Source organism: Genypterus blacodes, unplaced genomic scaffold (assembly GCF_046128005.1).
Source record: "Genypterus blacodes isolate CSIRO-AG114 ecotype Tasmania unplaced genomic scaffold, CSIRO-AGI_Gbla_v1 ptg000017l_1, whole genome shotgun sequence".
Classification (NCBI taxonomy): domain Eukaryota; kingdom Metazoa; phylum Chordata; class Actinopteri; order Ophidiiformes; family Ophidiidae; genus Genypterus; species Genypterus blacodes.
The window spans coordinates 5,259,253-5,403,431 of record NW_027466831.1 but is presented as its reverse complement, the minus strand read 5'-3'; the positions used below and the strand labels follow the sequence as shown (position 1 = coordinate 5,403,431).

Below are 144,179 nucleotides of genomic sequence, written 5' to 3'. Positions count from 1 at the left end.
ATCGATGACCCGCGGGTCAATGTTTTTTGAATTTTATCAATATTCCCCGATTTACCACAAATTCACACAAACTCATGCCATTTCTGCCTGGATGCTGCGTCTGAAATATTAGCTCTTTATCTCCTTCCTTGTCCGAGATATGGGCTTTTCAAGTTTCCTCTAGTTTAAAAAATCGATGACCCGCGGGTCAACGTTTTTTTTAATTTTTTCAATATCCCTCAATTTGCCCCAAATTCACACAAACTCATGCCATTTCTGCCTGGATGCTGCGTCTGAAATATTAGCTATCTATCTCCTTCCTCAGCCGAGATATGGGCTTTTTAAGTTTCCTCTAGTTCAAAAAATCGATGACCCGCGGGTCAACATTTTTCAATATTTTTCAATATTCCCCCAATTTGCCCCAAATTCACACAAACTCATGCCATTTCTGCCTGGATGCTGCGTCTGAAATATTAGTTCTCTATCTCCTTCCTTGTCCGAGATATGGGCTTTTCAAGTTTCCTCTAGTTTAAAAAATCGATGACCCGCGGGTCAACGTTTCTTTGAATTTTTCAATATCCCTCAATTTGCCCCAAATTCACACACACTCATGCCATTTCTGCCTGGATGCTGCGTCTGAAATATTATCTCTCTATCTCCTTCCTCAGCCGAGATATGGGCTTTTCAAGTTTCCTCTAGTTTAAAAAATCAATGACCCGCGGGTCAATGATTTTTGAATTTTATCAATATTCCCCAATTTGCCCCAAATTCACACAAACTCATGCCATTTCTGCCTGGATGCTGCGTCTGAAATATTAGCTCTCTATCTCCTTCCTCAGCCGAGATATGGGCTTTTCAAGTTTCCTGTAGTTTAAAAAATCGATGACCCACGGGTCAACGTTTTCAACGGGTCAAAGCCCGTATCTCCGACAAGGAAGGACATAGAGAACTAATATTTCATACGCAGCATTCAGGCAGAAATGGCATGAGTTTCTGTGAATTTGGGGCAAATTGGAGAATATTGATAAAATTCAAAAAACGTTAGAATAAATATGCAATATATAAGCCTGGTGTCCTGCATAGCTGTGTGTTGAGAAGTTTTTTAGATTTGAATAGCTACTGAAATTCATTCTAATTTATTCTAATTTATTCTAATTTATTCAGATTTAGTCTAATTTATTCAAATTTATTCAAATTTATTGAAATTTATTATAATTTATTCGGATTTATTTAAATTTATTCTGATTTACTACAATTTATTCGCAGTTATGCTACTTTATGGTAATGTATTGAATATCTTCCACATTCATCCACATTTCTTCACACTGTAAGATGATATAAAGCATTTCAACTCCGTGAAAATGTGTCAGAACAAATCAGAGAAATGGCTTAAAAACCATAAATTGGAATAAATGAGAATAAATTTGAATAGATTAGAATAAATTACAATAAATTTAGAATAAATTAGAATAAATTAGAATAAATTAGAATAAATTAGAATAAATTTACATAAATTAGAATACATTTACATAAATTAGAATACATTTACATAAATTAGAAGTTCCTCTTGTTTAAAAAATCGATAACCCGCGGGTAAACATTTTTTGATTTTTTCCAAAATTCCCCAATTTGCCCTAAATTCACACAAACTCATGCCATTTCTGCCTGGATGCTGCGTCTGAAATATTAGCTCTTTATCTCCTTCCTTGTCCTAGATATGGGCTTTTCAAGTTTCCTCTAGTTTAAAAAATCGATGACCCGCGGGTCAATGTTTTTTGAATTTTATCAATATTCCCCGATTTACCACAAATTCACACAAACTCATGCCATTTCTGCCTGGATGCTGCGTCTGAAATATTAGTTCTCTATCTCCTTCCGTGTCCGAGATATGGGCTTTTCAAGTTTCCTCTAGTTTAAAAAAATCGATGACCCGCGGGTCAATGTTTTTTGAATTTTATCAATATTCCCCGATTTACCACAAATTCACACAAACTCATGCCATTTCTGCCTGGATGCTGCGTCTGAAATATTAGCTCTTTATCTCCTTCCTTGTCCGAGATATGGGCTTTTCAAGTTTCCTCTAGTTTAAAAAATCGATGACCCGCGGGTCAACATTTTTTTTAATTTTTTCAATATACCTCAATTTGCCCCAAATTCACACAAACTCATGCCATTTCTGCCTGGATGCTGCGTCTGAAATATTAGTTCTCTATCTCCTTCCTTGTCCGAGATATGGGCTTATAAAGTTTCCTCTAGTTTAAAAAATCGATGACCCGCGGGTCAATGTTTTTTGAATTTTATCAATATTCCCCAATTTGCCACAAATTCACACAAACTCATGCCATTTCTGCCTGGATGCTGGTCTGAAATATTAGTTCTCTATCTCCTTCCGTGTCCGAGATATGGGCTTTTTAAGTTTCCTCTAGTTTAAAAAATCGATGACCCGCGGGTCAACATTTTTCAATATTTTTCAATATTCCCCAATTTGCCCCAAATTCACACAAACTCATGCCATTTCTGCCTGGATGCTGCGTCTGAAATATTAGCTCTCTATCTCCTTCCGTGTCCGAGATATGGGCTTTTTAAGTGTCCTCTAGTTTAAGAAATCGATGACCCGCGGGTCAATGTTTTTTGAATTTTATCAACATTCCCCAATTTGCCCCAAATTCACACAAACTCATGCCATTTCTGCCTGGATGCTGCGTCTGAAATATTAGCTCTCTATCTCCTTCCTCAGCCGAGATATGGGCTTTTTAAGTTTCCTCTAGTTTAAAAAATCGATGACCCGCGGGTCAACATTTTTGAATTTTTTCAATATCCCCCAATTTGCCCCAAATTCACACAAACTCATGCCATTTCTGCCTGGATGCTGCGTCTGAAATATTAGCTCTCTATCTCCTTCCTCAGCCGAGATATGGGCTTTTCAAGTTTCCTGTAGTTTAAAAAATCGATGACCCACGGGTCAACGTTTTCAACGGGTCAAAGCCCATATCTCCGACAAGGAAGGACATAGAGAACTAATATTTCATACGCAGCATTCAGGCAGAAATGGCATGAGTTTCTGTGAATTTGGGGCAAATTGGAGAATATTGATAAAATTCAAAAAACGTTAGAATAAATATGCAATATATAAGCCTGGTGTCCTGCATAGCTGTGTGTTGAGAAGTTTTTTAGATTTGAATAGCTACTGAAATTCATTCTAATTTATTCTAATTTATTCTAATTTATTCAGATTTAGTCTAATTTATTGAAATTTATTCCAATTTATTGAAATTTATTATAATTTATTCGGATTTATTTAAATTTATTCTGATTTACTACAATTTATTCGCAGTTATGCTACTTTATGGTAATGTATTGAATATCTTCCACATTCATCCACATTTCTTCACACTGTAAGATGATATAAAGCATTTCAACTCCGTGAAAATGTGTCAGAACAAATCAGAGAAATGGCTTAAAAACCATAAATTGGAATAAATGAGAATAAATTTGAATAGATTAGAATAAATTACAATAAATTTAGAATAAATTAGAATAAATTAGAATAAATTAGAATAAATTAGAATAAATTTACATAAATTAGAATACATTTACATAAATTAGAATACATTTACATAAATTAGAAGTTCCTCTTGTTTAAAAAATCGATAACCCGCGGGTAAACATTTTTTGATTTTTTCCAAAATTCCCCAATTTGCCCTAAATTCACACAAACTCATGCCATTTCTGCCTGGATGCTGCGTCTGAAATATTAGCTCTTTATCTCCTTCCTTGTCCTAGATATGGGCTTTTCAAGTTTCCTCTAGTTTAAAAAATCGATGACCCGCGGGTCAATGTTTTTTGAATTTTATCAATATTCCCCGATTTACCACAAATTCACACAAACTCATGCCATTTCTGCCTGGATGCTGCGTCTGAAATATTAGCTCTTTATCTCCTTCCTTGTCCGAGATATGGGCTTTTCAAGTTTCCTCTAGTTTAAAAAATCGATGACCCGCGGGTCAACGTTTTTTTTAATTTTTTCAATATCCCTCAATTTGCCCCAAATTCACACAAACTCATGCCATTTCTGCCTGGATGCTGCGTCTGAAATATTAGCTATCTATCTCCTTCCTCAGCCGAGATATGGGCTTTTTAAGTTTCCTCTAGTTCAAAAAATCGATGACCCGCGGGTCAACATTTTTCAATATTTTTCAATATTCCCCCAATTTGCCCCAAATTCACACAAACTCATGCCATTTCTGCCTGGATGCTGCGTCTGAAATATTAGTTCTCTATCTCCTTCCTTGTCCGAGATATGGGCTTTTCAAGTTTCCTCTAGTTTAAAAAATCGATGACCCGCGGGTCAACGTTTCTTTGAATTTTTCAATATCCCTCAATTTGCCCCAAATTCACACACACTCATGCCATTTCTGCCTGGATGCTGCGTCTGAAATATTATCTCTCTATCTCCTTCCTCAGCCGAGATATGGGCTTTTCAAGTTTCCTCTAGTTTAAAAAATCAATGACCCGCGGGTCAATGATTTTTGAATTTTATCAATATTCCCCAATTTGCCCCAAATTCACACAAACTCATGCCATTTCTGCCTGGATGCTGCGTCTGAAAGATTAGTTCTCTATCTGCTTCCTTGTCCGAGATATGGGCTTTTTAAGTTTCCTCTAGTTTAAAAAATCGATGACCCGCGGGTCAACATTTTTCAATATTTTTCAATATTCCCCAATTTGCCCTAAATTCACACAAACTCATGCCATTTCTGCCTGGATGCTGCGTCTGAAATATTAGTTCTCTATCTCCTTCCTGGTCCGAGATATGGGCTTTTCAAGTTCCCTCTAGTTTAAAAAATCGATGACCCGCGGGTCAACATTTTTTTTAATTTTGTCAATATCCCCCAATTTGCCACAAATTCACACAAACTCATGCCATTTCTGCCTGGATGCTGCGTCTGAAATAGTAGTTCTCTATCTCCTTCCGTGTCCGAGATATGGGCTTTTCAAGTTTCCTCTAGTTTAAAAAAATCGATGACCCGCGGGTCAACATTTTTTGATTTTTTTCAAAATTTCCCAATTTGCCCTAAATTCACACAAACTCATGCCATTTCTGCCTGGATGCTGCGTCTGAAATATTAGCTCTTTATCTCCTTCCTTGTCCGAGATATGGGCTTTTCAAGTTTCCTCTAGTTTAAAAAATCGATGACCCGCGGGTCAACGTTTTTTTTAATTTTTTCAATATCCCTCAATTTGCCCCAAATTCACACAAACTCATGCCATTTCTGCCTGGATGCTGCGTCTGAAATATTAGCTCTCTATCTCCTTCCGTGTCCGAGATATGGGCTTTTTAAGTGTCCTCTAGTTTAAGAAATCGATGACCCGCGGGTCAATGTTTTTTGAATTTTATCAACATTCCCCAATTTGCCCCAAATTCACACAAACTCATGCCATTTCTGCCTGGATGCTGCGTCTGAAATATTAGCTCTCTATCTCCTTCCTCAGCCGAGATATGGGCTTTTCAAGTTTCCTGTAGTTTAAAAAATCGATGACCCACGGGTCAACGTTTTCAACGGGTCAAAGCCCATATCTCCGACAAGGAAGGACATAGAGAACTAATATTTCATACGCAGCATTCAGGCAGAAATGGCATGAGTTTCTGTGAATTTGGGGCAAATTGGAGAATATTGATAAAATTCAAAAAACGTTAGAATAAATATGCAATATATAAGCCTGGTGTCCTGCATAGCTGTGTGTTGAGAAGTTTTTTAGATTTGAATAGCTACTGAAATTCATTCTAATTTATTCTAATTTATTCTAATTTATTCAGATTTAGTCTAATTTATTCAAATTTATTCAAATTTATTGAAATTTATTATAATTTATTCGGATTTATTTAAATTTATTCTGATTTACTATAATTTATTCGCAGTTATGCTACTTTATGGTAATGTATTGAATATCTTCCACATTCATCCACATTTCTTCACACTGTAAGATGATATAAAGCATTTCAACTCCGTGAAAATGTGTCAGAACAAATCAGAGAAATGGCTTAAAAACCATAAATTGGAATAAATGAGAATAAATTTGAATAGATTAGAATAAATTACAATAAATTTAGAATAAATTAGAATAAATTAGAATAAATTAGAATAAATTAGAATAAATTTACATAAATTAGAATACATTTACATAAATTAGAATACATTTACATAAATTAGAAGTTCCTCTTGTTTAAAAAATCGATAACCCGCGGGTAAACATTTTTTGATTTTTTCCAAAATTCCCCAATTTGCCCTAAATTCACACAAACTCATGCCATTTCTGCCTGGATGCTGCGTCTGAAATATTAGCTCTTTATCTCCTTCCTTGTCCTAGATATGGGCTTTTCAAGTTTCCTCTAGTTTAAAAAATCGATGACCCGCGGGTCAATGTTTTTTGAATTTTATCAATATTCCCCGATTTACCACAAATTCACACAAACTCATGCCATTTCTGCCTGGATGCTGCGTCTGAAATATTAGTTCTCTATCTCCTTCCGTGTCCGAGATATGGGCTTTTCAAGTTTCCTCTAGTTTAAAAAAATCGATGACCCGCGGGTCAACATTTTTTGATTTTTTTCAAAATTTCCCAATTTGCCCTAAATTCACACAAACTCATGCCATTTCTGCCTGGATGCTGCGTCTGAAATATTAGCTCTTTATCTCCTTCCTTGTCCGAGATATGGGCTTTTCAAGTTTCCTCTAGTTTAAAAAATCGATGACCCGCGGGTCAACGTTTTTTTTAATTTTTTCAATATCCCTCAATTTGCCCCAAATTCACACAAACTCATGCCATTTCTGCCTGGATGCTGCGTCTGAAATATTAGCTATCTATCTCCTTCCTCAGCCGAGATATGGGCTTTTTAAGTTTCCTCTAGTTCAAAAAATCGATGACCCGCGGGTCAACATTTTTCAATATTTTTCAATATTCCCCCAATTTGCCCCAAATTCACACAAACTCATGCCATTTCTGCCTGGATGCTGCGTCTGAAATATTAGTTCTCTATCTCCTTCCTTGTCCGAGATATGGGCTTTTCAAGTTTCCTCTAGTTTAAAAAATCGATGACCCGCGGGTCAACGTTTCTTTGAATTTTTCAATATCCCTCAATTTGCCCCAAATTCACACACACTCATGCCATTTCTGCCTGGATGCTGCGTCTGAAATATTATCTCTCTATCTCCTTCCTCAGCCGAGATATGGGCTTTTCAAGTTTCCTCTAGTTTAAAAAATCAATGACCCGCGGGTCAATGATTTTTGAATTTTATCAATATTCCCCAATTTGCCCCAAATTCACACAAACTCATGCCATTTCTGCCTGGATGCTGCGTCTGAAATATTAGTTCTCTATCTCCTTCCTGGTCCGAGATATGGGCTTTTCAAGTTCCCTCTAGTTTAAAAAATAGATGACCCGCGGGTCAACATTTTTTTTGATTTTGTCAATATCCCCCAATTTGCCCCAAATTCACACAAACTCATGCCATTTCTGCCTGGATGCTGGTCTGAAATATTAGTTCTCTATCTCCTTCCGTGTCCGAGATATGGGCTTTTTAAGTTTCCTCTAGTTTAAAAAATCGATGACCCGCGGGTCAATGTTTTTTGAATTTTATCAACATTCCCCAATTTGCCCCAAATTCACACAAACTCATGCCATTTCTGCCTGGATGCTGCGTCTGAAATATTAGCTCTCTATCTCCTTCCTCAGCCGAGATATGGGCTTTTTAAGTTTCCTCTAGTTTAAAAAATCGATGACCCGCGGGTCAACATTTTTGAATTTTTTCAATATCCCCAAATTTGCCCCAAATTCACACAAACTCATGCCATTTCTGCCTGGATGCTGCGTCTGAAATATTAGCTCTCTATCTCCTTCCTCAGCCGAGATATGGGCTTTTCAAGTTTCCTGTAGTTTAAAAAATCGATGACCCACGGGTCAACGTTTTCAACGGGTCAAAGCCCATATCTCCGACAAGGAAGGACATAGAGAACTAATATTTCATACGCAGCATTCAGGCAGAAATGGCATGAGTTTCTGTGAATTTGGGGCAAATTGGAGAATATTGCTAAAATTCGAAAAATCGATGACCCGCGGGTCAACATTTTTGAATTTTTTCAATATCCCTCAATTTGCCCCAAATTCACACAAACTCATGCCATTTCTGCCTGGATGCTGCGTCTGAAATATTAGCTATCTATCTCCTTCCTCAGCCGAGATATGGGCTTTTTAAGTTTCCTCTAGTTTAAAAAATCGATGACCCGCGGGTCAACATTTTTCAATATTTTTCAATATTCCCCAATTTGCCCCAAATTCACACAAACTCATGCCATTTCTGCCTGGATGCTGCGTCTGAAATAGTAGTTCTCTATCTCCTTCCGTGTCCGAGATATGGGCTTTTCAAGTTTCCTCTAGTTTAAAAAATCGATGACCCGCGGGTCAACATTTCTTGATTTTTTTCAAAATTCCCCAATTTGCCCTAAATTCACACAAACTCATGCCATTTCTGCCTGGATGCTGCGTCTGAAATATTAGCTCTCTATCTCCTTCCTCAGCCGAGATATGGGCTTTTCAAGTTTCCTGTAGTTTAAAAAATCGATGACCCGAAGGTCAACATTTGTAGATTTTTTTCAAAATTCCCCAATTTGCCCCAAATTCACACAAACTCATGCCATTTCTGCCTGGATGCTGCGTCTGAAATATTAGCTCTCTATCTCCTTCCTCAGCCAAGATATGGGCTTTTCAAGTTTCCTCTAGTTTAAAAAATCGATGACCCGCGGGTCAACATTTTTTTGAATTTTTTCAATATTCCCCAATTTGCCCCAAATTCACACAAACTCATGCCATTTCTGCCTGGATGCTGCGTCTGAAATATTAGCTCTCTATCTCCTTCCTTGTCCGAGATATGGGCTTTTCACGTTTCCTCTAGTTTAAAAAATCGATGACCCGCGGGTCAACATTTTTAGATTTTTTTCAAAATTCCCCAATTTGCCCTAAATTCACACAAACTCATGCCATATCTGCCTGGATGCTGCGTCTGAAATATTAGCTCTTTATCTCCTTCCTTGTCCTAGATATGGGCTTTTCAAGTTTCCTCTAGTTTAAACAATCGATGACCCGCGGGTCAATGTTTTTTGAATTTTTTCAATATTCCCCAATTTGCCACAAATTCACACAAACTCATGCCATTTCTGCCTGGATGCTGCGTCTGAAATATTAGTTCTCTATCTCCTTCCGTGTCCGAGATATGGGCTTTTCAAGTTTCCTCTAGTTTAAAAAATCGATGACCCGCGGGTCAACATTTTTTGATTTTTTTCAATATCCCTCAATTTGCCCCAAATTCACACAAACTCATGCCATTTCTGCCTGGAAGCTGCGTCTGAAATATTAGCTATCTATCTCCTTCCTCAGCCGAGATATGGGCTTTTTAAGTTTCCTCTAGTTTAAAAAATCGATGACCCGTGGGTCAACATTTTTCAATATTTTTCAATATTCCCCAATTTGCCCCAAATTCACACAAACTCATGCCATTTCTGCCTGGATGCTGCGTCTGAAATATTAGCTCTCTATCTCCTTCCGTGTCCGAGATATGGGCTTTTCAAGTTTCCTCTAGTTTAAAAAATCGATGACCCGCGGGTCAACATTTTTAGATTTTTTTCAAAATTCCCCCAATTTGCCCTAAATTCACACAAACTCATGCCATTTCTGCCTGGATGCTGCGTCTGAAATATTAGTTCTCTATCTCCTTCCGTGTCCGAGATATGGGCTTTTCAAGTTTCCTCTAGTTAAAAAAATCGATGACCCGCGGGTCAACATTTTTCAATATTTTTCAATATTCCCCAATTTGCCCCAAATTCACACAAACTCATGCCATTTCTGCCTGGATGCTGCGTCTGAAATATTAGTTCTCTATGTCCTTCCTTGTCCGAGATATCGGCTTTTCAAGTTTCCTCTAGTTTAAAAAGTCGATGACCCGTGGGTCAACATTTTTCAATATTTTTCAATATTCCCCAATTTGCCCCAAATTCACACAAACTCATGCCATTTCTGCCTGGATGCTGCGTCTGAAATATTAGTTTTCTATCTCCTTCCTTGTCCGAGATATGGGCTTTTCAAGTTTCCTCTAGTTTAAAAAATCGATGACCCGCGGGTCAACGTTTTTTGCATTTCTTCAATATTCCCCAACTTGCCCCAAATTCACACAAACTCATGCCATTTCTGCCTGGATGCTGCGTCTGAAATATTAGCTCTCTATCTCCTTCCTCAGCCGAGATATGGGCTTTTCAAGTTTCCTCTAGTTAAAAAAATCGATGACCCGCGGGTCAACATTTTTCAATATTTTTCAATATTCCCCAATTTGCCCCAAATTCACACAAACTCATGCTATTTCTGCCTGGATGCTGCGTCTGAAATATTAGTTCTCTATCTCCTTCCTTGTCCGAGATATGGGCTTTTCAAGTTTCCTCTAGTTAAAAAAACCGATGACCCGCGGGTCAACATTTTTCAGTATTTCTCAATATTCCCCAATTTGCCCCAAATTCACACAAACTTATGCCATTTCTGCCTGGATGCTGCGTCTGAAATATTAGCTCTCTACCTCCTTCCTTGTCCGAGATATGGGCTTTTCAAGTTTCCTCTAGTTTAAAAAATCGATGACCCGCGGGTCAACGTTTTTTGAATTTTATCAATATTCCCCAATTTGCCCCAAAATCACACAAACTCATGCCATTTCTGCCTGGATGCTGCGTCTGAAATATTAGCTCTCTATCTCCTTCCTCAGCCAAGATATGGGCTTTTCACGTTTCCTCTAGTTTAAAAAATCGATGACCCGCGGGTCAACATTTTTTTGAATTTTTTCAATATTCCCCAATTTGCCCCAAATTCACACAAACTCATGCCATTTCTGCCTGGATGCTGCGTCTGAAATATTAGCTCTCTATCTCCTTCCGTGTCCGAGATATGGGCTTTTCAAGTTTCCTCTAGTTTAAAAAATCAATGACCCGCGGGTCAATGATTTTTGAATTTTATCAATATTCCCCAATTTGCCCCAAATTCACACAAACTCATGCCATTTCTGCCTGGATGCTGCGTCTGAAATATTAGCTCTCTATCTCCTTCCTTGTCCGAGATATGGGCTTTTTAAGTTTCCTCTAGTTTAAAAAATCGATGACCCGCGGGTCAATGTTTTTTGAATTTTATCAATATTCCCCAATTTGCCACAAATTCACACAAACTCATGCCATTTCTGCCTGGATGCTGCGTCTGAAATAGTAGTTCTCTATCTCCTTCCGTGTCCGAGATATGGGCTTTTCAAGTTTCCTCTAGTTTAAAAAATCGATGACCCGCGGGTCAACATTTTTTGATTTTTTTCAAAATTCCCCAATTTGCCCTAAATTCACACAAACTCATGCCATTTCTGCCTGGATGCTGCGTCTGAAATATTAGCTCTTTATCTCCTTCCTTGTCCGAGATATGGGCTTTTCAAGTTTCCTCTAGTTTAAAAAATCGATGACCCGCGGGTCAACATTTTTTTTAATTTTTTCAATATACCTCAATTTGCCCCAAATTCACACAAACTCATGCCATTTCTGCCTGGATGCTGCGTCTGAAATATTAGTTCTCTATCTCCTTCCTTGTCCGAGATATGGGCTTATAAAGTTTCCTCTAGTTTAAAAAATCGATGACCCGCGGGTCAATGTTTTTTGAATTTTATCAATATTCCCCAATTTGCCACAAATTCACACAAACTCATGCCATTTCTGCCTGGATGCTGCGTCTGAAATATTAGTTCTCTATCTCCTTCCGTGTCCGAGATATGGGCTTTTCAAGTTTCCTCTAGTTAAAAAAATCGATGACCCGCGGGTCAACATTTTTCAATATTTTTCAATATTCCCCAATTTGCCCCAAATTCACACAAACTCATGCCATTTCTGCCTGGATGCTGCGTCTGAAATATTAGTTCTCTATGTCCTTCCTTGTCCGAGATATCGGCTTTTCAAGTTTCCTCTAGTTTAAAAAGTCGATGACCCGTGGGTCAACATTTTTCAATATTTTTCAATATTCCCCAATTTGCCCCAAATTCACACAAACTCATGCCATTTCTGCCTGGATGCTGCGTCTGAAATATTAGTTTTCTATCTCCTTCCTTGTCCGAGATATGGGCTTTTCAAGTTTCCTCTAGTTTAAAAAATCGATGACCCGCGGGTCAACGTTTTTTGCATTTCTTCAATATTCCCCAACTTGCCCCAAATTCACACAAACTCATGCCATTTCTGCCTGGATGCTGCGTCTGAAATATTAGCTCTCTATCTCCTTCCTCAGCCGAGATATGGGCTTTTCAAGTTTCCTCTAGTTAAAAAAATCGATGACCCGCGGGTCAACATTTTTCAATATTTTTCAATATTCCCCAATTTGCCCCAAATTCACACAAACTCATGCTATTTCTGCCTGGATGCTGCGTCTGAAATATTAGTTCTCTATCTCCTTCCTTGTCCGAGATATGGGCTTTTCAAGTTTCCTCTAGTTAAAAAAACCGATGACCCGCGGGTCAACATTTTTCAGTATTTCTCAATATTCCCCAATTTGCCCCAAATTCACACAAACTTATGCCATTTCTGCCTGGATGCTGCGTCTGAAATATTAGCTCTCTACCTCCTTCCTTGTCCGAGATATGGGCTTTTCAAGTTTCCTCTAGTTTAAAAAATCGATGACCCGCGGGTCAACGTTTTTTGAATTTTATCAATATTCCCCAATTTGCCCCAAAATCACACAAACTCATGCCATTTCTGCCTGGATGCTGCGTCTGAAATATTAGCTCTCTATCTCCTTCCTCAGCCAAGATATGGGCTTTTCACGTTTCCTCTAGTTTAAAAAATCGATGACCCGCGGGTCAACATTTTTTTGAATTTTTTCAATATTCCCCAATTTGCCCCAAATTCACACAAACTCATGCCATTTCTGCCTGGATGCTGCGTCTGAAATATTAGCTCTCTATCTCCTTCCGTGTCCGAGATATGGGCTTTTCAAGTTTCCTCTAGTTTAAAAAATCAATGACCCGCGGGTCAATGATTTTTGAATTTTATCAATATTCCCCAATTTGCCCCAAATTCACACAAACTCATGCCATTTCTGCCTGGATGCTGCGTCTGAAATATTAGCTCTCTATCTCCTTCCTTGTCCGAGATATGGGCTTTTTAAGTTTCCTCTAGTTTAAAAAATCGATGACCCGCGGGTCAATGTTTTTTGAATTTTATCAATATTCCCCAATTTGCCACAAATTCACACAAACTCATGCCATTTCTGCCTGGATGCTGCGTCTGAAATAGTAGTTCTCTATCTCCTTCCGTGTCCGAGATATGGGCTTTTCAAGTTTCCTCTAGTTTAAAAAATCGATGACCCGCGGGTCAACATTTTTTGATTTTTTTCAAAATTCCCCAATTTGCCCTAAATTCACACAAACTCATGCCATTTCTGCCTGGATGCTGCGTCTGAAATATTAGCTCTTTATCTCCTTCCTTGTCCGAGATATGGGCTTTTCAAGTTTCCTCTAGTTTAAAAAATCGATGACCCGCGGGTCAACATTTTTTTTAATTTTTTCAATATACCTCAATTTGCCCCAAATTCACACAAACTCATGCCATTTCTGCCTGGATGCTGCGTCTGAAATATTAGTTCTCTATCTCCTTCCTTGTCCGAGATATGGGCTTATAAAGTTTCCTCTAGTTTAAAAAATCGATGACCCGCGGGTCAATGTTTTTTGAATTTTATCAATATTCCCCAATTTGCCACAAATTCACACAAACTCATGCCATTTCTGCCTGGATGCTGGTCTGAAATATTAGTTCTCTATCTCCTTCCGTGTCCGAGATATGGGCTTTTTAAGTTTCCTCTAGTTTAAAAAATCGATGACCCGCGGGTCAACATTTTTCAATATTTTTCAATATTCCCCAATTTGCCCCAAATTCACACAAACTCATGCCATTTCTGCCTGGATGCTGCGTCTGAAATATTAGCTCTCTATCTCCTTCCGTGTCCGAGATATGGGCTTTTTAAGTGTCCTCTAGTTTAAGAAATCGATGACCCGCGGGTCAATGTTTTTTGAATTTTATCAACATTCCCCAATTTGCCCCAAATTCACACAAACTCATGCCATTTCTGCCTGGATGCTGCGTCTGAAATATTAGCTCTCTATCTCCTTCCTCAGCCGAGATATGGGCTTTTTAAGTTTCCTCTAGTTTAAAAAATCGATGACCCGCGGGTCAACATTTTTGAATTTTTTCAATATCCCCCAATTTGCCCCAAATTCACACAAACTCATGCCATTTCTGCCTGGATGCTGCGTCTGAAATATTAGCTCTCTATCTCCTTCCTCAGCCGAGATATGGGCTTTTCAAGTTTCCTGTAGTTTAAAAAATCGATGACCCACGGGTCAACGTTTTCAACGGGTCAAAGCCCATATCTCCGACAAGGAAGGACATAGAGAACTAATATTTCATACGCAGCATTCAGGCAGAAATGGCATGAGTTTCTGTGAATTTGGGGCGAATTGGAGAATATTGATAAAATTCAAAAAACGTTAGAATAAATATGCAATATATAAGCCTGGTGTCCTGCATAGCTGTGTGTTGAGAAGTTTTTTAGATTTGAATAGCTACTGAAATTCATTCTAATTTATTCTAATTTATTCTAATTTATTCAGATTTAGTCTAATTTATTCAAATTTATTCAAATTTATTGAAATTTATTATAATTTATTCGGATTTATTTAAATTTATTCTGATTTACTATAATTTATTCGCAGTTATGCTACTTTATGGTAATGTATTGAATATCTTCCACATTCATCCACATTTCTTCACACTGTAAGATGATATAAAGCATTTCAACTCCGTGAAAATGTGTCAGAACAAATCAGAGAAATGGCTTAAAAACCATAAATTGGAATAAATGAGAATAAATTAGAATAAATGAGAATAAATTAGAATAAATTAGAATAAATTACAATGAATTTAGAATAAATTTGAATAAATTTACATAAATTTACATAAATTTACATAAATTTACAAAAATTAGAATACATTTACATAAATTAGAATACATTTACATAAATTAGAAGTTCCTCTAGTTTAAAAAATCGATGACCCGCGGGTCGACATTGTTTGTTTTTTTCCAAAATTCCCCAATTTGCCCTAAATTCACACAAACTCATGCCATTTCTGCCTGGATGCTGCGTCTGAAATATTAGCTCTCTATCTCCTTCCGTGTCCGAGATATGGGCTTTTCAAGTTTCCTCTAGTTTAAAAAATCGATGACCCGCGGGTCAACGTTTTTCGAATTTTAGCAATATTCCCCAATTTGCCCCAAATTCACACAAACTTATGCCATTTCTGCCTGGATGCTGCGTCTGAAATATTAGTTCTCTATCTCCTTCCTGGTCCGAGATATGGGCTTTTCAAGTTCCCTCTAGTTTAAAAAATAGATGACCCGCGGGTCAACATTTTTTTTAATTTTGTCAATATCCCCCAATTTGCCCCAAATTCACACAAACTCATGCCATTTCTGCCTGGATGCTACGTCTGTAATATTAGCTCTCTATCTCCTTCCGTGTCCGAGATATGGGCTTTTCAAGTTTCCTCTAGTTTAAAAAATCGATGACCCGCGGGTCAACGTTTTTCGAATTTTAGCAATATTCCCCAATTTGCCCCAAATTCACACAAACTTATGCCATTTCTGCCTGGATGCTGCGTCTGAAATATTAGTTCTCTATCTCCTTCCTTGTCCGAGATATGGGCTTTTTAAGTTTCCTCTAGTTTATGAAATCGATGACCCGCGGGTCAACATTTTTTTGAATTTTTTCAATATTCCCCAATTTGCCCCAAATTCACACAAACTCATGCCATTTCTGCCTGGATGCTGCGTCTGAAATAGTAGCTCTCTATCTCCTTCCGTGTCCGAGATATGGGCTTTTCAAGTTTCCTCTAGTTTGAAAAATCGATGACCCGTGGGTCAACGTTTTTTTTAATTTTTTCAATATCCCTCAATTTGCCCCAAATTCACACAAACTCATGCCATTTCTGCCTGGATGCTGCGTCTGAAATATTAGCTATCTATCTCCTTCCTCAGCCCAGATATATGGGCTTTTTAAGTTTCCTCTAGTTTAAAAAATCGATGACCCGCGGGTCAACATTTTTCAATATTTTTCAATATTCCCCAATTTGCCCCAAATTCACACAAACTCATGCCATTTCTGCCTGGATGCTGCGTCTGAAATATTAGCTCTCTATCTCCTTCCTTGTCCGAGATATGGGCTTTTTAAGTTTCCTCTAGTTTATGAAATCGATGACCCGCGGGTCAACATTTTCTTGAATTTTTTCAATATTCCCCAATTTGCCCCAAATTCACACAAACTCATGCCATTTCTGCCTGGATGCTGCGTCTGAAATATTAGCTCTCTATCTCCTTCCGTGTCCGAGATATGGGCTTTTCAAGTTTCCTCTAGTTTGAAAAATCGATGACCCGTGGGTCAACGTTTTTTTTAATTTTTTCAATATCCCTCAATTTGCCCCAAATTCACACAAACTCATGCCATTTCTGCCTGGATGCTGCGTCTGAAATATTAGCTATCTATCTCCTTCCTCAGCCGAGATATGGGCTTTTTAAGTTTCCTCTAGTTTAAAAAATCGATGACCCGCGGGTCAACATTTTTCAATATTTTTCAATATTCCCCAATTTGCCCCAAATTCACACAAACTCATGCCATTTCTGCCTGGATGCTGCGTCTGAAATATTAGTTCTCTATGTCCTTCCTTGTCCGAGATATGGGCTTTTCAAGTTTCCTCTAGTTTAAAAAGTCGATGACCCGTGGGTCAACATTTTTCAATATTTTTCAATATTCCCCAATTTGCCCCAAATTCACACAAACTCATGCCATTTCTGCCTGGATGCTGCGTCTGAAATATTAGTTTTCTATCTCCTTCCTTGTCCGAGATATGGGCTTTTCAAGTTTCCTCTAGTTTAAAAAATCGATGACCCGCGGGTCAACGTTTTTTGCATTTCTTCAATATTCCCCAACTTGCCCCAAATTCACACAAACTCATGCCATTTCTGCCTAGATGCTGCGTCTGAAATATTAGCTCTCTATCTCCTTCCTCAGCCGAGATATGGGCTTTTTAAGTTTCCTCTAGTTTAAAAAACCGATGACCCGCGGGTCAACATTTTTCAATATTTCTCAATATTCCCCAATTTGCCCCAAATTCACACAAACTTATGCCATTTCTGCCTGGATGCTGCGTCTGAAATATTAGCTCTCTACCTCCTTCCTTGTCCGAGATATGGGCTTTTCAAGTTTCCTCTAGTTTAAAAAATCGATGACCCGCGGGTCAACGTTTTTTGAATTTTATCAATATTCCCCAATTTGCCCCAAATTCACACAAACTCATGCCATTTCTGCCTGGATGCTGCGTCTGAAATATTAGCTCTCTACCTCCTTCCTTGTCCAAGATATGGGCTTTTCAAGTTTCCTCTAGTTTAAAAAATCGATGACCCGAAGGTCAACATTTGTAGATTTTTTTCAAAATTCCCCAATTTGCCCCAAATTCACACAAACTCATGCCATTTCTGCCTGGATGCTGCGTCTGAAATATTAGCTCTCTATCTCCTTCCTCAGCCAAGATATGGGCTTTTCACGTTTCCTCTAGTTTAAAAAATCGATGACCCGCGGGTCAACATTTTTTTGAATTTTTTCAATATTCCCCAATTTGCCCCAAATTCACACAAACTCATGCCATTTCTGCCTGGATGCTGCGTCTGAAATATTAGCTCTCTATCTCCTTCCGTGTCCGAGATATGGGCTTTTCAAGTTTCCTCTAGTTTAAAAAATCGATGACCCGCGGGTCAACATTTTTAGATTTTTTTCAAAATTCCCCAATTTGCCCTAAATTCACACAAACTCAAGCCATTTCTGCCTGGATGCTGCGTCTGAAATATTAGCTCTTTATCTCCTTCCTTGTCCTAGATATGGGCTTTTCAAGTTACCTCTAGTTTAAAAAATCGATGACCCGCGGGTCAATGTTTTTTGAATTTTATCAACATTCCCCAATTTGCCCCAAATTCACACAAACTCATGCCATTTCTGCCTGGATGCTGCGTCTGAAATATTAGTTCTCTATCTCCTTCCGTGTCCGAGATATGGGCTTTTCAAGTTTCCTCTAGTTTAAAAAATCGATGACCCGCGGGTCAACATTTTTTGATTTTTTTCAATATCCCTCAATTTGCCCCAAATTCACACAAACTCATGCCATTTCTGCCTGGATGCTGCGTCTGAAATATTAGCTCTCTATCTCCTTCCTCAGCCGAGATATGGGCTTTTCAAGTTTCCTCTAGTTTAAAAAATCAATGACCCGCGGGTCAATGATTTTTGAATTTTATCAATATTCCCCAATTTGCCCCAAATTCACACAAACTCATGCCATTTCTGCCTGGATGCTGCGTCTGAAATAGTAGTTCTCTATCTCCTTCCGTGTCCGAGATATGGGCTTTTCAAGTTTCCTCTAGTTTAAAAAATCGATGACCCGCGGGTCAACATTTTTTGATTTTTTTCAAAATTCCCCAATTTGCCCTAAATTCACACAAACTCATGCCATTTCTGCCTGGATGCTGCGTCTGAAATATTAGCTCTTTATCTCCTTCCTTGTCCTAGATATGGGCTTTTCAAGTTTCCTCTAGTTTAAAAAATCGATGACCCGCGGGTCAATGTTTTTTGAATTTTATCAATATTCCCCAATTTGCCACAAATTCACACAAACTCATGCCATTTCTGCCTGGATGCTGCGTCTGAAATATTAGTTCTCTATCTCCTTCCGTGTCCGAGATATGGGCTTTTCAAGTTTCCTCTAGTTTAAAAAATCGATGACCCGCGGGTCAACGTTTTTTTTAATTTTTTCAATATCCCTCAATTTGCCCCAAATTCACACAAACTCATGCCATTTCTGCCTGGATGCTGCGTCTGAAATATTAGCTATCTATCTCCTTCCTCAGCCGAGATATGGGCTTTTTAAGTTTCCTCTAGTTCAAAAAATCGATGACCCGCGGGTCAACATTTTTCAATATTTTTCAATATTCCCCCAATTTGCCCCAAATTCACACAAACTCAAGCCATTTCTGCCTGGATGCTGCGTCTGAAATATTAGCTCTTTATCTCCTTCCTTGTCCTAGATATGGGCTTTTCAAGTTTCCTCTAGTTTAAAAAATCGATGACCCGCGGGTCAATGTTTTTTGAATTTTATCAACATTCCTCAATTTGCCACAAATTCACACAAACTCATGCCATTTCTGCCTGGATGCTGCGTCTGAAATATTAGCTATCTATCTCCTTCCTCAGCCGAGATATGGGCTTTTTAAGTTTCCTCTAGTTTAAAAAATCGATGACCCGTGGGTCAACATTTTTCAATATTTTTCAATATTCCCGGGTCAACGTTTTTCGAATTTTAGCAATATTCCCCAATTTGCCCCAAATTCACACAAACTTATGCCATTTCTGCCTGGATGCTGCGTCTGAAATATTAGCTCTCTATCTCCTTCCTTGTCCGAGATATGGGCTTTTTAAGTTTCCTCTAGTTTATGAAATCGATGACCCGCGGGTCAACATTTTTTTGAATTTTTTCAATATTCCCCAATTTGCCCCAAATTCACACAAACTCATGCCATTTCTGCCTGGATGCTGCGTCTGAAATATTAGCTCTCTATCTCCTTCCGTGTCCGAGATATGGGCTTTTCAAGTTTCCTCTAGTTTAAAAAATCGATGACCCGCGGGTCAACGTTTTTGGAATTTTAGCAATATTCCCCAATTTGCCCCAAATTCACACAAACTCATGCCATTTCTGCCTGGATGCTGCGTCTGAAATATTAGTTCTCTATCTCCTTCCTTGTCCGAGATATGGGCTTTTCAAGTTTCCTCTAGTTTAAAAAGTCGATGACCCGTGGGTCAACATTTTTCAATATTTTTCAATATTCCCCAATTTGCCCCAAATTCACACAAACTCATGCCATTTCTGCCTGGATGCTGCGTCTGAAATATTAGTTTTCTATCTCCTTCCTTGTCCGAGATATGGGCTTTTCAAGTTTCCTCTAGTTTAAAAAATCGATGACCCGCGGGTCAACGTTTTTTGCATTTCTTCAATATTCCCCAACTTGCCCCAAATTCACACAAACTCATGCCATTTCTGCCTGGATGCTGCGTCTGAAATATTAGCTCTCTATCTCCTTCCTCAGCCGAGATATGGGCTTTTCAAGTTTCCTCTAGTTAAAAAAATCGATGACCCGCGGGTCAACATTTTTCAATATTTTTCAATATTCCCCAATTTGCCCCAAATTCACACAAACTCATGCTATTTCTGCCTGGATGCTGCGTCTGAAATATTAGTTCTCTATCTCCTTCCTTGTCCGAGATATGGGCTTTTTAAGTTTCCTCTAGTTTAAAAAACCGATGACCCGCGGGTCAACATTTTTCAATATTTCTCAATATTCCCCAATTTGCCCCAAATTCACACAAACTTATGCCATTTCTGCCTGGATGCTGCGTCTGAAATATTAGCTCTCTACCTCCTTCCTTGTCCGAGATATGGGCTTTTCAAGTTTCCTCTAGTTTAAAAAATCGATGACCCGCGGGTCAACGTTTTTTGAATTTTATCAATATTCCCCAATTTGCCCCAAATTCACACAAACTCATGCCATTTCTGCCTGGATGCTGCGTCTGAAATATTAGCTCTCTACCTCCTTCCTTGACCAAGATATGGGCTTTTCAAGTTTCCTCTAGTTTATAAAATCGATGACCCGAAGGTCAACATTTGTAGATTTTTTTCAAAATTCCCCAATTTGCCCCAAATTCACACAAACTCATGCCATTTCTGCCTGGATGCTGCGTCTGAAATATTAGTTTTCTATCTCCTTCCTTGTCCGAGATATGGGCTTTTCAAGTTTCCTCTAGTTTAAAAAATCGATGACCCGCGGGTCAACGTTTTTTGCATTTCTTCAATATTCCCCAACTTGCCCCAAATTCACACAAACTCATGCCATTTCTGCCTGGATGCTGCGTCTGAAATATTAGCTCTCTATCTCCTTCCTCAGCCGAGATATGGGCTTTTCAAGTTTCCTCTAGTTAAAAAAATCGATGACCCGCGGGTCAACATTTTTCAATATTTTTCAATATTCCCCAATTTGCCCCAAATTCACACAAACTCATGCTATTTCTGCCTGGATGCTGCGTCTGAAATATTAGTTCTCTATCTCCTTCCTTGTCCGAGATATGGGCTTTTTAAGTTTCCTCTAGTTTAAAAAACCGATGACCCGCGGGTCAACATTTTTCAATATTTCTCAATATTCCCCAATTTGCCCCAAATTCACACAAACTTATGCCATTTCTGCCTGGATGCTGCGTCTGAAATATTAGCTCTCTACCTCCTTCCTTGTCCGAGATATGGGCTTTTCAAGTTTCCTCTAGTTTAAAAAATCGATGACCCGCGGGTCAACGTTTTTTGAATTTTATCAATATTCCCCAATTTGCCCCAAATTCACACAAACTCATGCCATTTCTGCCTGGATGCTGCGTCTGAAATATTAGTTCTCTATCTCCTTCCTTGTCCGAGATATGGGCTTTTCAAGTTTCCTCTAGTTTAAAAAATCGATGACCCGAAGGTCAACATTTGTAGATTTTTTTCAAAATTCCCCAATTTGCCCCAAATTCACACAAACTCATGCCATTTCTGCCTGGATGCTGCGTCTGAAATATTAGCTCTCTATCTCCTTCCTCAGCCAAGATATGGGCTTTTCACGTTTCCTCTAGTTTAAAAAATCGATGACCCGCGGGTCAACATTTTTTTGAATTTTTCAATATTCCCCAATTTGCCCCAAATTCACACAAACTCATGCCATTTCTGCCTGGATGCTGCGTCTGAAATATTAGCTCTCTATCTCCTTCCTCAGCCGAGATATGGGCTTTTCAAGTTTCCTCTAGTTAAAAAAATCGATGACCCGCGGGTCAACATTTTTCAATATTTTTCAATATTCCCCAATTTGCCCCAAATTCACACAAACTCATGCTATTTCTGCCTGGATGCTGCGTCTGAAATATTAGTTCTCTATCTCCTTCCTTGTCCGAGATATGGGCTTTTTAAGTTTCCTCTAGTTTAAAAAACCGATGACCCGCGGGTCAACATTTTTCAATATTTCTCAATATTCCCCAATTTGCCCCAAATTCACACAAACTTATGCCATTTCTGCCTGGATGCTGCGTCTGAAATATTAGCTCTCTACCTCCTTCCTTGTCCGAGATATGGGCTTTTCAAGTTTCCTCTAGTTTAAAAAATCGATGACCCGCGGGTCAACGTTTTTTGAATTTTATCAATATTCCCCAATTTGCCCCAAATTCACACAAACTCATGCCATTTCTGCCTGGATGCTGCGTCTGAAATATTAGCTCTCTACCTCCTTCCTTGACCAAGATATGGGCTTTTCAAGTTTCCTCTAGTTTAAAAAATCGATGACCCGAAGGTCAACATTTGTAGATTTTTTTCAAAATTCCCCAATTTGCCCCAAATTCACACAAACTCATGCCATTTCTGCCTGGATGCTGCGTCTGAAATATTAGCTCTCTATCTCCTTCCTCAGCCAAGATATGGGCTTTTCACGTTTCCTCTAGTTTAAAAAATCGATGACCCGCGGGTCAACATTTTTTTGAATTTTTCAATATTCCCCAATTTGCCCCAAATTCACACAAACTCATGCCATTTCTGCCTGGATGCTGCGTCTGAAATATTAGCTCTCTATCTCCTTCCGTGTCCGAGATATGGGCTTTTCAAGTTTCCTCTAGTTTAAAAAATCGATGACCCGCGGGTCAACATTTTTTGATTTTTTTCAAAATTCCCCAATTTGCCCCAAATTCACACAAACTCAAGCCATTTCTGCCTGGATGCTGCGTCTGAAATATTAGCTCTTTATCTCCTTCCTTGTCCTAGATATGGGCTTTTCAAGTTTCCTCTAGTTTAAAAAATCGATGACCCGCGGGTCAATGTTTTTTGAATTTTATCAACATTCCTCAATTTGCCACAAATTCACACAAACTCATGCCATTTCTGCCTGGATGCTGCGTCTGAAAGATTAGTTCTCTATCTGCTTCCTTGTCCGAGATATGGGCTTTTTAAGTTTCCTCTAGTTTAAAAAATCGATGACCCGCGGGTCAACATTTTTCAATATTTTTCAATATTCCCCAATTTGCCCTAAATTCACACAAACTCATGCCATTTCTGCCTGGATGCTGCGTCTGAAATATTAGTTCTCTATCTCCTTCCTGGTCCGAGATATGGGCTTTTCAAGTTCCCTCTAGTTTAAAAAATAGATGACCCGCGGGTCAACCTTTTTTTGAATTTTTTCAATATCCCCCAATTTGCCCCAAATTCACACAAACTCATGCCATTTCTGCCTGGATGCTGCGTCTGAAATATTAGCTATCTATCTCCTTCCTCAGCCGAGATATGGGCTTTTTAAGTTTCCTCTAGTTTAAAAAATCGATGACCCGTGGGTCAACATTTTTCAATATTTTTCAATATTCCCGGGTCAACGTTTTTCGAATTTTAGCAATATTCCCCAATTTGCCCCAAATTCACACAAACTTATGCCATTTCTGCCTGGATGCTGCGTCTGAAATATTAGCTCTCTATCTCCTTCCTTGTCCGAGATATGGGCTTTTTAAGTTTCCTCTAGTTTATGAAATCGATGACCCGCGGGTCAACATTTTTTTGAATTTTTTCAATATTCCCCAATTTGCCCCAAATTCACACAAACTCATGCCATTTCTGCCTGGATGCTGCGTCTGAAATATTAGCTCTCTATCTCCTTCCGTGTCCGAGATATGGGCTTTTCAAGTTTCCTCTAGTTTAAAAAATCGATGACCCGCGGGTCAACGTTTTTGGAATTTTAGCAATATTCCCCAATTTGCCCCAAATTCACACAAACTCATGCCATTTCTGCCTGGATGCTGCGTCTGAAATATTAGTTCTCTATCTCCTTCCTTGTCCGAGATATGGGCTTTTCAAGTTTCCTCTAGTTTAAAAAGTCGATGACCCGTGGGTCAACATTTTTCAATATTTTTCAATATTCCCCAATTTGCCCCAAATTCACACAAACTCATGCCATTTCTGCCTGGATGCTGCGTCTGAAATATTAGTTTTCTATCTCCTTCCTTGTCCGAGATATGGGCTTTTCAAGTTTCCTCTAGTTTAAAAAATCGATGACCCGCGGGTCAACGTTTTTTGCATTTCTTCAATATTCCCCAACTTGCCCCAAATTCACACAAACTCATGCCATTTCTGCCTGGATGCTGCGTCTGAAATATTAGCTCTCTATCTCCTTCCTCAGCCGAGATATGGGCTTTTCAAGTTTCCTCTAGTTAAAAAAATCGATGACCCGCGGGTCAACATTTTTCAATATTTTTCAATATTCCCCAATTTGCCCCAAATTCACACAAACTCATGCTATTTCTGCCTGGATGCTGCGTCTGAAATATTAGTTCTCTATCTCCTTCCTTGTCCGAGATATGGGCTTTTTAAGTTTCCTCTAGTTTAAAAAACCGATGACCCGCGGGTCAACATTTTTCAATATTTCTCAATATTCCCCAATTTGCCCCAAATTCACACAAACTTATGCCATTTCTGCCTGGATGCTGCGTCTGAAATATTAGCTCTCTACCTCCTTCCTTGTCCGAGATATGGGCTTTTCAAGTTTCCTCTAGTTTAAAAAATCGATGACCCGCGGGTCAACGTTTTTTGAATTTTATCAATATTCCCCAATTTGCCCCAAATTCACACAAACTCATGCCATTTCTGCCTGGATGCTGCGTCTGAAATATTAGCTCTCTACCTCCTTCCTTGACCAAGATATGGGCTTTTCAAGTTTCCTCTAGTTTAAAAAATCGATGACCCGAAGGTCAACATTTGTAGATTTTTTTCAAAATTCCCCAATTTGCCCCAAATTCACACAAACTCATGCCATTTCTGCCTGGATGCTGCGTCTGAAATATTAGCTCTCTATCTCCTTCCTCAGCCAAGATATGGGCTTTTCACGTTTCCTCTAGTTTAAAAAATCGATGACCCGCGGGTCAACATTTTTTTGAATTTTTCAATATTCCCCAATTTGCCCCAAATTCACACAAACTCATGCCATTTCTGCCTGGATGCTGCGTCTGAAATATTAGCTCTCTATCTCCTTCCTCAGCCGAGATATGGGCTTTTCAAGTTTCCTCTAGTTAAAAAAATCGATGACCCGCGGGTCAACATTTTTCAATATTTTTCAATATTCCCCAATTTGCCCCAAATTCACACAAACTCATGCTATTTCTGCCTGGATGCTGCGTCTGAAATATTAGTTCTCTATCTCCTTCCTTGTCCGAGATATGGGCTTTTTAAGTTTCCTCTAGTTTAAAAAACCGATGACCCGCGGGTCAACATTTTTCAATATTTCTCAATATTCCCCAATTTGCCCCAAATTCACACAAACTTATGCCATTTCTGCCTGGATGCTGCGTCTGAAATATTAGCTCTCTACCTCCTTCCTTGTCCGAGATATGGGCTTTTCAAGTTTCCTCTAGTTTAAAAAATCGATGACCCGCGGGTCAACGTTTTTTGAATTTTATCAATATTCCCCAATTTGCCCCAAATTCACACAAACTCATGCCATTTCTGCCTGGATGCTGCGTCTGAAATATTAGCTCTCTACCTCCTTCCTTGACCAAGATATGGGCTTTTCAAGTTTCCTCTAGTTTAAAAAATCGATGACCCGAAGGTCAACATTTGTAGATTTTTTTCAAAATTCCCCAATTTGCCCCAAATTCACACAAACTCATGCCATTTCTGCCTGGATGCTGCGTCTGAAATATTAGCTCTCTATCTCCTTCCGTGTCCGAGATATGGGCTTTTCAAGTTTCCTCTAGTTTAAAAAATCGATGACCCGCGGGTCAACATTTTTTGATTTTTTTCAAAATTCCCCAATTTGCCCCAAATTCACACAAACTCAAGCCATTTCTGCCTGGATGCTGCGTCTGAAATATTAGCTCTTTATCTCCTTCCTTGTCCTAGATATGGGCTTTTCAAGTTTCCTCTAGTTTAAAAAATCGATGACCCGCGGGTCAATGTTTTTTGAATTTTATCAACATTCCTCAATTTGCCACAAATTCACACAAACTCATGCCATTTCTGCCTGGATGCTGCGTCTGAAATATTAGTTCTCTATCTCCTTCCGTGTCCGAGATATGGGCTTTTCAAGTTTCCTCTAGTTTAAAAAATCAATGACCCGCGGGTCAATGATTTTTGAATTTTATCAATATTCCCCAATTTGCCCCAAATTCACACAAACTCATGCCATTTCTGCCTGGATGCTGCGTCTGAAAGATTAGTTCTCTATCTGCTTCCTTGTCCGAGATATGGGCTTTTTAAGTTTCCTCTAGTTTAAAAAATCGATGACCCGCGGGTCAACATTTTTCAATATTTTTCAATATTCCCCAATTTGCCCTAAATTCACACAAACTCATGCCATTTCTGCCTGGATGCTGCGTCTGAAATATTAGTTCTCTATCTCCTTCCTGGTCCGAGATATGGGCTTTTCAAGTTCCCTCTAGTTTAAAAAATAGATGACCCGCGGGTCAACCTTTTTTTGAATTTTTTCAATATCCCCCAATTTGCCCCAAATTCACACAAACTCATGCCATTTCTGCCTGGATGCTACGTCTGTAATATTAGCTCTCTATCTCCTTCCGTGTCCGAGATATGGGCTTTTCAAGTTTCCTCTAGTTTAAAAAATCGATGACCCGCGGGTCAACGTTTTTGGAATTTTAGCAATATTCCCCAATTTGCCCCAAATTCACACAAACTTATGCCATTTCTGCCTGGATGCTGCGTCTGAAATATTAGCTCTCTATCTCCTTCCTTGTCCGAGATATGGGCTTTTCAAGTTTCCTCTAGTTTAAAAAATCGATGACCCGCGGGTCAACATTTTTTGATTTTTTTCAATATCCCTCAATTTGCCCCAAATTCACACAAACTCATGCCATTTCTGCCTGGATGCTGCGTCTGAAATATTAGCTATCTATCTCCTTCCTCAGCCGAGATATGGGCTTTTTAAGTTTCCTCTAGTTTAAAAAATCGATGACCCGTGGGTCAACATTTTTCAATATTTTTCAATATTCCCCAATTTGCCCCAAATTCACACAAACTCATGCCATTTCTGCCTGGATGCTGCGTCTGAAATATTAGCTCTCTATCTCCTTCCGTGTCCGAGATATGGGCTTTTCAAGTTTCCTCTAGTTTAAAAAATCAATGACCCGCGGGTCAATGATTTTTGAATTTTATCAATATTCCCCAATTTGCCCCAAATTCACACAAACTCATGCCATTTCTGCCTGGATGCTGCGTCTGAAATATTAGCTCTCTATCTCCTTCCTTGTCCGAGATATGGGCTTTTCAAGTTTCCTCTAGTTTAAAAAATCGATGACCCGCGGGTCAACATTTTTTGATTTTTTTCAATATCCCTCAATTTGCCCCAAATTCACACAAACTCATGCCATTTCTGCCTGGATGCTGCGTCTGAAATATTAGCTATCTATCTCCTTCCTCAGCCGAGATATGGGCTTTTTAAGTTTCCTCTAGTTTAAAAAATCGATGACCCGTGGGTCAACATTTTTCAATATTTTTCAATATTCCCCAATTTGCCCCAAATTCACACAAACTCATGCCATTTCTGCCTGGATGCTGCGTCTGAAATATTAGTTCTCTATCTCCTTCCGTGTCCGAGATATGGGCTTTTCAAGTTTCCTCTAGTTTAAAAAATCAATGACCCGCGGGTCAATGATTTTTGAATTTTATCAATATTCCCCAATTTGCCCCAAATTCACACAAACTCATGCCATTTCTGCCTGGATGCTGCGTCTGAAATATTAGCTCTCTATCTCCTTCCTTGTCCGAGATATGGGCTTTTTAAGTTTCCTCTAGTTTAAAAAATCGATGACCCGCGGGTCAACGTTTTTTTTAATTTTTTCAATATACCTCAATTTGCCCCAAATTCACACAAACTCATGCCATTTCTGCCTGGATGCTGCGTCTGAAATATTAGCTATCTATCTCCTTCCTCAGCCGAGATATGGGCTTTTTAAGTTTCCTCTAGTTTAAAAAATCGATGACCCGCGGGTCAACGTTTTTTTTAATTTTTTCAATATACCTCAATTTGCCCCAAATTCACACAAACTCATGCCATTTCTGCCTGGATGCTGCGTCTGAAATATTAGTTCTCTATCTCCTTCCTTGTCCGAGATATGGGCTTTTCAAGTTTCCTCTAGTTTAAAAAGTCGATGACCCGCGGGTCAACGTTTCTTTGAATTTTCAATATCCCTCAATTTGCCCCAAATTCACACACACTCATGCCATTTCTGCCTGGATGCTGCGTCTGAAATATTAGTTCTCTATCTCCTTCCTCAGCCGAGATATGGGCTTTTCAAGTTTCCTCTAGTTTAAAAAATCAATGACCCGCGGGTCAATGATTTTTGAATTTTATCAATATTCCCCAATTTGCCCCAAATTCACACAAACTCATGCCATTTCTGCCTGGATGCTGCGTCTGAAAGATTAGTTCTCTATCTGCTTCCTTGTCCGAGATATGGGCTTTTTAAGTTTCCTCTAGTTTAAAAAATCGATGACCCGCGGGTCAACATTTTTCAATATTTTTCAATATTCCCCAATTTGCCCTAAATTCACACAAACTCATGCCATTTCTGCCTGGATGCTGCGTCTGAAATATTAGTTCTCTATCTCCTTCCTGGTCCGAGATATGGGCTTTTCAAGTTCCCTCTAGTTTAAAAAATAGATGACCCGCGGGTCAACCTTTTTTTGAATTTTTTCAATATCCCCCAATTTGCCCCAAATTCACACAAACTCATGCCATTTCTGCCTGGATGCTACGTCTGTAATATTAGCTCTCTATCTCCTTCCGTGTCCGAGATATGGGCTTTTCAAGTTTCCTCTAGTTTAAAAAATCGATGACCCGCGGGTCAACGTTTTTGGAATTTTAGCAATATTCCCCAATTTGCCCCAAATTCACACAAACTTATGCCATTTCTGCCTGGATGCTGCGTCTGAAATATTAGCTCTCTATCTCCTTCCTTGTCCGAGATATGGGCTTTTTAAGTTTCCTCTAGTTTAAGAAATCGATGACCCGCGGGTCAACATTTCTTTGAATTTTTTCAATATTCCCCAATTTGCCCCAAATTCACACAAACTCATGCCATTTCTGCCTGGATGCTGCGTCTGAAATATTAGCTCTCTATCTCCTTCCGTGTCCGAGATATGGGCTTTTCAAGTTTCCTCTAGTTTGAAAAATTGATGACCCGCGGGTCAACATTTTTAGATTTTTTTCAAAATTCCCCAATTTGCCCTAAATTCACACAAACTCATGCCATTTCTGCCTGGATGCTGCGTCTGAAATATTAGCTCTCTATCTCCTTCCTCAGCCGAGATATGGGCTTTTCAAGTTTCCTCTAGTTTAAAAAATCAATGACCCGCGGGTCAATGATTTTTGAATTTTATCAATATTCCCCAATTTGCCCCAAATTCACACAAACTCATGCCATTTCTGCCTGGATGCTGCGTCTGAAATATTAGCTCTCTATCTCCTTCCTTGTCCGAGATATGGGCTTTTTAAGTTTCCTCTAGTTTAAAAAATCGATGACTTGCTGGTCAATGTTTTTTGAATTTTATCAATATTCCCCAATTTGCCACAAATTCACACAAACTCATGCCATTTCTGCCTGGATGCTGCGTCTGAAATATTAGCTCTTTATCTCCTTCCTTGTCCGAGATATGGGCTTTTCAAGTTTCCTCTAGTTTAAAAAATCGATGACCCGCGGGTCAATTTTTTTTAATTTTTTCAATATCCCTCAATTTGCCCCAAATTCACACAAACTCATGCCATTTCTGCCTGGATGCTGCGTCTGAAATATTAGCTATCTATCTCCTTCCTCAGCCGAGATATGGGCTTTTTAAGTTTCCTCTAGTTTAAAAAATCGATGACCCGCGGGTCAACATTTTTCAATATTTTTCAATATTCCCCCAATTTGCCCCAAATTCACACAAACTCATGCCATTTCTGCCTGGATGCTGCGTCTGAAATATTAGTTCTCTATCTCCTTCCTTGTCCGAGATATGGGCTTTTCAAGTTTCCTCTAGTTTAAAAAGTCGATGACCCGTGGGTCAACATTTTTCAATATTTTTCAATATTCCCCAATTTCCCCCAAATTCACACAAACTCATGCCATTTCTGCCTGGATGCTGCGTCTGAAATATTAGTTCTCTATCTCCTTCCTTGTCCGAGATATGGGCTTTTCAAGTTTCCTCTAGTTTAAAAAATCGATGACCCGCGGGTCAACGTTTCTTTGAATTTTTCAATATCCCTCAATTTGCCCCAGATTCACACACACTCATGCCATTTCTGCCTGGATGCTGCGTCTGAAATATTAGCTCTCTATCTCCTTCCTCAGCCGAGATATGGGCTTTTCAAGTTTCCTCTAGTTTAAAAAATCAATGACCCGCGGGTCAATGATTTTTGAATTTTATCAATATTCCCCAATTTGCCCCAAATTCACACAAACTCATGCCATTTCTGCCTGGATGCTGCGTCTGAAAGATTAGTTCTCTATCTGCTTCCTTGTCCGAGATATGGGCTTTTTAAGTTTCCTCTAGTTTAAAAAATCGATGACCCGCGGGTCAACATTTTTCAATATTTTTCAATATTCCCCAATTTGCCCTAAATTCACACAAACTCATGCCATTTCTGCCTGGATGCTGCGTCTGAAATATTAGTTCTCTATCTCCTTCCTGGTCCGAGATATGGGCTTTTCAAGTTCCCTCTAGTTTAAAAAATAGATGACCCGCGGGTCAACCTTTTTTTGAATTTTTTCAATATCCCCCAATTTGCCCCAAATTCACACAAACTCATGCCATTTCTGCCTGGATGCTACGTCTGTAATATTAGCTCTCTATCTCCTTCCGTGTCCGAGATATGGGCTTTTCAAGTTTCCTCTAGTTTAAAAAATCGATGACCCGCGGGTCAACGTTTTTGGAATTTTAGCAATATTCCCCAATTTGCCCCAAATTCACACAAACTTATGCCATTTCTGCCTGGATGCTGCGTCTGAAATATTAGCTCTCTATCTCCTTCCTTGTCCGAGATATGGGCTTTTTAAGTTTCCTCTAGTTTAAGAAATCGATGACCCGCGGGTCAACATTTCTTTGAATTTTTTCAATATTCCCCAATTTGCCCCAAATTCACACAAACTCATGCCATTTCTGCCTGGATGCTGCGTCTGAAATATTAGCTCTCTATCTCCTTCCGTGTCCGAGATATGGGCTTTTCAAGTTTCCTCTAGTTTGAAAAATTGATGACCCGCGGGTCAACATTTTTAGATTTTTTTCAAAATTCCCCAATTTGCCCTAAATTCACACAAACTCATGCCATTTCTGCCTGGATGCTGCGTCTGAAATATTAGCTCTCTATCTCCTTCCTCAGCCGAGATATGGGCTTTTCAAGTTTCCTCTAGTTTAAAAAATCAATGACCCGCGGGTCAATGATTTTTGAATTTTATCAATATTCCCCAATTTGCCCCAAATTCACACAAACTCATGCCATTTCTGCCTGGATGCTGCGTCTGAAATATTAGCTCTCTATCTCCTTCCTTGTCCGAGATATGGGCTTTTTAAGTTTCCTCTAGTTTAAAAAATCGATGACTTGCTGGTCAATGTTTTTTGAATTTTATCAATATTCCCCAATTTGCCACAAATTCACACAAACTCATGCCATTTCTGCCTGGATGCTGCGTCTGAAATATTAGCTCTTTATCTCCTTCCTTGTCCGAGATATGGGCTTTTCAAGTTTCCTCTAGTTTAAAAAATCGATGACCCGCGGGTCAATTTTTTTTAATTTTTTCAATATCCCTCAATTTGCCCCAAATTCACACAAACTCATGCCATTTCTGCCTGGATGCTGCGTCTGAAATATTAGCTATCTATCTCCTTCCTCAGCCGAGATATGGGCTTTTTAAGTTTCCTCTAGTTTAAAAAATCGATGACCCGCGGGTCAACATTTTTCAATATTTTTCAATATTCCCCCAATTTGCCCCAAATTCACACAAACTCATGCCATTTCTGCCTGGATGCTGCGTCTGAAATATTAGTTCTCTATCTCCTTCCTTGTCCGAGATATGGGCTTTTCAAGTTTCCTCTAGTTTAAAAAGTCGATGACCCGTGGGTCAACATTTTTCAATATTTTTCAATATTCCCCAATTTCCCCCAAATTCACACAAACTCATGCCATTTCTGCCTGGATGCTGCGTCTGAAATATTAGTTCTCTATCTCCGTCCTTGTCCGAGATATGGGCTTTTCAAGTTTCCTCTAGTTTAAAAAATCGATGACCCGCGGGTCAACGTTTCTTTGAATTTTTCAATATCCCTCAATTTGCCCCAGATTCACACACACTCATGCCATTTCTGCCTGGATGCTGCGTCTGAAATATTAGCTCTCTATCTCCTTCCTCAGCCGAGATATGGGCTTTTCAAGTTTCCTCTAGTTTAAAAAATCAATGACCCGCGGGTCAATGATTTTTGAATTTTATCAATATTCCCCAATTTGCCCCAAATTCACACAAACTCATGCCATTTCTGCCTGGATGCTGCGTCTCAAAGATTAGTTCTCTATCTGCTTCCTTGTCCGAGATATGGGCTTTTTAAGTTTCCTCTAGTTTAAAAAATCGATGACCCGCGGGTCAACATTTTTCAATATTTTTCAATATTCCCCAATTTGCCCTAAATTCACACAAACTCATGCCATTTCTGCCTGGATGCTACGTCTGTAATATTAGCTCTCTATCTCCTTCCGTGTCCGAGATATGGGCTTTTCAAGTTTCCTCTAGTTTAAAAAATCGATGACCCGCGGGTCAACGTTTTTGGAATTTTAGCAATATTCCCCAATTTGCCCCAAATTCACACAAACTTATGCCATTTCTGCCTGGATGCTGCGTCTGAAATATTAGCTCTCTATCTCCTTCCTTGTCCGAGATATGGGCTTTTTAAGTTTCCTCTAGTTTAAAAAATCGATGACCCGCGGGTCAACGTTTTTTTTAATTTTTTCAATATACCTCAATTTGCCCCAAATTCACACAAACTCATGCCATTTCTGCCTGGATGCTGCGTCTGAAATATTAGCTATCTATCTCCTTCCTCAGCCGAGATATGGGCTTTTTAAGTTTCCTCTAGTTTAAAAAATCGATGACCCGCAGGTCAACATTTTTTTGAATTTTTTCAATATTCCCCAATTTGCCCCAAATTCACACAAACTCATGCCATTTCTGCCTGGATGCTGCGTCTGAAATATTAGCTCTCTATCTCCTTCCGTGTCCGAGATATGGGCTTTTCAAGTTTCCTCTAGTTTAAAAAATTGATGACCCGCGGGTCAACATTTTTAGATTTTTTTCAAAATTCCCCAATTTGCCCTAAATTCACACAAACTCATGCCATTTCTGCCTGGATGCTGCGTCTGAAATATTAGCTCTCTATCTCCTTCCGTGTCCGAGATATGGGCTTTTCAAGTTTCCTCTAGTTTAAAAAATCGATGACCCGCGGGATAACGTTTTTTTGAATTTTTTCAATATCCCTCAATTTGCCCCAAATTCACACAAACTCATGCCATTTCTGCCTGGATGCTGCGTCTGAAATATTAGCTATCTATCTCCTTCCTCAGCCGAGATATGGGCTTTTTAAGTTTCCTCTAGTTTAAAAAATCGATGACCCGCGGGTCAACATTTTTCAATATTTTTCAATATTCCCCCAATTTGCCCCAAATTCACACAAACTCATGCCATTTCTGCCTGGATGCTGCGTCTGAAATATTAGTTCTCTATCTCCTTCCTTGTCCGAGATATGGGCTTTTCAAGTTTCCTCTAGTTTAAAAAGTCGATGACCCGCGGGTCAACGTTTCTTTGAATTTTCAATATCCCTCAATTTGCCCCAAATTCACACACACTCATGCCATTTCTGCCTGGATGCTGCGTCTGAAATATTAGTTCTCTATCTCCTTCCTCAGCCGAGATATGGGCTTTTCAAGTTTCCTCTAGTTTAAAAAATCAATGACCCGCGGGTCAATGATTTTTGAATTTTATCAATATTCCCCAATTTGCCCCAAATTCACACAAACTCATGCCATTTCTGCCTGGATGCTGCGTCTGAAAGATTAGTTCTCTATCTGCTTCCTTGTCCGAGATATGGGCTTTTTAAGTTTCCTCTAGTTTAAAAAATCGATGACCCGCGGGTCAACATTTTTCAATATTTTTCAATATTCCCCAATTTGCCACAAATTCACACAAACTCATGCCATTTCTGCCTGGATGCTGCGTCTGAAATATTAGTTCTCTATCTCCTTCCTGGTCCGAGATATGGGCTTTTCAAGTTCCCTCTAGTTTAAAAAATAGATGACCCGCGGGTCAACCTTTTTTTGAATTTTTTCAATATCCCCCAATTTGCCCCAAATTCACACAAACTCATGCCATTTCTGCCTGGATGCTACGTCTGTAATATTAGCTCTCTATCTCCTTCCGTGTCCGAGATATGGGCTTTTCAAGTTTCCTCTAGTTTAAAAAATCGATGACCCGCGGGTCAACATTTTTGGAATTTTAGCAATATTCCCCAATTTGCCCCAAATTCACACAAACTTATGCCATTTCTGCCTGGATGCTGCGTCTGAAATATTAGTTCTCTATCTCCTTCCTTGTCCGAGATATGGGCTTTTTAAGTTTCCTCTAGTTTAAGAAATCGATGACCCGCGGGTCAACATTTTTTTGAATTTTTTCAATATTCCCCAATTTGCCCCAAATTCACACAAACTCATGCCATTTCTGCCTGGATGCTGCGTCTGAAATATTAGCTCTCTATCTCCTTCCGTGTCCGAGAAATGGGCTTTTATAGTTTCCTCTAGTTTGAAAAATTGATGACCCGCGGGTCAACATTTTTAGATTTTTTTCAAAATTCCCCAATTTGCCCTAAATTCACACAAACTCATGCCATTTCTGCCTGGATGCTGCGTCTGAAATATTAGCTCTCTATCTCCTTCCTCAGCCGAGATATGGGCTTTTCAAGTTTCCTCTAGTTTAAAAAATCAATGACCCGCGGGTCAATGATTTTTGAATTTTATCAATATTCCCCAATTTGCCTCAAATTCACACAAACTCATGCCATTTCTGCCTGGATGCTGCGTCTGAAATATTAGCTCTCTATCTCCTTCCTTGTCCGAGATATGGGCTTTTTAAGTTTCCTCTAGTTTAAAAAATCGATGACTTGCGGTTCAATGTTTTTTGAATTTTATCAATATTCCCCAATTTGCCACAAATTCACACAAACTCATGCCATTTCTGCCTGGATGCTGCGTCTGAAATATTAGCTCTTTATCTCCTTCCTTGTCCGAGATATGGGCTTTTCAAGTTTCCTCTAGTTTAAAAAATCGATGACCCGCGGGTCAACGTTTTTTTTAATTTTTTCAATATCCCTCAATTTGCCCCAAATTCACACAAACTCATGCCATTTCTGCCTGGATGCTGCGTCTGAAATATTAGCTATCTATCTCCTTCCTCAGCCGAGATATGGGCTTTTTAAGTTTCCTCTAGTTTAAAAAATCGATGACCCGCGGGTCAACATTTTTCAATATTTTTCAATATTCCCCCAATTTGCCCCAAATTCACACAAAGTCATGCCATTTCTGCCTGGATGCTGCGTCTGAAATATTAGTTCTCTATCTCCTTCCTTGTCCGAGATATGGGCTTTTCAAGTTTCCTCTAGTTTAAAAAGTCGATGACCCGTGGGTCAACATTTTTCAATATTTTTCAATATTCCCCAATTTCCCCCAAATTCACACAAACTCATGCCATTTCTGCCTTGTTGCTGCGTCTGAAATATTAGTTCTCTATCTCCTTCCTTGTCCGAGATATGGGCTTTTCAAGTTTCCTCTAGTTTAAAAAATCGATGACCCGCGGGTCAACGTTTCTTTGAATTTTTCAATATCCCTCAATTTGCCCCAGATTCACACACACTCATGCCATTTCTGCCTGGATGCTGCGTCTGAAATATTAGCTCTCTATCTCCTTCCTCAGCCGAGATATGGGCTTTTCAAGTTTCCTCTAGTTTAAAAAATCAATGACCCGCGGGTCAATGATTTTTGAATTTTATCAATATTCCCCAATTTGCCCCAAATTCACACAAACTCATGCCATTTCTGCCTGGATGCTGCGTCTGAAAGATTAGTTCTCTATCTGCTTCCTTGTCCGAGATATGGGCTTTTTAAGTTTTCTCTAGTTTAAAAAATCGATGACCCGCGGGTCAACATTTTTCAATATTTTTCAATATTCCCCAATTTGCCCTAAATTCACACAAACTCATGCCATTTCTGCCTGGATGCTGCGTCTGAAATATTAGTTCTCTATCTCCTTCCTGGTCCGAGATATGGGCTTTTCAAGTTCCCTCTAGTTTAAAAAATAGATGACCCGCGGGTCAACCTTTTTTTGAATTTTTTCAATATCCCCCAATTTGCCCCAAATTCACACAAACTCATGCCATTTCTGCCTGGATGCTACGTCTGTAATATTAGCTCTCTATCTCCTTCCGTGTCCGAGATATGGGCTTTTCAAGTTTCCTCTAGTTTAAAAAATCGATGACCCGCGGGTCAACGTTTTTGGAATTTTAGCAATATTCCCCAATTTGCCCCAAATTCACACAAACTTATGCCATTTCTGCCTGGATGCTGCGTCTGAAATATTAGCTCTCTATCTCCTTCCTTGTCCGAGATATGGGCTTTTTAAGTTTCCTCTAGTTTAAGAAATCGATGACCCGCGGGTCAACATTTTTTTGAATTTTTTCAATATTCCCCAATTTGCCCCAAATTCACACAAACTCATGCCATTTCTGCCTGGATGCTGCGTCTGAAATATTAGCTCTCTATCTCCTTCCGTGTCCGAGAAATGGGCTTTTATAGTTTCCTCTAGTTTGAAAAATTGATGACCCGCGGGTCAACATTTTTAGATTTTTTTCAAAATTCCCCAATTTGCCCTAAATTCACACAAACTCATGCCATTTCTGCCTGGATGCTGCGTCTGAAATATTAGCTCTCTATCTCCTTCCTCAGCCGAGATATGGGCTTTTCAAGTTTCCTCTAGTTTAAAAAATCAATGACCCGCGGGTCAATGATTTTTGAATTTTATCAATATTCCCCAATTTGCCCCAAATTCACACAAACTCATGCCATTTCTGCCTGGATGCTGCGTCTGAAATATTAGCTCTCTATCTCCTTCCTTGTCCGAGATATGGGCTTTTTAAGTTTCCTCTAGTTTAAAAAATCGATGACTTGCGGGTCAATGTTTTTTGAATTTTATCAATATTCCCCAATTTGCCACAAATTCACACAAACTCATGCCATTTCTGCCTGGATGCTGCGTCTGAAATATTAGTTCTCTATCTCCTTCCGTGTCCGAGATATGGGCTTTTCAAGTTTCCTCTAGTTTAAAAAATCGATGACCCGCGGGTCAACATTTTTTGATTTTTTTCAAAATTCCCCAATTTGCCCTAAATTCACACAAACTCATGCCATTTCTGCCTGGATGCTGCGTCTGAAATATTAGCTCTTTATCTCCTTCCTTGTCCGAGATATGGGCTTTTCAAGTTTCCTCTAGTTTAAAAAATCGATGACCCGCGGGTCAACGTTTTTTTTAATTTTTTCAATATCCCTCAATTTGCCCCAAATTCACACAAACTCATGCCATTTCTGCCTGGATGCTGCGTCTGAAATATTAGCTATCTATCTCCTTCCTCAGCCGAGATATGGGCTTTTTAAGTTTCCTCTAGTTTAAAAAATTGATGACCCGCGGGTCAACATTTTTCAATATTTTTCAATATTCCCCAATTTGCCCCAAATTCACACAAACTCATGCCATTTCTGCCTGGATGCTGCGTCTGAAATATTAGTTCTCTATCTCCTTCCTTGTCCGAGATATGGGCTTTTCAAGTTTCCTCTAGTTTAAAAAATCGATGACCCGCGGGTAAACGTTTTTTTGAATTTTTTCAATATCCCCCAATTTGCCCCAAATTCACACAAACTCATGCCATTTCTGCCTGGATGCTGCGTCTGAAATATTAGCTCTCTATCTCCTTCCTCAGCCGAGATATGGGCTTTTTAAGTTTCCTCTAGTTTAAAAAAATCGATGACCCGCGGGTCAACATTTTTCAATATTTTTCAATATTCCCCAATTTCCCCCAAATTCACACAAACTCATGCCATTTCTGCCTGGATGCTGCGTCTGAAATATTAGTTCTCTATCTCCTTCCTTGTCCGAGATATGGGCTTTTCAAGTTTCCTCTAGTTTAAAAAATCGATGACCCGCGGGTCAACGTTTCTTTGAATTTTTCAATATCCCTCAATTTGCCCCAGATTCACACACACTCATGCCATTTCTGCCTGGATGCTGCGTCTGAAATATTAGCTCTCTATCTCCTTCCTCAGCCGAGATATGGGCTTTTCAAGTTTCCTGTAGTTTAAAAAATCGATGACCCGCGGTGCACAATATGTACATTTTTGCAACCCCCCTGCAGTTCCTTCGCGGACCACCTAGGTATCGGGGACCCCCTGTTGAAGTCCTCTGATCTATATGGCACTAGGATCATTTGCTGCAAGTTTGGGGCAAATTTAAATTTGATCAAATTCGGGAAACATAACAGTGAACCATGGCTATATTGGTCATTTTGTTGGTAGATGTGGTTGAATTTGTCGCATTCGAGAGAGCGCATGTCTATCTGTTGAATTTGTATTTTTGTAAATCTGATTTTGAAAGAGTGAGTGCCTCCCCAGCCACGAAGCTCACCGCGAACCTCACAGCACGTCACTGAATTAGAATTGAATGCACCATAACAGGGTAGCTATGTTTATACATGGCACTAGGCCCAGATTGACATAAAACACAATTTTACACAATATATATAGTAGGGGGTCCCTGCTCTATCTCTCCACCTGAAAAATGTTGAAGACCCCTGCTCAAGGGTGTATCGCAGCAAATACAGAAATACCACAAATACCAGACGATGGGAGATTGTCGACACTCTTAGGCTCTGCTTGTAAATACATTTGTTTGACTGGTGCGAGTTCTTCACATTCTCCACAGTGAAACAGCATCAGAATGGGCAGACGAGCCGCCTCCTTATCAGTTAATGGATGAGTACACAGGAATGTCGGCCTGTTCTCTGCTCTAACATTAAAACAGATGAGTCCTGCACTCCAGCCCAAACACAACGCTGTCAACGCTCTGGGGAGAACACTTTCATTCCAAAGATGTAAAAAATACATGTAGGTAGCAAAGCCAAGAATGTGATCAACTAATCTCCCAGCGTTTGTGATGGTGGTGTGTATGTGTGTGTGTGTGTGTGGGGGGGACGGCCTAGAATTGATTGCATGAGCTTTTTGTTTGCCTTGCATGCCATATTGTTATCTCCCATTAAAAGACTGTGTAGTGAGCCTTGTACCCAGACATAAATCACAAGCCTTGGGTTCGGTCAGGCTTAAGGAGGCGTAATCAATTACACTGGAGCAGACATAGAGGAAGAGGCTGAGCTTGCACCCTTGGCTACTCTTATTATCATAATCATCCTCCTTAAGTGTTGCAGACTGCGAGACCAGACGTGAATTCATGAACTCTCAAGCTTGTAGAATTGGAAATGATCTGAACTGAAATCAGGATTGCAGCCTGATCAGCTGCACGCTTTTTCAAAAGGATGATGCGCAGTATAATTTTCTCATTTATATATCATATAATATTACCATTGTTATAAAACCTAAAAATAAGTAATTTAAGGTTCATTGATCTATGCCTGGACTCACACTGGAACAGTGGATCTGCCAATGACCTTCAATATGAATAAATCATTTCGGTGCACATCCACTTTGTTCTAATTAGCGTTGCCGTCTCAATAAACAAATATGTGTCAGGAGGCAAAATGACAAAACTCGTCAGCAGAGAATCCGCGCTGCCTTCATCCTCTAGTAATGAGACACTGAGCTGCTAATTGAAGGATCATATGGGACCGAGGGTACGTGGTCCCTCCGACAGATGGTCCAAGTCTGGGATCCGATAAATAAACCATTAACCCAGTGAGGAGACAGCACCATGCCAGGGCCGCTGCCTCATGCCAGCTACCCTGACAGCTCGGAGGGAGAGGAGGAGGGTTTGATGTCAGATCGTAGTTATGAACGGACAGACGACATTGTTTGGTTGAGGATCTGCGTTACATGACAAGGAAAGCATTAACTGACAGAGTAGAATAAATGGGAATAAAAAGAATGGTGGCATCCAGTCAGTCAGCTATGGTCATGCAGAATGAACTCCAGCAGCAGAGTGGAGCTACAGCACCACCGGCATATTCTCTGTCAGAAAAAATGGGTCGCAGGTCGCTGGCCTGACATAAAAACCAAAACAAACCAGAATGCTTAAAGTGATACCCGATTTTACAAACTCTCATGATTTTAAGGTGTATTGTTTAAGTTGGAACATTCTGGAGAAACCCTCAGAGCTTTTGAAAAAGCCCTAAAGTCTCCACTCTTCCATGAAAACCTCCACACTAAACACCTGTCAAATTGTGCTACAAACGAAGCTGAGAAGTTTGATTGTTGATTTCAGGGTGAACAGTGCAGCACATTCAGCCATATTCCTATAGTCAATCAGAATTTTCAACATCTGACACAAATGACAAATTCCAACCACATTTGAAAGCTTATCATATATAAAACAATAATTTATTATTTCTCTCATTTTACAAGACATCAAATTGTGTGGCTAACTAAGGATTGTTATTCTGTTCGATACATGAAATCCTAAGAAAGCAAGGCGACTACAATGTGCTTTAACAACAAACAGACATTTCAGTTTCAACAACGTGAGAAATATCTTTCAACTTACATACATGATATCACGTTAAGATGTTTGTCTGCAGTATGTAACTGGTGGTCCGTTGCTGGTGGGTTTTTATTTAACTTTGGATAATCAGCACCATTCATGGTATTAAAACTACAAAGTTGAATTTGTTACAAAATTTGTTTCATTTACAAAAGTCCTTTTGAAAAGGATTACGTTCTACGTTGTGGGAAAATAGTACGGGATCATTTCACATATAGAATGAATAACAGTACAATACTGATAAGAGATATATCTTAAGAACAAAATTAAACAAAAGTGTAAATGCTGGTTCTTTAATTATGGCACACTGTCTTTACTTTACACACTTTCAAAACCTTTTTTTCCTCCAACATTATTAAAAAGAGCAAGCACAAAGATAGAAAAGGTTATTGAAAGTATTTCTAAAACATTTCCAAATCGTCCTCATGTCTGATCATCACTTAATGGACCTTTGCTTGAGTGCCGTGGTGGAAAACGGTCCTCCAAAAAAAGCGTTCCCGGTTTCCTATGTACAGAATGTTGCCACATTGAACGAGGCAGGAATCTCTACCTCACTGGTAGTGTCCTATGTACAGTACATTACACTCCAGTCCCTCATTTGTGGCGCTTTAACTTGGCGCGCGGCCTAGACTGTGGTCACAGACAGGAGGGAGTTGTAAACCCTTGTTCCATCTGGTGACTTGGTGCCGTGGGTCAGCAGTTCCTGGATCGTCATCCAGTTGTCAAATATTTTCTTGTTCCTCTTTTTCATCATCTTTTTGTGGCTCAGCTCAATGATGTTGGGCTCTTTCCGCTCCTCCTGGCTGCCCTGCTCCTTCAGACAATCGGCTCGGCTCTGCTTCATGAACTCGCGCCGCTGCCGTTGCTCTTTGGCGCGGACAGCGTGCTGCTTCCTCTCTTCCTTGCTCCAATAGCGGCCCATCTTCAGCTCGCTGATGGCATCGTCGTCTGTGGTCATGCCGCTGCGCTCCTCATGGATGCGGAGGGCGCGTTCCCTCAGGAGCTTGTCGCGAATGGGCCGCTTGGTGATGTAGCGCGTGCCGTCGCTGCGGATTTTCACCTTCCACTCCATCTTAGGCTCCAGGTCACTCGGGCTGAGGGGGTCCCTGCACATACTCACTAGGCTCATCTGGCTCTGGGCGTACTCCACAGCTGATTTCTGCTGGATGAGTTGCATGTAGCTCTGGTAGTGCTGTGCATGGGCTGGGATGTGGGCGTGCTTGTAAGGTGACCGAGGCTGGGAAATCACAGAGCTCCGTCCTGTCTTACTGCACCTGGTCTCCCTGCCATCTGTCTGCAGGGCTCCGTCTACATCCTTCGAAGAGGCTCTGCTCTGGCTGGGGCTGCAAGCCTCCTGGACAGGGGACAGCAAAGGTTTTAGGATCCTTCCGCTGGAGCTGGAGAAGCCCGAGGCCCCGGCTGGATCCTGGTTCTCCGTTCCTCGTCGAAGCGAGTTGTCCGGGGAGAGCTCCAACGTGAGCGGGGTGCTGCGGCAGCTCTCGCCAGTGTTGTAGGCGCTGGAGCTGTCTTTGTCTGACTTCTCTGGCAGCTCTGTGATGTCGGAGAGCTCGTGGCGGTGCGCATCACTGCTGGTGTTGTAGTTGTGGAAGCCGCCGTTGTGGAGCATCCAGGACTCACGGCACTGATCCCTTAACTGTTGCATCTTGTGGGCACGGACAATATTCAGGCACTCCAGCTCGATGGTGCGCAGCTCCTCGTTGAGCAGCTCCAGCTCTTTGTCCACACCATCGTGGTCCTGGCTTCCCGCCCCGCCGCCATGGTAATACAGACCCTGGGCTCCACTGTTCCTCATTTGGCACTTAAGCTCCAGGAGTTCCCGGAAACGCTCGCACTCATCAGCCGGGATGCCCAGGAAGTCAGTGTCTGCGTAGTCTGCGGAGATGAATGACTCGCTGCTGAAGGGCAGGTCAGTGCTGCCCAGCGTGTCCTGGCTGTACGTCAGCTTTCTGCAGCTGCCCAGCGTGTTGGAGGCCGTGGTCTGGTCATCGCCCAGGTTCTCCTGCTCGGAACTCTCGTCATTTCTGGTACTCTCGTCGGTGCGGCCGACCCCGCTGTCCTTCTCATGGTGGTTGGACAACAGTGTGGCCGTGTCTGTGGTCCCTCCGTCCTCCTCATGCTTCTTCTGTAACAAAAGACAAGAAAAGGACTCAACGACGCTGCTGCAAAACTGCTATTAACATCATTGAGCAGTCAAATCAACTTAATGAATAAATCTAAATAATTATTGCAATTAAAAGTACACTCCACAGTACATTTAGACTACTTAAATTTCATTTTCACAGTTTTCCCTAGATTGCTTTTCCAATGTAATGAAAACATTTGCTCAAAACAATTTAACAGCTGCTATTCACAGCACATTTGGCTGGATTCTTCTATAGCTGAACATATGCATTAAAGCAGACTGACAGTGCTGTGGTGCCATTTCATGCTGTGTGTGTGTGTGTGTGTGTGTACCTGCTGCAGCATGCTGGCGGTGAACTGCATGGCCTGATGGTGCTGCTGCTCCAGCATGTCCATGTGGAGGTCATCCAGGAAGTCGTTCCTGTCATCATCCATCCAGCCCTCGTCCAGCTGAGATGAGAAGGCTCATTAGACACAAATATGCAGCTGAGGAGCTCAGAAATGGAACGTGACACCTTTTTAGAAATTGTCTGGATGATGGAAATCAGATTTGATTTACCTGGATCTCTGGTCTGGCCACCAGCAGGGAGATATTCTGGTTCTCCTCACTGGTCAGCAATGCTACAGCTTCCTCTCGGTTTTGGATCTCAACACCATTGATCTTTGGGGCGAAACAAGAAGAACGGCTGTAAATCTCTCATGACTTTTAACCCCTAAGTAGGTTGTGTTTGTTTGTCTATGAGAAAGACATCTCAAAAGGTGTATGGACAGATTTCAATGAAACTTGGTGGGCAGGATGGACACTATCCAGGAGAGAGGCCATTTCATTGTGGTGCCAGTCAGCCTGATGGTGGCGCTGTTAAAACTGTTACTGTTGATGATAGGGCAGAGTAATTAAAAAAAATCTTACCTGGATTATTTTGTCCCCTTCTCTAATTCTTCCATCCTTTGCAGCAATGCTGTTTGGATCAATCTAGAGTGAACAGAGAATAAAAGAGAAAAATAAATCAGAATGACATCACCAAAGAGCCCAGACATAGCAAGATCTCTTATCTGAACATGAAGTACTTCTAGAAGCGTCTTTCTATCAAACAGCAGTGTCAACAGTGGGTGTGAGCGTCGTACCTCACTGATATAGATGCCGGTCTCATCTTCATCATCCGTTCTGTAACAGATCGTCAGGCCCAGCTTGTCCTGGATATTGGCTCGGTACAAATCCACCTCCTGATAAGACAAGAGCACAAACTCCAGGTGACATCCAATTCATCTGCATTTGATTTCAAAGCCGGAGAGAGAATTGTTTTATATTTGCTGACGTTTTTCGAGCTCTGCTGTATATATTGACTGTGAAATGAGATCATAGAGCACCGGTGACCCATCAATCATTGTAATGAATGTTTCAGCCGGGGCGCAGGGACGCCGCTGCATTGCTTAGAGGCTCATTGGCAGCATGAGAGATGAGGCAATGGCCTGTCGACGGGCAGAGTCCCGTTTTTCACTTGTCAACAGCGACAATCTCACAGATACAGAGGAAGATACGAGACGGGATGTTTTTCAGGGGCAGGAGATGAGGTCTGAGAGGGTAAACCTCACCTAAAAAGCTCCGCTCATCTAAAAATGAGAATATTCCCCAGTATCAGGTAGAAAATGAAAAGAAATACTGTATCTATTAAATCTTAAGTCATTACTGCACATAGCCAGTAAATAAACAACTAGCAGTAAATATAGGCCATGACAGCTTGGAGGAGACAGAGTTACACACGGTCGATGGGACAATAATGTGAAACCTAATCTACACAATGGCCACAAAACTGATTCGGATGAAAACAAAGCAGCGTCGGCTCATTTGTCAACCTGCTGAGCTACTGCCCTCAGCTGGCCTGAACTTCACCTTTCTTCATAGCTCCTCCGCTAACATTAATAATAAACAGTAGGTGGGTTTTGCAGGGTGGGGTGAAGGTTCGGGATCGACTGAGGTCATTTAACGATCGCAACAGAGGCCAGAGAGTCGCGATCCCCTGGCTGCGTCCTCATCGTAGCCTCATCCGGGCTTTGTTAATGTGCATCATCAGATCCATCACCGCAGACCTATTATCTGTGCCATCTAATTATCCGCCGTGGGCCTCATCTTTTACTGCGTAGGGAGCCGAGGAAGACACATTAGGCCCTGTCACTAATAAGTAATGATGTCACCATTCTGCATCTGCCGGAACAAACCGGCAACTCGATTCCTGTCTGTTCTACAGCTCAGTGTCTCCGTGTCGGGAGGGCGTCCCATCAATAACTGTGATATATCAGGAGGAGAGGATCTAGCGAGGGAGGCCATTGGAGTGGAGACACAGAGGCTGGCTCGGGTCTGCTTATGGAGCAATACCACTCCGCTGTCTGGATGTATATCTTCATCGAGAAGACAGCAGAGGAGGAGGAAGGTGGAAGGAGGGAGGGAGGGAGGGAGGAGAGATTTGTGTTTTACCTCATATTCCAGCTCGTCCCGTTCGATGTCCTGCTGTATGCCTTCCAGGAAGTCGTTGGGGTCAAAATACGCGTGACCTGGAGGATGTCTGAGACAAAGGAAGCACAAGACAAGACGTATTGGAAATGATTTCAACGCACACATGTTTGCCGGTCTGAGTTTAATTGAAAAAGTTGAAGATGAAATGGAGCGTAGAGAGGAAGTATTAAGTGGTAAAAGTCGCTCCAGAATCGCCCCGAGGCTAATCGCAAATTAGTACCCTGTGTTATTAATTTCACTCGGAAATCAATTAAGATATTGACATTATTCATTCAAAAGCAGCTGCGTCTGCCACAGAGTGTAAAATAGGTGTAAGTCTGTCCAAGCTGCAGGGCCAAACATGCACAGAACAATAGATGACACCACATGAATATGCAAATACAAATGAACTGAAGTACTTTAATGTGCGTGTGGGTCCCCGAGGGGAAACGTTCACATCTATAAGTGACAGAGACGCTTTACCTTCTGTCTTCCCACACATCCTGTTAACAAGTCAGGAGTGAAACAGATGAGGAGTGTCTCTCTTAATTATCTGTTAGGGTGAGAAGTCTTATTATGTGTGTGTGTGTGTTTGAAGGGAGGTGAAGGGAACTTTCTGGGAAAAGTGTCTCATTGTATGGAAATGCCATTTTGTTCTGGCAGCACAACTGGAAGGAACTTGCAGATTTTAGAGCCATAATAAGGAAATTTGTAATAAATTCTCCAAGTCAACAACTAAGGTTTCTTATGCAAAATTCATCAGCGAACTGTTCAGCCTCCTGATTCGTTCACTTACCTGCCGTCCAAAGTTAATAAACCTAAGATGCCCATTTCAGCTTAATACGCACCACAAGGTTACGTAGCTTAGAGTTACATCGCTTGTGTTTCAGCTGCTGAGCCAGCCAGCGTAACACAGCTGCATTACTCACAGAGGAGATGATGAAGGTGGCTAATTATCTACTGCACAAGAGAACTGAGATAACAGCCAAATAAATAATTCACATTATTAATAAGGTCCATGTGTCACCGCTGTGAGAATGGACTTAATTTGTGATCATTTGTAGCCAGACTGCAGGTCTCTAAGTAGAGCTTTCATGGTAAAAACAATTATGTTTTGCGACTCTTTGGGGCCCACAAGGTGTACTTCTGGATTTTCTTCTTCCAGTAACTCATTCTGGCTGTGTTTGGTCTAAATATCAAATAGCTTTTTGCGTCAGTAGCCAGAGTTCGACTTTTGTTTTGTGTTCATTCCCTGCTTCCTCGGCTGCTGGAGCTACACACGGATCTCTGCGGTTCCCCAAGTTCGTCTTGGAATCTTTGAATCTCCACAGTACAACCTGAGCTCAGATTCTGGGTAAGAAATCTCCAGTAAGTCAGGGCATAAATATCTGCCAAGCCACACAGAGAAGTAGATCTTAAAAGCCAAGAAAAGAGTGAAAGTATCAAGCCGGCTCTGGTGACAGGTGACTCGTGACCATCACCACCACCTACGGGCATGCAGAGGCATAATAACTCCACTCCTCAAAGATCAGCCTCTTCTTTCAGTGCACATCTTTGGCTTCACATTTATACTGTCAGATCTGTGTGTGTACTCACTCCTCTGGCAGCAGATACTGCTCCAGCACCGCCATGCTGGTTGGCGAGGCGGGCAGCTTGGTGAGGGCCATGATGTGCTGGAAGGTGATGTCGGTCTGGGTGCTGGTGTCCGAGACCTGGGCATCAGTGGAAGGGCTGACTGGATTGGGAAGCGGGGCCCGGCGCAGGACCTGGACCATGATGGGCTCCTTGGCAGTGCGGAAGGCCTCCACCGCCTGGTCATGCGTGGCCTTGGAGAGGTCCTTTCCGTTGACCTGGAGGAAGGAGGAGACGGTGAGGACGCATCATGATGGACACCTTCTCAATTTCATTTAGGGGTTAATTTTGAGAGATTCGCCAAGATTGAAGATTCAAAAACACATGAATGTACGCCTGCTTTCTGTTGCTGCGACACTTCTGTGCACACTGAGCACAAATAATCACTTACTACATAAATACGACATTACATTGGAAGAAAAGGAAAACAAATGACCCTCTTTTATCCCTTTAGTAGTTGATGGAAGGGAAACCTTTGTTTTTGTATTGTGATTCCATACATTGAACAGAATATTCTGTAAAGCAAACTGATTTAATCTCTGATGATTAAAGCGCACAGTGGCCACACACAGGCAGTGAGAAATGTCTCGTTACTGCTGCAGCTTGTTTTACAGGGTCACCGCCGGACCAAGTGGAATAAGACCTTAATTAGGAAGAGTCTCCCTTTAATTAATCACGCTCATTAGCCCGGGCTGCATAGAGGAGCCCTCATTTAGCTAAGTAATTTTCAGCAGAGGATAAATTTGACCTCCCGTCACAGACAGTGGAGTGGGCACCGAGTGTGAACCTGAGAAGATTAATTTGGGCAAAAGGCTGTTGTGTGTCGCAGAGAAGAGGCTAATTAAGTTTGATTGAACCACTCAAAGCCTCCGAGTGCTGATGAAAGATGAGCGCAGAATCTCTAAATCCCTCCTCTACTTGGAATGTGTCGCTGGATCTGATGAGCTGAGACAGGAAAGACCAAAATATTTCCCTTTTGTGGACGTCACTAAGAAGCCATGGCGGCAGAGGAGAGATGAAGCGGCTGCCTGACAGCATCACAGGACAGCAAACAGACCCTGCTGGTTCATTTTCAGTCTTCACACCATACAGAATCTGTTAGTTTGTTATTCTTGGATCTGTTGAGAGCTTTGACAGCATCTCAACTTGTTGAACTTTGTTTATAACTGAACACACACACACACGAGCACACACGAGGACACACACACACACACACACACACACATACACACACACATACACACACACACACCCACACACACAGACACATACACGATCAGAGCCTTTTTTAAGAATAAGGTGAACATTCTAGAAAGGACAAAGTCTGACAATCACAGCTGCAGATCATTTCACAAGCCATAGACCACAAATTTGAATCCTGGCAACAGTAAACCACCATATATACACAGCAATTTGAGTTTATAACCCTACAAATGAGCACAAGTAGTCCTAAAACACAAACACGCTGCACTGATGTTGTGTGTGTTTGAGATCAAATGTGCAAGTGAAGGATGAGACAGGGAAGGAGGGAGAGAACTCAATGCAGAAGTCAGGGTGCCCACTAATAACCAGAGCAGATGAATGTTAACCCTGAGCCTGCAGGATAATTGGATCATGTAGTGAACTTAAACTTCTATTTCTTCTCCATCAAAACTTGGGCCAGAAGTTAATAGCTCATCTAATTGCAGTTTGCTCTGTATAATGTACAATCTCGGCTCATATCACCAAATACAAATACAGGAAATCAAACCCAACAGTGGACGGCAGGACAAACAGTGGAATTAAGTGGATTATACATTTTCCAATAACTACGTGGAGAAAACTATGACACGATACGAGAAATAATTAATGTCATGAAATCCTCAAAATTGAGAACATCTCTGGAAAAAATCCATTCCCCCCAAAAATTTTGAGAAATCCCAGAACAAAGTTGAGAGTGTGAAGAGACGGTTCACATCACAACAAATGGGGCTTTGTTAATTGATCAAACAAACCGGAATCAAGACCTTACTTATGGTTCACGTTTGGCAGAAATGTCAAGATTTTCACAAGCCAAAGTTAAAACACACGTCCGTATGAATCCCTGTTTGTTGGCGTCACAGGTGTGAGTGTAAACATTGCGAGCGACCCTTCCCGAGAGCATACGGAGGCTCACATCCTGCAGCCCTGTTTGTTTCCCACAGAGAGCTGCGATGTTGCACATTAGCTGAGGAATACAAGCGCCTTTGTGCTTCCTCCTCTCACACGCGGGCTCAAAGAGACGAACCTGGTTGCCAGGAATCCCAGGGCGACTTGAAGCCAGTGAACCAGAAACAAAGCCTTTTACCCCCCCTTCTTCTTGTTGAGCCCGGAGCATTCTGCCTCAACGCTCCCCCCTCACCCGGCCACCCCTCCAGCTGTGGGAGGAGGGCGGGGGGGGGTCCCATGGCCTCCATTCACAACTCTCACCTCTTGACACGGAGCGACCCTTTGCAGCACACTGGGAAAAAACACACAACACTCCCCCGACACAATATACAAAGCCGCGCCACCGCTGAGCTCCACAACTTTTGCTATGTTAACCCCGAAAACCAGTTCAGCCTCGGCCCTTGAAGCAGAAAAACTCCAGTGAATGCAGCCTAATGGAGTAATGAGGCACAGAGAGGAGAATGTAACAGCTGAAATCATCGCTGCAGGCTCGCTCGCTCGGAGGTTATCAGCACCTCCGTCTGCATTTGTTAAAAAAAACACCCCAAACTCTCCTGCAGTTGTGCATGTTGACATAACACAACAAGCACCGGCGTGTAGAAATGACTGGGTCAACCTTTAGTGCATCCTTGGAGAGGGGTCTCTGTTAAATCCATTTTAATGACACGCAGGCAGCGAGGCTCGTCTAACAGGAATACTAATGAGAGCTAAAATCGCATGTCTGGTGAACCAGTGAGGGATTTACACAGCTGTGGTTTTGTTATTCAAAACCTATTTCCTTTGATTAAAATATCACATTTGACCTCTGGAGCAACAGCAGATTTGAGAATCTGTGGCGGATTCGGTCGAGGTCATTTCAGAATAATTCAGATTTTGGGTTTTCATCATCACTTCATGCGGTGGCCAGATCACTCCTCAACCTCCTGGGTAATGATAAAGGGCGGGGTCACACAATCCCCAAGTGAGATGTTGAAGTGTGTGTGTGTGTGTGGCTTATTCACTGATCCATCTGATCCCTTTCAATATTGGCTTTGTTTCATGACAGATCAAATGAAATTGCCTGAGGTAATTTATATGAATAATAACCTTTCGTTTTTCATTTATTCTTTGTCAAACGAGCTCTCTTGAACAAAAGTATAAAACACAATTAATTTGTTCACTGCTTAAAATAAAACAAATATGGCAACATACATAACTGCAAACACACACTGCCAAAGCTGAAGAAGCCAAGAAATGCCAAAACAATGTGTCTTGTTCTAATAATACACTGTCTTAAGAAAAACAAATGACTAACAGACATCATATTTGTCTGGATCTCTATTGAAGATGAATCAAAACCCTTTGCATGCGACAGAATCAGCATCATCTCAGCTGCATGTTTCACATCCTTATCCACATCTGCACCAAACTGCATCTACTGATCTCTTGATAGTCTGCCAAGGGATTCAAGCGCCAGACTTTTCCATTCAGATTAATCCACGACTTTTGAAGGATCAGACAAGAATGTTTGAAAACTCCAAATATCACAGGAAAACATAATCTCTTATAAAATATGCAAATACTGTTGAAGATATCACAGTTTAAAAACCAATGACAACACTAAAACATTCTGAAAGTGTTAATTGAACCCTCTAATCTTCACATTATTACATAGACGTCTTTGCTGGATACTAAGTGGCTTCATTTAAGTGTTGCGTAACATCAGACTTGGATATGGCGATTCAGCCGCTACCTAATCCTTTAATAAAGGGAGAAGGACTTCATTAAAGAGGCAGTGTTTCTGTTCCTCAGGGAAATGCAGTGAGGTGAACAGAGTGGAACCTCTGCCAGGCAAAACCCTGGGAACTTCAGTCTATAGAGCAGCATTTTAAAGAGCTTTAAGAGTCAGAGCGCTCGCCTCCCTTTCTGCTCCGATTCACTTCTTAAACAAATTCCTCAAAGTCTGTATTTCTGAACAGAGAAGTGCGCTGGCGTGAGAGTGAGCGCGGAGACTTCAAGGCTTATTTTCAGGGGGCCTATATAGTGCTTGAGTGGCACTCGGAATCTGGGTAATTCTGCTTGAAAACCAGAATTACTTTCTCTTTTATTTCACTTCGAAGCATTTTCACGTGAAATGTATAATTCAGTGCCCGACACTTTTAATGCGCTCTTTCCACTGACAGAGACTTGAAAGTGCCGCCGTCTTGGTTCACCACAGCGTACGAGGATTACAGGATTACAGAACAAATGAGTAAAAACTGCTGTAAGAGACAACAGCGTTTCCTTTCAGCTAATCTGAATTAAGTGTGGGGCGTATGAGTTTCTGATGTCTCTCTCTGGTCTAATGAGCCTAACAAAGGTGTGATGTAATCTCAATCCAAATCTCACTCCTTCTCTGTCTCTGCAGCATCCACAGACCAACCTAAAGCATCTACTAGTCACCATTACTGACATATAAGACCAGGATCTGAATTAAAAGAGGAGTCAGTGCGGGAGGTGCTAATCTGTTGCTCATAATGAGAAATAATGACCCCTGATCATCTGCGCCCCGCATCTTGGAAGTAATTGAACATAAGATCTCACAATATCCCATTTGACCAACAGATGTTTTATTCATTACACACACACACACACACAGACACACACAGACACACACACACACACACACAATACACGTGTGCCCCTTTTATAAACCGCTAACTGTTAATCACATGCAGTGGCTCTCATGTATTACTGATCAGAGGTGAATGTGATTCCGTGAGGTCAGAGCAAACTAGACAAAGACAAGATAACACTGACCTGTAGAGGAGTATATAATGAGGGAAATGCTTTAAAGAGGATTCATTTTATTCGTATAATCTTTCCCCAAATAATCGTTCATTATCGATTTTCACATTTCACATCCATGCAGCAGAATTACCACCTTAAAAATGGATGCGTCTTTACACACTGATAATTACAGCAGTAAACAGAGTTGTTTTGTTTCTTGTTGGCGACTCCAGTCATTCAGAGGCAAATGCAGAGTTGAGATTTACAATTAGACGACTCATGGGACTTGATAATTAAGCCTGATTACTCCCGTGTGCATACTGTGACACTGAACCATCTGCTACTGTTTGTCCATTACATCAATATTGAGCGACATTTATGTGAGGTTCATCTCCATAAATGTATTCTAAATGCCGCCGCAATTCAAGGTAAAAGCTTTTTCTTCGGAAAGTTGTGAATTAAAGTGTAAATCCTTAGTTTTGTGTCCATGGGGTAATTACAGCAGTTTGATTGTTCTTTTCTGCAGCTACCAAGTTTTAATCCAACTGAGTCTAAATATAATCTACTACAATTTATGAAAACAAAAACACCTACATTAGTGTAAAAAGGACCCTTCCAGGTCCAATAAGTTGTTGTATAATAGGTAATAAAAATGATCATTATTTGTTACTGTAACAATATGTTTCCACTGCTGCCACCACAGTGTTTGCCTCTGCAGTGTCTGTGATCCCTCTCTGCCATTTGCCGGTGCGATCTTTGGACTGACAGCGACTACATTGGCTCTTATGACTGCTCCCCTGTGGCCGCCAGCCACCTGCTCCGGTGTTTAACAGATGTGACAGCGCACCAGGGCCGATCTCAGCCATTATTAAAAACACACCGGGTCGAGCTTCAGCGCTGGCGAACCCCGCTTTGTCTCTGTCGCGCCTCATTACAGGGCCGCGGCCAAGCAGACCGGGTCGCATCTCTGCAAGCTCCCTTTGGTCGTGACTGCTTTGATGACAGGGGTGTCCGGCTCAGAGATAGGGACTGGCGGTGTTTCGTGCGAGTTGAGTCCTGTCTCCTATGAATATTTCCATGTCTGTCTGGTTCTTAATGTCACACTGAGACCATCTGGCACGGTGACAACATAGCTTCTAGAGCCGCGCGTGACATCTTCACAGCCTTCCTTCAGAAACGTGTCTAATTAGGAAAAGCTTCAGATAGGAAATGTTTGATAAAAAAGTTGGCATTTGTTGACTTCATTTGCGCAGCAGATCAATTATTTCTGCTTTGAGATGCTGTTCCATTGAAGCAAACAAAGACATGCAGAGAAAGTGAAAGAGACAGAGAGAGACAGAAGGAGTGGGGAAGAGAGGGAAAGAGGGAGGCTTAGCAGAAACAATAGCCCAGATCAGTTCTATGTGGATCGGAGCTTCAATAGCCGGCTTGTGCTCCGGCTCTAATTAAGCTTCGGGTCTTGTACGAGCCTCAGCAAGGCGCCACGGCCATTACGGAGTGCTTCTGCACAGATTAAGAGCCTAGGACTGTCAAACAGAGTATCCAAAGCCTCTCTACCTTAAACTGCCTGACAAAAGCAGCTGAGCCTACATCTCCACATGGTGCTTACCTATAAGCTTTGAAGAGACGGCCGAGGTTCACTGCTGTCAGGAGGGTCAAGTTTAAAGGGAAGAACCCAGACTGCCGCAACTCAGACATTTAATGATCACAACCATAAGAGAAATCACATCACGCACGCTGTGTAGGCCTCTTTTAATGAACCTTAACTCTTTGTTCGAAATCATTGCTGTCAATACAAATATCAGTTCATATTTGATCCCATTTAAAAACAGACAACACTAACTAACTGTGTGAGGATGGAAACGATTCCTCCAGGTGAAAATGAGATGCAGCGTGTTGATTTAGACAAAACAATATTTTCATGCTTCCTTTGCGTGAGCCGAGCTAAAATAAGGTGTTTAATGAGGTGGAAAGATTTGCAGTGTTCATGGATTATTAAGCCCTGGGAGAGTTGACGACGAGGGCAGAGTGGGCTCAGTGCCAGGCTGACTGATCAAGAGCATCTGGGTGTTTTATCACAACCACGAAATAAGACTTGTGGCCTGTCCCCCCCCCACCGCCCCCTGAGAGTTACAATCTGTGGACATGCAGGAAAGATTTTTTGTTTCCTCACTGCTACCAGAACACACACACACACACACACACACACACACACACACACACACGCACACACACACACACACACAGAAGATGCTACAAACATGCACTGGATGAACAGAATAGAATAGAATGGGATTATGCACAAGCCTGTACCACCAGACGAGCGATCATCGTTGCTCAACAATGATTTGAATAAAGACACGCCCAAGATGTTAATTCCTCACCCCAGGATCCCAGAAGCGGTGAAGGATAGTTATAATTAGGGACCGAGACAAAAGAATCATGCGTTGTTCAGTACGATCAGAGGTTAGAAAAGGAAATGTGATTGTCAGTTTGAACGTTTCGAGAGAACAGAGACAAGTTTTCCCATGGCTTTTACTTTTGTTGAGTGTTTGTTTCCTTTTTTGGATGTAAACTGTGTGAACAACAAATAATTGATCATTTTTTATCTTCCAGACTGTTCAACAAAATGAAAAACGACCTGACAAAAAGTGTCTCAGAAGGAATTCTCTTGTGACTCAAAAATTGGCACTCTTGCAATTCCTTTTTTTTACAGAGAGGAAACGGCAAAAACTAACAATTCTTTTTCACACAGTGTTATCTCTGGCTATCACATCCAGGCGGCCGACTGGCTTGTCTGAAGGCAGCCAAATGACAAATGACTGACTGATTCACTGCACTGGGCCTCGGTCAGGTCTGGTGGCTGTGGCAGTAATTATCCAAAGAGAAGTCGTCCTGCAAATCCAGGATAAGTGACGGGCAGAATGAGCTTGACTACAGAGGAAACGGAACAAAGACAGCGGCCGCCTTATTCCAAAACGCCATCCTTTAGCTGTCATCTGTGGCGGTTGAGGGGGGGCGGTTGGAGATTTCTCTGGTCCTAATATCGCAGCACCCATAAGCCATTTAATAGAACACTTCATAGCACCCCTCCTTTCTTTGAGACAAGCCAAAGCCTTTTAGCCTTTTTTTCCCCAGACCAGATCAAAGCAGAACTATTTGCAGACACAATGTCAAGACTCTCCCAGTTATCTCTACCCTGATGTGAGGGAGCCGCTAGTTTTATGGGAAAATAATGAGGGAGATCCACTGAGAGGTTGATCATTACATTCATTCAAAGCAGCCGCAGGCCACGCGCCACCCTGCGTCCTAAACGGAGACGTAATTTGGTGTGATAGGAGGATAACACTTGGCCACGGTCCATTATGGATGAAAAAGTGGTAAAACTGAGCACACAACAGAAACCAGTAGTCATACACGCACACGCACACGCACACGCATACACACACACACACACACTCTCACACATACACACAGGGAGCTGAGAGTTGTCTGCTGTCAGCCAGGCAGGTGTTTTTACTTATTAAACATGGATGGTACTTTAGGGCAAACATTGTCAGATGAATAAACCAACGATGCAAGAATTTTCGGTCAATTAACTCCGACACTTCACGCGGATGAGTAGAAGAAAATGACGAGTGAAGTGCCACACGCCAGTCACAGATCAAGGAAAATGGAACGATTTGGTTAACAAATCAAGGTGAATTCTGATCTGAAGATGAAAAATGACACTCTACTGAGCTATGTGGCTGTGCTGCAGGGTAACATACACACAGAGGGAGTTCTTCTGTCAGGGGCAAGGTGAGGAAATTGCTGCTGACTGTAACCTGATGGAGTGTTGATATGCTCGAGTAAATCTTACTCTCACTTGGAATCACATCACCAAAGTTTACTGCTCTGTGCACATTGAAGCAGATTCATTTCAATCTGATTATGGTGTTTACTTAACTTTTGAACATTTTTTTAATATGCCTCAACCAGATTTGACTGAACATTTAATGTGCATGCTAATGAGTTTGAGTGTGTGTGTTTGTGTGTATGTGTGTGTGTAGGGGTCATGTTAAGTTCATCTGAGGGCAGATAGGATTCTACAGACAGCAAAGTGGAGGATGAACTGTTTTGTTCATTATCTTGAAGCTTTAAACAACTTGGTTGGTGGCTGAAGAGGTAATCCTATGCAACAAATTCATTACATCATCCACGACAATTGATATGTAGTGACTGTGCCTCTTTTCACTGAAAATTAAGAAACCCCATCATTGTTTATGTTTGTAAAAAAGGACATTTTATCAACCATTCAGATCAATAGGCCCCACACAGAAAACTCATTAGTTAGTGAGTTAACAGGAAGTTTTGTTAAACACATGTAAAGTCCAGTTGGGGTCCCTGGTGTGAGTGTGTTAATGAAGCATCTATAACAGCCTGCCCTATTTTCTTTGGTGTTGAAAAATGTGCAAAACAAGCACTCGAGTGTTAAATATAAACTTTGGTGAAAGTCAAACAGGGGTTAAAGACAGAAAGGTCCGAGTCAGCATTCAGTCGACAATGAGGAGGTGGGCAGTGAGCAGCACACACTAGCAGACACATTGAGAGAGCTGTCACCTCTTCATCACCCCCCTCCTTTAAAGCGAGGCACACCACCTCTCGCTGACCCCTGTGGCCAGAGTTCAGGCTCTTCAGCCGCGGGAGCTGCAAAGACACCGCTCTGCCTCACACACTGAGCAGAGAGTCCAAAGACCCGGACCAGAAAATACGATTTCTACGTGTAAGATACAAAACCCCCCCCCATCTGAACCCCCCCAGAGGCTTGTTCACAGTACCTGACAGACTTCATAGAGTAGTTTGTAATGCTCCTCAGGCTTCTGCAGGGTACAGAGGCTGCATCCCATGTTGGAGGAGATCACACCATCCAGGCTTCTCCTCCAGCCACACAGGCAGCAAGAGAGAAGCAAGTGTCTTCTTCTTCTTCTTCTTTTCCTTCTTCTTCTCCTTCTTCTTTTCCCTCCTCTGTCTCACATGAAGCCACCGTCCCTGCCTGTCTGCTCCGTGTCCCTCTCCCAATGCCCCTCTAGTGCAGCTTTGGCTTCCCCCGGCTTGTGCCTATATCTGAATGGGAGCTCAACGTGGCTTCTACTATACTCTCACACACACTCTATCCCCCCCGTCGGCACACACACACGCAGATACACACCCCCTCCCTCTCCTACGGCGCGCTGCCTTCTGCTGAGCTTACGGAGGCCAGCCAAGGCACGGCTATATACACCCCTTCATGTTTATTAAGCAGGCGATCATTGAATATTCACGAGAGGGGCGAAACCGAGAAGCTGGAAGGCTGCCGAGATGATGCGGGATGATGCCTTCTTAATTAATAAGCTTCATTACGCCTATTGTGCAGGAACAGGAGTGACAAGGAGGCTTTTCACGCTTGTGACAAAACAAATATGTGTTTCTCTCGAGGGGCTGGAGGCTTTTAGTAACGGCTCCAGACATTTCCTGCACGAATCAAGCGGGCAGTGTGACAATGAGTCCAGCAAATTAGTTCTACACGAAGGCATTCATCTATGACACTGGATTAATCACTCCATATTTGTGTTTATGATGTATGGGTGTTTTAAATGGGACATGCATCACGCCCCAGTTAAGTAACACTATGTCGCTGCCACGGTGACCCCTGGCATATTGATTTCACAGGAAGAAACGAAAGAGAGAATGTTTCCCCGATTGCCAATTTCAGTGAGGAGGAAAGTCTTTGTCCAGTAGTGACACACCGGTCTTTTTCTCTGGGGGCCGCCCTGTGTCGTGCCTGAGCTGAGAACGGGTACATCTCTATACAGTAAGTCAGAGCTGCTATAAATCCTGCTGTGCAAACTGGAGCCATGTAGGCAACCAGAGGGTAACAGGGTGCCAGGGTAGCAACTCCATTGTTCAGGAATGAATGTTTAGACCACACAAGACTGAACACTGCTGATTGGTCAGATGCATTTTTACTGTATTCTTACTGAGATTCAACTTGTTTGTACCCAGTTAATGATAACAAATAGAGAGAAGATACAGAAAGAAGCAACACAACCAAAAACAACAACAATCACAATGGATGCGGCTACAATATACTGTAGGTCCCTCAGTACATGGAGGTGTCACCAAAAAGGGTAAGTTGTGTTGTGGAAATGATCCAAGCTTTGATCAAGGAACATGCCGAAGGAGCTGCGTGGTTTCGCTCCGAACACTTAAGGGGAAAGTAGAACCTTGAGTCGGTGTGAAACCACGTGAGGTATGAAAATGTACTTGTATGAGCGTGCAGAGACGGAAAACCACATTTCTGACAAGGGAGAAGATGTGATGAAGTGGCGATGCCCAGCAGGAGTGGAACACACTATATCCAGTCTAAGTTGACCTCTTCAAAAGGCCCGTTGGTTGTGAAATACAAAGGAGTAAAACCAACATCCTCTTGGGTCTGTGGTGCTAAGCCGCATACCTGGATAGATTTCACGGCAGGGGAACGGTCCTGTGGGAGAACCCCTGACTGGTGCTGATAGCGGTATTTCCTCCAACCAGATGTATTCGCTGATTCCTATCTGCCAGCACTTCCACAGCTCCACGGCGTCTCCCAGACAGCCACGTTATTGGCAAAGCTCGGGTGTTTCCATCCAAATGTCAAGCCACAGAAAGCAGAACACTGAGCAAAATTACCCCAAAAAATAACACAAATAATGAACCATAAATAGATGAAAGCTTCCTGACACACAAAGCCAAACCTTTTTTAGAAGTTCACGAGAAATCCTGTTTTCAATTTCCATAAGATCATTGGATGCAAACGCAGTTAATAAGATTTTACTTTTCCCTTTCATCTGCTTTTTGAATTCTCTCTATGTCAAAAACTTTCCCCATCTTTTTTTCCCACAAACCCATACAGATTGCTGACCACCAGGTAGAGGCAGTGATGATGAGGACAAAAAGCTGCCTGGGGCGAAATGTGAACGCATGTGTGTGTGAACTTCACAATCGCTCGTAATTACTGTGTGCTTTGCTCATCTGGGCTGGAAGTTTCATCCAGCGTAGCGTGAAAACTAATCCCATGCTCACTTTGGCCATACTGTTGTGCCTGAGGCTGGGATCAGCGCGGAGTTTGGCTCACAACCAGATTATCCTATTTACAAAGTCAAAGCAGAGACAGCTTGTTGATGTGATAACTGCAGAATGTTGCAGAAAATGGGTCTATTAAGGAACAATGATGTGCAAAATGGAGCGGGGATGTCACCTGCTAATGGAAATGAATGGGGCTGATCTCATTTCTCATTGTTCTACAGACAACTGGAAGGCACTCAGGGAGTTCATACCTCCCAAGTCTGGAATAGTCCTCCAATTACGACTCACGTCCTGTTCCAAAGGTATTGCCAATATATAACTAGGTATTGTCGTCATAGTGACACCATCAAGTCAATTGAGGATCCATTTGTTTGCCACCAATTGGCTTGGTCCAGACATAAGATGAGATACAAGAATATTGGAAAAAGGTTTATAGATGGATGCCAATAGACCCAAGGAATACAAGAAGTTTGATTGAATTAGTTACAGACAAAGATCTTATAATGCTTGCATTATAAAGTCTAATCTGGATTGAAGCTGTAACTGCAACTGCATTAGAATTTCAATGCAATCACACCTTAAATGAAGGTGATCTGGATTATACTGTATATCTGGTATGGCTTGTTAATGCATGGTGTTGGGGCCTTCCTTCCTTTGATATATATATTCAGGAGTGAGTCATACACACACACACACATTTTTATGCCATACTCTTCTAGACGAGACGTGACACAGTAATGGAGTTTCGTATCTCAGCGGGAGTGAGAGCAAACGATAATAATGTCGTGCGGTTTGTCATAATAAACATCAACACGCGGGCCGGAGGTTACCACATCTCTCCCCCAATTAGCCATGTGGTCCTTTAAAATTGTGTATGTCCTCTGTATTTGATCTAACGCTCGGCTGGATCATTCATATTCATAGGAAGGCTTCCTGGTGTTTTGTTGGCGTCCCACTGGGCCCAGTTTAGAGTTGTGGCTTTAGCTTCAGCCACAGTGGGATCAGGTGGTGACTGCTGTAGCGTGAAGCGTTTGGTAATACTTTGACACACAGCCACTGTCTTCTCTCCCTTTCAGAGGCTTTAAAGCAAGACTTTGCAAGTTTTGAATTAGGCATATAGTGCATTCTTTCTCATGAATATTTGAGTGTTTTTTTAGGTTCAACTCCAGCAATCGCTGGGTGGAGCTTACAAGGCCAAGCATCTCTGATTGGCTAGACACAAAAGATGTAGTACAAGAAACTGGTGGACTTACTTCACCTTCATCATGAATCTCCAGCTAATACATACTTAAGATTTACAGTAATTCTTTTAAAGGTAACGACACAGACATGACCCTCAGGCTTTAATCGCTTTCTGGCCAGACGATGGCGTCGCTTTCTTCATCATCATAACAGGTTAATGTAACCTGACCTCAACATTTCAACTTGCCGCTTGGCATTTGGCCAAGCGATTTATCTCTACATCGTGGGAAGTCTTCCATCGTGAGCGAGACCTCGGTTATCAGAGTGGGGAGAGGGGGAGAGGGGGGGGGGGGGGGGGGGGCGACGGGGGATTTAGCAGGGTGTCGACGCCCTGGTCTGCAGAAGGTGACGACGCGGCGACATGGGAAGAAACTTGAAACTGATGGCTGACGGTGATAACGTAACTCAAAAGCAGCATGACCAGGTTCTTCTCTAATACACTGTCCAGACGGCAGGATGAGGGGAGAGAGAGGAAAGGGGGATGAAATGAGGAAGACTGTGAGGCAAACTAAAGTGATTACTTACTGTATATCCAGGGGGAGAACGCTCTCATGTGGCTTTTTCTGATGTATAAAGTACCATTGTTCTCTGAAATGTGGTTATAAAAGAACAACTCATTCATACGATATAGCACTTTCTATTGAATGAGCCACGCCAACTCATATTGGGCAGCAAAGTGTAGCAAAATTGGTAAGAAAAATAAACGAAATGAAGATGAACTTTTTATTCAACTTGGTCCAAACTTTCTATATGTAAAGTTTTGTGACAACTGAGCTAAAATTGAAGGAGATTATTTGATTCTTGTAGGAGAATCTAAGATTTATAATTCAAAAGTTGTAATATTATGAATGTTACACATCAAAGTGGAAGGAAACCCCTACTTTTAGTCACTGGGTTTTAAAGCAGTGATTAGTTAGGCTTCCATGTTTAATCTTCCTTCATATGGCTTTAAGATCGAACCCTCCTATCCTCCCTCCTATCAGAGGATACAAACAGAGAGGGCAGCAACGGTGCCACAGCGCTAATAGTGATGCCAGATGCAAAAAGGAGAGAGGCGTCAGGAACAGGTGAGAGCTAACACGGGGGTGTGTTAAAGGAGGGTGTGAAAAGACGGAGAGAGAGAGAGAGAGAGAGAGAGAGAGAGGGGAGGGGAGGGATATGGGTAGAAACAGAAAACTAAATGTGTGGAGGAGTTTAATGAGTCTCCTGTTTCTCTCAACTGTACCGCTGGGCCTTGAGAGCATGTGGATGAGCGCCTACATGTGTGTCTGTGCTAGAGTGTGTGTGTGCGAGTGTGTATCCACCTCTGAAAAACCAGGCTGTGCATAATTTATCAGACAGCTGTCAGCTTTGTACTCCTATTTACTCTGCGAGCCAGATCTCGCGCCAGCCGGGACCCAGGCAGCCGCAATGACAGCCACCGAAAAAGGCTTTAATTGGCGGCTCAAACAGCTAATAATGCCATCAGTATCGCCCGCGCACACTGACTGGAAGTATGGAGGGAGGGGGGATGTTTAACTAGTCAGGTACGTTCAAATAAAATGATAATTACATACCTTTTGGCCCTGTCAAACAACTCCAACACAAACCCCCCCATGGGAGACGAGATTTCTGAGGTTCAAGTAACGTGCAAATATGTAAACCTGTGTTCTCTTTTTGTCAAGCTCCCTCTGGCTATTTTCAACAGCCTGCACTTCAAATGCACTGCATCAAAACACCTTTTTTTGTTGGGGCGGATTCACTAAAAAAAGAAAAATCAGATTTAGGAGTTTTTGCTGTGCTGAAGTCATGGAGTTGCTTCACACAAACATCACAGGCAATTATCAGTTCTGCTGCATGTTCGTTACACTGTGACTGTTTTCACCTCGGTTGTCTCATCAGAGGATTCTTTGATTTTCTCTGATCTTTTGTTGTTTTCTTGCTTTCTAGGTGGCCCCGATTCAGACTTTTCCTCACCCGGCTCATGTGAGGTGTGAACATGAAGTTAGTAAAACAACTCATGGAATCTGATGTTCTGCTGACATATTACATTCGGTTACATATTGTGGTATTAATATAGAATTGAGTTGCTATTTCCTGATGTAACTGTCACCTAAACACACCAATGGGAATTTCCAAGCAATTCTGTCTTGCATGTCATAAAATGGGACACATATGATGGACATAAATCTGTGAAACTCAACATGGTATATAAGGTTATAGGGTATATAAGGTTCAGGTGATCTGGCTGATGCAGCATTTCACTTCAATTCATTAAAATTCAAAGATTTTCGAGGCAATTACATCCCAAGTAGGTGGCTGACATGTTTTATAGTAAGTTAAAGCATTTCATTTGCACATTTCATGGATCTTAACGTATGAACTTATGAACTTAAGCAACGACACTCACTGCAGCGCACACCTACGCTGAAAACAGAGCTGCAATCCTTCGCCTCTGCCTTCAAATTTAATTAAGCCGTCACCGAAGATGCTTAGCAGGGCAACAGATTCTATAATTATTCCTGTCTCAGGTGTGAAAATCTGTAAGGTAAATGTAGCCAAATATACCGACGCAGCTGTAAACGGCTGACAGTTTCAGACCACCTGTGAAAGACTTGAACACCTGTGTTGAGCGGCGTTAGAGCGACAGTAAAATGTCCAACTAACCTTTGATACTATAAAAAAAAAGTCTGAGCTGGTGTGTGTGTTGGTGAGGTATAATAAAATACTATTTACTGCTAATTATCCAAATGCCATGGCATTCCCACAGAGGTAACTCACTGTGCTTGTCAATGCGGTTTTTAGGTGGGATATTAAAAGGAGATCATGTTTCAGCCCCTCTGCTGTCCTGAGAGCAGCCAGAGCTCCGTGATGCGACGCCGCTGCGGGGGCTCTGCCAGCTTTGGAGTCCACACAAGGCTCCTGTCATGAGCTCATTCCCAAACCTTCATCACTCCTGGCAGCTACAGTATGCTGGCAGCCCAAGTCGCCAACAGTGGCGTGGTCATCTAATGGGTGCAGAGTGAGAAAGTGTGGGTGCTCCTGGCGCGGCGCTCAGGGCCGGGATCTTGGAAAGCGAAGATGTTTTCCGAGGTTCATAGTACACGCATGCCAGGATTGACCATTTTTAAGTTGATTTCATGGGATTTCTACTTCTCTAACTCATAACACGACTTATAACTAAGTCCATATTTAATGTAGCATTGTGCAACACCTCCTGTAATCCCTGCACTCCTGCGTTTATCATTTGCTTGCTTGTTCTCGACACACTGGCTTTCTGCAGCTCGAACAGAATTTCCTCAAACATCATGGGCTTTTCTTTATGATGTCTCAAACTTCACAATGGCGGAACAAGTAAAAAACAAAAGGCATCTTCTCTAGTGTCCCGGCCTGTGATGTCACAGAGCCCTTCAGAAAGTTACTGTGCCCAGACAGTCGGCACAGGAACGAGCTTTGCCAGCTGATCCTCAGTGTTTCAGGTCAGCAAACAGCCACTGGGAGTCACTTTTACCTCATTTATGTGTCGAATCTGTAACATTTCCATTTTGTCTGTGGTTCTGCAATGAGGAGGTGCATAGTCCTTAAACATCCACGGTAGTTCTTCTGTCTGTCAACCTGTTTGACTTACAGCTTCTGGAGGTTGAGCTATGGCCAAAGGTCCATGTTAAGCCCACAATCTCATTACATTACAGTGCTCTGCCAAATGAAAACCTCAGAGAGAGAGCTGAGGTCATCGAGAGGTAAGTGAACGACATGTTGGGTGACATCACATCGAATGTCTCAATACCCAGACGGATCGCCGGTCTTAACTGCCCTAAGTCAGCCGTGATAAATGAGCCAAGAGCCCGGAGGGGGAAATATTATTTTTACACACATTCCTGGCTTCAGCACTCTGCGGGAATTTGATGAAATTGCGAGCGATGCTGACTGGACTTCTTGACCAGTCAGTAAATCACTTAACTACACGACCTCGGGCCCATTAGTCAGGCTGAGGCAGCGACCTCTCAGGACTCGAAGAGCAATTCACAGCCTCCTCGTTGTTTCGCCTGAGCCAGTAAGCAATTTCCAGGCGTCCTTTTAGAGTCGTGTCAGAATCCAGCAGTCAGAAGAGACATTTAAAACATGAAAATGGCCGTCAGTAACCAATTTTTTCATGTGACTGAGTAAAGCTCTATACACAGGTGAGGTGGGAGAGCTTTTAGCCAGTTTCCTGAATATCTCAACCAGGGCAGAAGAGTGGTTGAGAGCATTTCATTTCTAATGTTTGGTTCTACGCTCAATAAACCATGAAGGAAAAAGCAAACACTCATTAAAACTTTGGATTTTGACCCAATTACGGCAACGATCTGGTATAAAAACAAAACATAGACAGAGTGAAATCTGCATAAATCAATGTTGGTCTACTCACAAGCCTCAGAAACAGATTATATGATTGTATTTAGATTTAGAGAGCTCCAAACAGATATCACCCTTATTATTAGATGGTACAAATCAACTTTTTACGCATATAAACACTTTATTGGCTCTGTCATCGTAAGCATTCTACACAATTCCTCACCTGCTGAACTTACTTACAGATTACACAACGTATCATGTATATGCAGCCAAAAATGGAATCCTAGTTATTTATTTATTTACACTCTGAGGGGATACTGTGTAATCATTCATGCAAGGTTACAGAAGCTGCTTGAGGGACTCTGGTTTGATAAAGAATTCATGAAACCAGACTATCCCACTTTGTTTGCACTTTGATAGTGGATTTTGCAGACAGAATCCGGGATTTAAAGATTACAAATTACAAGACCGAAGTGAATAGACTAGATAAATAAATCATAAATACTGTAAATATCCCCAATAACACACAGTTGGTGCTGCTGGTCGCAAATGCAAAAGCTCAACTTGTTCATTCCTCATTACAGAAACAGTACAAAGGATTCTGTGATGAAGTCGATGTTTCCTCTAAACTCTCTCATCTGTCTTTCCTTTGACACATCTGCTCACGACAATACAAACCTTGTTAGAACAAAGTCAAATCTAATTATCAACTCTCGGGAAATGCAACTTGTTCAACGTTCCCTTTCTCCACTGCTAACTCAATGTCTACCAAAACACTGCGGCCTCTAACAAAGACATGATAATGAAATTAGCCTGCATGGCAAATGAAAACGTAATGAAATTATGTCAACAGTGCAAAGTGGCTCTTGGAGTGTGAGCATTTGGTGTGTGGATGTGTTGTTCAGTAAACGCACTTATGCTCTGCAAAACATGCACAGGGGCGCGAATTCATGTGAAAGCATGAACAGGAACTAGTGTATTGTACTCGTCCTGTTTGTTTTCCATATATAAATGGTTATTAGGGCTTTAACCGAGGATCCGAGGATTGTAATGAACTACTTTTAGCACAGATGTCTCTCAGAATGAAAGAAATTATACGCTACAATTATGGTGACAGACTTGGCTGGTGGAACCGCACATGGAGACAATAAAAATGTCAATAAGCGGCAGCGGTTGAAGCTGTTTCATCGGCAGCCAGCCAATGGGCTCAGTTGATGTCATATCAAACTTGGAATTGGAAAATGGCCTTAAAGTGCAGGTTTCCCTTTTGCTGTATTGAGGATCATTAACCCAAATGTAATTTCGTCACAACACATATTCAGACGGGATGTGTTTGATTGAAAACAACAACAACTGCAGACTCTCCCTTTTCAGCCATTCCTTTTCAAAATGGAGAGGAGAAAAATAGAAGTGTGCTTTTAAAGAACGCAAGCCTATAATTGCCATCCAATTCCAACTTCATTTGCACTGAAGTACCCTGGAAATGCTGCTTTTACCCGGCACAATGCAGCGCGGACGCTAAGAGGGGCCAGTCCATTAAGAGAGAGAGGGGGAGGTCCTGGTTTGAAACAGCTTTTTTTCAGAAAAAGGACAAGGAGCCAGGGGGGGAAAAACAAAAGAGCAATGGAGAGAGAGGGGGATGGTGGGTGGAGGGAGGGAGGGATGGTGGATGGAGATGCGGGGAGGGGGGGGGGAGGGGAAAGATAGAGAGAAGGCTGTGCTTTAATGAGGAGAGAGTGATTTTAGGAGCGAGCAGGGGGATGGTTTGATCTTTGACCCCTCAGATCCCTTGGTGCGTGTGACAGGCCTGAGTTCAGACAGAGGATTAAGGTAATCACGGGTAGTAATGAGAACAGGGCACACATTCATGAGCCTGCACACTCCCTGAAAGCAACAATTATGCAACTTATCCCCTCTCCTGTGTATGCGTGTGTGTGTGTGCGAGACCATATATATGTGTGTGTATGTGTACTGTATTGTCTTCATGTTTCCAAACTTCATCCTGGCCTGCGGTGGTTTCCTTTACCATGACAGAAGGAGGCCACTGCAGACGGATATAGATGTGTGAAATAATGCCCCAGGATCCCCCAATTAATGGGATACGTAGCCTTTGTCCCACTTTATGAGGACACGTGTGTTTCAGTTGGTGCTTCAATCCACCTTGACAGGATCGACAGGACCACCCTTCAGTGCTACGAGGTTGGAACGTGGTGGAGAAGAGGAGCTTTGTCTGGGAACTTCAGAATGACCTCAACTCCTCACCTTCTAGAAATGACTCCATGGAAAATACGTAAAATTGGTGAAGTCCCCCTTTTATATGAGTATTAATTTGCAGCAAGTGTCTTCCACAAATCAAAATTAAGGCCCAGCTCGGATTATTAACTTATGCATCATGGATAGACCCAGCAAAGACAAGATCACCTCCTGGGAGTGAACCAGCATCTGCAGCTTAGTAAACAATCTCAGTAATAAAGTGATCATTCATAACGTGGACTTAGTAAATAAGTGATTACTATAAACATCTTCACTTTACACCCAGTACACCAGCCTTTCTGTAGCCCATCAGAGAGCAAAAGTCAGGAAGCATCTGAAGTGGCTTTCGCTCTGCCAACAGCAAACTGCATGAAGTTTGCAGTTTTCCCTTCAATCACTCCGAATCCTGGCTCCAGCCTTAACAACTACAAAGGGAACGTTTAAGTCCACATAATGAGGATGCCACATGCTGATATCATCTTTCACAGGTTCCATTTGACTTGCGCTCCTGTTGGATGAAGTCATGTTCACTGGTGCACATCCCTGCCTTTTTAATCACATGTTTTCAATTACGATGGGAGTGCACAGAAACAACTTATGGTGTAATTCAATAAGGGCACAATGAGGAAGGTCGAGCAGGGTGGGACTGCCGCGCATTGTCCAGGGACAGCTGAGTGACAGGGGCGAGTTTTGGCTTCTGACAGGGGGCCCCGGCGCACAGAGTGGTTACTTTGTACACGTCAGTCAGGCTGTGACACGGACAGGCTGCCGGGGGCCGGCGGGACGCCTCTTGAGCCGGGCGAGGTGAGAGGTCCTTGACCGCGCCGTAGCCCCGTCAGCAGGTGACTACTGCTCTGTGTCTAGGAAAACCGTCAGACAACAATGGGAAAGGCGGAGCAGCTGGCTGACAGGGACACAACCAACATCAGTATGAGGGCAGACATGGTGCTCAGGGTAGGACGTGATGTGTGTATTTATTGGGGAAATGTTTGTCCTCACTCACTGAAATGAGTTTGTTTTCTCAAGGCTTTATAACGTCAGAAGAAGATAACTTACGCTCATATATCCACATATGAATTTACAGCTCAGCTCATCTGCAGGGGGACATTTTTGCCCTCAAATTTGACTTTAAGGGGCAAACATTTGGAATATAGGGGTGATTTTGCTCTTACCCACATTATTTCCTACACTGGACTTGCTATGCAGGATGCCATGGCAACACTGCTCTCAGCTTGGCACTTTTCCTCCTTCATAATGTTGGTTGCACTATTATGTCCACTTCAAGAAATTCTCCAGGTGTTCAGAGGATTTAATCCCCCTTTTCTTGCCGGTAGACACTTACAAGGGGCGGGATTGTCAGGGTTTGTAATTATAGTTACATGGAAGTGACAGCACAACAAATGAAAGCAATTTTCACACTTGCTTCGACAAAAGGTAAAGTATAACTTATAATTAATCCTGCATTCATGTGAAAGTATCCTCTCATGAAACCATAAAAACACACTTCTTCTTCCCGTTCTGCTCAAAAGAACGGACCGACTGCCACAACCATCTGTATTTGCAGTTTCTGCTCCGTGCCAGAAGAAGGTAAGCTTGCCCTTTCGCTCAGGTTCAGACTCCAGACTCTTTCAGCCCCATCTGTCTCTCTCAAAGCTTTCCACAGCAAAGTCATCTCTCAGTCCGAGCACTGACTGCTTCCTTATCTACCGCGCTCAGTTAGCACACACCATCAGTCAGGCTGCTTCCGAGTCAGTGGACGTCCCTCAGCCCAGGAAATAGATCGATTTTTGAAGCCAAGCGTTCGAGGTGAGGAGGTATTATGTGCCAGTCACAGCTGGCTGTGCTGCCGTTTGGAGTGAATGGCTGGGGACAGCAGGGTCAGTGAGACCACGCAGACTCAGGACTCCAAGTAACACTAAAACCAGAGGACTGACAGTGAATGTAACAGGAAATCACTGCAGGTGGTAAACACTGGCTGATTTACTCTCTTCATCTCCTCATGTCCCGTTGATCTACTTACAATAAAACTTAAAACTGACAGCTGTGAGTCTGCCAGGATATTTGTTGCTATCGATGACAGCACGGTTAAAATATACATAACACTTTAAACGCTTTGAAATTGAATTTGAGTTTAAATTTTTCAAACTGCATTTCAAATGTACAAAGACAAAGGAAACAAACCACTTTACATGTTCTTATTTTCATTCAATTGTCTGTTTGGAAATCTTCGCAATACTTTAATTTGTAACGCCCCCCACCAAGAAAAAAACAATAATCCAGTTTTACGCTCCCCTGCAGTCCAGCTGTGCACACTGAGCGTGAACAGGTTGTTTTATGTATCTTACCATCTTTACAGACTTCTTTTCCAAAAAGCCTGCTGTTTTGTAATGATTACCTGCGCGAATTCTGCCCAATCACGACAACAATAACTTTGTGCTTTGTGAGTGAGCCAGGTGGATGAATTCAAATCACTTGCGTGGGGCCGCATAAGTGCAGAGTGGGAGGAGAAAAGAGTTTAGAGGAGACAACAAAGAAACACAACAAAAAGCCTCAGAAAATCAGGCCAACAACTGTTCTGGGGAGAAAATCAAGCTGGGTAAATGACAAAAAAACAAATGTATACTGTATGTTTTCCTTTCCAATAATGAAAATATTTTTAAGAGCAAATACTGCAACAAGCCTACCAGCACTCTGACTCTAGCTCGAGTCCCAGTGCCTTTAAATGATCATTATTAGGGCAAGGTTCCAATGTTCCCCAATAAATATAATAAGTTCACTGTAAGAACATTGTGGGACAGGAATTCTTTCAGAGTTGGCAGCTCTACGAGACAGACCGCGCCCCCTCCCCCCTTTAGTCGCTTTACTGCTTTTAAATGAGGAATTAATGTACAAAATGACCCATTACTGAAATCTAATGAATTCAAATTTGCAATGAAACTGAAATGAATACTTTGTCACAGAGCGTCTAGAATGCATAGCTCGGTTAGAGCACCTAAACTCCCTCCCTGCTCTCTGTGGGCTGTCATTAGCCATCCCGGGGGGTAATAACTCCCCTGGCACTAATTGAGAGCCACAGGTTGACATGTTCTCTTATTACCCCCTCTGCTTTGATCCCGTTGTGTCCCCTGTGCCTCACCAGAGAACAGCTCATAATGGGAGAAACAGGTGAACAGGGGGGGAGACCACCGCCCCCCCCCCACCTCCCCAACTCCAACCTGGCCGCGTCTTAAGAGCAGATGAAAGTAAGGAGCAGAGAGAGTTTACATGAAGAGATGCTGAATACATTTGAGAAGAATAGAGCCTTAAAGGAGCAATAAAAGGATAAAAGAAGCTGCAAAAGTCTAGTCTGAATTCTCTATTAGCTAACGACCTTGATGAAAGATTCTTCCTGCCTCTTGGTACCTACTCAGCGTGTGTGTGTGTGTGTGTGTGTGTGTGTGTGTGTGTGTGTGTGTGTGTGTGTGTGTGTGTGTGTTTGTGTGTGTGTGTGTGTGTGTGCGTGTGTGTGTGTGCGTGCCAGTGGGATGAAGAGCAGGCCAGACGAGGAGGACCAGACGGCATTTTTCAGAACTAACAATGAGGCTAATGCACACGGCGGGCAGGACCCCAGTCGCCAAGGAAACACAACCTGTTTCTGACTGTCACCATGGCAACCTGCATCCCAAAAACATCAAACGCTTTCTTCGAAGCGATGCCATCGGATTGTGAAAGACTTTGCCTTGAGGCCTTTTGCCTCCATCGGTGTGTTAGAAGATATTAAAGAGTTATAGTCAAACAACAGTAATGAATTTGATGTTATATCTACAATTTAACAAGTAAAGCCAAACACAGATTCTTATATTCTTATAATGTATAATGTGGAACTATCAACCAAACACTACGTATTCTGGACTTTCTTTTCAAACTGGAGGGGAACACACACACACACACACACACACACACACACACACACACACACACACACACACACACACACACACACACACACACACACACACACACACACACACACACACACACACACACACACACACACCCGTGTTATGCAACCTGAGCCAGGCTACGAATGTGGTTTCCTCCATCCCGCACGCTGTAACGCTGCTCTTGGTGTGAAATGAGCACGAGGGTTCAGGTGGAGTCGGAGCTTTTGTTCTCTCTCGGGGAGGCTGACATGACATGCATGAGTGGACTAAAGCTGCAAAAGGGTTTGATGCCCTTGGCGTGGGGATTGAACAGAAAAGCAACAGGACACAGATTTACTCCAGATTACAACACAAATCTGCCCCCAAAGCTATCCTATGCCAATAAACATGTACCACTGAGATTTGTATTTAAGAATTCACACGCTTACACACACACACACTTTTCTACTCTGGCATACTTGTTTGCATTCCTTTACAAATAGAAGAACAACATGTCAAATTATTTTTCTCACTGTGTGCAGATTCAGCCGCTGCATTTGACTTTGCAGCAGTGATGAGACTTAATTGCGTTATTTGTCTTTTTCAGCAAGATACAGTATATAAATAGAACCAATGTTATGAAATGATTGTGTATCATTTTCGCTCAAAAGACATTTTCCTCTGCCCCGAGCTCTCCTCTGCCTTTTAAGTGTCTAATCCCATGAACGCTTTACAACCCTCAGAGGGACGAGTGTGCCGTCCTGGGTTTATTTAATCTCCGCTAATTCAACAGAGAGGCCGTGTAATTTGTGAATCGTCTGACCTTGTGGACGGAGCACTCTGTCCCTTTCAGACACACCGAGAGAAAGAGAGCAGATAAAAGGGATTCATAATTAGAGTACTGGTGGGTCAGTGAGCGAACCAGGCTGCAGGGGTATGAACACCGCATCCTGACCTTGGTTCTATCATCTCTCTCACATCTTCCGACATCCTTGAAGGCTGAATTTATGTGGGATTACAAGATGCCGTCTAGCCCACCGCTTGGACTCTCTAAGGAAAAGAGACACTTTTCTAAAAGTAAAATCTGTCAATAATGTGGACGAGAGGATTTAGCTCTATAATCTTCAGGTGGCTGGAGAAGCAATGATAGTATGGAGCTATGATTGCTGTTATATCCAAACTCCATAACAGTCTCACAAGACACAGCCTATCCTCTATACTGTGGGCTTATTAATCATTAAATTGATTAAGTGTTCAGTGGATAAAACATCAGAAATGAGAGAAAATTGGTCATCGAACAGCATTAAAGTGCAGAGTGATGTCATGATTAATCAATTAATTGTTAGAAATTACTATCCTGTCGACCAATGTTCACAAAAGACAACTTGTTTCATCATATATCACCATATTGTGGAATGACATAATGTTAGTAGTATATGACGGTGTCAGTGGCTCAATGGCCTCCGTATTTTTCCCACTCTATCTCAACACTGGCAGGGTGCAACATTTCTAAATACGAGTATGAAATATGAATTGATCTCATTAAACACCGGCATTTTCCCTTTGTTACAGTCACACGCAGCGAAAACCAGACAGCGTTCTCCTGAGGGGGTGTGTGGGATCAAATGAGGCCAGAGCAGAGTGTTCCTTTATTAATAATGAGGGCACCGAGTCAGTTTCTGAAGAGTCATATCGCCACCTACTGGTAATATCGGTGAGCATGACAGTAAACAAAGACTGCGGCGCAACAAAAGGAGCACTCTGGATGTTCAAAGCGTTCGGGTTTGGCTTTCATGTCTCCTGAATGTTAAACAGCGTGAGTGTAATGATCTTTGCAGATGTTCAGTGAGGAAGAGAGAGATGATGAAGGAGAGCGGATGGTACAGAGGCACATAAACATGGAGACAGTCAGATGAGTCATGAATGATCATCATGAATGAGAGTGGGAGGTAGGGGGGTGGGGGTGAGGGGGGTTGTTTGGAATTTGTAGCAAACTGAGAATTTGTGGGTACAGCATCAACAAGTGGCCTAATCCCAGAGTGCAGTGCTGCGGGGGAGAGAGGGCCACACTGGTATTTACCTGCTAGATTCTACAGCAGCTCATCAATCTGAATGGGGGCCTCACTCACTGCTGCTGCTTCTTCAGACATTTCATCACTCTTCTCTCCCTCCCTCTGCTCTCCAATCATGTACCTCACCATTGTGTGTGTGTGTGTGTGTGTGTGTGTGTGTGTGTGTGTGTGTTTTGGGTTTTTCAGGAGCCCAGCTGGTTACAAGAGGCAATGGGAGGAGAATGAAGAGGAAAAGACATAAAGGAGCTTAGGGAGCTGGAGCCATGGCTCCAGTCTAGCATGACTCAGCCTGGGTGCATCTATGCCCTGGAGGCAAAAACACAGAACATGTAGCAAAACACACAACCCAGCCGCACTCCCACCCCTCTCGACACCCCCTGTAATCAGTGTTCAGATGTTCACTTTCCCCCCTTTAATAAGCATTTGCAAGTCTCTTAGTCCAGCTGTTTAGAGTGGCTGTGATAATAGCGGTGCCAGGAGGGCGACTGGAAAAGCATTAGCGCATTAGAGCCTGTTTAGGCTTTCCCTCAGAAGATGGGGCTGGGGTGGAAGATCTGCGCTAGGATGCTTCCTGTCTTCAGCTTCAATGGAACCCTTTCTGCAGCGTCTTTGCCCGGTTGTGCGCTGGGGAATGCGCCCGAGAGAGCACAAACTGGATGACATGAGAGGGGCTGGAGCATTTACAGCCCCTGGGGGGTGGTGGTGGCGGCGGCGGCGGTGGGGGCGGACCACCTGTTCAAACAGCCAGAGCAATCCGGAGGAAATGAAAACTTCCATCTCTGCAGAGCAAAGCCTGTGCCGATCCTGCACACCAAATCCCTTTCACTTCCTCCCTGGCTCACGCGCTATCTTCTGTTTCGACAGCTGGCTCAGGAACCTATCTGCAAATCTGAACCCATCGCACAACTAGAGAGGTGGGAAATCCTCTGCCTCACATGAGCACTTCTTCCTGTTGTGTCACACAGTATATATATATATAATGTAAACCCTGAGCCATGGAGGCCAGCTTGAAAGTAGGTCACAGTCTCCTGCCCTGCTGCCACCATAATTATTCACCAGCCCTCTGACACAGAATGACCACGACTGGTCACATCACAAACCGGCAAAGTGGAGCTTTCGTGAACTGGCTGAACCTCTGTGGTACAGTGGAGGTCAAAGTCCTAAACAGTGCAGAATGAATGGGTGGCCGGTGACACATGGGATGATGTCATGTTCAGGGTGAAACTGTGTGTGATCTTTTTAACCTATGAGTCAATTCTCCCACTTATACTAAAGTTAACTATGACTTTCCAAAGCATATGAGTGATTTTCATGGCACAGAGGTCATATTTGACCCAGTGGTGAATGTTAAACAGCACAACAGTCTAATATATGCTGGTGTGACTTTTACGGCGTATTGAGCGATGCTGTCCCTGCCATAAATCAGTCCATGGGGCTGTAAGGAAATAACTTAGTTTTTTTAAGACTTGCTGTTACACTGGACAAATGGGGAGAGTGTTGAAACACACAAAGTTGCCGTTGCACAAATTTACCCTACAGCAAATGTTGTGGGTATTAACCTTGAGTCTCTGTCTCTTCCCAGTCTGTCTCTGTCCTTATCAGCAGACGCAGACTCCCGGCGTCGTACTGGGCAAACTGCCGTACCTGGAAATAAACACCACCTTAACTGCACCCATCGCCATGGAGATACCCTCAGGGGGGAACCAATGAACGCTTGACAATGGGGCAAACAACCTGCCACTGAGTGCCATCAGCAGGTTTTATGAGCAGTTAATGCACTCTGGGGCCGTTCTCTATTACCACCATTCACCAGGTTGTCTAAAGCAGACAGGTCACATGATTCCCGCAATGGATCATGGGAAGAATCTAATTTGTTCTCTCACCTATTTGCTTCATGCAAGATTTAAAGGTCTCACTGATGGGTGTCACAGGGTGTTGGGGTGCAAATGAGCACACTTCAGGCTGGTCGCTGCATGATTTGACAGCAAACAGACACCCACTTCTCCCCCCGAACAGAAACCTCAAATTACAGCTTTCGGAGGAGTCATAAATCAGGCCTTGTTGCTTTAAATGCTTTTGTGTCAGAGATGAAATACAAGCAACAGGTGAGTGCAGAGTGAGTCAGCTCATAAAATGATGGGAACATTTTAAGTAATGTAGCTGTAATAGAAAGTCATTTTAATTCAAACCAAAACAACGACACAGACATGCTCCTGATCTTTTTGTTCAGTGTTTTAGAAAGTTGCAACTATGCACTATGGCCACCAGGAGGCTCTCTTCACCCCTCCAGGGCTATGATTTGCAGATTAGGGCAAGGCCAGCTGGACACGAGTCAAGAATGATCCTCACAAGAACTGAGCCTCCATCCAGATACAAAACCCAGAAGAATAAGAGCGTGAGGCTCTAACAGGTCAACCAGAGCCCCATTTAACAGACAATAGCTCCAGTTACATATAATATGCACATTTTAGGGGACATATAAATACTTTATAGAACTGCCACAGCTGGTACCAAAACTTGTAAATCCCCTCTCATTTGTGGAAATATCTGCCAAACTATTCCTGCGTCTTGGGCTGCATCTAAGACATTATGTACACACCAGGGCTCCTCTGGAAAGCAATGCTAAACACAAGCAAACAGAACAACACTCATGAGTCTGAATTAATATTTAAGAATGAAATCTGCTCGCTTGGCCAGTTTAGGAGGACGTGCCTCAGCAGGGAGATAGGGAGCAGGGGGGGGAATGCAAACATTAAGATGAACACTACAATGCGCTGTGCTTCACATTTAAATCTTTCTGCAGATGCTGGTGACAAATTCATTGTCCATCTCCTTTATAACAAGAGTGCAAAAGAAGAGCAGAGAGCGTGGGAGGTGGAAAACTAGAAAAATACAGAGAGAAAATATGGCTGGAAGTTTAAAGCCCTTTTGCTGGTCCCACAGGGCACGGCAGGAGCAGCAGCAGCGCACGGCTCATGGTTCACTTGGCTCATCACGGGCAAACTCCTACTTTTCCAGCAGGCAGACAGGAAGCACCTGGCTCCAAGGGACGGAGAGTGGCAGGGATCATGCAGGGGCCCCTCGCTCCCCCCCAATGCAACACATCATCAGCTCAACGAGAGGGATCCTGTGCAGGCTCCTAAGCTCTAAACATCACTCCCTGGCTGCCTGTGTGTAAACAAACATACCTCCGCTCCGTGCAGGAGGGACACAGGGGAGCGCGCTCTCGTTCTGCTTTCACCCTCGGGTGCAGAAAGCGCTGGGGAAAGTGTGCAGCTCGTGATAGCACTGCTGGCTCGCTCAACTCGCCTCTCTGTGTGCTAAAACCTTGATCGAATTAAATGGCTTTGCCTCAACTAGGCTGGAAATCTGAACTGGAACGCGCTGCCATGAGGAAAAAAAAAGAGAGAAACATGACTGATAAAGCTCTGTGGTGTTTTGGGAGGAGCAGAAGTGGCTGGGTGGGGGCCTTGTTGAGCTGGGCCCGGTTGCCTTTTGGTGACTGTGTGGCTGCTCCTGCTGGGCTCAATGGGGGATGAGAGGCTGGCCACAGCAGCCAGAGGCAAGTGGCCCAATGTAAACAGCTCATTCTGGCGGTAAAGCCGAGGAGCTGCTGTAATTACTGCTGCTCATGAGAAGATGAATAGAGATTTAGAAGAAGGAAGTAAGAGAAGTCAAATGACGAAGGGGGAGGAAGAGGAAAATGGGGCGTGGGGGCTGGACAGAGAGATTGCAGGTTAGGAAGGGGGGGGGGGGGGGGGGGGGGGGGGTGCTCCAACCCTCACATCGATCTTTATCTATCACAGATTCCCATGGAGAGTTTGATTGAGGAGAGCAGGCCTGGGGCACGGAGTGCAGCTCACACCAGCATGGCGCTCTGAAGCCAAACACTTCTTCCTGCGGTGTTGTGTTGCAGGGGCCATTGGCAAATCATCTGTGATGCTACTGGGAGCAGGCATGCCGAAGAGGGTGGAATTAGTGGAAATTAATTTCCGTGCAACAATGGACTGGCTCTGGAATTCTCTTCACTCGTAATCTTTTCTGAGCTGCGTCTTGTTCTTGCTGTGTGCCTGTGACCTTGTGTGCCTTGAACAGAGCTCAATGTGGGCTTGAGGTCGATACATCTTCAAGTGTTTCCTCAGCTAAACCCAGGAGAAGAAAACATCCCTTGTTTACTGCGCTGTTCTATAAACTAGAACAAAAAAGCGCGCTGACTTTTGCACTTGTGCAGCTCTTCTGCTTGTCTATCTCATTTTTACATAACAAAGGCTCTGAAGCAATGCTACCACAGGCACTGGCATTTAGCATCTCCTTTGCTGCAGAACTTTGATCTCAAGTGTAAAACAACTGGAAAACTCAAAGGGGCGTTACTTCCATGAAGCTGTTGATGGGTTACTTTTTAACTTTGAGTAGCAACTTCTATGTGAATGATATAAGAGTGTTTTGTTAAACATTTCTCTAAGCTCAGGGCACTTTAAGGACTTGTTCAGTGTAATGTAGGCCATCACTTGCAAACCTGCGAAATGTATCAAGTTACCGCCTAATTTGACCTCACTAACCTCGATTTAGGGTGCGTTTACTGCACAGCTGTTCTATCTTTTATCACTAATCCACAACTCTGTGTCTGTATGTGTAATGCTTACATACCAGGGTCAAAAGGAGAAACTTCCCCTTAACCACAGACCATTCTGATGTCCCCTCTAATCCCTCCTAGACCTTTCGTAACCCAGCTCTGATTAACAAATTATCGAGCTTGGGAATTCACCCAGACTTCAGGTAGTATCTGACCCTGCCGCTGAGGATTAAGGCGCCTTTATTCCCAGATTACATGGTGTTTAGTCCCCCTAGTGGTAATATAGGTGGGGAGGGTGTGCTATCTGGGGAGTCGGGGCTGGGTGGGTGGGTGGGGGGCGTATGGTGTGCCCCCACAGATCTAGCGCAAAGCTTCTAATAATGAAAGAAAGGATGACGGCCACTCCCTGTGTCACCTTTGAAGTTCGATCAGACAGCGGAATAAAGGCATTCCCCAGAGGGCGTGCCCCCCCCCCTCACCCCCGAGGGTCAAGATCTACAGTCTTTCAGAGGTCAGCACTGATAAGCAGGATCGGGATTAGACCCATCCGGCCTCAAATTCTCTAAATCTCTCCCTCTCTCACTTTCTCTTTCTCTCTACTTAACGTTGGCCTTTTACTGTCTTTCTGCCCTTGTACCCACAAATTGAATTCAAGTTTTCATATTGGAGCAAAAGCCACGCCGACAGCCAAAGGTGACAAGAGAAGTGTTGTTCTTAAGTCTACTTGGTAGTGATGGAGTTTGCCCGTTACAAAAAGGTCAGGCTGGGCTACTGGGGCTTGGAGGAGATGTTGAAGAAGTGAGAGTTAGAATGGGAGGAGGGGGAGACATTAGCAGGTGTGCTACAAACACGTGGCAGAAGTCCTTTTTTTGCAGTGGCGAAGGACAAAGCTGGCAGGATGAGAAAGTCAGGAAAACTCTCAGACTGCATGCTCAAACACCGAATACGGATTGAAAGAAAACGACCATAAACTCTGGGAAAGCCAGGGATGTAATCAAGTTTTAGTTTCACTGAAGGCAAGGACGTGGGGTGAGAGCAGACGTTGGCAGTGGCAAGACTCAAAAGATAATTGAAAAGAAGACGCTTAAAGCACAGAGATAGAGACGTGGGGCGAAGACGTGTGGGGATTCCTGATGGAGTAAACAAAAGGCTGAGAGGTGATATGTGGACATGTGCGTCACAACGGTGGCTTGGGGCTGATGGAGACGTCTTGCATTGTACTAACAAGCAGCCTGTGGATTGTACTGTATACAGTGAATCACTAAGGCATGTATTATATTTGAGATCCATTAACTGAAATCATCTGCAGGCTCATGTTAATCTAATCTAAATGCATTTCTAACTGAGCTTTAAACCCTGAAAATAAGGACAAGCACATTTTTCTCTCGGAGCAACGACCACCTGACCCAAACAATGGGTTCGTTTGCTGCATGGAGGATTTTAAATAGGTTGAAGGATCCTCCAACCAATCCTTGCCCTGGGAAAGAGGAATGTACACCAGCGTCTGAGTGGCTCTGTAGGGGGTTTTTACAATGTACAGCAGAGGATTTGTATCCACTGAACATGGCTCCCCCCAGCTGTGTGTGCAGTCCAGCGGGGTTAAATTAAAGCAAAACTACACAGCTTGTTACGTTGGCCTTCTTGGATCTCTTAGTAACAGCAGCCTGGCTCGTTTTCAAATGATCTCCTCCCCAGATAAGTGTTGGTGACCCTGCATTCACTCCCGAAAGGCTTTAACTAGAGACACTCCACTGATTCTTTAAGCTGGCTTTGGAGGTTTTGAAGTAAAAGTGGCATTGGAGTTTAGATCAGTGGCATTTGTGGCATTCTGAAGCTAGTAGGGACTTGCCATTGTTTCACATTGATGCTGTCTACTCACAGCAAAGGCACTGTTATCATTTGACTTGATGAACTGGAGCCAAGCTTGCCAACTCTTCATCAACCAGAGCTGTAATCCCTGTTCATCTGACCCTTTTGTGAAAGCCATCAGCATGTCTCGATGTAGCTTCAAATCAACTCCAGACTGATGGAAGGAATTTGGAGGGAGATGGGGGATAGGTGGAGAAGTATGTGACGAAAGAAACAAGTGCTAGGACAAGACAATCGAGAGGACGAGATGAAAGACAAAGCGACAAAGGTTGATGAAGAGCACATGCTTGTTTACAGAGAAAACCCGGAGGAGAGGGACAACAGAGAGAAATCAGTCCTCTGTGGTGAAGATGAAGCACAACCAGACCGGCAGATGGCACTGATAGGGCGGAAGGGTTTTGGGGAATGAGGGGGTCTCATTATCACCTCTATCTGCATCACTCCCTTCCATCATCTCTCAGCTGATAAGACCACACTGCTGCCCCAGCATGGCCTCTCTGCCGGCTGCAGTGGTGAGCACAGAGACTCTGCCCTTGCCTACACCAATTAGCATGCAAAAGAAACACTTCCAGTTGGTTTTGAAAATTCCCTCTCATCTCTACAAATATAAATACCCTCTTTAGAGACGTCCACTCCTTCACATCACTGCAGCAATTGCAACACATTTCTTCCAAGAACTTTTCAAAATGAAGCCTTTAAAATATGCATGACTGGGTATGTATTGATTGATCTCGCTATGGCCTCATTCACCAGTTGAATTCTGTGCACACAAGTATGGATTTACCAGCGTTGAAGGTCCAGGCTTTACACTCCACCAGATGCCAACATGGTGTTTTATCATGGCTGCTGGAGCCCTTTGTAACCTCAACCCAGTCAGTATGCACTTTTATTGGCAGCCCCTCCAACACCAGACCACATAAGCAACACCAGTTTAGAACATGCAATGCAAATTCTGTCCCCTCCATAACCAATGCTCCTGCTGACCTTCCAGAAAAAAAATACTAATTTCAGAACATTTCATTTAGCAAATGTGATCAGAGCCGTTTATAAATACTGAGGGGTACCTCAAGTTCTCCTCAGCTGTAAACCCTAAATGAAATTGAGGGTAGTTAGCAGCCAAGTGAGGGTTGAACGCGATCCCTATCTGAGGTCGTGACTGTGCGGTTGTGTGTAAGAGAGACTATAAGCAAGCCAGCAGAACTATCAACGTTAAAGGATGTGTGGTCTGGCCAAAGTGGATGAAGGTTTGGAAGGGAAACAAGGTCGAATTTGAGACAGCACAACATGCTCCGCTCCCCTATCCCCAACAGTTGGGGTTGGCTGGCCCTTGAGAGAACCAAGTTCAAATGTTCTATTTAACCGAGGAACCTAAATACACCCTCGCCGCAGTCTCTGGGTGACGCAGCTGTTTCTTCTAAAGAAGGCAAAAAAAAGGAAAAGAAATTGGCAAAACAGTGATGATGTCAACTCTAAAAAGTAGAATGTGGAAATGCAGAAATGTCCCTGATTTCTCAATGTGTTGAGCTCAGACATAGGGTTTAGGATCTGTCACAATGTTTGTGTCTTCTTCTTCACAGCACAAGAGCAGACATAAGGTGATCAGATATGGCCTACACAGCATGTAGTTAACCTCTTGTTTACCAAAACATTGTTGTTTCCAACGTACTTCCTATCTGATTCCTGAAACAGTTGCCAGTACAAAAACCTGTATATTGCATTGTTGCCTTTTGGTTCCTGGCCCATGATAAGAATGTGTGCTACAGTGTGTGCCTACAATGTGAGCGTAAACAGTCTTATCTTTAACAGCCCCCTGGTCATACAACCCTCCTCCATTCCCTATTGCACTCTGAATCTGGCTGAGGTCGAGGAAATGCAGGTGGGTTATGTAAGCAACTGGGTTTACAGGGATGTGTGTGTGTGTGTGTGTGTGTGTGTTTATATGTTGTTTAGAAGTGTTGAGTGTTTTGCATGGTCTTGCTCCATCCATCCCTCCCTCCCAGCCCTTTCTCCCCTTGGCTCAGGGAATACACAGCAAAACAGTGGAGTGGATTTTAGTCTCTCTCACAGTTCTTTCTGCAGGGTACCCAAGGCGAATGTCTCTTTCACCTCTGATGCTTGCTTCTGGATGTAATTTGTCCAACTATCACATTGCTGGTTACTCCAGAGCTTAACTTTTGTCTCGGTTCATTCTCTACTCCTGCTGTTGTAGCAACACGCCCACTTCCTTTTCTTGAGGGCTCAGTGTTCACGGATGTGTTCACCTGCCTGTGTTTCGCCGTTTCATATTACGTTTTCCGAAGTATATTCCCACCTTAACCCTCTGTAACCCTTTGGCCATGTGAAGAGATAGTTCCACTGGCATTTCAGACCATTATCCTCTGTGACATTAAAACGGCTTGTACAGTAGATTCAATTCCTAGAACTACAAAGAATACACAGGTGAGGGATTTGCCACCCTACAGTATTCCTGTGACTTTAGGGCAATCATATCCTCCTAAAATGCTTTCAACACTACAGAAAAAAAACACAGGAAGAATTTCCTCTGGTTGGAACAAAGCCTCAGTCTGGACTCTCTCACCGTTATGACAGCCAGTGCAAAGATCTGCTTTTTGTGTTATTTTGTCTTCCTCTCTCTCATTGGGCCTCAGCACATGGCCCCTTAGTAAGGATTACAGCCAGTGTCAGTCATCTGTTTACCTATGCACTATTGCCTTGTAATAATCGCACACTCCCAACTGGAAGTTACTCTTTAGCACTGGCTTAAGGATTATGCAAAGGAGTAAGTCAATACAGGTTAAGTCTCTATTATCGCACAGCCAATACTCTCCCCCCCGGCACTAAATTGCCTCTGGTAAATGGCTCCTTTTGTGGAGTCTTCACAATGGCGAGGGAGGAGAGATAGCATCGGCTTGTGCCTGTAATCAGTGGCCAGGTTTGACTGACGCGCAGCATTATTAGCATGACAGAGGCTACAGAATGGGAGCTCCCAGATTACAATTTACACACTATCTTCTATCGCAGCTCAAGTCAAGAGCCTGTCACAACAACAGGTACCCCTCGGGATATTACACACACACCAAATACGCAAGCATACACACACACACGTACCCAGATATGGGTGTCGAGACACAGGCAGGAGGAAAGTAAAGCAAACCTCAAGATGTGACGCTTTACTTACATGGCAGATCACAAAGGCTTTTTAGGAGGGGAATTCTCTCTTACCTGCAGGGAGAAAGGGGAGAGAAAAAAAGATGGAGAATGTTAAGTCACTGTGTATTTCTGCAGCACAGAGTGTTGATGTCAATCGTCAGACAATTGCTTTGGGTTCATTCTTCTCTCTCGGTGGGACAGAGAGGACGAGTGGTTGTCCATATTTGGCTCTGCGGGCGCTCACCAGGATGGTCTGTTTCATAACAGCTGGTGGGACTCAAGGGTATAATTCCTCTTTCTTGCCACTGTTATCTCTTACAAAGCTCATCCCACACACATACAAGCAGTACGGACCAATGTACGTACATGCACTGCACTACGATCTACTACTGCAACTAGAAATGTTACAAATACTGCTACTACATGAAACACATTACACAGGTTTCCATCGTCTTATTGACATTTACAAGTCTATATATAAGAAACATTTCCAATGCTTGAATGTGCAAAAAACACATTTATCCCGTGTTGTGCAATCCTGTGCACACTGAGTGACAAACAGGCAGTTTTAAGTACTGTCTCTTCAAGGCCACATCTTCGACTGAACAAACATGGATGCGGGCCAGACGCTTCTCGCTATAGGCTCGTTCTTCATGGTTTCGTCTAACCAAGAGGCAAATTCAAACCTGTTACAGGTTAAATAGAACAAGTACACACATTATGGGAGTCAATGAGTACCCAACAATTACACTGATCTCAGGTTTAGAAACGTTGACAATGTTCATCCATTCATTCTAGCAGCACAAAAGTATAGTAATGGCATATTTTACCCTGTTCACCACTGTTGTCCTGATGCTACTGTTAAAGAAGTTCAACTCTTCCTCCTGATGTTTCACAATAAAAGCCCTCCAGCTGGGGGAGACAGAATCCCCGCCATATCGGGCTTTAATTGTGAAATATTACTGGGGAAAAAAAGGTAAACTCAGTATGTCAGGACAATGTTGTTGAACTGCTGGAATAAATACGGTGACAGAGATTAAAGACACGGGGAACCTCAGTTTACCCTTTTCTTTGACTACTGGCAATTATTTGAGGATATAGGGTATTGCTATAATTACTGTAATTAGGACTGGTTGCACTGGCTTTTCTAATGCTACTATTACTACACTAGTATCACAACATTCAACATGGCAACTGCTGAGTGATACAGTTTGACTGCGAGGACGATTTACCTAAAAACCGACATAAGCTCAGTTCTTTTATAACAGACAATACAATGGGCTAGAGAGAGAGAGAGAGAGAGAGAGAGAGAGAGAGAGAGAGAGAGAGAGAGAGAGAGAGAGAGAGAGAGGGCTGGGCTTCCTCTTAATTCCCTGTCTAATTACTCGTCCCCGGCTCACCCCAGGTCAAAGACCCTGCAGGTCCCACTCTAATCCGTCTCCTCGACCCACTTCAAAGGGCCCTGATTACAGGGAGGGGAAGAATGAGGCGAGAGAGGGAGAGAGGGGAAAAGGATGGAAAGGCAAGAAGGATAAAAGGAAGGAAGCATTGGAGGAAGGAGGGAAGGCAAACTGGAGCCAAAATGGAAACATATCTTGTCTGTCTCTGAGCTGTCTGGCTTGTGAGGGCCGCTCGGCTCCCAGCTGATGCCTCGCTGGCTCGGCTCGGTCCTGGAAGGCGCAAAAACCATGTGGGACTAGATTCAAATGCGCAGTGCTGGAGGATCTCAGCTACACACACATATATACTGTGTACTGAAAACTCTTTTCCATTGTCACATATATAACAGCAAGCAGACAAATGTAGCATAATAGCAACACTGTTTCCACGCACATCCCTGTGTGTTTTTGAATATTTTCCAACTATTTCATTGAGAGGGTCTAAACTATCCCGTCTATTACCTGATTTGAAAGAAGAAAATCATTTACTGGCGCACAGAGAAGAAAATACTATAAAACACATCACACAGAGCGAGTCGACATGTTCCAGAAAAGATAACTATTAACAAAAAACCCAAACAACTCCTGTAGAAAATGTCTTTGTCTACCTGAGGTGTCAATTCACTCACAATCTTAAATAAAGGAGAGTTTGCAATTTAGTCGCTCATTACACAGGAGTCTAAATCATCCTTCAAGCGTCCTCAAGAACACTCCACGCATTTGATTTTATATCATATCATCATATCAAGGCAAATCGGAAAACGTGGCTAAGTAGATGACTATGACAGCCCTCTGCGGCTGAAAGACAATCCTGACCAACGCTCCGAGTATTCTGATACACACACAGTGGGAAGTTAGAGAGTTGGAAGAGTTATGAAGTATAATTCCAAAGTAGTTGCTTTAAGGACAGGGGAGGGAGAGAACAGATGAGGGAAGGTAAGGAGAGGAGAGGAGAGGAGAGGAGAGGAGAGGAGAGGAGAGGAGAGGAGGGGAGGGAGAGGAGTCGGACGACCCCGGGGCTTGGCTCCCACTCCACTTCGGGGATGATCATCGGCTGGAATGAGGCTGGCTGCTGGCTAGACTCGTCTGTCCGCAGGTTTAAATTTAGGCTGGATCAGACGCGACGCCTCAGCCCCCGGACCCCACAGCCGGCCAGCAAGTACGCGGTGGAACCTATCACAGGACACATTATCGTTTCTCCTCACCTCCCCCCGCCAGGAAACCACGGCCGCACAATATAGAGCTTGACTAGATGCATTCAAAACTCCAAAAGATTCATTTAGTTTTTACTTTTAGGTTCCAAACCCAGGAAATACTCATTCCACCCTGTCATCACTTTGACAGAATAGAAGATTATAACAACATTAACGGGTTGTGTTAGAAAACAGCAGACTCTCCTCCATCTCTTTCAACAATGTGCAAATAACAAAAGTAATGATAATAGCGAGATGTTGTTATCAGAGCTTCTGATGTGGAAAGCCATTCAAATCAGCAAATAAGCCATAATTGCAGACGGGCAGACTCATTCAGGTCTGTGAGGTAGACACTTTTCCATCAAAGAATATGGGCTGGAGTATCTGTTTACAAGCTATTACTCACTTCCCTTTCTCGCAGCCTTGTTTTCCTCATTGTGCTATCGTTTCTGTAATTGCGTCTTATTATGTCGGTGCGATAAGGAACGATGAAACGAAGGGCACCGCCTCTCATGTAAACATTTGGATGTGATTTTGCCTCAGACTATCGAGCCGTTCTCCCTCAGTGTGTGAACATGTCGATGTGTACGCGCGTGTGTGTGTTTGTGTGTGAGAGGGGTGTGAACGTCCTAGAGGAGACGAGCCTCGACCTTCCCTGCGAGCCGCGGCAACAACAACTGAGGAGAACAGACAGCGTGGAGTCTGTGCAGCTGTTTCTCCACGGCCGCAGAGGGGAGCTTTTAATTGAATGTGAATGCAAGCTGCAAAGGCTTTTAATTTGGCCTTGGCTGGAGAGACACGCACTAGGGGGTGTGGGTGTGTGTGTGTGTGTGTGTGTGTGTGTGTGTGTGTGTGTAAGGAAGGGGGGTGGATTTAGGGGAAGACAGTCCTAGCTTCATCCCCTGCACAGCATATCCCATCAGCGCTTGACCCATCCTGCACCTCCCAACATCACCCCCCCATCCCCCCTATTCGGCCTACACATCACACGGCTTTAATTACTAGCCCTGGGAAAGCTGGGAAAAACAAACAACAACATTTTACAACATTGCGATGTGAATACGATCAAGCGGTAACAAGCTTTCCGCCCGGGCCCAAATCAAATTAGGGGAGCTCAGACAGAAATGCAGAGGAGAAACAGCGGTTCAGCTGTGTCCTTGCGTAATGAGCTGAGGAGGCGCGGCCGGCCACGTGATGGCTCCCGTCCAGTGGGGGAAGACGAGAGGTCTGTGGTCAGTGTGTGTCGGTTATGTTACAAGGCCCGAGTATGTATTTAAACAGCTGTAATTGTGCTATACCCTCATCGGCTGGGAGGGGGAGCGATGACGTGGATCAACTAGGGCAACTCGTCTCGTCTCGTCTCGTCCCTCCTTGCCTCGCCTCGCCTCCTACCCTGCCCTACTGTTTCTCCCTCCTACTCACGCTCGCCTGAGTTGCACTAGCACCTCAGTGGAAAACATTGCATGAGGACGAGATGGAAATCCAAGCACCGGGTCATTTTTCGATTCAGTAACTCACAATTCCTGCTTGATGGGCATATGGCTTTCATTTGTGCTCTCCTGTAGGTACAGAGGAGGTGGGGAGTTCACAGTCTGAGATTACTAAACTTCCAATGATGACTTGGATTCTGGATCTAATGTCCTTGTGGGAGGAGTGCTTCCTTGAAGTGCTCTGAAGGCCTGCATGCCCTTGTAATAAGTGAGAATGCTAAGCAACTGCCATTTCTGTTTGCTCTCTTCCTGAAATGTGGGACTGTTTAATGTCACTGATGAGCCCACTTTGTTGTTGTATCTCTTCCCTCCCTACACATGTGCACACACACAAACACACGCACACATAAAAACCACACAAACACAAGCTGACAGGGGGAATGTGAGACTTGTGTACCCATCCATGAAAAGCACACATACTCAGCACTCCTCCACACCGCTGGGCCTGGAGACAGAGCACCTTTTCAGCAGAAAGCACTAACTCACGGTTGCAGTTAAACTGCCCCGGGCCGTGGCAGTGGTGTGAGGGCCTAAGGCATGTAAACACCAGACAACAATAAGCAGACTGACCAGAGTGCACACTTGTGTCATTCAAACCCTCTTTACAACCCTGTTCCCACAAGCCGCAGAGCTGCGCTGGAAAACAATACGCTTACTTTGCATCACTCACATTCTGTCAAGTTAAGCTTGCTCGGGCCAAGCTGAGGGAAAAGTAAAGCTCCACACTGGAAGAGAAAAAAACCCTGTAAGTGAACTTAGTGGAATGCACCCTGGATTGACAAAGACAAGCCTTTGAGGAGTTTTGGGTTTTTCAGTGTAAGAACAACACAGAAAACTACTGTAGAACTGATCTCTAAAACATGATGCATTGGTCTGAAACAGAGAGAAAAAGATCATCCTGGAAGCCCCATGCAGAGGCATTTGTTTGGACCTTTTTCAAATTACATCTGGAGATGTTTAAATGTCATTAAAATATGTGCTGGCTGAACTGGGCTCAAATTACAGCCCCAAAATGGCTGGAGTAACATGCATCTTTCCTCATCGCGAGCCTTTTAAACAGTAAAACCTCACAAAGAACGACTATGCAGAGCTCTATCAGTCAGAATCTACTCTCCTGGAGTGTGAAAAATGTCTGTTTTGGGGGGAAGGGAGCAGGTAAAAGCAGTGTTTCTTTGTACATTTATGAAGAAGAAGAGGAGGGAAGGTTAAGCGGAGAGGAAGAGAGGGAAAGGAGAGGTAGTGATGGTGGGTGGAAATGGTGGAGAGCCTTGGTTCTGTGTGAGTGTCTGTGTGCAGCCTTTGCCAAGAAAAACAAGGCCTGAGCGACGCTGGGATCTGATTTCAGCGTGGAGGCATGACAGGAAACGGGCTCCTCCGGAGGGGAGGGGAAGGGAGGGGTGAGGGGAGGGGAGGGGGTTCTTCACTTCATGTCCTTCCAGATTAAAAGACATAGAGAGAAAAGAGAGATCAACCCAAGAGAGAACAAAACTCTCAACCATCCTCTCCAGACTTCACTCAGCACTCCTCCAGATACGATGACTGCCTGCCGCGGTCTTCTTTTGAGTAGGTGGCTGGCGTACTTTTGTTTTTTTTCTTCTTGCTCTTACGGTACGTCATCGCCGCCATTCGTGCCAGTAACAGTTTCACAGCAATCACAGAGACGGGGCACGAGTCCCCTCCATGCAGATCCGTGTGCCACAGAGAGGTCAGCTCAGTTCAGGCTCGTATCTGCATCTGGATCGCAACTCCACTGCTGGAGAGCCTGAGGGACACCACTCACCACATGTGCAGGGAATTAGTGCTGGCTACGCGGTGTTCGGAGGCTTAAAACCCCTTTGTTACTCAACCTCGATGTAACACAGTACTCAGTGTACAGAAGAGTCTTGATCTTATTTGTCACTGTCTTAGTTTTCCCTGCTTCCTCGCAGCCTTGCAGTGACAGTGACTTCCACTGTGCTCTGTGGTAAAGAGCTGCGGGCACTTCACTGCAGGGATGATTTCAGCTACAAGCAGTACAACAGAAATGAAAGGAAACTGGAGATGAAGGAAACTGTAAAATATGCCACCTCAAGAGGATGACACAAATCGTAAACAAAGGAAATAACCCCTTATTTGTTCAGAACAGTTATTCTTGCATCATATTTCATGTACATTAGTGCAGCCTCCAACACAGAAGTTACCAGATGGACACAGTGTGTGAGGATGGAGCACAGGGAACAACTAGCTACCAAAGAGTTTCAAAAATATAAGTACACAAATCAAACTAATACCATAAAGGAAAAATACTCAAAAAAATACATTACAGTATCCTCAGTAAAAGTACTTCAAAAATATCGATTAATATTGAACTAATATGTCTTAATCCAGCCGTTGGAGACACTGGTGTGCTCTGCTGCCTTCCACACGTGTTGCAGCGTCTTTAAAGCTCGCAGCAGCTGATCATTATTAGCTGCACACTGCGACATCATTAGCGATGGAAGAATTGCACTAAAGTTTAACGTCCCTGGCAGCGGTTTGCAGTGGGTTTAGTGCGGCAGTCATCACATGAATGTAGTGGCACAATATTTATCTTTTAAACGTAGTGGAGCAGAGGAACAAAGTAGCAGAAAATGGAAAACATAAGTACAAACGTCACACCTCAAAAATGTACTAAAAATAGTACAGCAATTGAGCCAATTACTTTCTTACATTACACCTCTGTAGCTTAAAGACTAAATTGACCGGTTGGCAATCTTCCTCAAAACGCTTTGCATTCATGAAAGTGTGAGCAAGCCATTGTGCGCTGAAGAGACTCTTGTGCTGGAGGGCCGCGAGGGCACAGAGGGCAAAAAAGACGAGGGGCCCGTCCAGCAAACACAAACAGAATCATGTTGCTCTTAGCTAAAGCTTTACATCCAGGTCTGAGCACTGCAGCGGCCCCATGAACCCACTCCACTCCATTCCACTCCACTCTGCCCCAACCCACCCCTGTCCACCAACACTCTTCCCCATCCCTCCCTCCCTCCCTCCCTCCCTCCCTCCCTCCACGCTGGACGATCCCAAGGTGGAAGTAATGATGCCAGATGTGACCAATCAGGCTGATAAAGAGCAGGATCTGCTGCGGACCGACGCACAGCTGTGGGTGCAGCTGTGCACCGTTGTCAGAGCCAGCTCGCTCGCTTGCTCGTTCAGTGAGAAAAAGAGAGAGAGGGACAGTGACGTGGAGAGAGACGGGGAGAGAGACAGAGACAAAACAGTGGCACGTCTCCACAGCAGTCAATTTAAATCAGAGTGTTGATCTCTCAAACTCAAAAAAAAATCTCCTTTCGATGTCGCTCTGCTCTCGTTTTGTCTCTCTCTTCATCTTCCGCCCACTATCTTTGCCTCTCTCTCGCTTTCTCTCTCTTCCTTCTGCCGAGACGGCCTGCTCAACACATTAGCAGAATATCCTGTTCTGACAGCAGCTTTAGCCCAAATCCAGCCATCATGAAGAGTTATGCCATCGTAGCAAGCTGGGGATTTGGGAGATATAACACAAATCAAACCGAGAGCGACCTGGGAAAAGAAGAATGGGGGGGAACTGCTCGTGTAGAAACAGCAACAATGATAGAAAACTGGAGAAGCTGCAGATTCATAGCGGCCTGATTCGATATGCTGACTACACTCATGAGCATTCCAATCACTTTTTGGTGTTAATCTGATTGCAGACAGACGCGACATGCATCAGATTATACAGAGAGTTTATCTCTAAACTACAATCATTGTAGTTGTATTTTCATATTTCTCATATTTATGGGTTTAATTTCAGAATTTAATGAACAGAAGTTGTGAGGGTTCAGTGAGATGAAGTGGCGCCACTTTAAAGCACCGTATCTCATAACAGGTCTGCGGTCTGCGGGCAGATACAACCTGATAATGATACAGTCCCCACTTCCAAATCCACGTTGAACCAATCAGGAAGCCGATCAGGCGTCACATGACCAATCTAATCAAGAGCAGAAAGCTGGAGCCACACAATAGCTTCTGCTTACACAACCACATCAAACAAAAAGGCTTGATGTTTGGGAGTCACAATTGTCTGTATTGTATATTATAAAGCTCAAGAAAGTAACAAATATAAATTTTAAAAAGGCATTAAAATTTGCATATAGTTTGTTATTACTTTGTTAGGAGTCAAAGGTCAAACCTTAAGGACTTGTGACTCGACTTAGGACTTACTTGTAGCCTGCAATAGGATGAACCGGCCTCACTATTTACTTACTCACTTGATACAAAGACAAACTTAAACACATCATGTCTGAGCCCTGCAGGTATTATTAAAAAAAAGTACGAATTCCTTCTCCTAGTTGTTGTTTCAGCACAGGCCTCTTCTCACATCTTTAAAAATAGAAGTAGAAAAGTCTTCTTCCATGTTTATTTCCTTATTCCCTTTGTCCATCAATCTCCCATCACACTTACTCCGCTCTGGTTCCCTCGCCTCTGGCTTCCGCCGTCTTATGAATGATCTGAACAAATTAAGACACATATCAGGAACGGTTTGATGCCCGACACTTGAGAGAAAGTTTTGCGATGTTCCCCGGGGCTGAAGTGTGAGCCAACATCTACTCTGCATCCAGAACAGAGCCACACAGAGGTGAATCTAATGAGATGGATGATTTTGATGACACACACATACACAAGTTTGAATGGACTCACTTTTCAGCATTCGTGATCTTTAAAAATGTTTCTACAACTCGGAGAAAACTTTTGTAGTGCTTTTTCAAGGCAATTACACCGAATGTTACCCGAATGCTTTAATATTTTACAGCAGTTAACACTTCATTTTCATTTTCTGCCACATGTTTGACTTTCCCGTGGCATCTAAATTATTATTTGTATTCACTTTGCCGTCAGTTTTGATGATAACGTGACGAGCCGTGACAATAACCAACATACCAACATTTCTGGAGCAACAACCAACTTTTGTTTTTGTGTCATCTAAAAAGAAAGAACAATGGTGATGTTTCTTTCGTTCTTTCTTTTGTTTTTGATCTGCGAACACTGGGGTTTTTGTCAGAACTGTGTTATTTCAAATCATGTACACAGCTAAACTGAGCTGTCAGCTTGATCTGATCAAATAATAGTAACATTGTGTGCCTGTAGTCGGGGAGATGCTCTGTTCCTACACCTCCTGAGGCGGAGCTGTACGGCTTTAAGTCCTCATACCACTGTTTTACTCAGTTGATGGCCAAATATCATCACGTTGCCAGTGATTGACTCCGTTCCATCAGAATCCAGGCTTACACTCAATGTTGCATACAGAAATCGGATTCTTCACTGTGGCATTTTTTTTACGTTTCCCCCAAAGGAGCTGACGCAGTTTTAGACCAATCACACAACAGGCGCTCTGTTGTACGGCTGGCGAGCTTGTGGCTACTACTGGGCCTCAGCGGATGAATGTGGACTTTTAAAGAGCAAACCACACACACGCTCGCACACACACACACTTATACACACACAAACCCAGACATGAAGGCAAGCAGAGAAAGCACACACATACATACGCACAAACATAGCTGGAGAACAATGTATACATACAAAAGGCCGCTCCAGCTTTACATAATTAAATCCCCATGTGACATGCAGGATGTTTGGATGTGAGCGGCACGCCACTCATGAGTGTCGCGTAAACAAACAGCATGAGTAGAACCTGAAGTGTGTCGAAGACGGCAACCACACACAGTCTTTAAGCGAAGAAAATGGCAACTTCAAACGTGCGGACAGAACCCTCTCTCACTTTCTGCCTTGCTGCACTCGGCTAAAAGCAGGCCTCCAAGGTGTAAGGATACAAATGACCTAATCCAGAATAAACATATAGCTGGGCGGTAGTGCAGAAGGTTTATATATCTGTGCTATGGAGTGAACAGCATGCCAGTGTTTGAGGAGGCAAACTACCCAGGATACCTCCAGGTCGCTTCCCAAGTGGAATACTGAAAACCTCTATTAATAAAGACTGTTTATGAGCCATCGTGCTGCCTCTTGGACACGTACGTCTTTTAATGCACTCTGCACTAGTTTATGCAGGTGGTTATTCGGGTAAATACACATGAAGGCATGTGCTGGCTGGAGATGTAGTTACACGCCTGCGCACTCATCAACGCTATTACTTTCCAGTACTGCTGATTGCTTTGACACTTCAAGCCGTACAGGCATGGCGATAAAACAGATCAGTTTCTCTCATGCCAAATTAAAGCCTGATATACTACCCTCATTTGGGAGCGGGGGCAAGATGTGGATGCCAGTCGGAGAGCGTGCAAACAAGTTACAGTTGTAGGGTTCCAAAGAAGATGACTGACGTGTGACGATGGAAAAAAAAACACACACGCAGGAACTAATCTCTGCTATATCACGCAAGACTGATCTTGATGGAGCGGCACATACTGAGAATAGCAGTGACACCTGTTAGTGGGTGGGAACTAAACAGAGCTGTCACGCCAGAGCCTGGACCAGAAACAGAAATGGAAGCGTCCAGAGTTTGTGATTATGTGATCAAAGTCACGGCACTGTTAGGTTGAGCATATTCGCCTTTTTTTAAAGTCGCTTTAATAGACATTTTCAATATTGTCAATGAATCAAACCTTTCCACAGAGACTTAAGTTAGATTCAGCTCATTGTTTCTGCCTTCAGTCTGGTTGCTTCTCAGTGCTTCTAATGACCTAAGATATAAAACTATAAGCAGGCAAACAAACAAGACTGTCAACGCTGTCGGGTGTAACACCTGGAAAGGACTATGGTATGTCAGAACTGTGTGTCTGGAAGAATCTCATAGGATATTTCTTGAGTGCATGTCCAAAAAGTTGCTACATTTTTCAGGTAAGGGTTTTGGTTACGGTTGGTGTTAGAGTTATGAAGCCTGAGTTTACAACTTCACTGTCAAATGCAGGTCGGAAAAGTCCTTCAAGATGAACCCGTCACCTCAGCACAATTTTACACGTCACAGTGAATGGATGCCTGCGTTTTATACTGATATTCTTGAAATGTCTATTGGAGAAAACAACTCCAATGGTAAGACTGAGCTAAAGCAATTCTTCATTTACCCCCCACAGATACAAAGAATGTTCCACCTGTCAAAAAAAGATCCAAGATGAGAGTTTTTCTTCATGTGGGAAAGAGCTGAATGGACACTAAGCTTGGTGTGTTGAGATTTAGGGTCATTTCAGAACACTCAATCCTAACGTTCGCCCTCCCTGCTCTGACTGATGCTACAACAATGTGACCTCCTAGGGGTACAAGGATATTAATGATCCCTTTAAATACACCTCCCCGCATCCAATCCCACAGCCGGACAGACGCACACTCATACATAAACACATCATCTGCTCCTTCACTCAGGCTTCGAGTCAGACCAGTGAGATGAGCTCAGCTCCAGCTGGATGCTGAGGCGAGCTTTAACTCAATCAGCCACCCCCCCACTCTCACACACACACACACACACACACACACACCTACACACACACACACACACACACACACAGCCAAACACAGACCCGGGCTGCCAAGTTTAACATGGCTGCTGGAGTAGCTAAATCAGACACACTTTAAATCAGCGACGCTCTTGAGTAGATGCGATATTTCATTTGCATGTAGTTTTGAGGCGGCGCGGTGAAAGGGGGGAAGCTGGGTGTGTACCGAAGTCTGCTAATGAAATCAGAAAGGCTCATCTGTGTGGATGCGAACATGGACCTCGGCGGGTTGCCCGTGCTCCGGCTGGGGCGGCTTTAAGCAGATTTATGGTCTCCGGTGGGGAAGGAGGGGGCGGGGGGGATTTCTCATCCAGACCTAAATCATGACTGGAACAACGAGGAGCTAATTAGGAGAGCAGTGGAGCAGCAGCCTGGGGACTGTGTGGTTTTGCAGTAGGTCCACCACTAAGCACTGTACGGTGTACTTCTCTCTATAATGCATGGTAGCAAGCAGCAGTGTAAAATGTGTAACAATCCATACTGAGCTTTGTTCGGAGCGCAAGTGCTGAGTCACCTCAAAGTCAGAATTAGCGAAGGAGCCATCTGGGCCACATTCAGTGGGCAGAACGCTACCCAGAAAGCTCCAAGTTGCTGGCCGTTCATGGTTTTGACAAATGCTTAATGTGCTCAGGGACTCATGTTAACTGGCAATAGGCCTCCTCTTTGCTCTGCAACTCTACTAAAGGGAGATTTAAACTGTTTTTTATCTGCACTGCGGCAGATCTCGCAGAATTAAAAAGATTTAATCTGTCAACTGAACACAACCAGAAGAAGTTGGTCAGGCCGAAGTAGGAAAAATAGAGGATTGAGACGTTTAAGAGACATAAGTGTGAATGATCTCAGCGTTTAATCAATAAATTAAGAATCAATAGAGTCACCACATTGCGGTGGTCTCACGTTCTCAGCCAAACACTCCCACACTGAAGAATGCAAATCAGTCAGTTGCCATCTCCTGCACCAACCAGGGCCTCACCCCACCCTAACGAGGCAGCATGTGTTGGTAATTTGCAGGCAGTTGATGTTGATTAGGTGGGTTATGACACCCTGCGACCTCAGCTGTAGCAAGCACATAGACACACATTCTCCAATTAGCCCTGAGCCCTTTGACTATCAGGCTTTACGGGGCCATAAGGAAAGTTACGTGAAAAGTCTACATGGCCCTCACACACTCACACACGCGCACACACACACAGGCACACACACATTCATTCATGTATGTGCTCAAACTGAATAGACATGCAAACTGTAATACTGTGATCTAATCAATGGGTGTAGCGTGCATGTGGGCTCTTATTCTATTCTAATACCAAACTCCAGTGAAATCTGTAAATCCCCAGGGAAAGCTAATGATGTGTACAACACTGTGTGAAGTTATTTCATTAAAAAGTTTCACAACTCCATACTGAACTGCCGTCAACCCCCTTATCATCAGAATAATTAATACCATAAGGAAAAAAGACTTTCTAGTCGACTCTGCAGGCATGCAGTTATCAGGCATGCCGTGTGATTCTTTGAAAGTGTAAAACAACCAGAAGTGATGGCTAATTTGAGACGTGTTAACCCCAGGTACACTCCTTTCAGCTGTTTCTACAGTAAATGCTTATTTTGGTCACATCAGTCACAATGGAACTTGAAAACACAGACATCAGCTAATTTGCCATTTTGTTTTAATTAAATTGAGACCTACACATCTATAAATTGCACTACAAATTCCCTCCATATCTTCAGTATTCCTCACATGTGCTGTTTCTGTTGGAGAAAACATAGAAAGCTGTTTCAAAGACCAATGTTTGCGATTTTTGGGGGAAAGTGTTGGTAGGTAAATGGTTTTCGAACACATATTTACCATCAATCAAATCCTTTGTTCTGGCCGGGGGAGATAATCCAGGGGCAGTAAATCTTGCGGTGACATCGGGTCCTGTTCGAGCCAGATAGCGAGTAACAGAAACAGCTACCAGATCAGGTCAGCAAGTCAGAACTCGTTGAGCCAAGACCAGCAGTCTCTCCAATTTGATCCAATTCCTCAAAATGACTCCATTACCGTGACAAGAAGCAATATTCTAGCAACAGAGCTCAACGATTTCTTGGCTGGTGTTGGACACAAGTGACAGATTTAGTGCCGTTCTTGCTGTCGCTGTAGTCCAAGCACGACTTGATAAAGCGAACCTGACATGTTGAGTACCAAAGTGGAAGCTTAAAGTTGAAAGGTTGGACACCGAGAATGTTTCCTATCCGGTTAGATGTACGCGTACGAGTTTTTTCAAAGCTGCCCGAAAACCACAAGAACCTGAGCTGCAGCAGGACACGTGCAGAACTGTCAAGGCCTCCTTCAGCTGTGAGCGACTGAGCTGCGATTCCTACGGAGACAACCTCAGCAACCATCGCCTCGCTCTCGAGACAATTTCCTGTGTGGGAAGTGTGGACCGACCAGACACACACACATACACACATATACAGATGGTTCCAAAAAAGCGTTTTGGTTTGGAGCAGATGTTGATCTAACAGACCAGCAACAATATTAAAAACCCCCATAAATGTAGTGTCGGGATGAAAATGGAGATAAAATCCATACTTGTCCACAGGAGCCACTTCAACCGTCTGGTGAAATTGAGACTTAAATATAATCCTGCTATCAGTTTAAAAGGGTTTCTGAGCACATTATCACATAAAACCTCACATTGCCATGACAACACAATGTGAAATGTGCCTGTTTGGGTTCATGGTAAAGTTGGCCACCCACTACATATTGCCCCAAATGTTTAGTGGGTTGTCTCACATCATGTTAATAAACCAAATTCATGCTGCATTATAAAGTAAACCAGACTAAACTCAACCCCAAACCAAAGCCGACAAAGTCCTAAAATAGACGGTGGATGTAGAGTGAACTGGCCAAAATGACTTCACGTCCCAGAAACGTCCTCACTCGCAGAGGCCCAAAGCTTAAACGGGTTCTCACGAGGATAGTAGAAGTATGAGAACACACACACACGGATGCATGCCACACACAAAGTACTTCTGCACTGACACAAACAAAGTCCAGCAAAATAATAATGTGGCTGAGTCCTGTGGGTTTTCTTAGCTCACCAACAAGCCTGACTCGTTCTTCCCGTGCATGTGTGTGTGTGTGTGTGATAACCCCCCACCCCTCCCTCTCCCGTCCCACCACTCCGCTCCCTTGCAGACATGCTCTGATGGAGAGATAAGTTGAAGGTCATCTGGAGAGAACAGAGGCTCCGTTGAGGAATGTGCGGAATGACGGGGGACAAAAAGCGTATCAGAGTCTGCGATGGTGTCATATGGGCCTGTGTCATCGCCGTGTTCGCCTGGTTTGATGATTTGATTTCGGGAGAGGGTAGTGAGTGACGTGCACATTCGGCAGCTGCCAACAATCAAGATAATAATCGCTAAATATTTGTCTAAAAGAAAAAAGGAGAAAACAAAGGAATCTTACCGCAAATAAGTTGAGACAGTGCTAATGTGTTTTTAATACAGTTTCAGTTGTGTCAGGGTTTTTTGTTCACCTAACACGTGTCCATGTCGCCAAGCGATGCAGAATGAACCTCTTAGCTCGCCTTTGACAGAAATTAATTGTCTTGGAGTGAGTTTATTTGCATTGGAAGAACAACGGAAAACTGGGAGACAGTTGTGGCCAAATGTCTGTCAACATTGTAAAAGAAAAACAAAACTTTCAGACTGAATCTTGGATTAAACTGGTTATTATTCAGAAGGGAATTTGTGGGAACTGGTTTGGTTTGGTCTGTCAGGAGAAAAAAAGAGAATATTGCATTAATCAACGTGGAGTATTATTACTTGGCCAATTGTGGCTAAGGATGAGTTGAGACTGCATGATTTTAACCCTGATTTTCCACTTTGGACATCACAGATAAAAAGCTCCAGATCAGGCGAGTCTGTCTGTTCAAAGACTCGTTATGAGAGATGTTCCAAGTACATCAGAGACTAAATATAGGAACACATACAAGAGTCGAATCTGGTGATGCCAAATGTGTGTGTGTGTGATCAGCAGTCAGCATGACTCCACATATTCTTTCCTTCTCAGAATTGGCAACTCACTCCTCATTTTTGGAGTCTTAATACTTGATCTTGCATTACTTCCTGTGTCACTTGTGATCTGAAGACCAAACTGATTCATCTGGCCGCCCCACCCCCATCACCCCAACCCCCCGCCATCGAGCATCCATGTAGTTTTCAAACCTCAATAACCTCAAGATACCCGATTACAAAACAGGATGTTGCGCCTCGTGAGCTGTACAGCAATCGGAAGAGCGTTTGGCCAAGCACCATTAGCTGTAATGCGTGCAGGACATGTTAACCATTCTCTAATACTTTTCTGCAGCCGTTGGATTGTACGTAAGCAAAGCAGTCAAAATTATGCTAACATCACAACAAAAAGCAGTAAAAGGAAGATTAGGGAATCAAAGTGGGGCGCAGCTCTGACAGCCGATCTCTTTAGATCTCTCAGAATCTCATTAAAAATTACACATCTTTTACTTCAAGCCAAGGGTTTCCTTTTCCAAAAAACGTCAATTGTAAATGATATTACACGCAAACAGCAAGCAGACTGACATCAGCGCAATGAAATATGAACACATTACAGCTTATCTCATTTGGAAATCAATGTTTGAATAGGCAAAAGCAACATACCTTTTTTATTTCAAAATCCATTACTCCTAGGTTCATTACTCACAACGCTAAAGAGATCACAGTGGCATATGGAGGATATATGAACAAAGCGATAACCAAGATCTCTATTGGCACTGTTAGTCTTACTCTCGTCATACACATTAATAATGTGTTTGTGTAATGCAAGCCTCCCAGCTGCTCCCATCCAGCGCTGTGGAGGCTGGATGAGTCAGCAAGCGAGCTGGAAAAAATGAATATGGCTGTAGATCTGTCATAGTGCACAAACAGTAACCTTGCCAAAGCATTTGCTGACATGTAAGATCCAACATAATGTATAAGCATATATTTTATCTCTGGAAATCCAGTATGGATGCCTCAGGCCTGAGGAAGGACAGATCGTATGGAGGAGAAAATGAGATTATAAATAATGTTTCCGTTATTAGCGATGGGTCATTTGAAGAGGTGGGTGGACTTTGCTATTTTTCGCCCTCAAATGAAACATTCAGGATTCAACTCGTGACGAATGACAAGCTGTTTCTCCAAGCACAGGCCCAGCAGACGATGTTTAATATTGCAACATTTGGTTTTGGTGGAGGCCTGGCTGGGCTGGCCGGTCCCGCTGATAGTGTCCACTGGTCCGTTCCGTCTCCTCGGTGGTCTCCTGTGCTGCCAGCCTTTTACCACATTCACAGTGGACCACACATCCAGCTCAAAGGAGGAAACACTGGGGCTGAAAGTGAGCAGTGGGTCAAAAAAACTGGACCAGACAGGATGTGCTTAGATAAGCAGAACCGACAGGATCTGCCCTTTAGAGCAATACAGCAGCCAGGCAGCCAGCAGAGAGTCTCCAGACAGGGACCACTGCTGGCTTAACCAGCTGAAAAATCCTGGTCTAATTCCACGTCCGTGTTCTTTATCTCCTGGAGATTTCCTTCAACAACTGTGGTCTTTGTCTCAGAAGAAAGTATACACATGTGTCTCATCAAGCCTTCTCCACCGTGACTAAACCTTCATCGTCTGTAGTATACTCTCCCCTTTGTCCGTTCTTGTCTCACGTTTTTCAAAGCCCCTATCGGCACCTCAACACAAACTTGACAAGCTGGTGATCTCACACTTTCTAATCAGTGTAGAACCTGTCCACACAAAACTGCTGCTGCTACTGTTTTTCCTGCATGTATCAACCTTGAGTCCAGGCGTCAATCCACTTTATTACGCAATTCTTCCACTTGCAGAACATACAAGAGCCCTTGGTTCGTCAGATTATCAAAGGAGATACACTAGGTAAGGAGACGGATGTGCAGAATTCCTACGTATATCGACATACAATTACATAACCCTTTGATTTGAGTTGATTTCAACCTAATAATGCTGCTTCCACCCTAAACAAGTTAGTAGGTTTTACTGATTCTCTACAAATGAAAAAGTAACTGCAATGACATCTGCTTTAAAAATCTGCACAAATCATTTCTTTCTATTCTTCCGATCTTCCACGGCAGAAGCTTAACACAGCACCAAACAGGTCTGTGATGTTATTGGAGGAGAGCGGCGCCATGTGAAACAGCCCACGCTGTGTTTATTCCCCACACCGAGAACATCATGCCCGGTTAACTCTGCTGAACCGGGCCAGGCCGTGCACACAGCCCTCTTTTATTTCCATTTAACCAAATATTTAATGATGTACTCCTCAAGAATTCCCTGCAACATCATTTCCATGCTGCTCTACCTGGGAGTAACATCTGGACAAATGACTAATTAGGCCTAATGTGCTTCGATGTCAGCCATTACATATTCGTTTTTCCCTTGGCATCGCAGTCAAATGGCAAACTTTAATTTATATAAACACCATCTGTGGCTTTCGGTTAAGTGGCGTATAAATGGTGTGTGAATGTGTGAAAATGTGAATTGTTAAGATTGTGTATGTGCAGCCTATCGCTCACACTCAATAATGTATAATTCATGAGGCTCAGGCTTCCTCTCCTGGGTCTCAATCGGTCTTTACTAACGTCCCCACTGCATCCTTCCTCAGTCAAGGCCGTCGGGCTGCTCCTTTGCTTGTTTACGACACACAGATTAGCCTCTGGAAGGAACGCCACAAAGGCAAAGTATTTTTAGGAGATCTCAAAAGCTGTGTTGAATGAACAAGCTAATTGACTAAAGTGAATCATGTGCTTGTGGGTGTTTCTCCTCCGGTTACAGCTGGATGAGCGTTGTTGTGATGAACGGAGCAGGTCTGGTGTTTTCACTCCCTGTGTTGACTTTTACTCTCTGCACAAACAGCTCAGTCAGCTGTGAAAGACGATGAAACGCTTCCCTCGAAAAAACAAAAGCAAGGAGGAAACCGGAGCTACAGCGCAACCAGGTGATACAAGCGGAATCTTAACATCCGTGTGTGAGTGACGTCAATAACACACAGCTGGGCTCCTGTTTCTACTCTTTAGGAACCTTTTTGGCTCTTGAACGCCTCTCTGGCAAACATTTGGCTGCCCACATTATGTAAAAAAGTGGACTTCAATGGACTTCAACTTTATGGAGAGTCCTGAAGTGCAGGTCCACAGCCACATGCTGGGAAAATTACACAACGCTTCACTTCATTACCAAGGTATATTTTTCTAAACTTACATGTCATGTGCTAAGCGGTCACAGGTTTGACTGTGTAAATGAAGGATGAAGGTGAAGTTTGATGATTTTTAATGGTGACATACAGCTTAAATGCTGCTTGAACGTGAAGATTACAAAGACATAATTCATGATCACATATATTTCCCCCTCCAATCCAGACTTAATATTTAGCTTCAAACGTTCCATATTTGGACACACCGGCAAGGAATGAAGCATCGAAAACCACAGGGTTGCATTTTTTCCTCTCCGAGTCATACTTGATTAATCAGAGGTTGAGGGGAAGAGAGAATAAATATGTGCTCAAGATGAGGAGAGAACCATCTGAGAAAACAATGACGGAGACGCTGAAGATGGACGAGAGAGAGAGAGAGAGAGAGAAAGAGTGGGTGAGTCAGGAGAGGCCACTTGTCATTTCAACAGGATGGCACAAAATCCTCTTGAAAAAGGGAAAAGCAGGACTTAATCCAGCGCTCCTCACCGCTGAGGGAGTGGAGCCTCCAGTCTGGACCCCTGCAAGTTTTGCATCATGTAATATCATTTAAGGGCTGCAAAATAAAGCCAGTGTTTTTTCTCTCTCTCTCTCTCTCTCTCTCTCTCTCTCTCTCTCTCTCTCTCTCTCTCTCTCTCTCTCTCTCTCTCTCTCTCTCTCTCTCTCTCTCTCTCTCTCTCTCTCTCTCTCTCTCTCTCTCTCTCTCTCTCTCTCTCTCTCTCTCTCTGTGAAACAAACACATTTCCTAACATGGAGTCGTACAAAATGAACTGAAATCACTGCTTGCTTGTTATTTACCTTAATCTATGAATGACATTAAAGCTATATTTGCATCACCAGGAACACGTGACCCAGTTTTCTGCTCACATGTGGCAGAAATCGGATATTGCAAACGTGTAAAAAGTTAAGAAACATAACAAAAAACACATGGAATGGGATGTTGTCTGATGTGGTTCTGGCCAGTCTGTGTTGTTACGAGTACAGATGGCAGCAATCCAGGTGTTGAGACAGCAAGTTTATCTGTAAATACACACTGAACATCGCGTCTAAGTCTATATTACAATGAAGTTAACATAAGATAAAAATAAAGCAAACTCTGGTCTGGTGGGCGTTTGCTGTCTGACCTTTGAAATATTCTGGTTTAGAGTTCATAGGAAACCTTCAATGTAACACTGCCAGTGGTGACTTCGCCCTTGATCTCATAATAATAGCATGTTCTTCTAAATGCCAAAAAGTCTAGATTTGTTTTCTCAAAATCCTTTAGAACCATGTCTTACCATGGCTATTCTTAGAGAAGTCATGGTTACACAAATTGATTGTTGCAGTTACAGGAGCAGAGGAAAAGAACTTCTAAATTTAACCTGTTTCAGCTGCCAAAGCATACTGTACTACTGTCCATACAGCCTTCTTACTGTATGTAAGGCTGAACAGCTGAATAATCACATTTCAAACATTTCACGGCCACACCGAGATGCAGTGTAAAGAGCGGACTTCACTGTTCCGTGTAGGTTTGCCCTCGTTCTTTCATTCCTGCCGTATTACAGAGATGAATTAACCTTCTGTCACTGGGATGTGACAGAGGAAAAGACGAACGAGGAGGGCGGTCGCATAGGTCGCCCGTGGGGGACGTGCCAAAGCCACGGCACCCGTGTACGTAGGCGTGTGCACAATTCCCCCCGGCGAACACCTAGCTTGACATCTGATTACCCCCGGCCTGGTTAGAGGCTTCTGTGAGTCGAGTCAGAGGAAGGTCACAGATGAAAGAAGCGTTTGATCACGGCTTCGTCGGTCTGCCCCTAATGTACACGCTTACATAAATATTGACTGAATTTCGAGGGCCATGTAAATTGTTCGGTGTTAGAAAAGCAGAGAGATAGCAGAGGCATACTTGACTGAGTCCTTCACGCTTTGAACGTGTTTGAAAGTGTTGACTTTCGCCACTTGATGAATCGCTTGCACTTCAAAGAAATCTCTCCATTATGAAAAGTGTTTGCCCACTTCAATACATGCTGTTGTCTACAGTTTTAACACTGTTGTAGGCGAGATGAAAACAGAATTCCCTTTCTTAACACTTGTAAATGGATACTCTCGATGAGAAACACATTTGTCTAGACACATTTCGAAGGAGCCTTGAAAAGGTTGGCTCAAGTGAGGATTTGTATATTTGTCTAAAAACCTGCCTGCTGACTACCTGACAAATGATGTCGTGTAAATAAACTGGAGCGCGGGTAAAGCCGGGTCTGTGAGCGGCCGCGTTCTTAGCTGTGGAATTTTCTACAGCAACGCTCACCCAAGAAGAGCTTAGGGAGGACTGTGACTTTGGAGGAAAGTGTATTGTGCCACACATCCAGCCACTCAGCAAGGTAAAGCTTTCAACAAAGGGTCAGAAAAGCACAGCACATTTGGTTTAGATCAGCAAGGTCGTGACCCACATAGGGGTTTATTTGGACCTTTGCACCAAAATAATGACAGGACCCTGACTTTGCTGTGACAGACATTAACAGTCTGGAACCACTTCTCCCTCTGGCTACACCAGCCTATCAAAAACCTGAACGCAAGCCTCGTTGGAGCCATGAACATTTCCCTAATGATTGTTTGAATTATGCAACTTTTGGAAGTGGAAATGTTCCCGGAGGTGAAACGCTTTTCAGCGCAGTGTGTCTGTATGATGGTTGCGGTTTGTTTGCAGGGAGCAAAATCAGCTACTTGGAGGTAAGGGACTGGGAGGAGGTCCAGACAGGAGAGGACAGAGAAGCTTTCATTTTCTTTACCTTACACCTGCGTGTACAGAATAGAGCCAGACATGTGGTTCTTATTTCCACGGCAAGTTTAACACGGGGTGATAATGTCTGAAAATATTATTGCTACCATCGAATCCGGCAGCTCTCAACACTGAAAGCAAGTTTTGACATGTCCAAAAAAAAAAACGAAAGAGGACATTGAAATGTTGACAGAGGACTCTCAGAGCTGGAGCTGGGCCTGCTGATGTAAAGGAGATTGTCCCGGGTTGTAGTCCAAGCATCTTCTGCACCACGTTTGTCTCGCCTCAAACAGAACCAACTCAAACTCCCCCACAAGAATCAGATAAGGACTTTGTCTTGATGTGCCAAGGGCCAGCTGGGAGAACGGCTTACATTTCTTTGGCTCCGAGTCAAGGAATTTGAGTCGGGAGCACAACGAGCACCCTTTACCTGAGTTACCTTGTTAAAAATCCAGGGTAAGAAAAAACTCCAGGGTGGGAACGTTGGCAAACCCAATCCTGCCCAGACGCTCGACTTTTTTGTGTCAGACGTGAATAAATATTTTTAGTTCGCTAACTATAAAAACCCAAGATAGACCCTGGGTTGTTTTTTGTGGAACAGTCATAAGCCCTAAAATAAAGGGCCTTGTGTAAGATCCGCTGTTTGTAGAGGCCAAACCCGGCAGTCAGCATGCCTTTGCTGAGAGACAGCAGCTGTTGGCCTGATATAGCAAAGGAAGCACGGCTACAGAGCAGAGAGGCCACTGCTTCAAACCAGCCTTGTTCGCTCTCTCTCTCTCTGGCTCGCTCCCTCTCGTCTTCTCTTTCTGTCACTCCAAGATGAAGAAGAAAGGTTCTATTTTAACGTCCACAGAGTGAAAGTGTGGGTAGAAAAGGCACATTAAATCTGCAGAAATCTGCAAGAAGTCTTCTTCAAAATTTGTTGAGGCAGTTAATTCCAATTCTGCTTTATCTACATCAGTCCAGCTCCAGGTGGGCGGCTGGGTTGTTGTTTTTTTGTTGTCTTATCACCAACAGTGTACGTGTCCTGGCAGAATAAGGCTAGATGATGGCACGTGATATGAAAACAAAAGGAAGGAAAAGGTATCTGGTGTAAATCTAGGTCGGGCTGTAAAGGAGGGCGGTGACCTCGTGCTCGGAGAGGCGAGACGGGGCAGATTTCAAAACGTCAACGAAGGAGAAATGGAAAATGAAAAAGGGAAATTAGACAAGACCAAGAACTCCACTCTCTCTGGCCTCTGGTCTGAATGAAAAAATAAAATCTGACATCTTTGTCCCAGGTAGGGCACCGCGACTCATTCCCCAATCCAAATGTGTGTGTGTGTGTGTGTGCGTTCCTGGCTCAGTTTTGTTCAGACTCGGCCCTTATTTTGGACTGTGTGAGCTCGGGGCAGGTAAGCCGTCGCAGCTCCTCACCCTGACATTCACTGACGTGCACATAAACCGGAACAGCTTCACCACTGTGCACAGAGAGAAAAAACACTCCGACTGCTCTGTAGCTCTCAATAATTTTCCATCTTCCCTCTTGGCAAACGCTGCCTCCTTCCATTTACTTTTTGGACATACTGCAGCAGATGGGGGCTGTCTGGAAACTATGGTGACAAAAGGCTTAATTTCCTTGTCGTTTGGAGTAAACCCCAGGCAGCAGGCTTATGTTGTGAGCATTAAAAAGAGTTTCTACAAAGGACGTACAAAGGCCTTTTGTCCAGTCAGGTTATGCATGACGTTAGCGACATTAGACGTTCAATTACACTACTTTTCCTTCTCCTGGCCCACTGCGACTCACTGTTATGGCTTTGTGTTTTCATAAGACGGCAAAGAGGGAAAATAGTCTCTTTCAAGTGTACTGAGAACTCTTACTCAGGGGAGGATATCCTTTCCCACCTGCACATATCAATCATGCATTTGGCGCTCTGCTGGAATACGGAGGGGACTTTCGTGCCCGAGACAAAATGTCGGCCACTGTTTCCGCACCTGCATGCCTCCCTGATTAAACGCTACATATTCTCGCAGGGGTTCTAATCAAAGCAGCAGTGTTAGCGAGGAGTAAAGGTATCTTTCTTGATGCCTCAGCGTTGACCTTGGCACGGGGCTTGGCGCTCGCAGCCGGTGGTCCCGAGCTTCTCCTGAGCCTGCCAGTTATTTTCTCCGCCTAAGCACTATCGTATGTTATAATCTACAGGAATTTGTGGACACAACCTATTCAAGTTCAGGTACGGGCGCATGCATATTTTAATGAGGGAATAAAATGCTCACTTTGTCAGCGTTAAAGGGAAAGGCAAGTTATTAATGCTTTTAATAAAACAGTCTGAAATGACAATATGCTGAAATTCAGAAAATCTACCTCTGTGCATGTCTATCCATTACAGTTTGACTTCAATGTGTGGTCTAGTGTTGCTTTGCCTGAATAAAGTGAGACTACGCTTTTCTTCTGATCAGTCAATAATACGTGGCAAGTAACACTGAACATAGACGGCCCGGGAATTAAAGGTGAAGAAGTGAGAGCAGCTGTATTGTCTCACAAAAAGAGGAGTACTGGGAGAAAGTCCGAGTCACTTCCCACCTTTGAATAACTCAAACTTCTGCAGGGGGAGAAATCCACAGAGATGACCGAGGGAGGCGCCTGCAGAACATCTCCCTCTCCTTTTCTTCTTTGAAACGCTTGCTCAATGAGCCAGCTCTGGCCAGTCCTCCAGGCCGTTTGTCAAAAAGGAAGCGGAAGTCTCGAAATGAGACGGAGAACACACTTGAAAGGGAACATCTCTCCAGGGGAAGGAGAGAAAGGCCAGAGCAAAGCAGCGTTGCACAGACTGAGAGCCACGCAGATGAACCGTGTTTTCTATTTGCACACATTTGCATGAGAAAAAGCAGCGCAGCAGCCACCAGTTCCACTAGTTGGCTTGTGAATGGATGAATCTCCATAGAACCCCTAGCAAAGAGACCGGAGGGAGAGGGAGAGAATGGGGCCTGTGTAAAGTCTTCAGGGGGATTAGCTGAAAAAGTAAGAAAAGATTCAGATAATAGACGTAAAGCTGTTGCACATCACTGCAAATCCACCCGTGTGTGTGTCGTACAACACCCAAGAATCTGTGAACAGTAAAAGCAGCTGCCAAATGACAACATGATTTGTATAGAGGGGTGATGTTCAACGTGTTAAAGTTGAAAAAGAGCAGGTGTACGGATCACGTTTGAAACGCAGGCCTACTGTACATAAACATGTCAAGTCTAAGGCACAGGCGGAATAGTTCTTTCAAGAAAGCGCGTCCTGTTGAAAATGTGTTCCAATTAGCTCGGATATTACTGAACATCTGCCAGATACGGGAGGGACATTATGTACGGTGATGTCAGCCCTGTGTGTTTAGCATGTGTTAAGTCCTAATGGAGCCTTACAAAATGAAATCGAACATCTGTTGGCAGCAGGATTAGCTGCGGCCACATTGCTGCAGTCTGTTAAGCCTGATTATGCTCGCTTCAGAACACGAGAGCCGCGTGTACCGCAAGGAACTTTTGCAAGTAATTTTTCAGGAACTTTTTGCCATCAAGGAACAATGAGCCATTTGGGTACCGGGACAACTGCTTCTGAACAATCGTCAACTCCGGAGTAGGTACGCACCAATGGTTCAGGAACGGCTCGAAATTGCTGAAATGTGGGAATGAAAAGCTCCGTTTTTCAATCGCAGGAGGAGGAAAAGGTTTTTCAAAAGATTCCTTTACTTATAGGCAAAGCAGTACAGGGATGGACTCAAGGAGCTGCTACTGTAGCTTCAAACTTCAGGTTAGACTATTCTGAAGACCAAAAACCAGAACCCTCTATGGAATCATTTAATTTTTACTCCACTGTCTGACTGTTTGGACCGTCACTGATTGGACGATTTTCCAGATTTGCAATGAAAGCAACAAGGGCCCAAGAGTCTGATAGAAGCATAGAAATGATGCATAATTAGGATGTTGTGATATTGATGTCAGGCTGCAAAAAAGACCTGAACCCTCTGTAAATTATTAAGACCAAGTTGAGATCTGAGGTCGCATTGACTGATGGGAAAACCTCCATCCACTTCATCATCTCATTGAAGCAACGACCGTAACAATTCCCTATGAAAGGGCGGCCGGCACGCTCTGGCTCTCTGATTTATGAGGGAAACATATAGCCTATAATCTGGTGAAAGACCAACGCTGGATGACAAAAATGCCACACAAACCATGTTTAAATCATGTCAGCCTGTAGTCATTTCCATAAAGACATATACACATGTCACAATGTCTGCCGCCAACAAGCGAGCGGTGGAATCCAAGTCATAAAACAGGAAAGTCCCTCCACGTACAGTATCATTATAATGTTGACGCTGCTCATAAAACACAGTCCCGGTAGAAAGGAAGGAGACAAACGGAGACTGAAATCCCCCCCCCCCAAAAAAAGGGGGTTATGTAACAAATACTAATTCAACAAACAAAGCTACATGCATGTTGACATTTTGTGATTTATCCTTAAATCTGCCGCTGCGGCTTGGCAGATTCTCTCCCCAGTTAATTGATCCCCCTGCATGGAGCATTTCCCTCAATCACACGTACCCACTTAGTTTTTATGTTTGCTGTATTGCCTCTATCTATCTGCTCTAAGTAAAATTAATTACCTCGGTGTCGGCCCGACGTAGCATTTTATCTGACGGGACGACCACGGCGAAGCATCTCTGCTGACCTCAGACTGAGATGAGCAAGAACGCTTTGAAGATTTCTCGCTCCTTTGTAATGGAAACACAGCTGGAAGATTAACAATGGTTTAATTGAGTCTTATGAAGCATAAATCTTTTGGATGGCTTGGAGACGACGCTGCTATTTCCTTTTTTTACACATTTGATCCCTCATGATCTATCTATCTATTACTAACAAACAAACAACACGACCACACCACACCACACAAACCGAACCAATTATTTTTTGAGTGTAATGCGACGGAAGAAGGAGATAACAATTAATTGGAAACGACTTAGTGTGATGTATAAATGACAGGAACAGAGTCAAACTTTTTATCTTAGGAATACAACAAGTGGAGCTTAGATGTAGAGAAAGAGAGAGAGAGAGAGAGAGAAAGGGAGAGGGAGAGAGAGAGAGAGACAGCGTGAGATGAAGTGTGATGGAGCGAGTGAGGGTGTGTGTACGCTGGGAGCGAGCAGTGATTAACATGCTGCAGTGGGGATGCATTTCAGGGGGGGCACTGGGAGGAAACGATGGGCCATTACAGCACAACTAAGGGTCTGTTAATCAGCCTATTAGGGTTTAATTGAGGGTAGTTAATTAGGAGACGGTGGGCAGTCGGTGAGCGGGGGTCAGGAGCTGACAGGAGGAACAGCTGGCACAGCAACCTGAGCCGATTGTTACTGATCCATTTACACTCGGCCAGTGATTGATTGGCAGGAAAATAAGCCTTAATAACACCTGTCTATTTCTGCCCCCTTTAAACATTTTAGGAGCCATAAATTAACCCTAAAGCTCCAATGAACGAGGCCTAGACTGTACTGAAGCCGAGCAAACAACTTTACAGTGCGCCCAGACTGAACGTCTCCACAAAAATCATCAAGTGCCGGCTCGCCTTTGAGGACGCAGGCTGTTTAAACTGAGTGGAAAATACAATATTATGTGTGTGGTGAGAAGCAGACAAAAGCAGCCTTCTGGCTGCAGCGAGGTGTACGCTCACCTCACACCATCTCTGGCTTGAGACGACTCCACATCTTAAAAAAATCCCCATCCCTACCCCCACCCCGCCCCCCTCTCATATGCTGCAGCAGAAAACAAAGATGTGCTTGTCCTCACCTCCTAAAAGCAGCTCTGCATAGCACAGCAGCACCAGAAGCTGATTATGGACTCTTTAAAGTTAAGATTTGATTTAATGTCCTGCTCCCGCCTCAGCTGGACCACGGGGGCACAGGAATGTGGCCCACTGCTGGTTCGGCCTGCTGAGATTCATCGTGTCAAGGGCCAGACAGCAGCAGAGAGCGAGGCCACGTTCAACTTGGCCATTCGGGGAATAAACACAGACGGCACAGGGGCCGAAATCCAATAAAGGGCCTGACAAAGACCTTCTTCTTGCCCCAGAATGCCAAACAACATGTGAATCCCCTTAGGGAAATAACTTCTATGTGTTCCTCATAGACCCTTGGGGTCAGAAATAACGCCTTATGGCACATGTGCTGCTGAGGATGCCGTGTGCTCCGACAGCGTATTAGTGATTTAAGGTTGGGCAAATGGGACCAGTCTGTTGTGATCTGACATTTTCTGCACAACACAGAAAGATGAATGACGTACTAAATACACATCCAGGTGAAGCGGCTGTTTGATTCAACTACATTGTGTGTCAAAAAGAGAAAGAAAAGGAAGAAAGACAGAGAAAACTGTCGAAAGTTTCAGAGCGCACACACGCTAAAAGTGTATTACAATATGATTTGAAAGCGCTGCTATATGACATACCATAAAAACATAATAAAACATTCACAGAATCCACCATAATGGAACTCAACTTTCTGTCGTCACAATTTTCCAGCGATCAGAACAATATCTGGAGCGTCTGGAGGGAAAAAGTGACACAGTCGATTTGCAGCGTAACAGTAACGCAGAGCAGCTCATTTTCCTTCAGTTTCTCCTCCCCAAAAAAATGTCCACATGTCTTGGTCGCTCTCTTGGGAGAGAGTGGGAGGTGAGGGTGTGTGTGGGGGCAAAGCTAACACCCCGACATCAAAAGGAAAAGGGGGCTCATCAGCATGCACGCTCCAGGCCCGCCTTCAACACAGCTCACTTCACATATCAATCAATCACCACTAAGTGCTATCTGGCCGCATTTTGAAGCCCGTCTCTGGCCCGGTGACTTGATACTTCAGTAACTGCAGGGAGCCATGAGGTGTTTAGTGGTGCACTGTGGGTAACCTCGCAACTTGTAAATGACAAATAGATAAGACATTGCAGATGTGTGGCCTTAAAATTCTGGGAACATGCAAATCAAGTCAATGCATGCAGTTTTGCACATGTGTTAGTTTGCAGGAAGACTTTACCAATTCTAAGAAGAGGAAAAGAGGAAATATTAACTTCAAAGCCAATAGGCCTTTAGCCCTTTGATAATGAATGTAAACTGAAGCAATATGGGAATAAAAGTGTGTCAAACGTAATAAAGCTGAGCTGAACGAAGTTACAGAGTTACAGATTCTCAGGTTTACGTGGTTGTATATAGAGCAGCCTACTTTGCATTTCTGACACATTAGATTATGACCGGTGGCATTTTCTACCTCCTGCCTCCTCCACCCTTCCTCCAGCTAATCATGCAAAAATACGTTATGCATCTCCAACAGGTTAGACAAGCACAGGTAATTGCCAGTGGATTCTATTTGTATCATCAGTCGCTAACTGCCTGCCGCTAACTGTGTGTTTTTAAGACAGACATAGAGCCAAATTATCAATTTATTTAATACAGAGTTAAGAGACGCTACAAGAATATTTTGTGATAGAAAACACATCCATAATACAAATCTTGGATGTAATGATCCTCCTGGCTTTTCCACAATCTCCAAACGCTAGCCAAGCAAAATAAAAGAAGGGAGATGCCCAATTTAAGGTTCCAGTTGTCAGTTCAACACGGTGGTGAGATTGCAGCATAGAAAGAGTCCTTCAACCACCGCAGTGAGGCTGTAATAAAGTTCCCCGGGCCAAATGGCAATTTTACTTCTGCTCTGTCCCATAACGATCGACTGGATTAGATGGATGACAAGTTGATGAGTCGTTTCTGGCTGCAGCGTTTATCACAACCATCTCGCAAAAAAAGTGACAAATACACATTACGCAATAAGGACAACAGATGCTGCTACTGACAACGTCCATCTAAAATTAAACCCATGATTTAAGACGCTGGTCACTCTGCAGGAAGTCCAATTGCTTTGTCTGACCCTCCACCTTCCATATTAGACCTGGGCCTCTCCTCAGAGTCAGTTTATTTTAAAAGTAGTTGTTGTTGTTCGCCCTCTGTGACCTGAGATGTTTGCAGGAGGATTTACAAGGCGACATTTACAACGGCAGCCCAAGCGTCTCTGTCCTCCTCCTATTTTCACACCTCAGAAACGCACACAAACAACATCCCCTTCAACCCCGACAGATCAGGCATGGTCACTCCGGGATTGTGACATTGGCTTAGTCATACTTCACAGAGAGCGAAGTGAAGCGACAGGAAGGTTACTAACACAAAGCTGAATCCTCTCGTCACAACAGCCAGCTTAGTTTCAGAGCTCCAGCACTTCTAAATGTCCAAAAGAAAACCCCCCAAAAACAACCTCCTCCACTTGGGAATATTTTTCGAAACCATTCTATGCACTCAATCAATCAGCTATCTGAAAGCGTTATTACAGAACGAACGAAAGGGAGGCACAGAGCTGAGCCTTTCATACCGGTAGTTAAACAGAATCGCAACGTATTTATCAAATCCTAGTGGCAAACACAGCCAGCTCCTGACTGGAGTGCTAAGATTTCTCAGCTTGCGGAGGGGCTGGCAAAAGCAAACACGGCTCGAGGTTTTATGAGAAAAATGTCTCTCTGGCTGAACAAGGAGGCATTCATGTGCTGATTCATAGCAGCCTGTAGCGCAGTTAGAGGACAGCCATCTGCTATCACACTCCCCCGCTAAGAGCCTGTTATAGAAGGACGAGCCGTGGATCATCATGTACATGCTACATCCATATAGACTTACTGGAACTGACACCTCTGCTGCAGGAAGAGAAAACACCTCTTGTGCTGTTTACAGGTTTTGCGTGCTTTCTGCCTCCTCAGGTGGACGGCTTTTTCACTGCTGCGTGTAATACCACCGCTCTTTTCGCGGCGCGCTCCGTCCCCCACTCGGAGGCCTTCCAAATGACTGTCAACACTGTCTGTTTCAGAGTCCTGTATGCCAGATTCCATGTGATATAGTAAAAAGCAAACATTTGTTTTCCCTAGAAGCTATAATGGAAAAAGGGGGGGGGTGTTGACTAAAACGTGACATATGTTGAGTGTTCCACATTCAGCTTGTCTTGCTATGCTTTTTAAATAATGAAAACTTTACAAACTGTCCATTAAAAGAGACATATTGTACTTATTATTATTTGAGTTCATAGACGTGGGGAAGTCTGAGGTAGAGTGAAGTCTATAAACCTACAGGTCCTGAAATGACCTGAAAGTTTCATTTTTCATTTTGGGACTTTTGCGTCTGTAACGTGTTGACATCAACATGAAACACACCTGGCGAGACGGACCGACGCACATGGAGGCTTGCGGGCGAAGTGTTTGGCCAGCTGGTCAATCAGAACAGAGGTGGCATTCAAAAAAGGCGGCCATTAGGAGCAACAGCCTGTTTTCACTCAGATTGCACACACCGTTCAAATGACACTTTCTGTCTAATGAACTGGCAAAACCCCCCAAAATGTATCCAACTGACACTAATATAAAACAGATAATAACTTGATTCTTTCTGACACTCTAACTATGCCACCTGTTGTTGTTCCCTTTCACTTTGACGTCATCTAAGAAAATCACTTTTAAAAGCTCTTGTCACCAACAGTGTAATAAAACACAGATTCCAAACCGCTGACCACTAAAGCTGTGATCCGAAAACCAAATTGGAAGCATCCCTGTTTGGAAATCCAGCCTCCCACAATGCACTGTGTTCCACTCGGGACTCTATAAGTAGGACAGAGCTACGAGCTGTTTGTTTCAAATCGCACGGGTTGAAAAACACAGGACATGAAACTGCCCCTGGGGCGCTCGGTGTTAAGTTTCTCCGATTGACGACACCCATCACTCCGGGTTAAAGACGTGACTCACACAATTGCAAATATCTCATTATGACGCTGCACTTCGTCTGGTGGCTTAAAAACCATGACAAGGGACTTTGCTTTAACCCGCTAACAAAGAGGGACTCTGGGTAATATGAACCACCTCTGCTATCAGGTTTCCTATCCGATGAAAAGCATCGATGGGAAACAACAACTCTGAAGCGTTACGATTTCAATGCCTAGATGATTTATTTTGTCGTTTTTTGTCGCGTAATCCCTCACCTCCTGAAAAGAAAAGGTCACTTAATAGGGTCCTTTGCAACCTCCTTAGGCCCTTTGTGTCCTTTCTGCTCAGGTTCTCGCCACTTAGGAGAGATTTCATGACTTCGCCTACAATGAATCAAAAACAATGCGAGGACAAGAAATGTGAATGGAGGTGCAACATCATCCCGAAGCCAAATCTGTCGTCTTTAAAGCCAATAAAAGGGGGAACGGCCGTCTCTGCACAAAATCCAAACCCACAAGCTGCTCCATTAGATCCATTCCCCTCAAAAATACATATGCATGGATGCGACACATGAGCTACTGTCTCTTTGCTCATCAGATCGCTGCTCGACTGGAGGCCTTGGCGGTCTCAAGTCACCAGGATCCAAGATGAGTTGCATTTGAATTTCAGTGGCTCAGCATTACACTTTGTTGTGGGATCCGTTGGCAAATCTCAAGTTACGGACACCTTTGAGCCACTTGATTGTGTTACAAGGAAGAGCTTAGAACCCAAGACTAACATGTCACATTTTCGTTACAGTGTTGCTACATCTACAGCCACAGTGCGATGTTTGCGTCAGAGGATTTGTGGCTTTTTTTCCCCGATGCTATTTAGCATTACACAGCATGAATGACAGGATAGAGCGATCAACAGAGTCCAGAGTCTTCTTCTTTTCTTGTAAACACTTTTCAGCGTGAGCACACAAACACCGATGTAAGCAATGCTCTGGTCAAACTGCTGTGGGGTAATTTCACTGAGGTTTGACTACAAAGACTGCGACAAACCATATTTGTCATCTTGTGGCGAGCTGTAATACACACTTGAAATCCACACAAACCTCTGGGCTCAATGTGCCCATTGTCTAAGATTCTGGTAGACAGCACACAATAAAAGCAACCTTTGTGATGTTGGCTTTTTTCAACGCATCCCCCAAGTTGACCTCAGGGTGAGATGGCCTTTCCACACGGGATTCTGTTTAAAGGCGACAGGAGGACGCAACACAGCAGCTCTGTCATTAGGGATTTGTCAGCGAGGGAGAAAACACAGGGTTCTCTCTCTCTTTCTCTCTCTCTCTCTCTCTCTCTCTCCGCCTTACTTGGAAACACCGAAGACAGACAGCTTTGCCTCAGGTTTATCTGATTCTATCTACAACGATGCAAACACTTGTGAGTGTTGATTAGTGGAAGTGCACGTCAAAACAATGTTCTGTCTGCACTATTTATTTCCTTGAGCGGAAACGCAGGAGACTAAAATGTAAACGCTTACACGAGGCATCACATTTGAAGCGAGAGCTTAAATTTCAGGAGTTACTGGAACAGGAATACTTAATGGATGCTTCATGCTTCCTCACTGTCATCATCTTTATAGAGCTGACAACAGCTGTCACACAATCAAAGTTCCCTCTACATCAAACACTGTTTTGTTTCTGTCTCCGTCTAATGAAACACTTCAGTAGGACACATACCTCTATTATTCTGTCGTGGATTTCAAGTCCTCCTTCTTTATCAGCTGGACCGCTGTCGACAATCTTGGATACGAAGATCCCTTCATTCGAACTGCTGTCATTGTCCTCCTGTGGAACAAATCACCGTTACTTTGCTGCATCATAAAAGAGTAAAGCATTGTTTTGGAAGTACAAGTGCAGGGGTTTATGTAATCAAACTTGCAGCTTAAAATCAAGGCGGATGTAGTCATTGAATCGTTGCCACAGAACCAATTGTCTCCTCCGTCTCCTTGCTGGGGAGGTAAATGACAGCACAGCACAATGGCACATGGTGAACACTATAACAGCTATTCTACCTGATAGATGATGATGACAATGCACTGACGCTGTAGCCATGACCCAAGAGTCAGAGCTGAGATTGGTTTAAAAAAAAAAAACAAACAACTCTTGATATCCCCCTCAGCACTCTCTGCATAACCACATGAAAGTGATTCTACACTCCAGCTGAGTGTGTGACACAACTCCATTTTAATGGCATACTTAAAGAAACCTCAAAAGACACGCTGAGAACGCTGTATTTAATTATTTCTGCTTCCTCTTTCAGTTGCATCATATACAATTCGTCATTGCATATAAAAGGCTGTTTTAACATAACAAGGGGCTTTAACATATAGTTGCATATGTTACATTACATTACTTTACATTACGATCATTTGGCAGACGCTTTTATCCAAAGCGACTTACATTACATTACCACCCTTCGCAGAGGGGGGAGCAATTGAGGGTTCGGTGCCTTGCTCAGGGGCACCTAGGCAGGGGCTCGAACCAAGCGGAAGCACTACCCACTGAGCCACTGCCTCACCATGGATGTTGTGGACACCATGGATGTTGTGGACAAACTCCAAGGATGTAGAAACCACAGAAACCTGGCAACTAATTACTCCTACAAAGTTATGCCAGAGTAACAGCCACATGAAAGAGAAAGAGGGATATTAGTTATTTCCATTTTAATGAATAGCTTCTTACACGGCCGCTTAATTTGAGGCTACAAGGCCGAGCAAAAGCTATCTCCTCTCTCTGGTTGAGTTTGATACATGGTTCTGTCACGAGACGGAGAAAGGTTGCAAATCTCCAAGACCATAGGACTGAGGCAAAACAGCAATTTTTTTTTATGCGTCAATCTTTTTATAGTCTGCAGCTATAAAACCTTTGACTGCGATAATCTATGTCGCTACAGCAAAGTGCGTCACTGTGGCTGTGGAAAAACAGGCCGGTAACAGTCGAGCTCAGTCCCAGTGAAACAGATACGCCGAGCCCCATTTCAATATAAGACCTCGGCGGCGCGCAGGCTGCAGAAAGACGCTCCATGTATGGCAGATGGAGTTGTAACCAGTGTTGAGATATTTTGAACCCGTCACTCAGCGGAGCGTGTGGCATCATTAATGTCTTTCACTTCCGAGCCTCAAGGCAGAAAACATTGCGGCTGTGAAACTAGTGAAAGATTCAGGCTGGGATAAAAGACCCTTTCCACTCCTCTGTGTTTACCTCACCACCAAAATCCCCTCAATTAAAGACAAAACAACTGTGGTCAAAGCCATAATCCCAGATTTAACTCTCATAAAAGTAATTATAGTTTTTTATCTGTAATGCCAAATCCACTAAACCAGACCAATATATAAACACAATAAAACTTGGTATATGCGGTCCGTCCATCCACAGACATGAAAACATGAGCACGGCTGTCTCGGCTGTATTGGTACAGTGAATGTTTGTGGCGTTTGAAGTATGTGCTTATTCATTCCCGGGTTGCCACTTGACACTTGGCCGTTCGGCGGAGGAGATGAAACGTAGCGAGGAGACGTGTCTTTGAAACCTACCACGCATGGTCTTCCTCCTATGATGTTAAAGCCCAGAGAACCGTCCTCGCGAAGAAGGACAACTGTCTCGCTTTTAGTCTCGCCTTCCTACGGACAGACAGACAAGAGACAAGAGACACGCATGAGGAGATGGCAGGAGAGCGTCCGAGGTTCTGATTGGTTAAACTTGGAAAAACTTAAGAGAGGAAACGCAGAACGGAAAGAAGTGAACATAATTACTACCTGAAAGCATCACAGTTTAAAAATACCTTCTACTAGTAGTTGTAGTACAAGAATTAGTAGTTTAATAGTTTTAGTAAGCGGACTTTGGAGGGTGTTTTGAAACAACTGAACAAATTAAGGTAATCCATTCTAAGACAACAAACTGTTAAGTATAAAATATGAGTACTTAGCAACTTAGCTTGGGTATAAATGTCTAATTATTACAGGTGTTTTAGATCTAGATAGGATCATCAAATTGAAATTTTAATCCAAATGAGGTCAAAATGTGGGAGGATGATTTCGATGATGTCATAATTTATGTTCAGTGTGTGTAAAATGCAATCAGGAACCGGATAAAATGTTTCTTTGGTGTATCAGCTTGGTTCTGGATCACTTTCTTTCTTAATTTCATGTTTAGCTTTTTATACTTCTCGCATGACTCCAACAACGCTCATTTGGATCAGGGTCCTGGTTGTTATGAATATTCTGGCATGGCTGTTGCGCATCTCTTGCTTTTGACAATGAATCAATAAAGACTGGCGTGAAAGTGTAGCAGTGAAAGTTGTGGATCAGTTGCCTCTCTCGTTTCACATCTTCAACATTCTCAGAGACGGAGCCAAGCCCAGAAGCCACCCAGCCACCAGTTCAAAGCGGCACTAAACACCCCTTCCCTCTCACAAACGTTTAGCGTATCTATAGTGTATTAATACACGAGCGGACCTCTCTGTCAGTGCTATGATGACACGAAGAACTCTGGGAAACTCACTGAGTCAGCTCCTAATCTGTTTTGGAAGGGGGAATTTAGCGGCGAGTTATGAGGAAACATCATTTCAGCTGCCACTCCAGAAGGCTGCAACACACAGCGACTAAATATAAAGCAGATATTATTGGCATGTACAATGTCCTGGCAGCCATATAGGCTAAGACCATCATGTGGATGCAGGAATGTGCACCCCTGCACCGTGTCACTGTACCATTAGGAACACATGCCTCCACATTAGACCGGAGACTAGAGCCTCTTACTGTAAACTGCAAGGAGTAGTTGGCTATAAACGAGGCGCTTAGTTGAAATGTGAGAAATGAAAGTGTAAATAAGTAAATGCATAACAGATTTCTCACTAATTGACGTTAACTACATTCACTCATTTGTGTCTCCAGTTGCTGCTACACACACTCGCCTGTATATTTTATGTAAACTTTGAGGTCAGAATACTAAAACCACCAACCTAGACGGCGAAAAACAAAGTTGTCTGCTTTGGAACGCCATAAAAAACAACTTCCAATTTCACTACAAGCGTAAACAAAAATGGTGACAATGTGAAGGAAACCAACTGAGACGATACATGAATCAGTTGAACTAATCCTGCCGTGCGCAATCTGTTTCCACTCATAAATAAGCTGGTTATCGCTTTCACAGGGCTACAGATGTGACAGTGGTTGGCATTAAAGCCCTCACAACTTTTTTTCCGGGATTCCATCGGGCCTCAACTCAATTCTTCAAAGAAAAGCAGGAGACACCCGGTATCCATCTTGCCTACATGCATGCACAGTTACAACCTTTGCTAATGATGTTTGCATATTTTGTCTGTGGGAGCCATAAAACGAACTCAAAAGCTCCAAATCCCACAGAAAAAAACTTGTTTACAAAACAAGATGACGTATCGTGAAGTGATGAAAAGTTGCATTTTCTTACTTCCAAAAATTCCCGAACTTAATTTGGAATGAGAAGTAAACAAGCCTGTAATGTGCGAGAGGGGAAAAGGCCGGGGAGGACGGAGTGTTACTGAGCAAAGCAAGAGACAGGCAGTGAGACCTTGGTCTCCTCCACACACTGGTGACTTGGCACTCGCTCCCAGCCTTCCTTCACCTCAACACCAGTCACACTTTCCGAGCTTGTCCACTGTCAAACTGCCTCCCTTGCGTCAGCCTGTTCACGTGGTGCATCTAATTATAACTCAAGCACTGTAATCCAGAACGAAAAAGCCAAAGTTTGTTTGACAGGGAAGTATTGATTTACGAACTTGGTGCGTGATCAAGAGGCGGCAAGTCGGTTTGACCCGATGAACTGAGACATTTGGGGCTTGGGAAAGATGCTGCATGCTTTGCTTTGAAATCAATTAGCGGCGCTTTGCACGGTGACGTTAAGGTATGTACACACCAGACGAATCAATCTGCTTGTTTGAAGGAGGAGATCACTGGAAAATTCATCTAGAGAGTCCTGGAATGTTATACCGTTTTGATGTCATCGATCGCTGTCATAACTAATTGACACCCACATATCGGAGGGAACTAATAGGGAGAAAATCTACTGAATTACCTTATAAATTAATGCTTGAAGAAGAGACACAATTATGAAGCTGATCAAATTGACCTGATGATGAACCAGATCAAATTCAATCTCTTTGAGGCCTTGTGACTTTGATAGATGCTCTTTATCGAATCAAGTAGCACAAACACTGTCATCCATACCAGCTGAGAAGGAGCTTTAGTTGAAAACAGAGACGAAGGCCTGAATGGGAAGTGTGACAGCAACTGTAGCCGGCCTGAAATGAACCCGTAGAGATCTGAGCTCTCTTTCTTTTTATTTCTTTTCTTAGCTCACTGAAGAAGACACACTTTGACTGTTAAAAAACACACAAAAAAGGCAGAGGATTATTAATGAAAACACCACTAGGATGCAGTCGGTTATTCCACGTGGCCCAGATTGTCCTCATACTTCTCACAGTTCCAGCCTTGGATATTAAATGGACGCAGAAAAATCCCCCATCTGCCCACGGGAAGGCAAAGCCAAGCCCCTTCTGGAGTGACGAAGACTCCAAATCACAAGTAGGTTACTGGTCATGTCTTGCGCACAGCGATGAGCCTGTATTACCTCTTTGGCAGAGACTCGGGGGGGAGGGGACGTCAGAAGAGGCCACACACTGCAGTATATCTGATAAAACCTGATGGCCTCAGCCGGGAAGTTGGACTCCAGAGCGAGCTTCAGTGTGGTTGCAGTCAGCAGATCGCCTCCCACAGCTAATTCCACTTGTGTCGCTCTGATTCATTCTGCCACATGTGCACTGAGGTTCTCCTACCAAACAATCCTGTTCGCCGCTTGACTTGACCCAATGAAAAGAGTCTTTTCAAGCAAACAAGCTTACAATCTAACCACATCATCTACACAATGTTTTCTTTCAACCTGTTCTCTCCTCTGTGTGGACCATTTCCAAAACAACTCCTGAATTCTGTTTACGGCGTGTCTGAACAGGAGTAATTATTTACTCTGTTTACACTAAATGTGTTCTAAAGCACAGCTGAGGGAGCTATGATAACCAGCAGATAGCACGCATCTCTACACCAGCATGAGTCGTTTCACAATTTCCCCGCACTGCTGGCTTTTGATGCTCACCAAAGTGCTGGAAAACAGATTTCACTGGGAGTCCGAGCCCATGATGAACACATTAGAAACAAAAAGAAAGAGAAGACTTAAAAGACTTAGGCAAGATTTGCTGATCTGTTTCTGTTGCCATAGGCATGTAAAACATATTCTGTGCAAAAATTTATTAAATTAGGAAGGATGACGAGAGCCAAGCCAGTTCCCGTTCCAATTTCTTCCCGCAACTTCACTGTCCAATCTGTGCAAATGGAGGGCAAATCAATCCAGATTTTTACAACAAAAGCATGATAATAAACTGGTCACTCCCTGGTGAGCACAGCAGGGAGCCCCCCGCCCCTCCTCACAGTAATACAGTAATCCAATCAGTGAACTGATTTATGAACTGCTGGATCCTCAATGATGTTGGTAATTGATCAGTAAAGGGGGTATTAGGTTTTTCAATTTGAAACACGTTTTATCCCTGGAGGAGAAGTGGACTTTCCTCACATAAACCCACAGATTGATCCTGACAAACCGTGATTAAGCAGAAAATCCTACAATTTGTAACACTGGTGATTGAAAAGCGAAACATTGCGAAACTTTGGTAAAGTTAACATATTGTTTGTTATGCTGGATCAGCCAACTCAAGTCTCCAGGAAAAACACTTGAGGATCTAATCGCCCCCACAGTTTGGGAACTACCGTCTTACCCCCTACACTTGTACACATGTTAGGTGGCAGTATGGACTTTCATCATTTTTAATTTGTTATGGTTGTTTTGAAGAAAACGTGCACAAGTGATGACGGACAGATTCAGACAAGCAGGCGAGGAGGAGGCAATATAACTGAAACCTGTCTCCTGGTGTGTACAGAAGTGCAGTAAATATTTGGCCCTCCCCCATTGACTGCCAGCTGGTCAGAGACACAGCTGACATCCATGTCTCAAAGCAGACAGACTGGAGGGACACAACTCCTGAGCTTCTTCTGAGGACTTTGTTAAGAAGAAGAAGAACCCAGACTGAGAAAGTTTGACGTCCAAGAAGTAAACAACATGAGAGTCCAATAAGATATAAGAAGATAAAGGGACCACACATGCTGGGAGAGTTGATTTAAACATTTTTTTAAAGAAATTAATTTGAGGGCTGAACATTTTAAACAGGGTGGTGACAGTGAAAACAGACTGCTGATGCTTAATTAAAGAGAAAAATCTACTTTCAGTGTCAAATGCCTGTCAAAACAAACACATTTAAGCATTTTTACAAAAGGAATATGAGGTATTTGTTAGTACTGGTGAAACTCTTTCTGCTGCCAGGAGGATGAGTGGAAAAAAAAAGTTGTTTACCTTGCATGTGAACGCCACAGTCTTGGAGAGGGAATCGATCCTTTCGCTGTATTCTGTAAATTTCTTCTGGTATTTCAGCGCTGTCATCTGCAGCTCGCTGTGCACGGCGGAGAGTTGCGCCAGCAGCGACTTCTCCCTCTTGTTGGCTTTAATCGTCTCTTTCTTGAACTCTCTATCCAGGCAGATCATTTTGCACTGGAGCTCACTGTTCTGCGCCTTCAGGGCTCTCAAGCAGCAGTGGCTCTGTAATTTCTGCTCTTTGTAAGTGACCGTCAACCCGCAGCCGCTCTCGCATATCCCCGCCGCTCTGTGATCGCACGTCCCCCGCACATGAGCATCCATGTCCCGCAGGTTGAGCACCTCGTCGCATCCTGTATTCCTGCACTTGGCCGGGGAATAGTCGCACATCTCGGCGTGCTCGGCCAGATGCTGCAGCTTCACCACAACATCGCAGCCCCTGGCGTGGTTGTCGCACTTGATCTCGAGCTTCAGGATCAGGTTTTTCAGGGGCAGGACGTGGTTCAGCTCTTTGGTGGAGATCCGCTGACATTTGACGGGGCAGCTGCTCTGCTGGACGACCCAGGGCAGCACGCAGCCGGCGCAGAAGACGTGTCCGCACGGAGTCGTCAGCGGGTCCTCCAGGACTTTATTGCACAAGTTGCATTTGAAATCCGGGTCCACGGTCCCATTGAAGCGATCCAACTCGAATCCCATGGTTTCAAAGTTCGAATCCAAACTTTGGGACTCCCCACCCCCGCAGAACTGAGTCGGAGCTGTGGGGCGTTTTTAGCTGGTCATCTGGTGGAGCTCTAACAGACCGACTACGAGCGCTCCTCTCGGTCTAAACTCAACTAATTGACCGAGACTTTTGATGCCTTCAGGAGCACATCGTAAACTTTTCACTTCCAACTTTAAAACTTGAAGACCCGAGGAATGAACCGAAAACAAAAAAGATTCAAACAACAAAAGTTCTGAAGTGGATTAAAGTAGGATAACTTTTGTATTCTGGCTGTAGAATTAAAACGACAAAGTCTACATCAACAATGTGTAGTTATTGTCAACAGCTTCATGTATCACACCTTGAAGTCAGATCTAACAAATTAAAATAGAATGACACAATAACAATAAATAAAACAATAAATAAAAATGACAGCATATAAACAAAGAAATCTACGTTCAATTTGTCTTTTGCGCGCTCTCAAACATAAAAGGCAAAAGTCTGACAGTCTTTGAAGGCAGCATTCCTCTGGGTGAAAGTGTGCAGGAATTCTGTACCGTAACTACACTGTGAAACGCGCATGTGCAATTCAGATTTGCCCTTTGTGGCCACTTTTGCTGCCCTAAAATACAAGTTTTATGTTAACCTAAGTTATAGGTGTTTTGAAACATAATTTCTTCACCGTTTTACTATATGTCGTTTGGACATTTGTTATGTATATATTGTTTTATGGGACTACTTTGTTCACCTATTTTGCTTTTAGTTTAATTTTTTCGAGGTGGTAACATTTTATGCTTACACTTTTTTAATGGTTATGCTCTGCAATTTCTGTTTTATCTTCTATCCCCTGGAATGCAGTTAGTGCTTCTCACACAAAGTGCTAAAAATGTCATTGTTAACCACTAGACAATCTTTTACTTAAAAATAAACACTTTCTTATTAATGGTTGTTGTTTGTTGTTCATAATTTGTGCAGTATGAATCCCCTGGAGACTGGAACCTTGCACAACCTTCGTAGTGTACTCACATACTAATAAACCCGACCTGTAAATATATGATGTTCTATTTTAATTTCATACACAGTGTGGACTTCTGATTGAATACAGATTAGAGAAAGCTCCATCACCCTCTAAATTGTGTATTTAATGGCTTTAAAAGTGTGTGAGTGGCCAGTTAAATGCCCAGATGCTTCACTGGATGCTTTAAAGGGTCCTTTGGGCTCTCAGCTATGAAATTGGGAATGACATGTGCTATTTGATGCATTTTCCTACATTTGGCGCATTGCCTTTTATGTGATTTTACTGTTTGATGTGTTTGTATGCCTCAGACACTTTGATAATTTGGATTATATGTTGCATATAATGACTGATCTGTTGCTATCAGTGGATTATATGGATTTATTTACTTTTATATTGTTGAACTGGGCAGATTCTGAGCAACAGCTCTATCTCCTTGGAATGGTTTTTGTTTGTCTTCAATGTAAATTTATGTTTCTGCGGCAGAGTTCCAATACATAAATGTAAGACAAGGTGATATGACTATTGAATATTTACAACACGGTGGGTGAGTGTTCAGGCATGCATGACACTTGTGAAAACAAGTAGCTTTGGGAGGTCATTACCAAACACAACTTGTTTCAACACAATTTGACAAAGGAGGAGGTTGAGGAAAATAACCCCCAAATCAGAATATGAAGGATTCAATTAAAATCTACACACCGCTCTCCACAGTGATTATGTAGAGAAAGCATGACATTCTTCTGCTTTATGTAAATGCTTAATAGGTGGGACTAGTAAAGACAGGGGACAGCTTCTGGTCCGACCTGCACCACATACAGGCCCTACTTGGTCTGACCCACACTTGATTTGATAGCCATTTTACCAGTTTCCTGCTGTTTGGTAAAACCACTTCAATGCAATGCTATGCTCAATAAAACCGTTCCATGTGTGCGTTATCCAGAACTAAAAACAAAGGCTTATCAAAGATTCCACGGACATAGTGTGACAGTGTCTGAGCATGAGGGTAATCCTACACTGATGTTATGGGCTTTGATGGTGTGGAAAAAATCTCCATGTGTGAAAACATGTCACAGGTTCTTGTTCTGCGAGTTTCATAAGTAGATTTACATGTATATGCAATATTGAAAATATTTCTCTTCTTTGAGGTGATATTGTAGGTGATGGCTAGAAATTTAACAAAACATCCTGGTGTGGAAACCTGATACACTTAGTATGTGGTGTCATGTTGAAATTCTGGAAGAATCTATAGAAGAAAGACGTGAGATCTTTGATGTTTCACTTTAACTGTTATTTTCTTGGCCTGTGCCAGTTCTACATATGGAGCAACATAGGCAGGTGGTTGGGGCCGCATGACTTCTGGTGGATTTAGGTTTAAGTATCTAAAAAGCAGATTTGTACAGGCCTGGGTCTTGACATTAATTTGGGTTGGGATTTGCGGTTGAATGTAAAGAAAGAAAATGTACATGACATCACGTGATAATGTATCTGTCTGGTGTGAGGAAGAGAAAGACGAGAAAGGAGGAGGAAAGAAAAGAACAAAGAGCAAAACACATCATAGTCTAGGAAGTAGGTTTAACCACATAACTGGAATCTCCTCACGCTCACGCTCACACACACACACACACACACACACACACGCACACACACACACACACACACACACAAACACACACACACACGGGCTATATGGCTCACTACAGTTCTATATCATTACACAGTTCAGAGCTTTGGGTTGCCCTCAAATTGGATTCTACCATGTTGCTTCAAGATTGGCTGGCACAACTGTACAGGAATATGCAAATCTGTCAGTGCTGCAGAATCAAACCAACAACCTTTCTGTTATTGCCAGCCTCTCGACCCCTTACTCAACCAGCGGCCTGTGATTTATTATTTCAGTCAAGGAACAAACACTCCGGCTGTTTGTGTGTAGCTGTTTACTGTGAGAGATGCCTGTTTGGTCTGCCTCTTCAGTCACAGAAATGTTTGCTCTGAAAATGGAGTGAGAAAAAATAAACAAACAGTGAAAACTGGGATATGGTTGTTTTTGTGGACCGCTTCTGAGTTACAGCAAGCATGAAGCTGTTTGGAACTGCTGTGTGTTCAAATATAAGGTGAGACTTTTGTGGTACAGTGTGTTAAAGAAGCTGATATGCTATCTATTGGAGATGGGAATGGTGTGTTTAGGAATGTTTCCCATGAAGCTGGATGAAGTGTCAACAGTAGGGGCTGAGACAAGTCCATGTTGGGTCCAGCCCAAAGACAGACGACGTCGTGGGAGAGATAAGAGTTAATCCCAGTCCTCCAACTCAAACTGTGAGTGAAGGATCGGGACAGACTGGAGACAAACGCTCCCACCAGGCCTGTAGGTCAAAATAGCATTTGAAGCTATTTTCAATTCACAAATCCAGGCCAGGCGTTTCTAGGGCAGCAGTTGATTAAGGTTAAGTATTATTCTTTGTGTGCTCGCCTCCAGCACATACTGTAATGTAATAATCATTCTCCCAGGATTTTGGCACACTTTACATTTTCCTGTCAAATTCTTCATGCACTTAAGTATGACACATTGTGTAGCTAATTCAGGGATCATAATCAGATATATTGTTTTCATAAAATGTATAGAAAAAGTGTTGATAAAGGAGAAAAGTTCATGGTTCCACAGGATGACAGTTGTTATTCTTACTATTATATATATTTTTGCCCTTCTGACCTTAATACTTTTTACTTGTACAGCACTTGAATGTATTTAAAATAATCCTTTTGAGACATTGCACGTCAAGGCTCATATACTTTATAATGTGTGTTGTGGCGAACATGTAAATCAAAAATCTCAAAATTCAAAAAAATCCGAAAAGAACTTTAACATTTGGACTGGCAGCCGTTGGAGGGAGTGTCTCGCCTGTCTCCCTTTCACCCTAATTGGCACTTGGGTCTGAAATCCCTGAATGAAAACAAACACTCTAATGTGAACGCTATGTACACTTACTATTGGCATATTTCTTCAAAGCCTTTCTGCCACTTACAGTATGGAAACTTGGAGACATGTTTTAAGGTCTTATTTAGGATTTTTAAGTATGAGTAGGTGTTAAAAGTATGATTCCTGCATTGAGAAGTGCAAAGTTGTGCATAGTCAATTTGAACTGGTTTCATACACCCAAACACATCCGCATGCATAATACCACCTACAGCATACAGTAACCACCAGATACAACTGAAATAACCACGTATCCATCTTATTAACCAAACAGCAACATCTTAGCTACCATTTTGAAGATGTAAGCAGCAGCTCAGGCAATCATTGAAGCTTGTTGTGGGTCTTGTGATACGTTTTGTGGAGGCGGTCAGCACATGTAAATTTTCTTTTGAACATCTTTTGTCTTTTCTTGTTTGATTTCAAACTATCACATAATGAATGCAAGAAATAATAACTGTGTGTTCCTCACTGAACAGCCAAGTAATGAATGCCATGAGTGACATGAATAGAATGGTCCTGGATTTCATCGTTGGACCTTCAAACCCTGTGCCTTTGTTGTGAAGCAACAGAGAGATCTTGGTTTCAGCATGTGTGATGAGGGTGTTTTGAACAGCTTTGGAGTTGGGCCATTTAGTAATCATCGCCACTCTTCTTTAGATATGTCAGAGACATGAGGGCCATGTGGGAAACTGCAAAGATGAGTTATTGCTCTATGGGATGTCTTTTCATGTTGCACTGAAACATGATGTACTTACAAAAGGACTACGCTATCCATCTCGGTGTGGTTTCCCATGTGCTTGCAACCCTCTTGGGAGTCTGTAACATTGTCAAACTGGACTCTAGCCCAAAATGATTTATATGCTAAGAGTTTGGTTTGTTTTTCTTACAAACATCAGTGACTTATTGTGCCGTTCACAGGGGGAACCGAGGTTGTGTGTCTCTTGTGCCTCGAGTGAATGAGTAACTTTAAAGGTCTCAGGGTGACTTCACCAGACGATAGTCGGACAGGTTGGGCTTGTGGCTGGGAACTAACATGGCCACGCTCACCTCCATGAACAACTGACAGATAGTGTAGTGTAAACCAAACAAGCACTCTGACCGTGTCAGTCTGTTGTGACAGGGAACAGCAGCTCAACCGTCACAGTAGCCTCACAGGGATAAACACTTGAATCGGCAATGATTGCACAGTGCAGGTGTTAGCGGCAATGTTGTCAAAATCGGCTTGTGAGGGCGCAACACTTTCAGTTTGATGCTGACATGTTGCGCCACGATCTCGCTAAACAGAGCGTGTTTGATTGATGTCATGATCACATTAATCAAACAAAAACAGATCGGCAGGTGAGATATGTAAAAATAAAGTAAATATTTAGATCTCATGAAGCAGACTGTTACATATTCTCTCAGGGAGGTTTAACAACAGGATATGGGTCAGTAGAAGCAGGAACTACCCCAAAGCAAAACTTCATAAGCCAAGAAAAGTCCCTGTTTTATATGAGCTAAATCCAAAATCTGACCCATATCTTCAGTTACATACAGTAGCTAATTAAATCTGCACGGGATACTATAAAAATTGTTGAGACAGAAAAGTGGATATGTTATATCTGTTCTGACAACCATCCATGGAATATGTAATAGCACATACAGCATCACATTTCATTGTGTTTTACATTCTATAAAATTATGTGTTCTTCAGAGTAAACATCTACCTGATAAACAAATAATACCACCAGAGTGTGATCTGCTAAGGATCTTGTATAAAGCCCTGGGCATCTTGGCAGATGGACTAACATAATGCATTAGTTACAGAGGTTTCCAAGGCACAAGTGTGTAATATTAGGAACAGATGAGTTCTTCAGCAGGAGGGGGGAGGGGGGGGGGGGGGGGGGGGGTTGATGGAGGAAGGCACTTGAGAATCTCCAAAACAGGATGGAGGATAATAATCAAACGTTCCACTCTGAAGCCTGTGAAGCACCGCTGATTCTCTAGAAGCTTTGTTCCCTCTGGGTTCATAAATAACATTCAACGTGTATTTGGCACATACAGGATCTTATCTCAGACACTTCAGAAAAACCTTCTACAATGACCTAAGAGATATACATTCATAAAATAAGTTTATCAAATGTTTTAAAACACACCTGAAACTTATTTTTTAGCTTCATTAGAAACTCTAGAAAATACTTCAGTCCATCGGACACTTTGATTGGCCTCAAAAGCTTTGCTATTAGAAGTTGAAATGTCTATTCATGGTCCCCAGATGATGATCCCTAATTAATTTTGTGTGCTCTTGACCTTCATTCTGGTGCCACTATCAGATCAAAATTTTCCCTTTGCCAACACTTACTACACTAACAATTGGCAATATATCTTGAAACCTTTTCAGTTGATGCGATTATTCTCACTCTCCAGAGGATGAGTCCTGATGAATCCCTAATCATGCGTTATTGCCACCACAAGACAATTACTTCCACTTCCATGCAAAAAAAAAGAGTTTTACATTATAATTTTCAGGCTGCGTGAAATTCACTGAGCACATTCATGCTCCCCAGAGAAAGAACCTTTGCATTTTGGACTTAACATATCCTTTCATCCAGCTGCATCCTAAGGATACCTCATTTATCATCATCTGGGTATTCATGTCGCCATGGAGATAGACCTTTTTTATGTGAATGACTCTCATGAGATACTTTGCAAATACTTTGTCCTGGTAAAACTTGATACTAATCAGCAAAGCCATCATTACACTGTTTATACCGTTCAGCATTTTTGTAATGTGAGGTGTAATGACTTTAAGAGGCCTCATCAAGGTGTCTTCAGACTTCATGTTATATTATATCCATGTTTGCTTATGTACCCTGACTGCAATTGCATACATGAACACAGTGACCAGAGTGCAGCAGTTTGTTAGGTTTTTTTATGGCACTTTTTCCTCTCGTCTAGCACCTGAGGCAGAGTGACAGCACAGCGTTGCAGCTGCAGATAAAAGCTGCTACGCTGAAAGCTTGGTGATAATGAGAACAGCGACCATGAACCAACAAGCTGTGACTGCGGTGTTGACAGGCCATCCAGCAGGCACAGTTCACACTTACTCACTCCTGCTAACGGCTCATGCGTAGCTGACACAGATATGGGCAGGTATTGCTGCTTTTATTTTTGGAAATCACACACACACACACACACACACACACACACACACACACACACACACACTCACAGACACACACACCTAGAACGTTGATTGTTTTTGTGTTTTAACAGCAACCCCAAGATGCAAGTGCTAAAATACAATTCTTAAAGTTAATTATAATAATAGTAAACCCAACGATGAGTTCTTGTATTAGAAACATAATATGTTCTTAAATAAATCCAATAATGATCAAATTGAAAATGGATGAACACTTCTACTAACAAATCATCAAACATGTCAAATCTGACAATTTGTAATAATTGATGACTATCGTTCACAAAATTATGAGCTGGCAAACAACAAGTCTCTTAGTGGGATTTCAACAAGCATAAATTATAAAACATCACTCCACTGAACATCCGATGCCATTAAAAGAAACTGACTACCAGTAGTTTGCCAAAAGGAAGCCTCAAGCTGTGCTGAGGCTCCTTTCGCTCCTCACACTCGGATGAACTCGACTTGTTCAAGGTTTAGTCTAGAAGATTCAGACAGAAATCTCAACAACCTTTGACATGTTGTCTTCACCCCTTAACCTCAACAAGCGGACACAACAACATTTCTATCACGGTGTAAAGGAGCTGTTTTCTATCGATCCATCCATCTCTCCATCCATCCATCCGATTTCTATTCTCATTTATTCTGCGGCCCAGAGAAAAACAACTCTACAGCAAGAGTTGGAGTCCTGGGAAAAGCTGTTTAGTATGGATTTTAGAACCCGTGGGGGGAAAGCAATAAATTTGCTTGTACTAAGTAGCGACAATCTAGTACTAGTAGTAGTGGTTAGGGATAGTTAAGGACAAAGAAATGTCAACTGAGCAGATAGTCTGCTCACAGCCCTGCCATAGTTCTATAGGTCAGCACCAACCTCCGAGACCTCAGCTATTAATTACGGTCCGGCGTAGAGGTCTCTGTGCCGTGGGAAGATGCAGCAATAGAGGAATATGGACGAAAGAAGCTAAGATGCACTGGTAAGCAGTTAACACTAATCAGTGAGAGCGTATTGCCCCCTTGGAAGCTCATTGCTGTGGATTTGCAGTTACATCCGCCGCTAGTTTGCTTAGGGAGTTTGGGATTCATGCAGAAGGCCATGAGGGCAAATTATGAAGCAGACCAAAATACCAGATACTCTGCCTGCTGAGAGCGAAAGGAATGAAAATCTAGATCTTGACAAAGGCAGAAGATACTGTATACAACATATGGTGCTTTGATATGCAGATGATAATTTATTTATTTACATATTGTACAGACTTTTTCCCTCCCAGTAGTATCTGCTTTCCCAATGGATTTCTGAGATCATTAGTGAGGTTCTAGATCACAGAGTGTATCATGAAATGCTGTATCAGCCTGTAAGAGCACATTTGTGTCTTTTATGTGACATGTAATTACCACCTGCACTGTGTTCTTTCCTTGACCAGACAGGATGAGAAATCTCTTAAAAGTCTATAACAATATTGATTGTATAATGTTCTTGGTATGCTTGTGGATTGTAGAAAATAAAAAATGGAAACAGCCAGTCATTTCTTATTCTAATCTTTTTTCACTTTCTACTATAATTGGAGCGCTGGTGTGTATGTAAGTGTGTGTGTTTATGTACATTAATATAACAAGTACCTCTCCAATTGCCTCCAAACTTGCAATAAACATTGTTCAGGTGTCTGGCACTTGCATAAAGTGCTCTACATTTCATTTACATAACATTTGCAGTTTAATGTTTTATTTGTATCACCAAATTATAGTATCGTGGGAGATATAGCGACAAACACAAACACCACTTTGAGAACACGTGAATGATGTCACACTCGTTAATGATGTAATTTATGATCTAACAGTTGATGGGGAGGGGTCAGGGGGAGGCTCGGGTTAAAGGGTCGTGGTAATGGTAGCAAACTGGGCTGAAGAAAAGGACAGTTATTATTTTCTTATTCTTATTGATTGCCATATAGTGTACAAGTCAAACATGGAAGAAAACATTTCACCAGATCTTTATTTATAGTTTGTATTCACATAACGATGCATTTTCCAACAATGAATCAAATCTTTTTGTGTCTTAAGGACTTACAACATCACCTCATCATATCAACATTCTCATGAATGAAACATTAAACACAGTCATATACAATAGGATCCCGATAGATAAAGTCACCACCTGAAGATTTCTGCCTGTATGCTGAGTCAGAGTGGAGGAGAAACGTCAGAAAATATTACTGTAACAACACAAACATATTGACTATACAAGCTGGCATGTTTACGTGGATAAATGGTCACTTGGGTTCTAACTCATATTAACTGCTTTAAATGTGAATGGAGTCATGTGACTTCTTACTGGGAAATCATTTTACAGTTCTGGTTTGTTAGGAGAAAAACACAAAAACATAACTGAGAACTGAGAACTGAGCAGTCAGGATGATGAGTGAGAGTTACTATGGCTGAATAAAGAACAGCGGCACACATTTCCTCATAAATAACCACTTTCTACCCAATTCACCTGGAGCTGAAGGGAAGAGAAGAAATGAAAGTAAACAAAGTCCAGCACAGAGCGGCTGAGTGAATGTGGGCTGGACTCTTTGGAGGAGACTCATGGCTTCATAGATGCTGTAGAAGGACAGAGTACCAGCACGGTGATCAAAGTACACTGCCACTCTGGAGGACTCAGGGCCTGAGGTGGTATTCTGGATACTATTATGTCTCAATCTGTAGCTGTTATCATAACAATATAATGACCAAGACAAGTCATTGTATCTAAATAACGCTTCTCGTAACGCTAAGCTCTCAATCCTCATTCAGAATGATCTGTAGGTGATCCATGGCCTTTGACACAGCCGCCATCCACTCCTCAAAGTACCTCACATGATGGATATTGATGCTTGCTGAGAGTGTAGAGTCACTGTGGTGTGGCTGTAAGGGTTAGTTGAGTAGAAAGTTGATCCTCTTTTGTGTGACAGCTGCTGCAGCTCAGCGTCTTTCCACTTCAGCTCAGTGATCCTCTGCTCCAGCTTCTCCTGAAGATCTTTGGAGCAACTCACATTTCTCTCTCCTCTCTGCTGCAGCTGAGGCTGGGTCGTGGCCTTTGTGTTCAGCCACAGAACAGACATGACTCATACACTGCTGATCAGTGTGGCAGAGCGTCGGTATCGCCTCAACGTGATGAGAGCAGATGTTCTCCTGAAGCTTCTTGGAGGGCTCGACCAGCTTGTGTTTCTTCAATGGAGCTACATCATAGTGATCCTGGATGTGCTTCTCACAGTAAGAGGCTAGACACTGCAGACAGAACGAGATGGCTTTCAGTTTTCTCCCAGTGCAGAAATCACAACCAACATCTGCAGGTCCAGCAAAGCAGTGATAAGCAGGAGCAGCTTGGAGTTCTCTCTTCTTCAGGTCCTCTACTACAGCTGCTATTATGATGTTTATCACCAGGACAGGCCTGGGAGTGAAGGTCTGTCTGCACTGAGGGCAGCTGCAGGCTTTCCTCTGTGCGTCTGTATTCCAGCACGTTTCAATACATCTCATGCAGTAGCTGTGTCCACAGGGAATAGTGACCGGATCCTTCAGTAGATCCAGACAGACTGAACAACAGAAGTTGTTTTGATCCAGCTTCGCCATTTAACCACTCAGTGAACGTCTGAATTATTCTTTCTCTGATCTGATCCTGAACCCTTCTTCCCTGTGGTGTCTTTCTGTATAACAGGAGCACCGAACGCAAAGACAATAATTGAGGTTTGAGCCAAAGATGAGCTAGTTTTATGTTTAAAATCGTTTGGATGGTGTCACTTTGGATTGATGACCTCACTGTTAGTTTGATGGTAGTTACGGCAGTGATGTCATCCAAACCAACAAAGATGTCACCCGGAACTGTGTTAAACTAATATTATTATTGTTAGTTGGGATGACTTCACTTAATTAGTATGTTGACACCACTATTGTGATCGAAGTAGCTTTAGAGTCACACTGTTGTGAGCAACATTGAAGCAACACAATTTGACAGCAGTTTTGACATTGTAGTCTTGTCTTTTTTAATGAAACATTTAAAGGGAAGTTACCAAGTAAATACAATCAAGCATTGATGAGTACCAACGACTCTTGAGCAGGTGAACACACCAGCGCAATCAGCAAATCCACTTCCTTCACACTTGACAGTCATGTGATCCATCATTAACCTCATACAGTGAATCACGTCGATCTGTCTGGTGGTGTTGCAGCCTAATTTCGGCTCTCTCACTAGGTTTACTTGCACATAACACTCCTTTTTGTCTGTACTGATTAAGGCAAAAATGCAGGGTAAGACATAAATGCGGGCAGAATTAATAGGATTCCCTCATTCGCAGAATATACACCACTCGTTGCTTAATCAGCTTATGACAGGAAGTTCGCCAAGCGAGGAAATGCTTGCAGAGAATTCTTTGCTCAAGGTTTTAAATACAGATGGGGCCGACCTGTCAGAATTGTCACTTGTTCTTGTGCATGGGGAATACTGTTTTCTTCAAGATTAACACCAAGAGTTTTGACAAATAAATTCCACCCTGTTTATGAATACTGCAGTCTTGCCATATTAATCTTAGTTAATATAACAATAGCTGAGGGAGGAACCAGAGTATATAGCACAAACACGAATACCTATGCATTGCCTTGTTTTTCAGACATTAATTAAAGCCAGATTGCACAATAGTAAATGTATATCAAGTGACTGGTACTCTGTTTAAAGGGCAAAACACAGCAGACCCACAGTGTCAGTGCTGTGTATGTGATCACAGACAAAAACAAACATCCTGATTGGAGCAGTCAAACCAGTTATTCCAGCAGTGTGGGGTTCATGAGGGGATAACTCAATATACACGGAAACAAGGCAATGGCCTGTGTAAGTAACATTAGGAGCTAATCGGAAACAAGCTCCTTCTAATTAGCCATTACCAAAATAACAGACTGAGGTCATAGTTATTGCTTTCCCTTATGGGGAACACTGGTCAGGGTTTGACTCAATTTAAACACTGACCTGGGATGATGTTTTTTTGGATGGTGAGCTTTATATAAACACTCACTTCTTCATTCGCGTAATCAGGTGTTTAGTTGTTGTCATGGTTTTTCAGAAGAAGAGCTGAGAGAGAAAATGTATTGTGAAATTTGTAATATATTATTGAATTTATGTTTCCTAGATTGTTGTGTCTTTAGTTAAACTTTGTTGGAAAGTGCCAGTTGACACTAACCCTAACCCTAAAATAAAATTGCAGAAAACATATTGGGTGATTTATCCTGTAGTGGCTGCGTCACGTTTTAAGTAAGAATTCTCTCCACTGAGTTAGAAAATTAGAGATACAATCAATATCCATTATATAATATTATAGATAATTACTATAAATGTTGGTTTTCCAATGAAATAGCCGTTGTTGTTGCGAGGACAACAGTGTTATTTTATGTTGGCTTAAATCCTGACACCTTTCACTATCCTCCTGCAGAGGCACCATGCCTGAGAGGCAAATACCTCGACTCCACTTGGTCCAAAGGATTCTTTGCCTGCCGACGCGCCGGCTCTGCCTGGTTGAATCAGATGGGAATGGAGATAGTGTCTGTGCTTATATACTCAGGCCCAGTGTGAAAACAAACACACCTCCATAGCTGTAGACAATCTCCCTGTAAACTTTGTCCGCAGGAACGCTTTCACTCCTTTATTTGGCCTGTTTCAGATGCCAGTTGTTCTCTTGTGGATCTCAGTGTAAGATAGAACTCACAGAGGAATGTTGTGTGTGCTGTGCCGAAAATACAACAGAGCTGCTTCGGTCTGACAATATTAGGAGAAAAAAATATGATAATTCTTTGTACTGAGCATCATTATTTAGTATTCATGTTTCTGACCTACTTAGAAATGCTTGAATAGCTGTTGCGATAGAAGAATATGAAAATATCAACCTTGAGTCTGTTTTGATTTGTATCTCCACCCACATTTTGCACCTCTCTTGGCTCTTTATGACATAATAGAGTTGTGAACATTCAAAAACAAAGTTATTCACAAACAGCAAAATACTAACAGGAAAAAATAAGTCAGTCATTGATGAAATAAAGCGAGGCTACAGGGAATAAAAAAGGTCAAACTATCAAACTCGTGACAGCCTGCACCAAAATACAGCTTATTATAGCACTAGTATTTTGTCGGTCTTGACCCTTTGGCTTTAAAGCCAGAGGGATCCAGACAAATGCCGGGTCACTTCCAATTTAAGATGAAGTCTGGAGTTAAGCGGAGCCAAGTTTGAACAGCCAGCCAGTTCAGTCTCAAGCTGCATAGCCAGGAGAACGGGTACATATCAGGCCAAATGTTTGTAGGCTGATATACTAGGCAGGATGAAAGTTACACATCAAAGTTACACTTACAGAAATTCATCCAAGAAAGCAGAACACAGAGCTTCATTTTTGATAAGATGTCTGCAACAAGTTTACGTGAGCATGATACACGTAGATTAACTCGCATTGTTATGTTGGCTTCATTCTGAGTCACCTTGTTCCTCACAGGTGAACAGAGTTTCCAGTGTGCATAATAATGTGACAATTTCCTTCCTAATTAACATCTGCTAGTGAGAACTCTTATTGAAAGAAGGAGGAGGAGGGAAAGGGGAGGAAGAGGGTGTGAGAGGAAAGGCTACAGGAGAGACGGGATCTTACGTACAGGCAGTGATAGGTGAAGTTGGTGTGGTCGCTCTGCCGCACTTAGATGAACTCCATTATGAGCACCAGGGGAAGGGGTTTAGTCATGGTGGTTTAGTCCGGGAGAGTCCGGAATTCTATAGCCCATATGGAAGAACATAAAAGAAAGAAAGTTCATTCAGTAGGGGTCGGGTTGTGGTTATGGTTGGGGTCATGTAGCCTGAACTTACAGCTATACTGCCATATTCAAGGGGGTCTTAAAGACACAGCAGCAAGGAAAAGCACAATTCTTTGCGCATTAGAGCACAACAATGACCTCAAAATTGAAATCAGACCACATAAATCTGCCTAATATGCCCCTTTTAAGTATTACTACGTGTGTGTTTGATAGGTAAGAACCTTTTGAGGGTGGTCCAGGAGATAAAAAACAACCCAGTCGATCAGACTCACAGGATGAGGAGAGTTGAAGGTTGAGTTTAGCTCATGCAGAACTAAAGCTGCTCTCACAATCTTAGTCCATCGGGAGTTAGTTACAAGAATAGCAGCTCCAGCACTGCCACGCTTATTAAAAACAGATTTATTTTTTTCTAAAAATGATGATGAATGCTGCACTAATTCAGCAACACCCTCATTCATCGTGTGGTGCTTTATACTGAAACACCTTTGAATGACAGCTTGGTAGCTTCCTTTTCCAAATGGAAATTATGAGCATGTAATAAATGAGATAATGATCATCAAGGGAACATTTTGTACTGGGTGAGGTTCTTAGTACTTTTCAAAAAAAAAAATTCAACATTTTGGGGGTTTGAAATGACGCAGTTCCATCTGACTTCTCTTTAATCTTAATCAAATGGTGTTGTCTCCATATTCATATTCATGGTCTTACTTACCTTCTTTCCACTTGACTGGCTGGCTCGTCAGATCTTTGATGGCTGGTATCTCAGAGATGGAGACAGGCAGACTACCGACCTCCTTTTCTGAAGTTTTTGCTGGTTCATACACAGCCATGATGTGTCCACCAGTCTGTGGGCTGTCCATCTGGTGCCCTGCATGTCAAATGTTGACTCTACAGCAGGTCCAAATCAGTGATCTTAAAGGAAGACAAAATAAACCGTTGAGCTCTAATCCTTTCATGCCACATATAATAAAGCTCTGAGGCTGCACACACAGCCCTCACACCAGATGGGGCTTAAATGGTTTGCATATCCTGCCACTTTTATCTGGACGTTTTCCAGCATCGCTTTAAGTTAGCCCATGATGTCATACTTTTCAGTGTTGTGGCCAAGACAACCGCTTTTGTTGTGAAGAGATATCTCAAATCGTAAGAACACAGCAAAACCACAAGAAAGGTATAACTTTGACACAAAATAAGTGTTTACAAAGTAGAACAGCTTCCAACTCCCACATACAAAATCTTCTTCTTTCCACTTTAAAATATGCTTCTTTGAAATTTGTTGCTGCTTGAATATCACAGCAGGAGCTTCTTTGCAATATCCACTATATCAACTTCATTCATATAAAACTTCATTCTAGTGCTTTTTATATGGCAATTCTTCAACATTTGTTTCGTGAGCATACAAAGGTACACAAAAGTGATTTAGGTGATTTGATTGTTGTGATTTGTGCTTCCAAGTCAATCAATCCTTTCCTCGTAACTTTGCTATGTCACAAGGTTTGATATGCTGAATAGTGCTGCCAGTAAAATCCCCCTATAGCCTGACATCACAAGATTTCTGAAATGCTTGAAATTCATCAAGTGTGAAAGTTAGACAGAAAAAATATCATACCAGTGCTGTTAAAAACATCCAAGATCTTTGAGTCTTTCAAAGTGAAAGACTGAAAGGAGAACTCAGAAAATGACAGACCTTCCAAAGCAAATACAATATTGCCCACTAAATACTGTGGATGAAATTATTCTGCCACAGTTTCCTCAGTGTTGTCATTGGTTTAAACATCCTTCCCTCCTTGACAACAAAAATCATCATTAGATGGTTAAGCACTAAAACTGTATGCTTGGCTATGTCAACGGTAATACAAGAGTTGACCGAAAAATGGAGAGACACATCTGCATATGATAGACTCACATTTTGTAAGCAAACTAAGTAAGATATCCTGTGATGTTTATTTTGACTTATCACTGCCAGAACCAAGAGTGATCATTTTCCCTGTGATTTCAGACTTTGTGGCTTTCATTGATCCACTGCAGGGAATGTTCAGCTCTGCTATGATTAGGGTCACTTTCTTACTTACATCGTAGCCGTGAAGGTGACTTCCATTCACAAGGTTCTTTGGTGGATCTGCTGATATAATGATGTTAATTAATTCTAGCCTGACTTGTACATGTTCATATTCTTCCCCCTGCAGGATATCATAAACCCACTGTATGTAAATGAGTGTATCCTCACAAAAGAGAGGATGTGCTTTGTTGCTTCATAATTGGGTCCATAACGTTATTTATGAATTCTGGGGAGGCAGGATTTTATAAATGGTAAGTTTGTGTATGTTGAAACATGGTCGGATGACACGAATGAGGAAATGAAAGCAGTCTTACATCATTGGACCACAACAGAGCTCATTGTAATGAAAATCCTCTTCTCCCTGCGATTCAATCCTTGTCATCCATCCCAATACAAACCCCAGTTAAGTTTCATCGTTGTCAAAGAAACCATGAAAAAGAAATCCTCTGTCATAGATGAATTCCTGAGGTTAGAAGTGGAGATAGCCAGGATGTGAGAAAGAGAAAAGGAAACCTGGGAATGTCTTCAGCATATGATGGTGCCCTGCAATTAGTGTTTGAAATTTGGCAGCTGCACGCTTCAACGTCTCCCCCAGTGCTTCTTTAATCTGCATGTGCATGCTGAAACCACTTCAGCATCAAACCACAGAGGACATACAGGAAAGATGTGGAGACCCCGTGGTCGAAGCCTCATCATTAACCTTCTGGAATGGCACCAGCAACAACTGAACGCCGCCCCCGATTGTCCACTGTTGCTTAGCGAAGGATAATCTAGCAGGCGCACACAAATCGATAGTTGTTGGTCAAATGTTCACAATGGATTGGATATTTGGTATGAGATGCTTTGTGGCTGAGAAGTGTAATGGTTTGGGAATTGGTTGTTGAAAGAGCTAATGAGTAAGAAAAACTGTAATAGCAGCTGAAGGGTTGAAAAGGGCAACAGATGAACATAAAAATAGAAAAAGTAGGCATAAAAATATGTCTTCACAGTACTGGGGTATATTTTGGGAGACTTTGTTTTCAGAACTCACTTGATTGTGTGTTACAGAAGTAGCTGAGTGTGTACGCAGGGTTAACCAGGCTGGTGAAAGCAACCAAACCTCCCACCCAACAGTTTGTAAACTATCGCAACCACACGTGCGGCGCGGCGCATCTGCTGCTGTGTCATGTGCGAAAGGCTAAACGCAGAGTGAACGGATAATTAAAAGGAGCCATTCGAAACACACGACACGGGTCCAAATCTGAGGAGTAATATCTTGAAAGCTGATAGAAAAATAGACCCATGAATTGTTGTTTGCACGTTACACAGCGCTCCGCACTCCTAATGCAAGCAGGCAGCCAGCAGTGCAGGATACGCGGCTCCCAGAGGCCTTTGCTTCATGACATATGTGTTCCATTACAGTTCATTTTCAAACAGTTCTGCAGGACTTGTGGCTTCACAGTCTGCTTGAGAGGAGGATTAGGCCCTCCTGAAATTGATTTATTTCTATGCCCTAACTGTTTATTAAATATAATTGACCATCAAAGTTGTCAGAATGAGAAAGAAAAGAAAAGAGCTGCTACATTTACCGCAAAATGGGGGAGCTTTCTCTGAAAAGCTATTTATCTCAAGAATGTCTTAGTTGGAGGCAGGACTGGGAGGCAGAACATGGGTCATATTTCAGCCACTAATACTACCAAACTTGGTGGCTGCAGGATTAATTAGAGCCAAAGTCATAATAAATGTGATAACTTGTCTCATGTGAAATAGTGTGCTTATACAGCTTTAGAAAAATGGGTTCCTTAAAATAACTCTGCTCAAATATTTAATAAAATACAATACAATACTTCAATACAATCTTATTCTCAGAGTCTCCTACACTCCATGGAGTTGATTGGCATTTCACTCTCGAATGGGATTCCAATCTTGTAAACATTTATGGTGATGAATTGTGATAAAGTGTCTTTGCGAGACTTTTAAGATGAGTCAAACATCTGAGGAACTTTTTTCCCCCTTCTTTTTCTTTTTAAACTTAACAATGGTAAATGGACTGGAGAGAACTGACATCAACCATATCAGTGCACAGCGTGTCACAGCCCTGGTGGTCTGATTGCTATTATCTATGTCTTAAACAGGCCAGCGTCTGGTGTCTTTTAAATGCCACACAGATGCCAGACACAGCAGCAAAAGGCCACATTTCCCTTTGTTTTAATTCTGTGATGTGAACTGACTGACAGACTGACAGATAGTTCCTCTTTCATGGCTGATAACAAAATGATCATAGATTTGTAGCAGGAACATCAAAACTGTTAATTACTTTAACCGAGCACATACTGCAATTGTTCAATTAGAGCGAATGAGTGACAACATATCCTTTATTTTCATCATATAAAATGCAAATTGTCTCTCTTTCCACTTAAGATGTCTTGTATTAAAACAACTTTTCTTTGTCCTGCAATCTTATTTGTCACGGATCTGTTTTTATTTTTGAGTAACAAATTAAAGCTCATTAAAGGGGACATGTTTTGTCATTGTTATTTTCCCTTATTTTCGTAACATAACATGCTTTGCACTGAACATTGCACTGAACTTGTAAAGAGAAAGTTGAGGTTTGAGGTTGATGCACTGCCCTGACAGATTTGGTTTTGATGAGTCGTTAACGTGAATGAATTGATCTAAAATGAACCGTCTTCACTCAGTGTGCACAGTTTAAGTGCAAATTTCAAATGAAATAAAAGCAAAATGTAATGATGACTTTAAAATGTAATGATGGCATGTTATGTTATAAATATATTTGAGGTTATATTTTGGTTTTGAAGAACATAGCATCAGGCTGTAAAATGTGCTTTTATTGTGACATTTATTCCTAACCTGTTATATGTTTGACCTCTAATCTTTTACTTTTGTGGTGCTTAAGTTGTCTGACAACACAAAAGCACTTTAAAGAAAACATGTGAATTATGTTTTGTTATCATTAAAACGAAATTCAAAACAGGAGCTACAGATGATAAATGGAACCTTTTTACCGGCGGTTGAAAGAAGCCCTTCCCTTCCCCTCATTCTGTCGTTATCTATTCAGCGAAGCGTGCGGCGCAGCGGAGAAACGGAGTGAGACTATCTTGAAATTGCTGTGGTCCATTAACAATACCTGCCCAATTCACAGCTAAGGTCTCTTAAATGTAGTGTTCTTGTATGTGGCGTGATTGATGAAAGCTAATGAGCCTCTGGGCCGCATTAGGAGGAAAAAAGACAAAGTGGAACGAAACAACAGGGTTTAACTTAACACATCTAGAAATAGCTACAATAAAGCCAACATTTTGCTGTTGATGCAGCTAAGCATGTTCACACAACCATAAGTCCTTGTGAGTATGGGTTGCTTTAAAGGGAGAAGTCCACTCTCCGTAATGATACTGTGATGATCAAGAGTGCCTGTGTGCTGTTGTGACTGGTTAGACTATAACTGGAACAAGCTGAAAAACTGTACAGGCTGGTTGAAGTCGTATATTTGGGTTGAATTGTTACTGGTGTTCGTGACAAGCGGTAAGCTGTAAGCCCTTCGTTTTCTTTTTTCCAGCCTTGCTTGTGAAAACCCATAAATTGAGTTAAGGTAAAGCCAGGCAGCCATTCGACAGGACTTTTCCCTTCATTTTCCATTCTTCCTTCAATTTCCACCCTGTCTCACACTTGAGTTGAACCATGTTGAGTTTTCTAAGCCCCCCCCAAACGTCACAGGAGATTGTCTGTGCCATTGAGTAACGCCACCGTCTCCTTGTTCTTAATTACCTGTATTAAAGACACATGACAGCACCTTCTTATCACCAGTTTGATCTCTTTGCTGCCCTGATGTGGTCACAATTGGCTGTCTAAACTCTCCCAGACGAGACACAATTCAACATCTGGCAGTATGATAACAACATGGACTATAAGTAGCACTGCAATTCTAAGGCAATAAATAGATTTTCTCTCCAATTTCATGCTAACACCATAATCAGATGCATTGATATTGCTAAAGTCCAAGCAACGCCGTGACAATATACTATTATAAATCAATTTACTCAAGTATGTCAATGATTCATTATTATCTTATAATCGCCCTAAGCAATCTCCACATGCATTCTCTCACCTGGAGTGCTTCCTCTTGTAAGCTAATTAAGGAACAGATCTTAAGTATATTCAGTGACTGACAGAATCCTTTAAAATCCATCTTACTTAGCGTTTTGGAATTAATCGCAGAACAGACAAAAACCAGAGCATGGCATAGATGCAAACATGCTGAGTGACAAATGCCACTGCGGCTCTGAAATCTGTTGAGAGGCACAAAATAGAGAAAGCAGCGGTATGATCGATGCTTTTCCATCATCATTGTTTGTTGTAACATCTTTGCCTTTTTAGCAGACAGCATCCACTCCTGCAGTTGACACAGTAGCAAAGCAGAATTGTAATGATGTGTGTCATTGACGAAAGCTCCTCACATAACTGAGCTGCAAGCGATTTTTCAGAACACTGACTCTCAATCATTTCCAACATCTGGAACAACTATGGAATACATAAACAAAACTCTGGGGAGGGGGAGGGGGGGTGCCATCTTCACAGAAACTCAAAGCAGTGTGGGGTGAGTTTGAGATGGACTTAGTTGCTAGTTTACAAGACGGAATGTAAACAGTTCTGACGGATGGGTCAGTAAAGCGTCTCTGTTGTCCTGAGGAAGTCTGGTCAAGAGCTGCGGACCCCCGCTAACAGGGCCAGATTATGTGGAAATGGGATATCAGCTCCAGGGAGAACATTCTTTTTCTCGTGCTGTGCTCGTACAGTGTATCAAAGTCACATCTGAGAGTTCCCCTGTTGG

At 42.8% G+C, this 144,179-nt stretch overlaps 2 protein-coding genes across 3 annotated transcripts; both read right to left on the bottom strand.

The window, feature by feature from the left end:
- Positions 1-40,881: 40,881 nt before the first annotated feature.
- Positions 40,882-123,513, bottom strand: pdzrn3b (PDZ domain containing RING finger 3b). 2 transcript variants are annotated; one of them, XM_076141125.1, is made up of 10 exons: positions 122,600-123,513; positions 117,700-117,786; positions 115,844-115,951; positions 47,290-47,543; positions 45,676-45,763; positions 44,328-44,426; positions 44,113-44,175; positions 43,762-43,863; positions 43,536-43,652; positions 40,882-43,203 (listed from the first exon to the last, which is right to left on the bottom strand). In XM_076141125.1, the coding sequence occupies exons 1-10, from the start codon at positions 123,311-123,313 to the stop codon at positions 41,686-41,688; spliced, it is 3,150 nt and encodes a 1,049-aa protein (XP_075997240.1). In that variant the 5' UTR covers positions 123,314-123,513; the 3' UTR covers positions 40,882-41,685. The 2 variants fall into 2 exon arrangements, with proteins under 2 accessions (XP_075997240.1, XP_075997241.1); XM_076141126.1 differs by lacking the exon at positions 117,700-117,786.
- A 9,950-nt stretch (positions 123,514-133,463) lies between these two features.
- LOC142991184 (E3 ubiquitin/ISG15 ligase TRIM25-like) lies at positions 133,464-134,090 on the bottom strand. The gene has a single exon (XM_076141218.1). The coding sequence runs from the start codon at positions 134,088-134,090 to the stop codon at positions 133,464-133,466; it is 627 nt and encodes a 208-aa protein (XP_075997333.1).
- Between the last annotated feature and the right edge of the window lie 10,089 nt (positions 134,091-144,179).

Coding starts and splice junctions, on each gene's coding strand:
- pdzrn3b (XM_076141125.1), bottom strand. CDS start 123,313: ATGGGATTCGAGTTGGATCGCTTCAATGGGACCGTGGACCCGGATTTC. Junction 45,764..47,289: donor CAGTATCTGCTGCCAGAGGA/GTGAGTACACAC, acceptor CCTTTGTCTCAG/ACATCCTCCAGGTCACGCGT. Junction 43,204..43,535: donor CCGCCAGCATGCTGCAGCAG/GTACACACACAC, acceptor CTTTTGTTACAG/AAGAAGCATGAGGAGGACGG.
- LOC142991184 (XM_076141218.1), bottom strand. CDS start 134,090: ATGGCGAAGCTGGATCAAAACAACTTCTGTTGTTCAGTCTGTCTGGAT.